The sequence below is a fragment of the Brachyhypopomus gauderio genome, chromosome 1 (genome assembly GCF_052324685.1).
Source record: "Brachyhypopomus gauderio isolate BG-103 chromosome 1, BGAUD_0.2, whole genome shotgun sequence".
NCBI classification, from domain to species: Eukaryota; Metazoa; Chordata; class Actinopteri; order Gymnotiformes; family Hypopomidae; genus Brachyhypopomus; species Brachyhypopomus gauderio.
Genome location: NC_135211.1, coordinates 14,739,446 through 14,854,445, shown reverse-complemented (window position 1 = coordinate 14,854,445; position 115,000 = coordinate 14,739,446). Strand labels below are relative to the sequence as shown.

Genomic DNA, 115,000 nt, shown 5'->3' with positions numbered 1-115,000 from the left:
AGCACTCAAATATAGAGAACACAATGGAAAATATCATAAAACAGCCAGTTTGATTTGTGTTTACACTTCAGAGGCCTGGTTAAACAGGTCTTGCTATTAGCGTCAGTCTGGATGGCCAGTGTCCTGGGGGGCGCCTCTCCCAATGTGAATCAAATAAAAAATAACTGTTTTTTAATAACTAACTCAAATAAAAAAAATATTTGAGAAAATGTTAATATATGACGTCACTTCCTGTCAGAGTATGGATGTGAGTGCGCTCTCTCTGGACAGTTGTCACAATGCGTACATATGTAGCCGTCTGATGTACTGGAGCTGTTAGCCAGGACTTTTTGGGCTTTCCTGGTACAACCAACCAATTACTCAAAGGAAAGGGAAACCAGTAAAGACAATCTAATAACTGCTGGGTTAATCTCCTAAGAAGGCTACAGAGGAGGGGATATCCTTTAGCTTTAGGTCCATAAAAATGAAGATGTACGTTTGTGTTCTCTGGTCATCCTTTCCCCTGTCTTATACCAGCCCAAAACAACCCAATGCCCTCTGCATGTGTGTGCTCTTTCTAACTGCATGAAACCAGACAGCTTTGAAAATGACCCATAGCAGCTGACAGCAACTCATCCAAAGACAAACCCATCTGGAAAAGAAAGAAAAAACTCAAAGCAAAATAATATTAATAAAAACAAACCCCGCAGAGCTCCAAGCCTACATATCTCAGAATACCGTTTGCCCATCTCTCTCCACTGAAACAAAGGTTACCCAAAGTCCAGGAGCGTGGGCGCCATAGCCATCAGGGCCGGGGCTCGGGCGGAGCTGGCATCGGTGTCCGCTGGGTCCCGCGGTCCGCTCGGCCACCTGCGACGCTCCCACTCCGTGATTCCCTCCATCCTGTAGGGGGCGAGAGTGGAGTGGTAAGGACGGGGTGGGGGGCAGGCAGCCTCCCTGGGCCTGTCGCCCAGCTAGAGCCCTCCATGGCCGCCCCCTCAGCCTCTGCTGCCCCGCCCTCTGGAGTTGTCAGTCCGCTGTGTCCTCCTCTCCTGATCCTCGTCCAAAGATCCAGGCTTCTGTCCCTGCTCTTTCTCCTCTCAACCCTTCTGTTTGTCTCTTGACTTCACCCTCCAGGCTTTGCACAGTATCATTAGAGAGAAAGCCGATGTAAACAAAGGGAGGACGTTTCCAAAGTTCTCAGGGAAAGTAGAAGACAGAGCCTGATCCTATTCGTAGTGCTACACCGCACATCCACGTGAGTCAGTTAGAGAGTTCACACGTGAAATTGAACATAAACGTGAGGTTTTCGTCTAATCCTCCCTCTCAATAATACTTTTTGCACTGTGGCCCTCTCTTCTTCACCAGCATACAGACACACATGCGAATCCATGCAAACCTACACGCTCAGCTAGCAAAACCTTCACCATGAATCTCTGAATGTAGTGAGTCCATGGCAACCTGTAGCGTTCTCCGGTCCTACGAGCCGAGACAAGAGACCCAGATCGGCTGAACATTTCTCTACATGCACTGCGCCTCTTCTTCCTGGGGTCTCTCTTCTGCCTCTTGACCCGCAGGCCTACCTGCTCTGGTGCAAGCTCTTCCTCTTCCTGCAACATAGGTCTTCACCTCTGACCTATCCAAAGGTGGCTTGGCATCGAGCCCCCATGTCCAGCCCCCACCCCACCTTATCCCGCATGCCAGAGCCTTCCGCTCTCTAATCTCTAATCTCTAATCTCTAATCTCTAGCTGTCCCCCACAACTGTCTCTTTATATTCTCTTCTCCTTTCTGTATGTCTCTGTCCATCCCTCTTTTTCTCCTGGATTGTGAAAAAAATTGATCATTTTTGTAGTTATTTATTTTTCCTGCCATCAACTCACACTTGTGAGAAGTCTCCTCCCCCCAAACCCGTCACCCAACCCCCCCCCCAACCGTTGTGTGAGTGGAACGGCCGCGGGCGAGTGGCAGGACGACCCTGAGCAACCCCGCCCTGCCCTGTATTCTCTACCGCAGATCCGTGTAAAGAGGAGACTGTCCTAGTTAAGTTCATGCAGCCCGAGGTGCTTCGTGTGACCTGAGGCAGACCGCAGCGGCCCAGGGAGGGTGAGCAGCCCTCCCTCCGCCCCGGAGTCACTCCCCTCTCCTACGATGCTTGGCTCCACAGGTGCTTGAGAGCTTTGTCGTCGCTTTCCAGAGGAGAGAGATGAGTAGAGAGAGAACGAGAGAAAGAGAAGTAGAGCAAAAACAGAGACAGGACATTAGGAAACCAGTAGCGTGAAACATGTCGAATTTTTTTCTTCACAAAAAGTAACAGTGGAATTTTTTTTTGGTGCGATGACTGCCCTGTGGCAGCGAGGGACTTGCAAATGAAGATCTTTTTAGGGACTGAAGGTGTCTGGACAGTACAATGACACCGAAGGCATCATGCAATCTACTGATGGCTCAGTGAAGAGTGAAAGAAGATTCATGCTCAAAGGTTCATGATAGCCACCAACGGTCATGACATCACCTACAATGCCCTTTGTGAAAAGTGAAGAAGACTCTTTAGCATTTTATCATGAGTGAAGAAGACTCTTTAGCATTTTAGCATGAGTTGCATGGAGATGTATATAGAAAAAAATAAAAAAGAAATAACGGAAAAAGCTTACCGCTATTATAAATATATGTATGAAAACAAAAAATATATATATATTTTCTTTCAGAAATTCTTCACTTTTGCATACGTTTCATGTAGCCATGATTACAAGATGTTCAAAGACAGGGTACTCTCTCCTTAGCAGCACGTTCTTCACTTTTTCTTCCAAATTTTCATTTGTGCTACTAACCACATGTGAACCAGCTCTGGTCATATTGACCTCCAATTCTGCGTGAGAGACAAGTGACTGACTGCTGAGGAAGACGACGTATTTTAGCAAGCTTTCTATGTGGTAAACTCAATTAACTTTTTCATCTTGTTTCTGTTTGGCATGCTTGTGTTACTGGATCTTATAGAAGAAAAAAAAAATCCTGAGCAAATTTAATTGATATTTTTCTGTTTTATGCTATAATTATTGGTGAATAGATCCTGTGGAGAGCTATAGTAAGCAACTGTTTATTTAAAATATTAAGTACAGACTTTTGACAGTGTTATTTTTGAAAAATAAATACAAAAATGACAAAAATGGCATTGTATTAAAAGGCAGGAGTCCAGATGTGTTTTACACATCTTTTCTCATATCTTTTCTTTTAGGTACAAAATCAATAAAACCGAAAAAAAACACGAATGTATATTTACAAAATAAGAGCACTGTATGCAATTTAGACCATCGGGAGAAAATCAGATGCATGCACAATGTTATGCAACAAAAGTTAACACTAGATAAAAGAGAAAATGATAACAGTTCTAGCATGAAATAAATTTTGTATGAAACCTGTTAGAAGAGTTTGATGTTTTTTTCACCAAAGAGAAAGAAATGTGAATTTTTTTCTCTTATTTCTCTCCTGATATGTGCCATATACTCTCTTTGGCCTGGTGCTGAAAGGGCAAAAAGAGGTCACTGAAAAGGTCACTGAAAAGGTCACTGAAAAGGTCACTGAAGGGAGTGAAAGGAAGAAAAAAACAAAGTGATCCTCTGTGTGGAGGCAGCATGTTCAACAGCACTTACACGCATGAGCATATCCCCGACTCTTAACATCATTAATGGTTTTCTTGGTGAACAGCAGGCAAACACGCATGTTCTGACACATCCGTACCCCTGGAAAACGATGAAACTTCACCTGTACATTCGTCCGGTACAGCGGGGTACTGTGCATCAGCTGAAGCATGGCAGAGACGCATGGTGAAAGGGTCTGCTTTTCCATTACGACTTGACGGAACACATCGACTCGACCCTCCTGGTCCGTTTTCATCTCCTCCCTTCTCCCCTCCCACGAGCCACGCCTCTCTTCCGAGTACCACCCACCATCCTCACTCACGTGTCTGTGCACCCCATGTGTCTGGGTAATAACTGCTGTGTTGTCTCTCTTCTCTTCCCCTTCGTCTTTAGAGACTCCTCGGCGTGGTCGGAGCAGGCAGCCTGCAGACTCTGTGTGTGTCATGAATCGTGGTGTTCCGACCACCCTGTGCATGGCTCACAACGCCCCACCCCCCACCCAATAATACTATCTGTTTGTTGTACATAGATGGGTGGCTGACACAGGGGGAGTGGCTTACCGTGCAGGCCCCTCCCATTCAACACATAGACATTCCTAGGAAGAAACTCTGCTGCCTCCTCTCATATATCTTCCTGTCAACTGTTGTATTTGTGGTGTGATGTATGTAAGGACGTTCGGGATGTACATTCGACTGCATGAGTGTTTACATTTGTGTGAATATCTGTGTTGTTAAAAGGCATTTTTGTGTTTGTTTGTGACTTCCATTGAAGGTCTTCACTCAGTTTTCTCTGTCAGAGCTACCCATTACTCCTTTGTATCTGTTACTAAGGACTTCAGCCATTCACGTGACTGCCTTTGCAGATAGTTTAGCGTGCTGATCTCTCCTGCGTTCTTATCGTCTCACGTGAGTTGCTCCTCTTTACAGTTTGCACTTCTCAGTTGTTCCTTAAGGCCTAAGACTTAACTTTGATGGTTAAGTAGTTTTACATGCCATATAAGATTAATGACACTGGTTTGAACCGACACTGCAAATCTGAAGGTGTTCATTTACACATATCTAAAGTAATAATGATTTTTTACTTTTTTATCTATCCATGCTTTTTAATGAGTGCAGTGTGGAAATACATTTTTTTTTTGTTGTTGTTGTGCATGTCTGGTTTGCCATTGAATGGTAGCAAAGTAACTAAACTGAATGTTTTTATATTCTGAGATGGTTTCCTACTGAGTTTCAAGAAATACATGTCCAATCTGTGTCAAATGTCACACACACGGTGATGTAACAATTGGGAGGAAACAGGATGTCGAGCAGAGGACGTTTCATAAAAGTATAGCTTTTATTACCGACAATACAGTACTTCACAAACACTTACGAGACAAAGTCAGACAACGACTGACACTTAAATACACTGACGAAAACAAGACACGAGTGTGACACATAACGAGACGAGACAAGTGAAGCAAATAACACAGACGAACACACACACACTCTAAGAAACACACACGTAAGCAACCATACATACAGATGAACGTACTGTATACATGAACATCAATGAGCCCAAAGAAGGAGGTCATGGGTCATGGGTCATATACAGTGATATACAGAAAATGACATTGCACAGTTTATTATTTACACAGACAAGACCCAGGGTTATAATATGTGCAAATTAATTGCATCATTTCTTGCCAAATTATAAAGTGATCAGTGGTGGTTTGGGTACATTCCCTCCAGTTAATAGGAATTATGAATGAAGTTGGTGGGTTGCATAATGGTTTTCACTTTGGCATCAGATATTCCGAAATAATACTGAAGCTGCTGTCTTTATCTCACAAAATAGCAATACAGTCACCTACAGACTAATTCCAGTACACTGCATAGAACTCAATGCTCAACTGTTGATTTTTTTAGCTTATAACCTTCAAGACCAGCACTGTAGATTAGACACCTGCATATAACACAACATCTTTGGTGCTGTAAATTATATACATGTACACATATAAAGTGGCTTAAGAACTGTAAAGCCAATAAAGACATACTTAGCCACTATCATTAGCACCATAGAATAAATACACACAGATGCAAGCAAACACACACATACACACACACACACTCACACACAAAACCCTTTTGTTAATAGATTATACCTATATGTATTCTTTCATATGTTATTGCATTCTTTCAACGATGCATTGAGATACAAATAACATTTATTATATTGTAACTGGATGCAAACAGCACGATTTGCAAAAAAATAAAATAATTTATATGGAACATTTTTGAGATACTTCAGATCAAAACTCCATATGGATTGGGATAAATGAAATGATAAAAGTCATTGAAGTAAAATGTGCATGACAGTTGTCTTTTCTTACACACAGACTTTAAATGAAGGTGACTGTAAGGCGTTTTTCTCTTCTAAGCCCCGATCAGAAACTGATGTCTTCCCACACAACTCCTATCACACTTCCTAACGTAGGTAAAAGAGGTGTTTGTCATGCTTTCTGTCAGTAAACTCGGTGATAGACTGGAGGCTGTTTTACGGAAGCTACTGAGTTAGGTTGTATGGATATCATATGGGAATCATATGAGTATCTTACGAAGTTGTACCAATGGGATCAATCAGTGAGCTAGAACGTACCACACTTTAACCTGAGAGCAGGTACCAGATGTCCTCGTATAAGGAGGTGGTGTTTCACGAGGACAATGGCAACTCTTCCGAGGGACTCTAACGGTGGACTTTCTTGTTCATGATTTCAATAAAGAGATGCAATGATTTAAAGAAAGAGAATAAAACATTTCAATAATTCTTTCTGGGCGCAGTTGTTTATCATTTTTTTACTGCTTAGTTTGTTGTATGTTTGTCTGTTCATTCCCATAAACTTTATGTGTAATGTGTTCTCCCTACAGTACAAATGCACTTTTGTAAGCGACTGTGCCTTCATTCACCTTGTTTTATATACATTCACCTTGATGGCTAATGCATGTGTGTGTGTGTGTGTGTGTGTGTGTGTGTGTGTGTGTGTGTGTGTGTGTGTGTGTGTGTGTGTGTGTGTGTGTGTGTGTGTATGTGTGTGTGTGTTCTTTATTCCTTGTTCTGTTGCTGAGCTTTGATCTGTTCAGACGCTATGGCAACCCAGTTACCTAATACAGTAACCATAGCAACACAAGTGTGTGATCTGTTCTCAAGGGTGGCCCATCTCCCTCATGTCTGTGTGGTTCAGGGTTTTAACTAACACCCCCCACCACCCCATCCAAATGAGTCTGAGCCTCTTCAGCTGCTGCTGCTGTAACTGTCTGCAAAACAACAATAACAACAACAACAATCACATTTTGCTTTCCTCACCCATGAACAGATGCATGGTCAGTATTATGTTTATTATTATTATATTATACAGTGTTTGTGTGTGTGTGTGTGTGCGCGTGTGTGTGTATGTGAGTGTGTGTTGTCCCAGAGGAAATATGTTCAAGCCTCATGTCCTCACATGAATCCCCGACCCTAATAAGTGGGCTCTAATAAAGATTCACACAACTGCAAACAGTGACAGACCATTAGGCAAAGATGTTTCACATGTAACTAGAACATGAGAACCAAGAGAGTTGGTGTGTACCATGCATCTGAATCAAGAGACATGTTAAGTTGGTGTGTACCATGCATCTGAACCAAGAGACATGTTAAGTTGGTGTGTACCATGCATCTGAACCAAGAGACATGTTAAGTTGGTGTGTACCATGCATCTGAACCAAGAGACATGTTAAGTTGGTGTGTACCATGCATCTGAACTTGCCTGATGCTAGAAATCACATTTGTTACAGCTGATATAAAACATGACTATGCAAAACTTCCTGTAACAGCTATATTGAAGCAATAATTGTAAACTGAAGTCCAGTTTAGAACCCAAACATTAGAACACTGCAAATAACTTACCTGTTCAAATTCACCAGCTAATATCTCAAACTTTGATAATGGATAATATTTTCCAATAATAGTCTAGGGGACTACTTGTAAACTTGATGCATCATAAACTAAAGTTAACAATGTGTGTGCATGGCTGTGTGCATGTGTGTGTGTGTGTGTGTGTGTGTGTGTGTGTGTGTGTGTGTGTGTGTGTGTGTGTGTGTGTGTGTGTGTGTGCGCTTGACATGACTGTGTTTGGGAGGCATGGAGTTCAGCTTATTTGCAAGTATCTTACAGAAGCCTAATTTTAAAAGTCGGTTATTGGAAGAGGCCTGACACCACCTGATTCATTCTGTTGCTATGGTAACAATGCAAAAACCAATGTGTTCATGCACCAGCACATACACACACACACTCACACAGAGGATACACTCACAAGTCTCTTCTGGGTGGTGGCTTCGATCCAGGTAAAGAATCAAACACCCACAGCCCTATATCTAGACCATGGGCTCTCCTGAGTCACAGCAGTGCAGCACTACAGTTTATATTGCAGCAGAAGCAGCTTGACAGGTAAATGTCTACACATAACACACACACACACACACACACACACACACACACACACACACACACACACACACACACACACGCACACACACGCACACACACACACACACACACGTTGTCCAGTCCAGGTATCTACACATATCTGATGGCAGCATGTGGTGTCGGGCAAAGCATCTCCCATGAGGTGTAACTGAGATTGGGAATGGCACATGCACACACATACACATACAAACAGGGAGGGAGAGAGAGAGAGAGAGAGAGAGAGAGAGAGAGAGAGAGAGAGAGAGAGAGAGAGAGAGAAATGCCTGCAATTTAATGATGTTAATTTTGCAATCTCAATCTTACACAACTGGGTATTTCTTAGTTGTTGCTGATTTGATTGGTCACCAGCACATCCTGTTTATCACAGCTAGCACCCAGTTGAGAGATTTCTCTCCAGTTAGAGAAACAAGGCATAGTCAGTCAAAGCATGTGTTGTCCACAGTCAGTCAAAACATCTGTTGTCCATAGTCAGTCAAAGCATCTATTGTCCACAGGCAATCAGAGCATCTGTTATCTGTGGAATAATCTTCCTGCCTTTATTCGGGACTCAGACACAGTCTCAATGTTTAAAACTCGACTAAAGACTTATCTGTTTAGTTTGGCCTTTGAATAATCTGTTACATATTTACCACATCACATATCTTTCTTCTCCGAGGTTCACTTGGGGAGTAACACTGCAGTTGGTGCCTACAATACCAGTATCATCGCTCCGACACAGAATGATAACCTTGCGTTCATCATAAGACCTTTACATTGACAATATCAACACCCAGAACTTTCATTCTAGTTACCTTATACTTAGATTGTGTATACCTGATTGTGTGATTTGTTTGTAACTTGTGTATTCGTCTGTATAATTTGTTTTTGTGTAATTTGTGTGTTAACGGGGCGCCCAATGGAGGATGGGTTCCCTTTTGAGTCTTGGTCCTCCCAAGGTTTCTTCCTATTCCCCACCATCTAGGGAGTTTTTCCTTGCCACTGTCGCCTTTGGCTTGCTCATTAGGGATTTGGACCCATAGTATTGTTAACCTTGTCAATCCTGTAAAGCGCTTTGTGACAACGTGTTGTGAAAAGCGCTATACAAATATATTTGATTTGATTAGATTTATCCTGTTTTGCCCATTTAGTTTTGTTCCAGAGCTTCAATTCCCATCTAACATACAGAAAAAAGTGTAAATAACAAAGCAAATATGGAATCATCACATTCCTGCAATAAACTGCACTGAGGTGTTAGGTTTTTTACAAGTCGTGAATTACTACACTTGTTATCTATAAAAATGGATAAAAGCGTGTTGCATGGCTACAAACAGTCCCCAAGAGGAGCCATCTTGATGCCATAATTTTTTCCCAGATTTCTCTAGATAATGTATAGTGTCAGAACAGATATGCTACTTGCTCGACATATGCTTCATTACTTGTTAGCTATGTTAGCCCGATAGCTAAATCGACAACATTTCTACATTTCTCACATTTTCTTAACTATCCCTGTAATCCAGGTAATTTGCCCCCAGCTTAGCATTATATTACGGGTGACTGACAACGTGAGAAGGTCTCTGCTAGCTTCAGTGCAGTAGGAAAGGCACTGGCTGGCCTGGGACGAGATAGAGGCTCGTTGTGCTATGTGCTCTCTTAGCCAATGGGAGCAGTTGCTGAGGTTCACTATCATCAAGACTGCGTCTCCACGAGGAAGCACCAGGACCTGTGTTTGAGGACTCTGAGCACGACTGCTGATGTTGGTGAAGCTGATCCCTAAGGGCGGCCATGAAAGGTGCTTCACATCGCTTCATCTTCCCCCCACTGTCACGGCAGCCACCCGGGACGGAACAGCCGGCCCTGAAATTTTAATGTGCAGCAATTAAGCCTCCGCAAGCGCTTAAGTGGGTCTGCACACCAGCGATGGAGATGGAGGGTCTCTGGGGCACAGGTGGTAGGGGGAGTGGGAAGAGGAATGGTGGAGGAACACTGGGAAAGGGGTTAGGGTTAGAGTTAGAGTTAGGGTTGGGGTTGGGGTTAGGGTTAGGGTTAGAGTTAGGTTTTTGGCTGAAGTTGTTTTCCAACAATGGTCTAAAACCTTTTGGTGCACTGGCTTCACCAACTTCTAAGGAGGATTAAAAATAGGGGGAGGTACCAAGATCTAAAAAGAGGGGAGGGGTTCAGAATGGGGTAGGACCAAGGGAATGAACTATGTGAGGGGGAAGGGTAGGTTAGGGCTTGGGAAAGGGGGTGGTTAGGGTTAGGGCCAGGTCAGGGGAGAGGTTGAGTTTAGGGCTAAGTGAGGGGGAAGGTTAGGTATAGTGCTTGGGAAAGGGAGAAGTTAGGGTTGGGGCTAGGTAAGGGGGAGGTTAAGTTTAGGGCTAGGTGGGGGGGGGGGGGGAGTTTAGGTTTTAGGGCCCCGGAAGGGGAGAGGTTAGGGTTAGGGCTAGGTAAGGGGTGGGGCTAGGTAGGGGGGGAGGTTAAGTTTAGGGCAAGGGTCACCAACCTTTTTGAAACTGGGAGCTACTTCTTGGAGACCAATTATTGCGGAGGGCTACCAGATGAATTCGCACTCTAACGAAAAGTTGTTGAGCGGGGGAGGGGGGTGCGTGTGCGAGTGTCAATTGCTAGCAACCGCGGACAATCTATAATAGTAGCAAAAACATAAACGATGCAGCGCTTTGGTGCATGGCACTATAGTGAGCTATTTTTAAAACAAGCCCGCGGGCAACTCGTGACGTCCTCGCGGGCGACATTCACGTTGGTGACCCCTGGTTTAGGGCTAGGTAAGGGGGAAGGTTAGGTTTTAGGGCCCGGGAAAGGGAGAGGCTAGGGTTGGGGCTAGGTAAGGGGGAGAGGTTAAGTTTAGGGCCAGGCGATGGGGAGGGTTAGGTTTAGGGCCCGGGACAGAGAAAGGTTAGGGTTAGGGCTGGGTGAGGGGAAGGGTTAGGTTTAGGGGTTGGGGTTAGGGTTAGGGTTAGAGTTAGAGTTATGGTTGGGGTTAGAGTTAGGGTTAGAGGTAGGGTTGGGGTTAGGTTTAGTGGTTGGGGTTAGGTCTTGGGGTTAATGGCTTACAGATTAGGTTTTTTAACACTTTGGTGCTCAGGCACACCAACTATTTCAGGGGATATCCCCTGGAAAAGTAACCTATAAAAGAAAAAATAGGGGGGGGGGGGGGGGGGGGGATAGAAAAAGGATGTCATGTTGTGTATTTCTGGGTGGCTATGAAAATGGGTCTGGAATTTACCAAGGGGTGAAAAGGAGAAAACATGGTTTCAACAGGTAGAAACGTGTATTTGGACACACTAAGGTTAGAGTTAGGGTTGGGGTTAGGGTTAGAGTTAGGGTGACAGATGAAGGCAAAAAAGGTGAAAAGGTCAGTGTATGAACCAATAAGCATGTGATGAACCAATATGAACCAATATTTTCACAACTGTCCTTCATATGCTGACTTTGTGAAAGCATTTCTACATGTATGAATATGTAGGTATGTGTGGCTTTGTTGGCAAAAACAGGCCCATGACGCAGTACAATGAGTAACTGAGAGCGTCACAAAATCTGGTGTGTTTGGTTAAGGCTGGGACTAACCGAACACCCCAAAATTTCCTAGCCATGGATAAATCCGGTCAATAGAGTCAACCGAGTCGTATTACTGTAATGTATAGTGTGAGAGGCGGCAACCCGAGGATGGACGTTACACTGAACATCTATAACTGCCACTCATTAGATGCAGACAATGAAGGAGCGGAAGACAAGAACGGAAGGAGAGGATGGATCAATAGTGAGTATGGGGCAGTGGGACTCTGCATATGAAAGAGAGACAAACTTAGAGACACACCTACACACACATTTACACAAATACTTGCAGTTTTGCAGTCACTCACAGATGCAATGTTTATTATCCCAGTCCCCCAACTCCACATTCTGTTCGCCCACTGTACCCTTATAATACCAAACCAAGCTATATTCCTGCACACAACCATGGCAAGAAATGAGGTCAGTTATGAAGTCATTTCTTTATTTTCCCTATCTTTTTTTTTTTACAGCGTGTCACACCTTTCCTTGTGATGTGCCTATCTGGTTGTTCCCAGCCTTTCAGGCGTTTCCTCATTAGGGAAGTAGTGATGGAGCAGTAAAACGAGCCGGACCTCCACTGTTCCAGGATGTTCACCACTCTGACCTTCATGCTTCCCAGAGGACTTGGAGCAGTCATCCACATGTTGTCAAATGCCATTGATCAGCTCTGCCTGTTCAGCCTGGCTATGTAGTTCTTGCTTTGTGCTACTGGATATAGAGCAGGGAAAAAATGCTCTCCTTGTTAGTCAAGTCAAAGTCAAACTTTATTTATGGAGCATCCTGTATGCACCACCCCTTCTCCACCACATCAAGGAGGCCTGGCTCCAGGCTTTGCTGCTCCACGTTTACCAGCAGTTCCTCTGGCCCCGCCCACTGATCATTAGCTACACCTGCAACTCACCAATGGGCTCATTAAGAGCAGTACAAAAGTATATCAACAGATTGTAAATTCTAATCTGAAGTCTTTCTAGTTGTATTGTTGCTAAACCATTTACTGTAGCCTAGCATTATCTTCCCTGTTGTTGTCTTTGAAACACTGGTTAGACACTTTAACACTTTTAAAACAATGGTTGAAAAATAGATTTACCTGTGAGGTACCTGCCTGTTCCATGACCCCTGCTTATGCTAATGTCTGTGTTTCACTGGAAACAGAGGCAGGAACACCTACCTACTCAGGGCTGTCTAGTTTAAGCTAAACAGAAGAGTGTTATAGTGATCACGCCTTCTGGAAATAAAAGCGTACCTGAGAATCTCTAGCACTTTAGCAGATACATATATAATAAGTTGACCTGTGTTTGGGTTAATCATCACCTCATCCTATTAGTCATGTTACTGCCAATCTGATCTCAGCTTGAGCCAGTGCCATCTGATGCTATACAAAAGAAACATAAACCCCAAGGGAGGGTGCAGTATGTGCACCTAAACCATACAGCCAAACATATTTCCTTGTATTACTGGCAGTAATCATCAATAGGTAAGCGGTGCATCTTTTCTCAGCAGTCTTAGAAGGTACTGCAAGCATGACTTTAAGATCACATCTCTTTTAGATGTGTTTTAGCATGATCTCTGGGTTCTCCCCAGAGGTGTGTAAGTGCAATCCACTCAACATTTCCTTCAACGCTCCCTTCAACAACAGCACGTATAGAAGAGCTACACTTAGCCGACATGAATACCTGAGATGTGTGAGTGCAACCTCGCTGCTCTAGATGGTCGCGTGTTCCCATAACCCTTGTGCTAACGGTCTCATGGCCAAGAGAATATTGACTACACACTTTGTTTGTGGTAGGTGGAGCACATTTCCCATTCAGGATTGCTGTGTGTACTGTGCTTCTTTGCTTCCTCTGTCTCAGGGGCTGGACAGACCCGAGGGATATGCTGAAGCACTCAGCACCATGTGGCCTGGAGTTTAAGGCAGATCCTGTTTCCTGTGATGTAGGTGCCTCAGGAGAGTTGGCTAGGCACGTGACAAACCTCCACCACTGCTCTCCACGGAATCCATGTTGGGAGTGAAAATGGTACCAAGGTCCATACATCCACCGGACCAGAACCTGACTCACAATCTGCCCGCTTTAGGTGCTTTCTGTGATTTACTTGAGTTTCATATTGCACACATGAGGGCCAGAGAAGCGGGTGTGCAGTGATCCACCCTTTATTGCCCTCGTGCACCCATCAGCCTCAGCTCACTCATCCACTACTGGGAACTCATAAAACCAGACGAGCCACATAAATACTGAAGGCAGATGTGTTTGTTTGTGTGTGTGCCTGCATGCAAATTCATCTTAGTGGTGGTGCATGCAAACCCTGCACACATTCCCTGCACAATGCTACATAAAGACCAAATATAGCATCGTATTCCTCGTTTCCTTTTAACAACATTACATGGCTATGAATTCAGCCTCAATATTTGGAAAAACATCTGACTCATGATGTAAAGTATGCACATTTTTGTAAAGCTGTATCTCAAATGGTTTCTCTTCTTACTGTTGCTGTTGTAGTTGCTTTGATGGTACCATACTCCCCTCTGCTGGTTGAATGAGTACACCGAACTCTGAGAAAAGCTTTTATCTTATTACATATGATTGCTACCATATCAACACTTAAGAACAATATATTTGTTTACTGCTGTGGTAAACAAATTTTATATCCAGAAAGACTTTTAAGTGATTTTTTATTTGATCTTTATGGGTTTTTTTGGTATGATACTCTGAAGCTGAAGGACAACCCTGCAATAACATGTTAGATGATTCTCAGTCTCTCTGAGTTTCCATTGCTTTACTTCTATCTGCACTAGATCACTATACAGAATCATATTTATGAATGAAAAAATTCACATGAGGACGGATTGGTGAAGTAGACGAGATTCCCAGTTCTTCTACTGCACAGATATTTGTACATCAGACATGCACATGTGCACGCACACTTACACACACAGAATTCAGATTCACTATTTTGATATTTATTCATACTTTGTCAATAAACGTTTTACTTCTGCACTCTGATAATGAAAGGAAGCAGAACAAACCAATGTCCATATTAGAGGATTATTAGTTTCTAGGAAACTGAAGTTTGATTCTTCAAAGAAATCTTTCAAAGATTATCCATTTCCTTTTATTAAGTTATGTCACTCTGATCGATGCTGATGTGAATCCAAAATCACTGGCTTTCCTATGTAGTAGCAACAACAATATCTATGGTCTAACACTTCCTACTAACTGAATTTAATGTCATAGCAATGTAGAGTAACTGTCTTTAAACAACAATCAGATATGATGATATATATAAAGGATTATTACTCATTAGGGAATAAATATCAAACTCTAGTTCTGCTGGCTTGCAAAATGTAGTGTTTTCTCTGTTTTAACACACCCGGTAAAAACTCACTTTGTAATTGTCAGACTCTCTATGAATTAGGTTTTATGCAACAGGAAACACGCAGAATGCTGCAGTGTTGTGGGCCTGATGTGGGCGGGGTTAGGAAACTGCTCCCCCTGTAGGTGGGATTTGGTGTCTGCAGGCCCAACGTGGGTGAGGCTTGGTGGTAATCAGATGCCCAGGTGTTTGTTGAGCCGCTGCAGTGCATCGCCGACCATATCGAGCTCATGCCGGATCTCCTCCACCACGCCGGTGATACTGGGCACATGCTTCAACATGCACATGCTCTGCGTGTAGGGGTCGTAGCGCATGGTGAAAGGACGCTTGATGGTCTTAGCAAACTCCCTGTGGAAAGAAAGGGGTAATGTTACCCACGGGCTGAGGGTGAGACGCCCCACACTCCCAACCTGTCCAGGACATTTATCGCATTTATGCCTTATCGTGAAATGAGCGTGCAAACGTTTCCCCTTTAAGGTCCCTTTTGGTCCATTTATAAGTGTAATGGCAGTGCATTCTGTCCAGCAATGAACTGTCCCATGGTGCATGGTCACATGACTCGAGCTTTCTGTGCATGGTCACATGACTTCCGCAGCATCTTCTGAATGAATGCTGATGATTTTTGTGTCATTAATATAAGCACACTAAATGCTGCACAACTGTGTTGAATACAACAGTTCTGTATGACTGTTTCCTACAGCTCCCCTAATTAGGCTAGTTGATTAGACATGTTTATATATCCATTAAAACAAACTGAGCTGCAAGTAAGGAAAGGGTTACCTCATCCTAGCCTTGGCCTCCTCAAAGCTGTCAGACATGAAGTAAACCTCCTGAAAGGTGGTGATCAGACACTCCTGTTTGCACGTGACTTTGGGCTCAAACGGCAGGACTCTGGCACTGCCAGAGAGGGCGTGCTGTAACGGAAAAGCAATCTCACGTGCCCAGCCCTGCTCAACAGTGCTTATGGGGTTATGCTCATGCCATTTAATGCCACTGCGATTAAAACCAAAAGCATTTCAAGCAGGCTTTCCGCATGCAGGCCCCTGACCCGTCTTCCTTATTTGCAGAGTGTATTTACACTGCAGCTACAGGACGGTGTGAGCGGGTTCGTTTACCTGCAGTTCACTGGCGGATGAGAGCAGGCCGGCTCCGTACGCTCTCAGCTGCCCTTCCTGCTTACACAAGCCAAACTCCACCGTGAAGAAGTAACACTGCAAACACACACACAAGGAAAACACACTCCCTCACATCTCTACACAGACTCAAAGCAAAACAAAACTCCCCGATTCCCTGGAATGAACTCGGTGGCATTTTAAAGATGTTGTTTGAATTCATAAAGATTTACTGAGAAGTGTTTGCTGATTAATATTGCGAATTGAAGGTTGGCTGTGCTGTCATGAAACGATAGCTCAGTCATGTGATGATAACATAGCTCAGTCATGTGAAAAGACACATTAGAGATATGTCAGTGTAATGCATTGTAGCTAGAGTACAGTTGAAGAACAGCACGCACGGTGGCCAGTTTGTGCACGGCGTCGTCGGGCGCCCCCAGCGATGCCAGGCCAAGCTCCTGTGAGAACCGGGCGAAGCTCGGTTCTGCCAACAGAGGCACGTGTCCCAGCAGCTCATGACATGTGTCCCTGCAATGTAAAAACACTGTTCCTCCCCACTGAAAAAACACACCCACAAACGCAGGGTTACAGACTAAAAACAAACGAACTAACAGCAACCAGGAAACAATGGGGCCAGTGACAGCTGCTGGTTGAAGTGCAAAGCCTGATGTGAACAAGGATGAGGCAGACAGCAGGTGGCAGCGTATCTGTTGTGAGCCCGGCGGGCCCGGGAACACATGCAGGCGACGCCAAACTCACGGCTCGGGCGTGTAGAGCGGCACCGAACTGTGACGAATGTACTGGGTACAGTGGAACACACGGAAGGCCAACCCTGCCAGGAAGTCGCGGGGGGACAAGTAGCCGGCAACAGGGCGGATAGTGAATCCGCTTCGCTCTAGAACATCCAACCGACATGCAAATGTTTATGTACATACACATACTATTTTATTCATGAGGAGAGACATGTATGCAGCACACTGTACAGTAACTGGTTTACCTGTGTGAAATTTAAAGCATACATCACATACATTACAGAACTTTCAGTGTTCTTGTAAAGCCAGACAAACCTCGTAGATCAGCCTAGCTTTGGAATACACCAGAACACGGGAATACACTGTTGACTAGATCGGCTGAGTCAACAGTGTATTCCAGTATGGCGGCGTGTGGTGGGGTGCGGGTGGAGGAGACGGAGTCTCACCCCTGAGGAAGCGGGACACGTCCTCCAGCTGGGGGATGTTATCCTCCCTGTAGCCGCAGTGCCGTGAGAGCAGGGGCAGGTTCTGCAGGTGTTCCCTGCAGGCGTGCGTGGGGTACAGCTTATTCAGCTCCCTGAACACCACCCCCCACGTCCGCACCTCCTCCTCTGTGAACTCCACCCTTGGGATCGGGTCTCCACTTGACATTGGGAGGAGGGGAGGGAAGGGAGGGTTTGGGGAGAGAGAGATTAATGAGAGAGAGAGAGAGAGAGAGAGAGAGAGAGAGAGAGGTTGGTTAACTAATGTGAGGTTTGTTTGCTCTACAGGATGAACGAATAAACAGATCGGTGTGATACGTACTGTCTGTAGTTCAATGCGAGATTTGCGAAGTATTCTCGCCTCTTACGATACATGTCGTCTTTAAATCCCTAGAGAAAGATCAGCAACAATGACAGTATTTTACTCATTCAGAATGATCATAATGAGTAATAGATTTTTGTTGCTAATCTGAAAAGCGCTTTGACAGCAAGTTCAGACAGCAATAACAGGAAACAATACCTATGAATAATATACTTAGAAGAGGGAACGGCACTCACAGGATGATAAGCATCAAGGTCAGATCCATACATCAAAACACGATTGGCACACTTGTCAAGGTCTGAGATCTTCTTGGGGAACCAGGGCTCCTTTGGGATGTCTGTAACGCCAAGCAGACACGGCTTGTACAGGTTTTACTGCTTTACCATGCAATGCAGTTTTATTATCTTTCTCAAACACATCTAGGAAAAACCCAGGAGAAAAACTTTGTCTTGTGCCAAGCATTCCATAAAAATGCTGGAGGGTTTTTACCATCTTCAGGGGTGCAAAACCTGCCCGGTGAGTCCATGGTAAGGTACATCTGCTGTCTGAGTAGCTTGGTGAACCCATTCAGAGTCTCTCACACACTTTCACAACCGACAAGCACCTCCAGGTTGGAGCTGCTCTGACTGGACTCCTGTGACTCGATATGCAAAAGGTTTATCTGATTTTCCTGTCCTGTATTGGATAAATGTAAAGGATATAATGAATAAGATAACAGCATAAAATTGGCAATCAGAAATCAGTGGTTTGAATGAAACTTTCTAGGATTGTATTCCCATGCAGTGTATAAAATGAAAATGAACATAACCAGTTATCCCAAAACTAAGCGTTCTCGAGTCACCCACACGTTGTGTTATTTCATCCACACAAGACTGCATTGAAAACAACAAGTCAAATATGTTGATTGAGATTGTTGATATGTTTGCTGACAGATGTAAGCATACCTGAAACTGTTTCAATGCCTTTACAAGGTTACTTACTTCAGAGAGACCACAATAGTTGTATGTTCTTTCTCAAGAGGATAGGTTTTTAACTAGATTCTCAACAATATTGTTAAAAGCAGACTTATTCGTCTTCAAATGAAAGAACAGAGAATAACACGTGTCTGTGACTTCCTCGTGCTTGAAGAGTTTGTTCATATTTACATTAACTCTTTATCAAAACAAACAAACAAACAAAAAACTACGAAGGCTTGCCAGAAACTAATCAAGACGCATCGATCAGACATTAATTGACATAACAAATTGTTCGTCTGAGTGATTTCAGCACTTCGTCAAGGACAGCGACAACAGAAACATATTACTCTCCTAGATCTTGGATCCATTTGCAGGTCTTCTTATAAGTTACTTTTTTGTTGTCGTTGCTGTACTTTCAAATATTTTAGGGTTATGAAAAGGTCTCCCAGAATATAAAATCCTTACAAACGGTATAAAATCGAAATACTGCCTTAAAACAGATGCAAAGCACTTTTGTAAGTCGCTCTGGATAAGAACGTCTGTTAAATGCCGTAAATGTAAATGTAAATATAAAACCGTAAGCACGGAATAAATTAAACAGTGACTAACCTCATTGTTCTTCCCATAATACTTATAGTTTCTTCCCATAATAGTTGTTAATTGAGTCGAAAGATTGTCCTCGGCGTGGTCCGTCAGTCTTACTGGAAAACATACCCTGGTGCGTGACTATCTTTTTTACAGTGGCGCGGACGAGGCCGACGCACCTCTCCAAGTGTTTCCGCTATCACCGATATAGGTAACTGCGTTAACGGAGTTCAGAGCGCTTCGGTATTTATCAACCGGGATGACGGAAGGGGGTTGGCGCGAAAGGGGGTTGACTTCTACGACATGGAGAGCAGGAAATGGAAAATTACGATCAGGACAGTCATAGAACTGTCCAGTTGTTTTTAGACATTCTCGTTATGACTATAAGGGCTGGAAATATACGCATTTATCGTTTTAATAGGTTAAAGGGAACGCCTAACGCAACAGCTAATACACTGATGCCAAAAAGTAGGCCTATTCTTAATCTTTTGAAACTCTCAATTCTGTTAACTACTTTTGGAAGAAAAGCCTACGGACCTACTACTCTCCATTTATAAACTACACGTGACCTTTATGATTACCGTAAAAGAGTAAGGTAAAATAAGTCACAGTAACATAAAGCTTTGCCGAAATTTATAAATAACAATGTAAGTCGTAATCGACTGAAATCTGTTTCTCTGAGAGCGCAAAAAGGGTGAATTTGATCAAATTAGGTTTTACATCATTTTCCAGCAGGTGCCTTGATGGAAGACTTGATTTGGTACCTGTAGTTATGTCTTATCTGCAGTATTCAGCCCCGAATGAACAGCACCCTTTGTCACATTTTCACGGGAAGGACATGTAAACTTGGATTCCGCGTGTCCTCGCTTAACAAATTGGTGTTGAAAGCTGGAGGACAAAAATCGTTATCAAACACAACAAGATGCTTCTAGATTAGGTAGTGGTGAAGGGAACTTATTTGCTTATCACTCGTTACAGGAAACCCCCTAATTAAGGCTCCTCGTGACAGACTGCATGAAGCTTTATGGACAGCATTAGCTATTCAAAAGTGGGGAAAGGGATAGTAATCAAAACACAAACATCGAACATATTCATGAACGCTGATTAGATTAATAACGGTCTGGTAGTTATGAGCAATTGTGGTTTATGAGCCCGCCCCGGTGTATATAATGAATTGATGTAAATCCAACTCAAACGCACGCCTAATAATTATTCAAACATTCTCACGCAACCGCTCCTCTTTAATTGGTCTATTGTATATACCTCCCACTGGTTGGTCGTTGATGTGAAAGGATGTGGGCATCCTTGGTGTGCAATAGCGTCTTTTGTGGTACGTCCCATAATCACACATTTCATTACGCCTATCAACCAGTTCATACCAATTTCAGGAGAAAATAACACTGAGCACTGAGCACTGAGATCATTAGGCCGACTGCTGTTCAGAAATGTTTTCATATTTTTTACTCTAACATCATAGGTATATTAATTTTCGTATTAATTCTGCTGCAATTAATTCCTATTCAAATCTATTAAATAGATTGTTAAACAGCAGTCCTCCACTGTCTAGTGACCCTTCCAAAACCACCCCTGGTCATTCCTAGAGGTATCGTTCCCCTGTCATATCAGGTGGGTTAGTGGAAGCCTGCGATGGGAAACAATGTCAGTTTGAATCATGTCTGAGCATGATCAGTGACTGGCTGATGGGCTGATACATCTTTGAAATCAGTGATTCAGACATTCACCAGAGCAGCATAGAGGGAATTATTAGCATAACATGCCAGTAATGTTTCATGTGTATTACTGAAGGAGATGCATTAAATTAGCATTGTAATGCATGTGTTTTGACTCGATGATAGCACGTATATGAAGTAAACATTTCCCGTGAAATGTTTCTCATATCGGTGAAGAGTTAAGAGTATAGACAATGGTTTAATAGGAAGCTTACAGTGTTGAAAACCATGTTTGATACAAATATATGGCTTCACTTGTGGACAAATTCAATCACGTGCAATGCGATTTGCTAACTGTGTAACCAATTAAGTCCACACTGAGTTTTTTTGTGTATTGCATATTAATTTGTTTGATTAGGAATTAAAGCTCTATAATGCATTGTTAAGCTGAATCAGTGGATAAAGAACTATATGGCAATCTGCTTTTGAAAGGCAGGTGCCCTGTGATTGGAGAGGAAGTGAAGACTGTGTTGGAGCCTAACAGTGCTTTAAGGACACCAGTACAAGTATCCGAATTACAAATTCAGTAATGTAAGCATGGGGAGGAAAACAATTTTCATAGTCCGTGAAGCCTGACCTGAGTGACAGGTTAAAAAAGGCTTACACGCTTAGCTGTGCACAGGCCATCGCTTTTGATTAGACCCAGCCGTCTGCCCGGCCTGTCTGAGCCAGCCAGGGAACCGGGCGGTGTCGTTGAGGGCAACACTCACTGACCCAGCTGCTAAACGGCTGGAGGAATGTTCATGTCAGGCCTGATATGTCGATAAGTGCAGATTCAGGGGGCTGGTGTAATGCGAGAAATGCCAGGACTAGTATAAGTGAATTTTGCGCACGCACATCATCATTATCCTCAGACTGAAATGCCTGTGTGCCTTCATCTGCATAGCCCTTATCCCATATATGCCTTCCTGAAGCACACAAAGGCCCACAGGCCCCACTTACTCACTATACTTCTGAGCTTTAATGGATTTTTCAACTTAACAAGTCCTTGTACTATGACTACTCCTCATAGAAGGAAATAGATACACCAACGTGCATCTAACGTTAAAACTAGAGGGTAGTTCAGTCATGCCGTTGTTCCACATAACCAGTGAAAGGCTGATGGTCTGTTTGTCATGTTTCCTCAGTGTGACAGCATTGATCTTGAATGATCGCATGTCGACCGTCAGCTGCTGGGGACCAGGCATCATAGATCAGTGCTTGAGCTCCCTGTACTGTTTGGGTTATACCCTGACAATAGTTAAGGAGTCAATAATAAGTGAATGTCTGCTTGTCTGAGATCAACCACCCCTGGCTCCAGCCTTGGTCTCTCCGTTTAAAGGAAAGTACACTAGGTAGGGCTTCAGTCCATTTTACCCATTGACTGGAGTTTAGATGTGCTCAGCCTGAGAATAGTTGGAACGTCATGTAAACCTTTGGGTAATCAGGTTCACGGATACTGAACATCCCCCCACAGTGAATGCAAGCTAGGGCTGACTCTCAGGGGCAACGTGGAGCAGACTGGAACCCGTTAGCCATAACAACCGAGAAACAGCTGTGAATAGCAGGTATGCCATATCAAAACATGTCATAACCTAAACATATCAATATTTTGATTAGATATTCGGTCGTCAACCGTGAGACGGCACATACTGTTGGAAGATCATCAAAAGCGGATCATTTCAGAGAGGCAATACTCAGGAATCTTTAAGAAATTAATTCCAAAAATATTATCAACTTTCCCAGTAAAACCTGCCATGAAATGATTTTAGGTCCTAAGCAGACATCTGCTGGATCAGACTGAGAAACACATTGGTGTCTCCCACACCTTCAGTGACAATGCGTTTGTCTGTTAATGACAATCTGAAGGCTGCACAAATTTCCTCTGATGAAGTAATGGTATGGGCTCCTGTATCAGTCAGAAAAGACACATCCTGTTCCCTTACACCAACAAAGAGACAATTTTCTGCACATTTTTTCATGGCACCAAGCCGTGCACAAGTGACCGGGCAATCTACTTTAACTGAGGAGGAGGAGTGTGATGAAGACCCAGGGAGCACTCTGTGCACAACTCTCAGCACAGTGGATATCTGCTGCGGAAAAACCCCACTGATGTGCCTCCCATAGAGGAAGCTGTTTGCATTCCGCTGAAATCTGCATTAAGTATAGCTTGATTCACTATAGCAACAGTATCCTTAGGGTGTAACAAAGTTTTTGAAGTTTTTGAGCTTTTGCTTCAGGTGAAGGAATTCCAGGCCCATTTCTAGAGACTAGAGTGTAAAGAACATATCGAGACTACAGAGTGTAAAGAGAATCTAAAGACACTTCAGAATGTAAAGTGCATCTAAAGAGCTCCTTTGATATCATCTTTGCTATTTCCTCAGATAAACACATCAGATTTATGTTGTGCTGACATGTGTGATAAAACAGATTGTACTGTACATGTTTTCAAACACTGCACAACATTTATTAAAGATTGGCTCATAAATATACATTAGACAACTTTGCATTTATAAATTTTAAAATCATACATGCTGCTGTGTTTTTGCACAATAAGAGTTTTTATGTTTAAAACAAACAAATTGCATTTAGGTCCATCCAATTGTGTTACAAGTTTCTAAAAAATATGTAAAGCAACTGTGAGCCATTGCTTGTTCAAAACTTCAAGTAGTAGCAAAAGATAACAATTCACTGAATCAATCAATTCCGCCATCTAGTGGTCCGGAGCTGGAAACGTGCATTATTCATCTTCTCCCCAGCCCTCCTCCGAGAATAGATCAGTTTGACGTTTCTTGAAATTGCTCTTAAAATCTTCGTCAAAGAGCTCCATATCATCCTCTCTGAAAATTCCCTAATGAACAAAAAGGGTATTTGCACAGTGTTGAAAACCCATTTATAGCAGTAAACAGTATCAAATCATTAAAACAATTAAATCTTATTAGTGAAATCTTTATCAATCTCAAAACAGTCCCATATATGGAACAGTGAGGGGTCTTTATTGGTGGGTACAGCGAGGGGTCTTTAGCTTTGGCGGGTACAGTGAGGGGTCTTTAGATTTGTGCGGGTACAGTGAGGCGTCTTTAGCTTTGGCGGGTACAGTGAGGGGTCTTTAGCTTTGGCGGGTACAGTGAGGGGTCTTTAGATTTGTGCGGGTACAGTGAGGCGTCTTTAGCCTTGGCGGGTACAGTGAGGGGTCTTTAGCTTTGGCGGGTACAGTGAGGGGTCTTTAGCCTTGGCGGGTACAGTGAGGGGTCTTTAGCTTTGGCGGGTACAGTGAGGCGTCTTTAGATTTGTGCGGGTACAGTGAGGCGTCTTTAGCCTTGGCGGGTACAGTGAGGGGTCTTTAGCTTTGGCGGGTACAGTGAGGGGTCTTTAGCTTTGGCGGGTACAGCGAGGGGTCTTTAGCTTTGGCGGGTACAGCGAGGGGTCTTTAGCTTTGGCGGGTACAGTGAGGGGTCTTTAGCTTTGGCGGGTACAGTGAGGCGTCTAGCTTTGGCGGGTACAGCGAGGGGTCTTTAGCTTTGGCGGGTACATTGAGGCGTTTTTAGCTTTGGCGGGTACAGTGAGGAGTCTTTAGCTTTGGCGGGTACAGTGATGAGTCTTTAGCTCTGGTGGGTACAGCGAGGGGTCTTTAGCTCTGGCGGGTACAGCGAGGGGTCTTTAGATTTGGTGGGTACAGTGAGGGGTCTTTAGCTTTGGCGGGTACAGTGAGGCGTCTTTAGCTTTGGCGGGTACAGTGAGGCGTTTTTAGCTTTGGCGGGTACAGCGAGGCGTTTTTAGCTTTGGTGGGTACAGTGAAGGGTTTTTACCTTTGGTAGGTACCCAAGCAGCTTTGTAGCATGGAGCTTGAGGAGCTTCTGTCTCTCCTCTTCGATGATCTCCCGGCGCAAGGCTTCCCTCTCCTCCTCCATCGCTCTCTCCTCTGCCTCACGCTCCTGTATAACGTTACATTTCTCTACTTAATATAATAAATCATCTATAATACATTTTATAAATCCCTCACAATACATAAAATTAACATAAAGAGCCATCCTTACAAACCTCTCAATCTAATACGCATCAGTAATCACACTGAAGTGAAGCAGGGTTATGTAATCAGGCAGCGCTGCGTGTGTAATAGTCCGTCGGAGGACCTCACCTTGTCGGCCAGGTACTGGCGCCTGCGCTCCTCGATCAGCTTCTCCACGGCACGTTTGTGCTCCTGCTGCTTGAGGCGGCGCCTCTGCGCGTTCATCTGCTCGACCCGGTCGTCCTCGGCGAACTTGGCCAGCATGGCCTGGCGGAAGGTCTCCTCCTCCTCCTGCTGCACCTGCCGCTGGAGCTGCTTGAAGGCCAGCTGCTCCTGGACCGTGCGCTGGAGTTCCAGTCTCCGTCGGATCCTCTGCTCCATCTCCTCCTGTGGATTTGGTGCAGGAGAAAACAGGCCAGATTGATGCACGTCTCTCGGAGACGGGAGAACTGACTGAAGAAAACGATTTAGATGGTTTATATATATTTATAGTTCTTTATATTCGTACAGAAATATGAACTTTAGGGACTTTGTTTTTTACCATATGGATTTCATCATTCTTTAAATTAAAATAAAAAACATTGATGAATGATTCAGCATTGTTTTGCTGATTTCTCCACTTGTGCACGGACGTGAGGAACAACTCACGATTTCTCTCTGTCTGGAGGCCTCAGCCTGCTCCTCCAGGTACAGCTCCTCCCGGACACGCTCCATTTCCTCACGCTGCTGCCTCTCCTGCTCCATCTTCTCAGTCAGCTAAGAGGGCAGAAGGGAGGGCAACTCGGTCACCAGACCCATTAATCCCAGACCAGACCGAGGTGGTATCTCTTGCCACCTACCATCTTCTGGAGGCCTTCTCTGGCCTTCTCTCTCTCTCTAGCACTGGCCATCCTGTCTTCTTCCTTCCTCTGCTGGTACTTGGCAAACTCCAGAATGCGCCGGTTCTCCTCCTCCATCTTCTCGCGCTCCATGCGTCTCCACTCGGCCTGGTGCTTCTTGAACTCCTCGATGTACCTCTGTGTGGCCTCCACCTTCTCCAGCCGCAGCTGCCGCTCCCTGAAGATAAAAGCCCACCCTTTAAAGACACATGTCCTGGTGAACTAGCTTCTATATCCAGTGAACTCGCTTCAACATTCAGTGAACCAGCTGTTAAACCCTGTTAAATATACAGTACAGGAAGAACGCAAGAGTTTCGCAGTTTACAGTCATACAACCTCTCAGCTAGAATAAGCCTTAAAAGGTCTGCATAAAGAGTGAACATATCAAGCAAACAAAACCACATAAATATAAGTACGGAGTCTCACATCTGGTCCTCCTCGTAGATCTTTCGGACGACTTCGTCCACCAGGAGCTTCTCTTTGAGGAACTCCTCGTAGGCCGCCTGCCTCTCACGTTCCTTGTCCACCAGCTGCTGCTCTAGGTCCTGCTGGTAGCGCAACACCTCCTCGTGACGCCTCTGCTCCTGCTGCTCCTCAAACGCCGCTGCCCGCTCCTGCTCACTTCTCATCTTACGGCAGACTTCTGCTTCCGCCTTCTGAATTGGCACGAGCCAGAAAAGCAAGGCTGAAACTGCATGCGCAAGCCTCGACCACCGTGTTCGTGCCTTTTGAGCTGGTGTGACGGTTCAATAAGAGCTGCACTCACCATGACCTCGTACTTCATGGCCTCTTTCTCGGCTACCTGTGCCGCTCTTTCTCTGTTTAGGTAAGCAGACTTTAGCTTCACCTCCAGCTCACGGAGCTCCACACTATAAATCATAAATCGCTGTTAACAAATGGGGAAAATGGTGGTGTGGACACAGGTCTAGACGCATTGATCACCGTTTGCTTTGAAGTGAGCAAACACCTGTTTTCTTTGATGTACTGCCTCATTTTTTCATCTCGCAGCTTTTCATAACTTATCCGGGCCAGTTCCTTAGCCATTCTTTCCTCTTGCGCCAGTTGTTTCTCCTTGAACACTCTGTCCTGCTCTGCCTATGGGAATAAAGTTGAACAATGTTTATCGATGTTTATCAACTTACAAAAGCAGGTTAGCTAGGACAGGAAAGGGGGAAACATTACAGCAAACCTTCAAATAAGCTTCCTCTGTTTGTCTCTCGTACTCTTCATCTTGCATCTTGCGCAAGTAGCGTTTCTTCTCGAAGCTCTCCTCGCTCCTTAGACTCGCTTGCATCTGTGTGTCTTTGGCGATGCATTTGGCTTGATCCTCGCGTCTTTCCTCCTGGCGCCGTAACTGCGTGATCATCCTTTCACGATGGCTGTGCGACATGTTGCGTCTCTGGCTCGTGGAAGCCTGAACATCGCAGGCAAAGTAATCAAACGAAAACGTACGTGTGGCGCAATGTTTATAATTTATTTACTAATCTAGCTAGCATGCATAGTTTTACTAACAGCTATCCAGCCAGCCAAACTAGCTAGCTAGATACAGTAGATAAAAAGTTCACCATCTTTAGCTATCTTAGCTATTTTAGCTATCTTAGCAAGATACCCCATGAACGTTTGACTGCTACTCGAAAACGTTTTTAACATTAACATTTTATGAAACAGTAAAAGCAAAACTAATGTCAGAAGTTAATCACCATTACCATCGTTGTAGAACTGGGCACGACTCTTTCGCTTGATCAGCTCGACTGTCTATGATAGACGTTCAAATATTTCTGAACCTGTGCGACAAACTTCACACCGTCTACCTCTCATCTGTTTATAAATCGTCGTCGTGGAAACATCATCCTGTTCCTGGCAGTAAAGTCCAGTGTAATTGGTCACTATAAGGATCTTGTATTGATTGGTTCCTTGTTTGGGCGCCACTGCGACTCAAATTCTCCAAATATTACTACAATAATATACAACGAATCCATGCGGATGCTTAGATTCACACCAGCTGGCAGTGCGTCGCATTTTTGACTGCTATTTAGCATTAGCTAGCATAATAGCTAACCCACCTGACTACATTCTGTCAACATTCATCAGTGTTTTGGTTCATTATGGTTCATTTGGACAAGCAAAGACTTCAACGCACAATTCGGTCTGCAGAAAAGATCACTGGTGCCCCCCTGCCCTCCCTCCAGGACCTGTACAATAGAATAGTGGTGAATAGTCCAAATGCAGTTTTATACAGACTTTTGCTTTTATTAATGATTCTTCAGAATCTGAGATTTCATTAACCCTTACATGCATAACTGGGTCAAAGATGTACTGTCATTACACATTGTACATTGTACATTGCACAACAAAGTTGGTTTACAGCCCCCTCCCCCTCTTGATGCAATAGAAAATAGAATAAAAAAAAATGAAATAGGTAAAACAAATTAAATAACAGATTAAGAGCTACGATTAACTATACAGGCATCAGCATAAATTAACTAAGCTCTCCTCTTACACACTAAGCTTTCCTATGTACACAAGTGAAGAAATTTAAATTTGCAGCATAATTTATTGCACATTTGTATTTTAGCAGCATAAGTTATTGATTGCACTTGTCCCTGTAGGCAGACAACACATCTGCCTACCCGTGAACTGTATAGTCGTTGTTTAACAGGGATATGGCCCTGTTATAAAAACTGTCCTTCAAATGGTTTGGCCGTGTTTTGAGGTGTCGGTAACGTCTGCCCGAGGGCAGCAGTTCAAACATCTTATGTCCTGGGTGTGTGCTGTCCTTGGTGATTGTGTAAGCCCTCCTGAGACACCGAGTTCTGTAGAGGCCTTCCAGGGAGTGGAGAGAGTGTACGATAACCTTCTGCGCCGTGTTGATGACCCTCTGTATGGCCTTTTTGTGTGTGATGGTACAACTGGAGATCCTGTTGGAAAAAAGAAAATTAAAGGCTAATAACTTGATGTGTCAATTTAGTGTTTTTCAGGAAGACTGTGGGAAAGCAGGAGTAAGGAGGCCTCAGTGGCCTTGAGGAGAACAGAAGGGGCCTATTCAGTGCAGGATGTGTAGCAAGCAGTTTTTAGATAACCAGGCACACAGACTGGGAGAAGAGGAGCAGGTGATTTTCCATGGCGAGCAGCCAGGATTGGGGAGTTATCGAAACTTAACAAATCGAAACTTATGGACAGAGAGTATGAAAGAAAGGACATCGCCCAGCACGGGAGGCTTTTCGCTTGGACACTGCTGAGATCCACTTGGGTTAGGTAGATTCCTAGGCAACTAGCACCAGTGCACTGAAGAGTTTGTACCACGTATACTTCTATTATATTGCATTCAATTATATTCTATATAAATCATTTTAAAAGAACTTTTGTTGTCGAGACTTTGCTTGGACCACTCAGTCAAAAACCAGTCGGTTCATCGGGGCGGTGTTGGGGCCCGTCTGGGTCGGAGAAGAAAATTCCCAACAAATTGGTAGCAGAGGATGGTTTTTGGCTGGAGTCGAATTCTGCAATTAGGACAAGAGAGGAGGTCAATCCGTCCGTGAGGTGACTGAACTAAACCGCGCGGTCTGAAAAAAGGTAAGGAGCCATTCTCTCCTATTGGCTGATGTTACTACGTCATAGGCTAAATTAAAGTTCAGTCACTAAATGGTCGAGGCGAAATACTCTCTGTAAATTTAGTATTGAAATTGTATACGTGTTACAAACTCGATATATAGACAGGAGGATTGCCCTACGACTCATAAAGTCGGGAGGAGGACGCCCTGTAAACTGCAGTAAACGGTTGAAGAGTAGGCAGCCCACGTTCTAAAAAGAACCTTGGTTCTAAAAGAGAACGGTGGAGGACGCGCTCAGAGAAAGTAGGCAGCCCACGTTCTAAAAAGAACCTTGGTTCTAAAAGAGAACGGTGGAGGACGTGCCCAGAGAAAGAGCAGGTAGCCCACGTTCTTAAAAGGAACTTTGGTTCTAAAAAAAGAACGGTGGAGGACGCGCTCAGGTGACGAGTAGGTAGCCCACGTTCAAAAAAAGGGGAACTATTGTTCTAAAAAAAAAAAAAAAAAAAAGAGAACGGTGGAGGACGCGCTCGGTCACGGTTAAATGAAGCCGGTTTTGGGGGGCCCCCGTGTGTTTTGTTGAAATTGCGTGCGTGATTGGTGAAACTACAGCTGTATCTGTGTGTGCGTGTTTGCAAAATTGCAGTGTTGGGTTGGTTTTCATGTACCGTGTGGTTTTATGTTGAATAAAGACCTGTATAAATTGTTTGAGCATACGTGCTATAATAAAACTTGAGAGCCTTTCATTGGGGGACTTACAAACCCACGCCCATAAATCCATGAGCCTCTTATGAGAGGACATTTGAACCCCTGAGTAAATTGCATGAGCCCCCAAGAAAGACGTTCATCATTGTGTACACAAGCACAAGAGAAACATTTCATAAGAGGTTAAAGTGTAAAACAAAAATTATCATATATTTTCATGCATGAAATTATAATTTGGTTTATGACGCTCCGTAAACGTACGATTTAAGTGCTGGAAGTGAAACTCGCGCGAGCTGTGTTGAGCTGGAGTTGTTTGGAGTGTGGAGATAATAACTTGTGTCTGTCTGCCCTTGGGGTGCGCGCTGGCGAATTAAAGCGCTTGCGAACACGACGATAAAGTGATAAAGTTTACTGAATTAATTTGGGGGTATTAAAGTGCTAGTGAGTACAACGAAAAAGTTTTAAAATTTACTGAATCGAAGCAAAAGTAATTTGGAAGTAGTTTAAAAATCAGAGTTATATCATGGATAACATTAAGGGTTTGGAGGATTATTTGGTTGATACTATGGAGAAACGTGCTGTGCCGAGAATGAGGTCTGACACAGTGATGTATGTGAAAAAATGTTTTGAAAAGATGCGATCCGAAGGGTTGTGGCCAGACCCGGACGACCGTGGTGTGTATCAGGTTGATTGGGAGCACATCGAGAAGCATTGGGTCACACAGGTTAATAAAGAGAAAAAAAGATTAGAGGCTAGCGGAGCCCTAACTAAGCAAAAGCGCAAAAACCAGCTGGAAGAAGCTGAAACTTATTTGTCGTATGTGAGAACATTTCGAAAAATTTGTCAAAATATTAATGATAAAGAACGAGTTGAAACCAAAAAGACAGAACTCCCTGTGCCCCCTCCCTATGCAGAAAAAGCGTGTGAACCCAGTGCTCCTCAACGTCCGCGTGCAGCGCTGATGGCGCCAGTGTCCGTGAGTGAAATGAGTGACGTTGGTGTGGACGGGACTTCTGCACGTCCAAAATCAGTGAGAGAGCGTGAATGTGAAGAGGGGAGACAAGTGGTAATGGAAGTTATTAGTGACATGGCTATGGATAAAATGGAGAGTAGACTAAAGAGGCTTGAAGACTGTGTGCGCGAGAAAACTAGAGAAACAGAGTTAAATAATGCATTGCAAAGAATTGAACAGCGGATGGCTGAGAGTTTGAGTCTGAGTGGCCCCACCCGTTTGGAGCAGACGCTGGACAGAGCAGAGAGAGTGGTCTGTGACGTGGAGAAAGCCATCAGGCAGGAAGAGGCTAAGTTGGAAAAAGAGCGTGCGAGACAGCAAAAGAAATGCGCTGCGGATGATAAAAGGAGAAATAGAGGCGCACCTGACTGTAGAGATACATTGATTGTGACTGGTGAAAATTTAGAATGGGAAGCGGAGAATGACGAGGGTGGGGCGAACAGACGAGTGAAAACTCCCTCTTCAGAGGAGAGCGAGGTGGGAGATGAATGTATTAACCTGTCTGAATCCGAGGAATGGGTGAGAGTGCCCGCCTACTATGACAGGCACGGTGTAGTCACGCGATCAAAAGCCAAGAACATGTCGACCCCTGGTGGTCATTATCCGATAATGGCAGTGCCAGGGAGCAGTTACGCACACACATACGCTCCGTGGACACACAGAGATTTGCACACTATGATAGATAAATTACCCAATCCTAAAAAGGGCATTCAGTATTTCTTGTCTAAATTTGAACAGTACACGGCTGGGGACATGTTGGGTTTGGGAGACATAAGAACATTGTTTAAAGCCATGGGAGTTTTAAGTATGTTGTCTACAGCCGAGAAGGCGGCTGGAACAGAGCATCTGGCCGATGAGGCTCCGTTCGGTAGAATAAGAAGTGCTTTGTGGGGACAGCTGAGATTGCAGAATCAGGACACGTTTGACACGGCAGCCTTATCAGGGGTTAAACCTAAAGAAGATGAAGACCCGATGTCGTACTTAGATAGGTGCAAAGAAATCTGGCAAGCTAAAACTGGCGTTAGGCATGATAAATCAATCCCAGTGCGGGCTATGTACAGAGCAGCGGTCGTGGCGAGTTTATCTGAGGGAGTGCAAACGAAACTAAAAGATGTGGTCGCGCTGGATCAAAAGGAAGACAGTGAATGGGAAGCTGCAATTACACACCATATGAAGCGTGAGGCAGAGAAGGGCGGAAACACCGATAAGTTGATGAAAGATGCATTACTTAAATTGTTAAGGGAAAGGGACAATTCAAAGCCTAAAAAGCAATTAGTGTCAAAGGAAGACACTTCTGTACAGGTAGTGGCCGTAGAGCCGCCCGCGCAACCAGTGATGCAACCCATACAACCCATGATGCAACCTTATGTTATGCCACAACAGGTCAACAGCTGGGCGGTGCCACAACAGCCCGGTTACTACGCCCAGGCAGGCCCATACCGAGGCAGAGGCAGGTCCAAAGGTAGATTCAGGGGAGGCAGAGCAGGGAACTTCCAAACCACACAAAGCAACGGCTGTTTTGGTTGTGGCCAGATGGGCCACTGGGCAAGAGATTGTCCGATGACGCAGCAGCAGCAGCCAATGCTGTACCAGCAGCCGATGCAGCAACAGCCAGCATACCAGCAACCAATGCAGTATCAGCAGCAACAACCAGTACAGTATCAACAGCCAATACAGTACCAGCAACCCCAAAACGTAAATTACCAGCAGAAACCCGCACTCACACAAGGACAACAGGTTGTGCCTCCTGGCATGCAATACATGCCAGCGCCACCTGGTGGCCAATGAAGCTGCCCGATGTCCAGTTCCCCCACATGCAGTGAACCAGTTGTATGTCTATTAGTGGAGGGGGAGCCAGTGGAGTTCTTAGTCGACACGGGAGCCACCACGTCAGTCTTAACAGACAGGAAGTGGAAAGGCTACTTGTCGAAGATGTCACTATCCACTACTGGATTTCTGGGAAAAACTACACTGCAGCCACTGACTGTGCCCTTGAAGGTGTCAGTGGGCTCAGGCCCACAGGTCGAGCACACATTTTTATTTTCAGAACAGTGCCCAATTAATTTGTTAGGTAGAGATTTGTTGTGTCAATTTTCAGCTATTATTGAATGCACACCGAGTGAAGGTAAATTAGCTGTCTCTGTCACCAACCACGATGAGCGCCTCAGAATACTTAATCAACAAGCAGCGGACGGCCCAGCTCACATTTACTGGGCCACATTACAACATCCTGAGGAACAAGCAACTGCTAAAAATTTGCTTTACACGTTTAATTTATGGAAACCATGGTTCCTGTCACTTCAGAGTATGACCCCACCAATAGACAGCACACACTGCACTTTTAATTACATCAGAGGGGAGGATGGGGTTTACGGACAGCTGTGGAATAACATTGAAGGTCAATTACAAAATATAATTTGTGAATCAATGATTGTTGGACCTGAAGGTGTGGCTGCACTAGTTGTGTTAACAGGAGAACAGATGACGTACTGGAGAAACCCGGACCAGCAGGATTCACTACCACATGTCTCGCTGTTGGTCTCGGCTGGACACGAACCTCGTGAGCTGGGCCCCATGCTGGCCACTGCCATGAAGGAACAGTTTCGCCCAACCTGTCTGCCAGGGGTAGAGGGTACGTCGGATGGTAAGTACTGGAGAGTCGCATGTGACACCAGTGACTTGGCGTACTTCTGTAACCAGCCCCTGACAGCCACACACGGCAGAGCACTGTTGGATCACCCCCAGGCCAAAGAACAACTAGAGACGGTCCCAGCCAACTTGTGGACCACGACAAAGGTAGATGTAGGATGTGCATCACACCACATGGCTCCTATTAGGTTAAAGCCAGGAGAAACAGTCGTTCATCAGCCACAGTACCGAATCAAGCCAGAAGCCATGGCAGGTATTACAGACACCATTGCAGATTTGATCAAAGTTGGAGTTCTGAAACCCACGACGTCACCGTGGAACACGCCCATACTACCTGTTAAAAAACCTGGAAAAGATGAGTATCGTATGGTGCATGATTTGAGGCGCATTAATGATGTCACTGTAACTGAGAACATACCAGTACCTGACCCCTATCGATCTTTGCAGAACCTGACGACTGAACACTGCAGCTTTTCATGCATAGATTTAGCTAATGCTTTCTTTTCTATACCAATTGATGAGAATGTGAAAGACATTTTTGCATTTACCTTTAAAGGTCAACAGTACACATACAACAGGCTACCTCAAGGCTACAAAGACTCACCAGGCATCTTTAATCAATGTCTGTTGAAAGATCTGTCTAGATTAACTGACAATGATTTGATTGACTCTAACACCGTACTAATACAGTTCGTGGACGATTTGTTAATAGCTAGTACTTCACCCGATAAGTGCCTTAGAGACACCATAACCATTCTAACCTTGTTAGCTGAATTAGGTTACAAAGTGAACAAGTCAAAACTCCAGGTGGCCAGGCCGATGGTCACCTTTCTGGGGAGAAACATCTCACACAAAGGTCACACCCTGACTCCAAATCAGAGACAGTCAATACTGTCATTTCCAAAGCCCACTACAGTGTCCCAAATGATGTCATTTTTAGGCCTGACAGGCTACTGCCGCAACTACATACCTAACTACAGTGATTTAGCTCACAGCCTCAGAAAACTCGCAGTGTCAAAAGGTCTGAGTAACGGGAAGGTGGAGCTTGACTGGACGGTTGAGGCAGAGAGGGATTTTATAACTCTGAAACAAGCACTTGCTAGCGCTACTGAATTAGCAGCACCAGACTACACACAACCTTTTCATTTAAACGTTTCTGTAAGAGACAACCATGTTCATGCTTGTCTCTTTCAGAAGGGGGAGAGTGAAGGAAGGAACATTTTATTTTTTCACAGTTCCAAATTAGATCAACCAGTGATAGGAACAGGACCATGCACAACATACATGGCAGGACTCACCACAGCGATAGAGAAGACAGCACACTTGGTAATGTGTCACCCACTAATAGTCAGCACCAATCACGGAGTAATGGCGTTCATAAACTCACAAGCCTTTTCTTTGTCAAGAGCACGACAGAACAAGATAAAAGCCATACTCACACAGCCACACATCACGTACAACACTGCGTCAAAACTTGTGAATCTGACTGATAACATTGAAGTAGCCGAAGATGCGACACCACATGACTGCGCTGATGCCACAGAAAGATACATTCAGCTCAGACCAGAACTGCACAAGGTCAGAATTACTAAACCAGGAGCATGGGAACTCTGTTCAGATGGGAGTTGTTGGAGACAAGGTAACGAACTGAAGGCCTCTTACGCTGTGGTACAAGCATGTGGGGAAGAGTGGGAGGAGGTGGAATCAGGAGTGGTTCCACAACCAGCTTCAGCTCAGCTGGCAGAAATGGTCGCACTCACTAGAGCACTGGAACACGCGTCAGGTCAGATTGTGAACATTTACACAGATTCAGCATACGTGCACGGGGTCATCCACCATGAACTAGTCAGGTGGATGGATAATGGGTACACTAACGCCACAGGACAGCCAATCAAACATTTGAGAGCAGTACATGAGTTGAGTGAAGCTATCATGTTACCCAAAGAAGTGGCAGTGATAAAGGTAAGAGGACATCAGGGTAATGACAGTTTTGTTTCTAGAGGTAATGAAGCTGCTGACAGAGCAGCCAAAGCTGCTGGAGGGTACAACCCACAGAGCTTGTTGTTGCTGGAAACTCATAACATGCCTGAGTTGACGGAGAGCCACCTGGCACAGATCCAAGAACAAGCCACGGTCTATGAGAAGCAATTGTGGATAGACCGGGGAGCCACAGTCACTAAAGGACTCTGGAGGAGTCCAGAAGGGAGAGTAGTTTTGCCCTTAGAGAAGATGAAATTGATACTATGCGAAGCACATGGGCCAACTCACTCCGGAGTGTCGGCCATGGTGACCAAATTAGAATGTTTATGGTGGCATCCATACCTCAGAGACCACGTGAAGCAATACGTGAGCGAATGCGATATCTGTCAGTCATACAATGTGAAGAAACCATACCGGGTGAGAATTGGAGGATACCCAGTGCCCACGGGGCCATTTGAGGAGATTGTGATCGATTACACAGACATGGGGCCAGACAACAGGGTAAGGGGGTACAGGTACCTGCTGGTCATGGTAGACAGATTCACCAAGTGGGTAGAAGCTATACCCACCAAAAAGGAAGATTCAAAATCAGTCATAAAATGGTTGCAAAATGAGTTGATTCCCAGGTACGGCCTACCAAAAGTGATTAGAAGTGACAATGGGTCCCACTTTGATAAACACTTGGCAGAAGTAGAACAAAAGCTGGGCCTAACCCACAAGTTTGGCACTGTCTACCACCCACAGTCACAGGAGTTGGTGGAAAGAGCCAACCAGACCATTAAGACTAAACTGGCCAAGGTGTGCGCAGCAGGAGACATGGACTGGGTTCAGGCGCTGCCACTAGTGTTGATGTCCATGAGAGCAACCCCCACGGGAGAATACAATCTCTCACCACACCAGCTCATGACAGGACGACCCATGCCAGGGTGCCCTCGACCAAGGATCGAGGGACCAGCTTTGGAAATCCAGGAACAGGAGATGTCAGAGTACATGAGAGAATTAACCAAGTTGCTTTGTGAAATCAATAAGTCTGTTCAACAGGAAAAAGGAGAAGAAGACCTGGAATCACCCAAGGTGAAGGTGAAGCCAGGGGATTGGGTAAGGATCAAGGTGCACAAGAGGAAGTGGAACGAGCCACGGTGGACAGGCCCGTGGGAGGTCGAAGGTGCCAACGAGCACTCAGTGAAAGTGAGGAAAGACAAAGGTAAGACTTGGTACCACATTTCACACTGTGTTGCAGCAAAAGAACCAACAAGAACCACAGGAGAGATCAAGACACACCTGGAGGAGACAGGAGAAGCCCCAGGGAAGGAGTTAGTGGTGAGTACCGACCCCAGTGTAGCTTTTTACAGAGAATACATCACAGCCGAGGACTGGTGGGAGGAAGGTGAAGGAGACCTGTTGGAGACTGACTGTGAGGCTATAGCACACTGTGTGAGCGCGGACCTGAACCTGGGAGCTGGAGTGGCTCTGCAGATCAGACAAGCGTTTGGCACTACAGGTATAGCCAAGGTGCCCATAGGCAAGTGTGCCACACAAACCACACAGACACACATTATATTTCATTTAGTGACCAAAAGATACTACAGGGAGAAGCCAGAATTAGGAGATCTGATTTCAAGCATACAACACCTGGCCACATTGTTAATATCATTGAACATTAACACTCTAGCCATACCGAAGCTGGGTTGTGGACTAGACGGATTAGACTGGAGGACTGTGAAACCAATCATTAAAACTTTACTTAAACCAACCGGTACCAAGGTGGTGGTGCACCATCTTCCATCCTAGGATGGAACTGTGGGAAATAAGAGACATGTTGTCGGGACGTGTCGGACGTCCAGATGAGGCTCAGTACCAACAATATGTTAGAGTAGGGAGATTAACTTTGAGAACATGGACTTGGCTATGGGGGGGAACATTTCTAGCCGCGGTGATAATAGGAGCGGTGGTGATATTTAGTGTAGGAAATCAGAAACAACCCAATAACGTGAATGTAACTTTGTGTCGGTGGGACGACAATCACACTGCCTGCAAAGAGGTGAGGCCCGGTGAGATCCACAGCCCTAACCCGCTAGTAAACGCGACCAAACCAGAGAAAATAGACTTTAAAGTAAGAAAACCAAGAGGAGCTGGAACCAGGCCAGTAGGACAGTCCAAGGACCGGTGTGTACGGACATACGGAGGTGTGGAATTGAGTTATAGAGATGGTACAGCCTCGAGCTGGACTTTTGACTTATGTGAGGTAGTGGACTGCGGGGGAGCCAATGCCTCATACAGAGGATGTGATTTGTACATATGTTGGACCAATCAAGTTAATGCGGGCTGTCATGGAAGGGGGAGTTTCTATAGTGCAGACTGGTGTCCTGGTTGGGGGTCGGTGATAAAGTACTCGGGGAGATGGAAACCGACATTAGGAGATAAGAAAGGTAACCCTTCCACGACCTCTTTGAGCAAATGGTGGGTCGATGTGTCGTTTCAGCGAGATTATCACGTGTCCCAAAATCCAGTAACTTTTTCTGTCAGATGGAATGGGCAGATATGGGGTAATAACAGACCGTTGTACTTCACCCTGGGGGTGGAACAATCAGGACGTGACATATGGGGAATAATTAAACTCAGCTATTTAGCCAAACCCAAGCCACTCAGCCCAGCAAAACCTGAGGCAAAAATAAAAGAGGTGGAGGATTCAGCAGACAAGTTCACTCTAACCACAGATTTCACTAAATTATCGTCCCAGCAGTTAATAGAATTAGCAACCGGTTACAGCGGCTCGAATTTGTGGTTGTCATGGCTAGAACAAAACAGTAGAGAAAATGGGTTAGAAGGTTGTGTGGCCTGTGCAGCGGCCCGACCCGCGTTAATGACCTCACCAGCCCCACTGAATCCTGAAACAGATCCAGTAGGATATCAGTGTATGTTGAATTTAACTAAGGTAAAAAGTATTGCGACCTCAAATTGTTCCAACCTGGACAGTATTTTTCCGTATGTCAAAAATTTGGAAGGAGGTAACGCTCCTTTCGTGCCAGTGAAACTTACAGGGCAATACCAATGTTTTAACTTGACAGAGAAAGACGCAATCATGAGTGTGGGAGAAATAGAACCAGATTGGTGTAACGCCACAACGAAGGTCCCGGGGATAGGGAGAGTAGCCCGGGCAGGGATCTGGTGGTACTGCGGAGGACACACTCTGCTGGCATTAATACCAGGAAAAGCTAAAGGAATCTGTGCTATGGTTAGACTAATCACACCAATAACAATGATAGGGCTGAGGGAAATCACACCGCAGCCTGCTATAGCCCAAGGGAGAAAGAAGCGTGATGCCTTTGATTTGTCCATAGGGTCACCAACATACATTGACTCCATAGGAGTGCCTCGGGGGGTTCCCAATGAATACAAGCTAGTTGATCAAATAGCTACGGGCTTTGAGAACATTCCAATTATATCAGCCTTGTTTCCAGTAACACCGAACAAGAATGTAGATAGGATCAACTTTGTCCATTACAATGTGCTGAGATTAACCAACCTAACGAGAGACGCAATAGAGGGGCTGAGCGAACAACTGAGAGCTACCTCATTGATGGCCGTACAAAACAGAATGGCTCTAGATATGCTCCTGGCGGAAAAAGGGGGTGTATGTTTCATGTTTGGCGACAACTGTTGTACCTTCATTCCCAATAACACCGCACCGGACGGGTCGGTGACCAGAGCTCTGGACGGACTGAAGGCTTTATCTAAGGAGATGCAGGAGGCCTCAGGTATCAGTAACCCCATGGAGGAGTGGTTCACGAAGGTGTTTGGGAAATGGAAGGCACTAATTATGTCCTTGTTTATGTCAGTAGCAGTGTTTATTGCAATTGTTGTTATTTGTGGATGTTGTTGTATACCATGTATCAGATCTCTCACCCAAAGGTTGATCACAGCCGCGATTGAGAAGGGGGACGCAAAGAACCCACCACCATACACCATGCCACTGATGGCGGAGGATGATGATGACATATCATCTGAAGAAGACGATTCTGTGTGAAAAACTTGTTGTTTTTGATTAATTATGCTTGCTTTGTAGGTATTGGCAGCGACTGCGACTGATGAAGAATGAAGACGCACCGCACATTAGAGCACAACCAACAGCACATGAAAGCTGATTCACTAGTTTAAAAGTAATATGCATGACACATGGGCACATTAATAGAACGGGTCGAGGTGATCTCCCACCAGGCGGGACCTGGGTCTCGGGGACAACGTCAAGTCACGAGACCGTGGGAGATGAAGGGGGGCATCTCCGAATAGTCTGAAAGGTCTCGGCCCACGACTGGGGAGTGATCCAGAACCCACCAATCACATAAAAGAACACATAGACGTTGTACTAACTGACATAGTCACACTATGAATGTATACACATTTAGGGATTTTTATGATTGTCTTTCTTTTAATAAGTGCACTGGGCTAGATAGATTTTAGTATTAGACTAGAGTTAGACCAATGTTTTGGTCTAAAAGGGGGAATGTTGGAAAAAAGAAAATTAAAGGCTAATAACTTGATGTGTCAATTTAGTGTTTTTCAGGAAGACTGTGGGAAAGCAGGAGTAAGGAGGCCTCAGTGGCCTTGAGGAGAACAGAAGGGGCCTATTCAGTGCAGGATGTGTAGCAAGCAGTTTTTAGATAACCAGGCACACAGACTGGGAGAAGAGGAGCAGGTGATTTTCCATGGCGAGCAGCCAGGATTGGGGAGTTATCGAAACTTAACAAATCGAAACTTATGGACAGAGAGTATGAAAGAAAGGACATCGCCCAGCACGGGAGGCTTTTCGCTTGGACACTGCTGAGATCCACTTGGGTTAGGTAGATTCCTAGGCAACTAGCACCAGTGCACTGAAGAGTTTGTACCACGTATACTTCTATTATATTGCATTCAATTATATTCTATATAAATCATTTTAAAAGAACTTTTGTTGTCGAGACTTTGCTTGGACCACTCAGTCAAAAACCAGTCGGTTCATCGGGGCGGTGTTGGGGCCCGTCTGGGTCGGAGAAGAAAATTCCCAACAATCCACACAGAGTCAACAGTTTCTTTTCCAGGTTCAGCTTTTTAAGGGTCCTCGGGAAGTAGAGACGCTGCTGGGCCTTCTTCACTACCACAGGTGTTAGAACCCCACTGGAGATCTGCATCCATGAACACCCCCAGGAACTTGAAGCTGGACACCCTCTCCACACACTGTCCATCAATGTGAATTGGCTGCAAGTTGGGCTTCCTTATTCTGAAGTCTACTATCAGTTATTTAGTCTTGGAGGTGTTGACGACCAAGTTGTTCTCCGAGCACCACTCCACTAGCCTTTGAACCTCCTCCCTGTATGCCGTTTCATTGCCATCAGAGATCAGTCCGACCAGAGTGGAGTCATCAGCGAACTTGATTGTGACGTTGTCCGAGTGGCTGCTGACACAGTCATAGGTGTACAGAGTGTAGAGGAGTGGGCTCAGCACATTACTGGGGCTCCTAGTCACCCCAGTAATGGACTGTTTTCCTTGTTACATTCCGGGAAGCGTTTTCGCGCCCTAAAAGTCAGGACAGAGAGGATGAGAAGAAGCTTTTTCCCACAAGCTATTCGAATCCTCAACGAGCATGGTTTTTATGTTGTAGCGTGGCTCCGCTAGGGGGGTGGGTACTATTCCCATAATCCCCTTTGTATCAAGTTTAGTGTTATAATGTCGGTAATGGGCTTGTGATAAAATGCTATGTGATGAATGTGTCTGTACAATGTAAGCTGTTAATCGATGTATGTTTTAATGTTGCCTGTCAAACCTACCATCCCCATGTGTTCCGTACCCATTCGATACCCTCCACCCATGCATTTTATGTAGGAGTCTCGGTTCATGAGCAATACTCTTTGTTGTTAAAAAGAGAGCGGCTTCTTAATAAAAAGAAAGAGTAAGCAAGCGTTCAGATTGGCTCGTTCCTTGAATAAACCCTCTGCACTACATGCTACAATATATATATACGTAGACGTATATATGCAGGTATATGTATGTGTATAGAGGTATATGCTTGTATACTGTCCTTATGTCCTTATGTAGATATTTATGTGTACAGATTAGAACTGTACAACATCTATAAAGCATTGATTAGTATGTTGCACAACGTCTGCACCATCAGACACTTTACACACTCATTCACTTTAAACTAGTCACCTTAAACTCATCACTTTAAATCTGTCATTTCACTTAAATGGCTCTTTTTAACTGTATTGTTATTTAAAAAAAATATATTCTATTCTATATTCTATATTTTGTTTATTTATTGTAGTTTAATTTTAGGTGGAGTAGTCACCAAAGCATTTCACTGCCTGCCGTACTGTGTATGACCATGTATGTGACAAATAAACCTTGACTTGACTATATATGCACTATTTCTGTATATAATGTATGTTACTTGTATAGTACTGCTACCATTGTGCACTATATAGCCTATCGTACATTGTGCACTATATACTGTATATATCGTATGTTATAGTATTGTTACTAATGTATGTCTGTTGTGACATAATGATTCCTCTCCGTCATATGAGATGTGAACCAACTTTCTCCTTTACTTAAAAATCCTTACAAACATAAACTGAAATTGAGATCTCAGGGTAGATTCTTGTTCAGATGTGGCTATTTAGTAAGTGTAGGCTGTCACGGTGAGGCGGCCCCCTACCGGTCGCCTCCGTCCACAGCGGCTGTTGTTGTTGTTGTTTTGTGACGTCATGTGCGTCCCTCAGGTGGGCGGAGCCCGCGATCCGTCTCACCTGAGGGTCGTTTGTTTGCCTATATATGTCTTGTCTTTGTACCAGTTGACCGCTGGTCATTATATCCTTAATTTGGAGATATTGCACGGGTTTTTGGTTTGCACACTTTCTATTAAACCATCCTTTTTCCCTGAGACTTGGCGTGATCGCTTCCTTTTAGTTGCTCACCCCTGCCCGTCACATAGGCTACTATCAGTTAAATTGAATTGCAACGACTTCATTTATATTAGGCAGCCAGGAAACCATGTGCTCATATCAGATTATATAATTCCGCTTCAACAAAGGACACACAGAAATTATACAAAGGTTTTGACTGTTAAAATGGACATTTATTTATTTCTGTTTTGTACAAATATTCGCTCGTTGTCCCAATTCATCTGACATACACCTTACAGATAAAAAAGCATATTAGGCCTACAATTAAATTTCTCTGCCTATATTACGTTTCAGTTTTGACCATAACATGAGAACTCTGGAAATATTCTGGACAGTTAATTTGTGTGCCAAATTACACACATAAAAACTGGATCTGTTTGAAAACATACTGTACAATAAAAGCTATTTGTTAAAATGCCGAGCATATGTGAAGATGAACATTATGATTTCTTCTTAAAAGCTAAACAAGGGTTGATGTCACTATAGTTACAATGTAATGTCCCAGTCCTCGTGGAAGCAATATAAAACAATTTCCATCATTTTGATTATAAAAAACAAAACAGATACTTGTACATTTAAAAAATTCAAGTTTGCCTTTCTGCAATATTAAAAGTGCATCAAAATAATTAGGTTTAAACATTAGACAAATAGGGGGAAAATCTCAAAATCATTTAATATTCCTTGAAAATTTATATAATCATTGTTATGAAGTAACAATAATTAGTTGTTACTAATTATTGTAAGGCGATCACCTGATTGGTCAATATGAATGTATTATTATTCATGAACATTATGTGAGGACATTCTGTTGAATCACTGTGGGGAAAAAAGTCCTACACACTAATAATTTTCATATCAATAAATTATAGACATTGCAATAAAAACAAAAACAAGGATCTAGTTACACCAGTGCTTAATGTTACATCTTGCATGTCTGTTGACATCACTTCAAAAAGCAAGCCAGCCCTTGCTCCGTGACCCCTGACCCTTGCCCTCGCTCTGTCCAACACGTCCTACAGTCAAGGCCCTGAACAGTCAAGGCCTCTGAGTATTTTTTTTTCCTTAGTGTTTGGAAAATAAAGCATTTAATTTGGCAAAAGGACAGTGCTGAATCAGTTAACATGTGAAAACTTGTATTCCCAGAAGTCTTTGTCTTGTATGGGCTTCCCAGAAGTTTATCTTTTAAATGATTTCCCATGGATAGTAGTTTGTTTACTTATTTTTTGAGTGAGAGACTAAAGGCTTGCGAAGGGTGTGATTGAAGATGAGATGGGGAAACGTTTCCAAGTCTGTTGTGTATGGCTCAGTAAGCAGTGCAGGCCACGAGGAGGGCAACGCAGTGGTTTTGTTTGTTTGCTCATGAAAACCAACAGATTGTCCAGTGCACAGAGCAAATGCTCCATGTTCTCCTTCTCTTGTCTGTCTCATGTTTATCTTCATGTGAGTCTCTCTTCTTTACAACTTTTACAACTTCTCTCTTACTTTAACACTCTTTAATCATTTACCTTTCGTTCACCATTTTCTTTCTTTCTTTCTTTCTTTCTTTCTTTCTTTCTTTCTTTCTTTCTTTCTTTTTTTCTTTCTTTCTTTCTCATTCGCTCCCTTCCTCCCTCCCTCCCCACTCTAGAGACATGTAGTGTAATTGTGGGACGCTCCCTGAGAGTTGTGCAGGTTGGACCCTGTGGGAAGCCTGCGTTATCGCTCCTCTGCCACTTTCCCATTGGCCTCATTTTCCGCCTCCTCCTTGTGCTTCTGCCTCTGGAAAAATCCCAGCTGGGACAAATAGAGGAACAGCCAGAATTCATGATTCCTTTCACCCCACAAGCCAAACTCACATCATGCAACTTTTGATAAATGTCCCATGTGAGATAATGCACATTGTAGAAGGCCATTAAAATACAGCTGTTCACTTCTAGATGATCATATTACAATTTATGAAATCGGGAACACTTAATAAGATTGTTAGAAAACTTGATAAACATTTTTTTTTGCATCAGCATTAATGGCAAGAGTAGAGTAAGAGTAACCCTAGAGTTAGTAATCCTAGAGTAAGTCTAGAGTAATACTAGAGGCAATCCTAGTAGAGTAACCGTAATTGTAAAGTGACGTAGGAATACGAATAAGGTCATTACCTTCCACAGAGCTAGAATAAGGAGGGAGAGCAGTAGCAGACCTCCTAGTGTGCTCCCAACAATAATCCAGATGGGAATACGGTAATCTTCCTCTTTCCTAATCTCCAAAATTATCTAAAGAAAAATACACAGAAGTACAGATACAGACCATATAAAGATTCCATGTAAATCCTAGATGGATTTACAAGGTAACCATACTAGGTACATGGTAACAATTAAAATGGTTCTTAGACTACTTTTCCTGTGAGGCATAAATCTAAGATTGCTGATGTCAGTATGCAGTGTAATCTGGTGGAGTGCCGATAGATGGCAGCAGAGATCAGTGTGAGAGAGGAGGGCTGCACGGTGGTCTGATGGTCCTTTCGGTCCTTGGGTTCCAGACTACTGGAGTGTGCTGAGAAGCGTGTACTCCCTCAGACTGCTTGAGTGTGCTGAGAAACGTGCACTCCCTCAGACTGCTGGAGTGTGCTGAGAAGCGTGCACTCCCTCAGAGTGCTGGAGTGTGCTGAGAAGCGTGCACTCCCTCAGAGTGCTAGAGTGTGCTGAGAAGCGTGCACTCCCTCAGAGTGCTGGAGTGTGCTGAGAAGCATGCACTCGCTCAGCATGCTGGAGTGTGCTGAGAAGCGTGCACTCAGAGTGCTGGAGTGTACAGAGAAGCGTGCACTCAGAGTGCTTGCTGCTGGAGCATCAGCAACCTCAGCCGGACGAGCGCTACAGTGCTGCTTGCGTAAGCTTAGTTTAGTGCAGTTTAGTGCAATCCAGGTCATTACATTCATACAAACAATATTGGCTATGCTCTGTCAACAGATACATGTGGACCTTCATCCACCAGTAATCAGTCCTCATACAAAATAGACTTCGAGTTGTACATTTCTTTAAGGTTCACAGCAGTCATTGTTCTTTATGAACAGCCTTTTTTTGATCAGTGATTTTTTACAGTTGGAGGAAGCCTGCTCACCAACCTACTATAAAAACCATGTTGTTTTTATATATTCGCACTGCCATCTGCAAGTCAGCTGATACACTGCATCTCCCTTAATAAAATCACAAATATCTCTATAAATTAATAGCAAATTAAGTAAATTAATGAATGAGTTAACACCTTAATTGTCTGATTTATTCAGGGCTGTGACTCACGTGTCGGACGGGCCTCTCTTCATGAAGGAACATGGGACTGTTGGAGCTGAGCTCCATGGAGGCCGTTGTCACCAGCTCCAGCGTTTTGAACTTCAGCTACACGTGAGAGAAAATCAAACAAACATGGTGTCAGTACCTCATCCAGCACCATCCCTGGCTCCAGAGGATAAGACAATGGCAAAGAGTTAGTGGTGACTAAGGGGATTTGAAGAGAAATAAAAGAAGATGAAAATTGAAAATGCGTGTGTGTCAAGAGTCATCACATGTTGGAAAACACTGCATCATTAAGAGAAAGAGACAGACAGACAGAAAAGCAGACAGACACATGGGCAGCAGATGTATATTAGGGACATGCAAATGTAAACTAACTATAATTATGCAGTGTTGCAAATACAGTTGTCCTGCTTGTGTGCCATTTCCCTATATGTGCTGACTATTTTGGTTGTAGGAATTCCAGACCTAAAGACAAACGACCTCGCCTTAAAATAGAGCAGAAGAAGGCCGCACCCCTGAGCTCAGAGCGGACAGCCCACACAAAACACAGCCATCTGTAGACTCATGATATGATGCAGCCCTAATTGACACAGTATTGTATTGACACTGATAGGCTGCATAAAGAGCGATTGGCTGATTGGCACAGTGAGTGTGAGGGCTACTCACAGCATGGAGAGAGTCCACACGAAGGAAGCCACCAATCGTCACACTGGCATCTCTGTAGGAGCTCAAGTTCACAGTGCACTGAACTGGCACAATCAAGGTGTTGGTGTAATTCTAAACACACACACACACACACACACACAAATGTTTCCTCAGATCACAAGCACAATTATGTGCAGATCAAGTACAGCTGCTTTTGATATGATGCTGGATATTAAACATTCACTAAGTTCCATTTGATGACATGATGACATTGCAAAACTTAATGAATCTCGTTAGTACTGGTGGTTGCAGATAAGAAACAGAGCATACACATTATTTACAGTTGCATTCACACAACTCCCAGCGACTTTTTAACGAATTTCTGCTGTGCATAAAGGAGGGCCTTTTGGGGGACAGATGAGTGAAGGCTATGCTAGCCTAGAAGAAACTCCTAGCCACACATGGTAAGCAAATGTCTTTCACAAGCAGCGACATCACAAGACAGGCATATACACAAAGCCTCAAGGCCGCTGGTACTGGAGACGCAGGGTTCCGGCCTCAGGTAAGATAAAGGAGTCTTACCAAGCGCGAGACGCGGGTCAGGTCCTCTGGAGATGCTCGACTGTGTGCCACATGCTGTGGGGGGATACACTGGGTCCCATCATCCTGATGGTGGAAGACAGAGTTACCCCAGCCCAGGGTGCTGGATTCCTCAACCCTATGGCCTATCGCATTGGTTAATTTGAGTCATATGGGCGACCATGGTAATGTGCTGCCTGTTCACTTGAAACTCACTCTTGAAACTCCATTAGCCTTAAGAGAAGTAGTGTTTTGCTTTCAGACTAAGTCAGATAAGAATATAAACTTAAATATACTAGTTTCTGTCTTTAATCATTACCTGTTCACAATTTAATCACTCTCTGGACCTTGAAACTCTACTATAATATAAGAATACTGTTATCTTTAAAATGATAATTGGGCATCAGTATGTGAGAGCCACCGGCGGTGTTCTCACCTGGTCTGTGTAGAAATCTTGGATCTGAAGCAGCTGATTCCCATTCTTTGTCACTTCCGGGATCATGATGTTCAGCTGGAGGTTTCTCACAGGGAAGTGTCCCAGGTTCTGGAGCTGAACCGTGCAGAACGAAGACCTTAATTGTCCAGAGGCTACTGCGCTTCTCCTGCTCAACAGTGAAGAAAGGGTGTGATGGACTCACCTGGAAGGTGAAGTTGAAAGATGGCTGCATGTCCACAGGCTTCTCCAGGGAGAGGTCGGCCTTGAGGTCCCAGCGCGACGGGCTGGAGGACCTGACAAACACAGACCTTTCAGATCTCACTTTCCCAATGAACATTGATTCACATGCTGAAGTGGCCACACACACACACACACACACACACACTCTTGACTGACCTTGTGAAGAGCAGGTCAGCTTCATATCTCAGTGTGTAGATAATGTGGTTACTATTGTCATGCAAAGCCACCTCCTCCCCATCACTGCAGAAACAGTTGGAGAAGTGTGAGATGATCCAGCCCCAAATCTGCTGTAGTTCTCAAGAGCAGAATGCTGCATGGTGATCAGTCTCTATATTTTGTGTCAAAATCATGGCCATTAGTACAGACAGGAGTGCAGTCTGACTTCACACTGTAATCATTTCTAAATCCAGCTCTGAAAACAGTCGAGTGGCACTTCACATGTAGCTTGATTCTAGTTCTGTCAAAATGTTCTATATTTGCATTCTGGTTCTCTCTCTCTTTCTCTCTCTCTCTCTCTCTCTCTCTCTCTCACACACACACACACACACACACACACACACACACACACACACACACACACACACACACATTTGTGACAAGTTCTATTGCTTTTATTAGTTTATTGACACTTTGTATTGGCTGTGTTGATTCCACTGCTGGCTCCCTAAGCTAGCACATGATACTTAACAGCAGCTGTAAATCCATATGTTGAGTAATGTCCGCTCAGTGTGCCATGCATGTATGTGCTTTCCAGGATGACGTGTTTCATGTTTTGCTGTACATATAACAAAATGTTTTCTGTGATACATGACAGACAGAAACATAAAAGACATGACACCCCAAAAAAGCAAGATGACAGAGAAACATGTAAGAAGACCATTCATTAACCATCAAGATACTCATTAACTCATCAAGGCTATAGTGTGGTATAGCTATTGATTTCAAAGCCACTTCTGAACTTATTGCAAAGACTTTAGCACATGTTTGCATAGTGATTCAAACTTGTATCATATTTAATGAGATAGAAGGGGGTTTCATATAAAGTAAATATTAAAGGGGGCTGTCCTGAAACTAGTGGTTTGACCAGCACTGTTTTCACAGGGTCAGGGGCACTGCATAACTGAAGACCTGGGTAGTTAGTATAGGAAAGATGGCTGATATAATGTAATTTCAAATTTAGCAGTGCCAAACCACCTATTTCCTGAAATTCTCTATCCTTGTCCCTTCCAAATAATTTTGGAAATTTTTCTTGTTTTTTTCCAGCTCCACTGCTGTGAGCTAGCTGGACCAAAGATGCATGCTGTAGACCACACCCGGGTCCTAGGAAAGCGTTTACCTGCTGGCCTGCAGAATGACCTGAACATGGTCCAGCAGCACAAAGTTACTGAACTCAAACTCCAAACGAAAGGTGACCTGTGGAAGGATAGACAGAGACACAGAGACACAGAGGGAGAAGCAGATAGATGGAAAGAAGGTGAGACAGACAGAGACAATGACAGTAATAGAGTGAGAGAGAGAAACAGACGGATGGAGAGACATACAGAAAGAGGGAGAGAGAGACAGATATAATGTCAGCGTGTGTGAGACAGATGGGCTGTAAGTGAAGTGGTTAGCTGATCTGTGAATTGGTAGGCGTGGTCTGCACAAGCATATTGGGCACGTGAATGCCTGCTGTGGAGTAGATGTTTCTCATCACCAGTGCCACCTTTACAGGTGAGTTTAGCAGTGAAGTCTGCAATAAGCTGCTGTAAGCCTCTGGCCCAGACTCTGGCACCAGTGGACAGAATTGTGTCGCTCACATACGTGCACACGCACTCTTATACTTCCCGACATGCGCACGCGCAGACACACACACACGCACGCACACACACACACACACACACACACACACGGGCACCCATACTTCCCGACATGCACGCGCGCACGCACACACACACACACACACACACGTTTGTGTGATAAATCTTTTTCCAGAAGCTTGCTGGAAAGTGTGTGGTGTGAATGGGACCAAATTCCAGCTGAATCTTGGCCTGGAATATCACAGTTTGATGTCCTTGTCCGTGTTCAGGGCAGGCCACTGTTTACTGCTTTCTAGCCAGACTGCAGGCTTGCTTATGGACACAGAAAACCACCTAATGAGGTCTTAACTCCTACATCCTGTATATACATCAGGGAGCACGCGCCAGCTCTGAGCTGATAATGGCCACTCTGAGCTCTAAGTGCCAGACATGTACGCCCACAGACCCCACGTGTGCTGCTGGAATGGATTTCTTTCTTTCCTTGTCTATATGCTTTGTGGGGCTGACCGAAATAAAGTGGCACATCTTGGACATGGACTCACAGCTCTGAGAGAAGAGGATTCTGGAATATTCTTCTGTTACTGCTCTGCGCAAGTCTTGTTTACATTTGGAAGAAACAATATCAAACAATGGAAAAGACCTTTTGTGCCTTCTGGTGACGTCTGGGAAAAGTATGGAAACTCCTTTTGTTATTCTTTCCTCATGTCTTTATCGTCACAGGCTTCTTGCTTTCTTCACATGAAATTTAAAGTTGAACCACACCTCCAGTAATTTAAATTCCTCGAGTTTCTCCAAAACATCTGGTCAAGGACTCCAAACAGGAAAAAGCAAGTGACATGTTTCATATGGAAGGGAGAGCCCAATCGTGAGCTGATTTCTGGGCTTATGCTGAGGGACGTCTGGGACTCTCCAGAAACACAGTCCCCAAGGCCCTCACACAAGCTGTGATGGAGAAGTCTAAGCACAGACTTATGTATCCTGCCAAACAGAATGAGACTGATCTCACTCTTAGCCTAAGAGTGCAGATGACCCTGAGCAGAGAGAGAGAGAGAGAGAGAGAGAGAGAGAGTCTTTCTGTCTCTCTCTCATTCCCTTCTCCTGTTCTGCTGAAGTGTGACATGACGAGGAGGCTGATGTTTTTGGCAGGACGTTACATCCCTGTGGTGGAAGGCAGCCTCTGTGCAGGCTTGTTTTCTGCAGTCACAGAAGCAGAGCGGAGCTCCTCAGTTTCACCTCTGCAGGGTCAGCATCAGCGTGCGGAGCAATAAAGCCGCCGTCTGCAAGTGGCGTGCACACATGCCACATTTACATTCTGCGGATTTATGACCAGGCTGTTCCTCGCTGGGGTGAACTTTCTGTGGCTGTACATAAAAAACCCTCCATCAAGATAAGATAAAGACTAAGATCCCTCACTTAGGTTTAAAAAGCTCAGAAGAATCAGATGATGAGAATGACGACCACATGCTGAAAATATTGATGTGACTAAATGGAACTGTGCTGTAATCATTTGGCAGTGAAACTAAACTGATGCAAAGAAAATGTTTCTGTTTTGCTCATATTCATGCTTTGATTCTTTTCTGGGGAGCGTAGCTGCTTTCCTGTGTGGTTTATGATGTTACATCAGTCTTCCACTTTATTCTTTCACATTATTCTCTACCTCTTTGGTAGTTATTCGGTTCTGAATGCTGACTTGGCTATATTATAGACACGCACTCTCTCTGCACTCAAACATTAGGATGTTTCGTACAGATTTGGAATAAAGCATTTTACCACCACCATGGTGTAGACTTAATACTTTTTCCACTACCAGTGGACACGTCTTGTACTGCTGCAAGTTGTGGTCTTACGGAACATTTCTCATGTCTTTGTCCTTCTTTTTCCTTGTTCATTTCCTCCCACTCCTTTCACACACACACACCATGTTCATTCTTTTGTGTGTCAGTGTAGATCTATGATAAGTCATTTGGCAGCTAAGCTGCAGCTACAGAATCATGCTTTTTTGCATGTACTCTCTTTAATTACAGATGTTAAAACAAGTCTACATGAAGCATTTAGTGGATCTATAAAGCATTAGCTCAAAAATAACCTCAAACCCTCATGAAGGAGGTGCACACCTGTGTCTTAGCCCTCATGAAGGAGGTGCTCACCTGTGTCTTAGCCCTCATGAAGGAGGTGCTCACCTGTGTCTTAGCCCTCATGGAGGAGGTGCTCACCTGTGTCTTAGCCCTCATGAAGGGGCAGCTCACCTGTGTCTTAGCCCTCATGAAGGAGGTGCTCACCTGTGTCTTAGCCCTCATGAAGGAGGTGCTCACCTGTGTCTTAGCCCTCATGAAGGAGGTGCTCACCTGTGTCTTAGCCCTCATGGAGGAGGTGCTCACCTGTGTCTTAGCCCTCATGAAGGGGCAGCTCACCTGTGTCTTAGCCCTCATGGAGGAGGTGCTCACCTGTGTCTTAGCCTTCATGAAGGAGGTGCTCTCCTGTGTCTTAGCCCTCATGAAGGAGGTGCTCACCTGTGTCTTAGCCTTCATGAAGGAGGTGCTCTCCTGTGTCTTAGCCCTCATGGAGGAGGTGCTCACCTGTGTCTTAGCCTTCATGAAGGAGGTGCTCTCCTGTGCCTTAGCCCTCATGGAGGAGGTGCTCACCTGTGTCTTAGCCTTCATGAAGGAGGTGCTCTCCTGTGTCTTAGCCCTCATGAAGGAGGTGCTCACCTGTGTCTTAGCCCTCATGAAGGAGGTGCTCACCTGTGTCTTAGCCCTCATGAAGGAGGTGCTCACCTGTGTCTTAGCCCTCATGAAGGAGGTGCTCACCTGTGTCTTAGCCCTCATGAATGGGCAGCTCACCTGTGTCTTAGCCCTCATGGAGGAGGTGCTCACCTGTGTCTTAGCCTTCATGAAGGAGGTGCTCACCTGTGTCTTAGCCCTCATGAAGGAGGTGCTCACCTGTGTCTTAGCCCTCATGAAGGAGGTGCTCTCCTGTGTCTTAGCCCTCATGAAGGAGGTGCTCACCTGTGTCTTAGCCCTCATGAAGGAGGTGCTCACCTGTGTCTTAGCCCTCATGAAGGGACCGCTCACGTTGCAGAGTTTCTCACTTCTCCACTTGTCCCCGCTGCGACAGTCAATATGCGTGTCTGAGTTGTCCTGCACAACAAGCCCAGTCACTCTCTCAGCAAAACTGATGTCAGGGGCTAAAAACCATCCACATTTATCTGGTAGCGTTAAACACTGAGTGGAGATCTCAGCGCTCTGTTTGGGTCTAATGGCCCCGCCATGCTCCCATGCTCTACCTTCACGATGAGGCTGGAGAAACGAAGGTTTCTGGAGTGTGAGATGTTGAGCTTGGCTCCGTACGCGTTCTCCCCCCGGTTCTCCAGTCGAGTGTCCACTACCATCTTCCGGCGGGAACCCTCGATCACACGCTCGTTGGGTTCGGCTGGGGGCCCCCGACACAACACACTGCCTGCACGGAATGCCTCTCCACAGAACTGCCTAACAGACACGAAGTGTGAGAGAGAGAGAGAGAGAGAGAGAGAGAGAGAGAGAGAGAGAGAGAGAGAGAGAGTGTGTGTATGTGTGTGTGTGTGTGTGAGAGAGAGAGAATGCTTGTGTGTTTTTTTTATTATGAGGTGTGTGTGTGTGTGTGTGTGTGTGTGTGTGTGTGTGTGTGTGTGTGTGTGTGTGTGTGTGTGTGTGTGTGTGTGTGTGTGTGTCTGCATGTGAGTAGAAATGAAAACTGTGTGTCTGTGATCATACTTGCGGTGTATGAGGTCAGTCTGTGACTGTAAGACCAGATCTGGAACACAGTGATCGTCCTCATCACAGCCGTTCCAGAAAGGAAGCTGAGAAAAAACGCACACAAGCAACATAATAACTAAGACCAAGCATCAAACTCATGAAATAGTGGCATGAAAAACAAATGAATCATAGAGAAATAAAAGCCCTTTATTACACGCTTAGCCATATGAGTTTCTGCAACTGAAACACATTCTGTTTTGCAAAAGTTTTCAATCAAGTCCCAACAAATGCCATGCTTGGTTTGACTGGTTACCAACTGATCTGCGTTCAATTCCCACTTTCTTTCTACAATAAACTTGAATGATCCCAGAGGGTATATACAGATGGCAGGCCGGAGACCTGGATTCTGAAGGTGGTTGGCCAGCTGTCATCGAGTGTGGGACCATGATCTGGATCCTGTAAGCCAGTTTCCACTGTAAATATGATGGGTCTGGCATAGTCTGCTGTGTCCTGGAATCGCAAAGGACATAAAATGTGAACTTGTTCACTTACACTGAAGTGAAGAACACTGACCTTTAGTCTGTTGTTGGCTCTGTGGTTTTAAAATGAAGAAGCGTATACATATTGTCTGTGGTCGTGTCTGTTATGCTCTGCATTCTGATCTCTTCAGAACTGCCTAAAGCCACTCCCCCTGCACCCCACAGACACGCCTCGCCTGCCTGGCACCCGGGAACGGAGACACGTCCTGTAGAACGCAGCGGTACCGAAAGCAAAGCACGTCCCCCTCGTCCCCCCGGCCCAAGCGTCTCTGAGGATGTGGGAGAAGGGAGCTCACCGTGACGTGGAAGTAGATGTGTTCGCAGGCCTCCTCATCGGGGAGCAGCGTGAGGTTTCGAGGTTGCTGCTGTCTCTCTAAATCATCCAGCACGGCGCGGGGGTTGAAGCGCTTCTCCTCGATTAGAGCACTGTACCAAAGAGCTAGGGAGAGCAAGATCTTCAATCAAAAAATGTGGCCTGGTCAGAAAATTCTTGCGTTGACTGACGTACACTGCCTACATACCCGAAATACTGTATTAGAAACGACGCTTTGTTAAAAATGTGCAGTTAACATGACTGGCCTTTGGGTTACTCCTTCAGTAGTGGTCAGTTTGGGTGCAACTTGCTAATGGTGGGCCTTTCACAAGCTAGTAGTGAAACTTCTGACCCTGATAAACTGGGTTCATTGGACACAATCCTGCAAACGCCGTATCAGTGTTTGTGCTATGTTAAGAGAATGATTCACCATACAAACAACACTTGGTAAGCTGTGATTCTGTGGTCAGCACAAAACAAGTGCAAGGTAAGTGTTTTTAAAAAACTCTTAAAACTGGTGAGTTCATATATCTATCAGGTACAGTTGACAGATTTTATTCAGTTGTACAGCAACTGACATTTGACTGAATTATTGTGCCTGAAACTTCTTCCTCTGTCATAACGTTTTACTATAAATTCCCAGCTGGTCTACTTGAAGTTCTCTCACCCACCTATCTCCTGGGTTTTTGGAAAAGGGAGTACACTGCAAATCAAAAGTATCCCAAAACTCCAGAAGAGTTTCACAGTTGCTCCCAAGAGACTAGGTAGCATGGACATTTCATGGAGAACAGAAGAAAGGATATATGTAGTAGGAAGTGATGTCAGTTTAGTAGATAGTAGGAAGTAGATGTCAGTATGGTTCACATTTGTGAAAACATCAATTAGAACATTCCAGCACTCACAAGTAAATAAAGACCTGCACTGGCTAGCCCTCGGTTTCTGCACAAGCTGAATTGGTGTCTGCAACATAAACAGCTTTCTTAATGAAACCCCAGAATGGAACCCAAGACATGCAACAACAGTGCAATCTCTGGCTCTGATCCCTCATTTAAAAGCCACTAAATATAATCTGACTCATAGTTGTAGTGACATGAAGCCATTACATGTACAAGAAGGTTTTTTGCAAAGGACAAACACAAGCCACTATAGTTCCGTAATTGGTAATTTAGCTCAGCTCCATGGTGAAGGCTAGTTACAATCACATATCTGAGATCACTAAGTCACGAAGATACAAATCTCAGTGTCTTTGGGGTAACCTGCATGATAAACCTTGAAGGTTTATTTCAATAAACAAAAAACCACAAATGCTTGTTTGAAGCTTATGTCTTAATGTATATGGATTTCCACAGTCAGATGACGGATCACCACAAAGGGCCCAAAAGGGGCTCTCCCTCACACATCTGAAGAGAATTAGCGTCCGACATGACAGTGGTGGGCAAGCACACAGAAGGGGTGCTTCCGTGTTTAGCACGCCAGCAAATCTGTCAGTCTGCCTCCCTGGTTGACCATTTCACGGCAAACATGGGAGAAGGCCATTTCTTCATCTCACACGTATGACACCGCGTGATGGAGATGCCCCGGGGTCACGACGGTTAACCCAAAACACACGGCCCAAAGAGCCAAGGGAGAAACCAAATCTGTGCTGCGTGCTTTTTAAAACACAAATTTGTGACCAGAGAGGCCTTGTGTCACACTGCGTGTGGGCTAGACAGGCCATAATGCTCTCAGTGCCATGCTACCCCTGCACAGCTCCAGAAAGTACTAGCATAAGAAAGGGCTTCCTGGGTTTGGAGCTGACAGAGGCACAGGGCACCGTGCCTGGGACCAGAGATCTAAAGGATATGCAGAAACACTAAGAATATCGCAGGCACCACTTTAGACCCACAAGAAAATGTAATCTGTGTTAACTGCAACCTTCTGAATGTCTGGAGCACAGTGGAACGGCTGGCTTGAAATGAAACACCGCCAGAGTTTTGGCCCCAAGTTATATGATGACATCTTAACACAGCATGCTACCAATGTAGGGAAGAATGAAAAAGCAGTTGCCTAAATTCTATTTTATTTTAGACTTCAATTCAGTGCTATTTCAAAAGCAAACTCATTTCATAATCCGTGATTCCTAGATTCATCTCAGCCTGCTTTGCAGTTTGAGATTGTTCCTCCCAAGGAAGGGCTTGAGTCAACAAGGCCATTCAGTGTTCAAAAGCCCACTTTGTGTTGAACCGTTCATCTTCCGCTGTTATTTTTAAAACCCTAAAACGTGGCAAGCTCTTCCTAGCAGCCTCAGATGAACTGAGCTGTGAGAAGGCAGTTGTTTAGGTTACTGTCTCTACTAACGCTAATGCCCTAATAAAAAAGCAGTTCTCATCCATTTAAATAAAGAGAAGCAGCTATGGAAACAATTCAATTTTCTTATGCAGTACCAAGTCTGTGAGAGAATGAACTCTTTTCAAGCACTTCTCTGGATGACCAAAATATTTTCTGTTGAGATGCAGCAGTAAAACAAATGTTCCCGACTCACAAAATGTTAATTTCACTTTCATGCGTAATTAGAAGATCTGGGATAATAACATAATAAAAAACATTGAAGGACTTCAGCAACTTTTGATTACTAATCACAAAAAATCCAATTACTACATTCCAGTGTTTGTGGCAGCTTGTCATGGAGTTACTATAGATGTTAAGACGATGACCCTGAGGACTGACCTACTTCCTGCGTGGCTTTGATAGCGGTCCTGGCGGTGATGTTCAAGCACACCACGGCCGACATACATGTCACGTCCTTCCCTCCACGCCGGCAGTCCTTGTTGAAGACATTGATCTTGCTGGGTTCAAATCGCACATTGGCGTTGATCCGTATCACACTGCGGGACCTGAGACAAGGGTCAAGAGAAAGATAAAGCACATATGAATGGCAGGGGGGGGGGGGGGGGGTTACGTGCGTAGGTGGTCATGTATGCATGGGATCACATACGCAGAGGTTCACATGCATAGGGGACCATGTGCACCAGTGGTCATGTGCACAGGGGGTCAAGTGCACAGGAGGTTACGTACACAGGGGGTCACATACACAGAGGTCACGTGCACAGGGGGTCACGTACACAGAGGTCACGTGCACAGGGGGTCACGTACGCAGGGAGTCACATGCAGCAGGCCTCACTGTCTGGGGTCTATGCTGCATCAGGATGAAAGTACTGCATCTCACCTGCCGAACAAAGCTATTCTGTCTGAGAGCACGACATTTGACATAGATCAGGTCCCACCATGCACTCAGCCATTGCTGGTTTTGGGCAGCCAAGACCTCACCCACCAGAGGAGGACAGCTGCTCCGAGGGACCCCACTGCCAGATCCACCAGCCCGTCTCCGTTCATGTCCATCTTCCCATGAATGCTCCTCCCAAAGTACTGCAAACCGGGGACGAGCTCTGTGGCACCGATCCTCTGGAGGAGGGAAGGACAAACTGATTGAAATGTTCTCTCCTCGGACCCCATAACAGAACAGTTCAGAGGTAACACCAGTATCGCAGACAACTGAACTACATTTGGCAGGCACTCTTATTCAGACCACTTATGTATATACTGTATGTATACTGTATGTAAGGAGATGGCTGGAATATATATATAGGGCAATTGTAGCCATGACCTGTAATGGCTGCAGCACTTTGCTACCTGTTTATACTTGCGCAGGATGCGGTTGCTTTGGCTGTTGTAGATGTAAATGGCGCCTCTGTGCTCGTCCTCTAACGGGGCTCCCACTACCACATCATTAAAGGAGTCTCCGTTCAGATCGGGCACTGGGGCCAGCGCAGAGCCGAAGCGTGCGTTCTGACCCAGCTCGGGCAACTCCAGTGCCCCCTCCAGGATGAATCGAGGCTGGAAGGGCACAGGCCAATGAGCTGCGTTAGTGTGAGACTCTTGGTGTGACACTCCCTCAGAGTGTCCCAGTGTGAGTCGCTTACACTTTTCAGCTAATTCCATGAGACCTACCAAACATGCTCACACGTGGATAACATTTTTAACATTTTTTTTTGTTTTTCTGAAAAGCTCTCTCTTGTTTATTGCTTGTTACTTAAAATTCCTTTTTCAAAGCTAAACCCAGAAATGTACACAAGAATTCAAAATGACAAACTGTACTTTTTCTGCCTCTTCAAGTAAAATGAGCCAGAACCCTTATGGTCTGCATCAAAACTGTTTAACAATGCATGCACTCCCAGAGGATATCTAAATACAGCAAGCAATCTGTTAACATACCCAGACTTGGAAGGTCAAATACATAAAATGTGAGCGTATTAGCACTTAAGCGCCTTTGGCAACAGTCAATGTCTACAGTGAAGGTAAAGTCTGTGAGAAGACACCCACCATACCTTTAAAATCAATTAGTCTCTTTAAGGACGGAAAGTATGAGAGAGAAGTGCAGTTCGTCATGAGAAAGACTCTACATGTCAGCCAAGTATTTGGGAGCACAATTAGCCACACACGTCCCCCCTCCTCTCTGGGAATAACATTCCTCTCTCATTAATATATTGCCCTGGAATTCCGTGCACATGAGATCACCTGTTTTTATGCTTCTCATGAATGGATGGAGGTCACGTGAGGAAGAAAATGGGGGAGAAGGAGGATGAGGGAGCACAGACGGGGGGACAGGGGGACAGGGGAACAGGGGAGACGCAGAAGGAGAAGCAGCCCCTGGGCTTTAGTGGACACTCCTAGCACATAAACACCATCTCTCTCTTTTCCTTTTCTACCTTCTTAACCCCTTCCTGCAAGTAAACGCAGATGTGCCCAAAGGTCAACTTGCTATATACCAACTTTATGACATTTTGTATTAAGAAGCTAAGGGCATATTGCAGGCACTGAAACTCACATTGGGACAATGTGTTCTAAGGTCTTTGAATCTGAGTTCAAACAATTGATGTGTTTGCTCTACAGCAGTGCTCCCCTTAGCTCACACATGCTGTGAAGTGAAACACATTTTGCTGACAAAAACAAAATCTGGGCTTTTTGAATATCTGATCTGCATCTTCCTTTTCTCCCCTGGGAACTCCAAACAGCTCAGGGTAAAACAAGAGAGGCAGGTCAGGTGTGCGAGAGGCAGGTCAGTAGTGCATGAGGCAGGTCAGTAGTGCGAGAGGCAGGTCAGTAGTGCGTGAGGCAGGTCAGGTGTGCGAGAGGCAGGTCAGTAGTGCGAGAGGCAGGTCAGTAGTGCGAGAGGCAGGTCAGTAGTGCGTGAGGCAGGTCAGTAGTGCGAGAGGAAGGTCAGTAGTGCGAGAGGCAGGTCAGTAGTGCATGAGGCAGGTCAGTAGTGCGAGAGGCAGGTCAGTAGTGCGTGAGGCAGGTCAGTAGTGCGTGAGGCAGGTCAGGTGTGCGAGAGGCAGGTCAGTAGTGCGAGAGGCAGGTCAGTAGTGCGTGAGGCAGGTCAGTAGTGCGAGAGGCAGGTCAGTAGTGCGTGAGGGAACCACACGTTTTTCTGCCGAGCTCAATGTGCTGGAGTGAAGGACAGGAGGGCAGGTGCCAAATGTCTCTTTGTCATTGAGAGGATCTTAATACGGGACTTGGCGGTGAGCCATTTTAAACCTGCAGTGGGCTCAATTCAATGATAAGTATCTCTGCTTGTAAGAGATTATTGTACAAAAGAGCTCTAGTCACAATTGTTCCTCATCAATACAGAAATCGAAACAAAACGTTTAAACTGTAAATTCCTCCCATTTTAGTCTGTAATTTTTCATAACAAAACTATCTGATATGCTACATAAAGTACTACTATATGTACTGTCATATAGTTTGATTTCCTAACTTGAACTATAAAGTTAAAGTTATATAACTATTCTTTGCTGTTGGAATCCTCTGCCCTGTGGATGTAGGGAGACACAGTGTGCTGTGTATTTACCTGTTCAGTAATGCGGTAGAGGTAGACCTTGCCTCTCTCCCAGCCTCCGCTAAAAAACATAGGTGCGGCGACCAGCAGGTAGTCGGTAACTCCATCTCCATCGATGTCTAACGGAGCAATCTCACTGCCGTAGTAGGATCCGATCTGTACGGAGGTAGAGAGTCAGAACTGCAGGTGTGTGGGAATCCGTAAGCACACAGACCACACACACAGACATCATACATCTCAGCCTCTGGACCTAGGGTGGGGGGGGGTGACAGACATAGCAAGGACTCCCAGAATCTCTCCACATCGAGAGTTGAGTTGTGTGTATATGTGTGTGTTGGTTTATTTAGTCTACTGACATGTTTACCGTCTTTGTGGAATGCATGTCTTTTTGTGACCCTTCCCAGTTTTCCCAGTTAGGTTCAGCTCCCTTTCTGATAAACTGCTATTGAGTGGACTGTGCTGTTGCCTTAATGCTCTTCTGGTGTCTTCTGGTGACTCTCTTACTCTGCTGACACTTCAATATTAAACACACTGCCCCAAACTGTCATATGGCAAGCAGAGACTTGTTGTACAAAAACATAATCACGGCAATGACAACCCAGCCAATGTGTAGCTTAATGGGCTCTGTGTCAGCATGGGGTGTGTTTGCGTGTGTCTGTGTTCTGAAATACACACTGTTATTGGATGCACATGGGCTCTCAGTGGAGTCTAGACTGCAACATGTCCTCAAAAAAAAAAAGAAGAAATATAGGCAGCTGTGTGGGAATAACATTACATGGCTGGGTTTTTAGCCTGGACTCACCGATGCTAGCTGCCACTACTGAAGCAGAACTCTGCGAAAAGTGTTCTTGGGGAAAACATCATGAGATAAGCTGTATGTTCTGACCTCCCTCCGTGGTGTCCTAGCTGACAGCCCCACAGTGCAGTGCGGGTGTTCAGCATTGTTTACACGGAGAGGCCTGAGATGTGCTCTCTGTGCTACTGTTTATAAAACAGTAAGCGGCGTTTACAGAGGAAAGCACGTTTCCTCTTACAGGATCGTCCAGTGGTCTGGCAAAACCAATCTTTGTTGTGCTTTGTTGTAACATAAGGCAGTAAAGTGTGCATCGGCCTAAATCATTCAGGGAGTAAATGTGTGTGTGCTGCATGAGCGTGTGTGAATGCGCCCATGGCTGTGTGTGTCTGTGTGTGTGCATGTGTGTGTGTGTGTGTGTGTGCAGATGTGAGTGGCATTGCACGGTAAGGCTGTGTAAATGTGAGGTAGTGTTTGGTAAGGCTGTGTGGTAAGGCTGTACAGATGCATCAGGCAGTGTGCGTTAAGGCTATAAAGTAAGACTACAGATGCATGAGGCAGGGTCTGGTAAGGCAATGTGGTTAAACGGTGAGGTAAGGCTGTGAGATAATGGTGTGAGGTAAGGCTGTGAGGTAATCCTGTGAAGCAAGGCTATGAGGTAAGGCTGTGAGGTAATGCTGTGAGGTAACACTGTGATATAAGGCTGTGAGGTAATGGTGTGAGGTAAGGCTGTGAGGTAATACTGTGAGGTAAGGCTGTGAGGTAATGCTATGAGGTAAAGCTGTGAGGTAATTCTGTGAGGTAATGCTATGAGGTAATGCTGTGCTGATGTGGTACCTGCTGGCCTTTCAGTGAGTGCAGTATGGTGAGCTCCCCTGTGTTCTTCAGGGTAAAGACGATAACTTTTCCCGTGTGGTTGAAACGTGGAGCTCCGGCTACATAAAGCTGCCCACTCCGTGCTGACACCACTGACGTCACAGTGTAACCTACATCCATGATTAATACCAGAAAAACTTAACTATTGATATAAACCAACAAAATATAAGTCCATAAAAGCAAGTATTTTCTTTCGTTTTAATATGGCATCTAGTGTAATGTAATTACATAGTCCTTACTAAATTTCACAGTAGTAAAATATATAATGTGAAGAGAAAGTAAGCTGTTAAGTTTTGAAAAAGATTGGCACAGCCAGCAGAGCTCAAGCTTCTGCAGAACTGTGTTTTAACACAGGTGAAAGAGAGAGAGAGAGAGAGAGAGAGAGAGAAAAGCAAAGAAGCGGTTTAAAGACAGAGCTATGGCAATAAACCACAGAGTGTGCACACGTTCACCACATGGCTTTCGTCAACAGAGGGCGAGATGAGAAACCCACAGATCGGGTGAGAGGTTGCGCAATGCATGGTGCAGAAACAGAGGGAGAGGAAGGAGATGCTCGTGGAGCAAGACGAATGTGGATGTGAAAAGAAGTGAGATGTTTAACTGATGGTGATTCACTCTTTCTTTTGCTTTCTTCTCCTTCTCTCCCTTTCGTTTCCTGCTTTACCTCTCAAAGTCTACAGAACTCATCCTGATATCTACCAGATCTGCGCACTGTGCAAGGGTAAAGAAAGGTACCCAAGTAGGCGCCGTGGTTCTTGAGCTCCTCTGGGAACTCCTGTGCGTAGGAGGACTTGGGCGGGACCACCTTGCCCTGACGGGTCTCCTTTAGGACGGCTCCGTTCCAGTCGTACGCCCCGACGGCTCCCACAAGGATCCCATCCTGCGGGGAAGATGACCACACGCACGCATAAGACGTTAGCCACAGTCGGCCAGCTGTTTGCTTCATGTTTTTGTCAACATTGGCTTTGCACTGTGTGAGTTCCTCAGTCCACTGTGCTGAACTGATCTTCAGTGAGAGCCGGTGAACCTTGTTCATCACTGTGATTAATAACTATTAAGATCTACTGCTGATGGACTTCAAATTAGTCACATTAATCATATTTTAGTGAGTGAAATGTTTGCCAGAAAAATAATGTAAACACAATTATGTGGATTAGCGTAACTATATATTTAACCAAAATTCAAGACAGTGCTTGCCATGAGAAAGACAGTAAAATTATTCTTGCTTGATTCACAAATATATTTCACAATTTTTGTATTGCTTTACAGCTTGACCAGGTCAATTTGAAACAGCCAGTCTGAAATAGGGAAGCGGCAACCTTTTTCCAGTGGTTTATGCATTGCAAAACACCACAAATTCCTTGTAGCCTACTGGAACTGATTCTAAATCAATATTATAGTGATTCACTAAGTCTACCATTTCGCAGAGTACATATTTCTTGGGAAGACTGTCTGTATGTGTTGAAGAGCATTGCCATGGAAACTACACAAACTCTAAACAACCTCAGTTTTTAGTGCTGCAGTTAAATCTCTTTTATTTGACTAGGTGAAAAACACAGACCAAATCTGCAGTAGAATCAAACTGGAGAATCTTGTGGAATCTTGCGTGGCTTATCTAAAGATCTATTTAAAAAACAATGACTAAGTAAATGAGGATACACAGGGCCATGAACTTATCCAGACTCATCACACTGGGTTGGCTCCACCGAGCTTCCAGAACCAGAGCTAATAACCAACCGACTGAGTTCCAAGGATCATTGCACGGGTTCTAAAGCAAATCACAGTGGTTGTTGCATCATGCCTTTTGTGCTGCATCTTGATGCATGTGCATCGATGTCCAATGAAAACTTGATCTGATCTGAAACTTGATGTTATGCTAAATGCAAGAGGACAACAACAATCTGATACCAAACTCTCGCAGCATGAAGGAGAGTACAAGGATCACGGTAAGAGGATATACAGCTGTTTGTGCTGTTGCTGGGTTCAGAACTTATCATTCAGCATTCCAGCTGAACACCAAAGCAAATGCATGATTAGCTGAGACTGTGTGTCTTCTGAAGTGACCAAAGCAAGTTGGTGTCTACATAATGTGGTGAAGGTGGATTGAAGTACTAACAATGCTAAGGCCAAGGGTTTGAGTCCAACGGAACACACAGGCTGTTATACTGATAAATATGTAAGTCCCTCTTTGATAACAGTGTCTACCAAATTCATTAACTCTAGGTCTTGATGAAGTATTAAAAGAATTTAGCATTCATGGAATAATTTATCATTTAGACTTGTGATCTTATGAAACGCTTTGATCTGTTATCTGATATGCTACATCAAGCACTATTATTATATGTACTGTCAAATAGTTTGATTTCCTATAACAACTCATACCTAAGATAATTTAAAACTTATTTTTCTCTCTTTTGGAAATCAGTCATAAAGATATTAAAGAAATATCAGCCATCATTATTGCATCAGGTTACAGTAAATTTTTAAACTTTGCCGAGATCGCCTTCCATGGTGATTACCAACAGCCAAAGAAAATGAACAAATTAAGCAAATATGATGAGTCAAGACTACACAGAGTGGAACATCTTAATACATATGGATTAAGCCATATTTTATGGTGGCAGAGCCCAGCATCAGCAAAAAACATCTGTGCTTTTTGGGGGGGGGACTATTTTTCCCTAAAACTCAAAAGATTCTTTCCAAGAAGTTAATCCTCTTCTCAACACTCAGGTTGCCTCTGAGCAAGTGTTATCCCAGGCCTTTGGTAGCCTGGAGGTTGGGATCTCCATCTGCAGTTTTCCTATCTACTTTTTTTAACCCACAAAAAATATATATATTTATAATTCCCAAGGCAGGTTGGGCCTCTTCTGTGGTGATGCATCGGAAAATTGATGTGGTTGCATCAGCAGAGAGTGCAGCCTGGACACCAATGAAGATAAGTAGTGCTCCAGTCCAGGAGAAGAGTGAAACTACAGGTACAGTCTGGCATGGGTTTTGGACGCACTGCCATGGATAGTTCTGCGGACGTGCAGTTACAGTCTGGAGCGTGGAGGCCATGGGACTGTGTTGGAGGACAGGCCAGCTGTGTCAGCTCATGAGCCAGCAACTTTCACACTGCTATCAGCTGCAGGAAAAACACACAAGCAGGAAAGAAGGGGACTTCTTTTCCTTTCCCACTTTTGAGGAACATTTCCTCCTCACCACTCACTTTAGTATTCCTCCCCTGGGAAACAACGAGGAGTCTTGTATTCGTGTCTTTTGGAACGGGGGATTGGACAACGGCCCTGTCTGCATTGTTGGGGACAAAGATGCGAGGGTGTCATGTAGCACGATGACTTCAACATCCACGGAGAGAAAAACCGCCTGAATTTGGCAAGGCTGGACAGGGCATGGGATCGCAATTCATGAAAAACCAGTCTATATAGGAAAGGACTGGATAAGGCAAAATCTGAACAGAGGCAAGCAAATTGACAAGACAGGCAAACAGCAATGCTTACCTCAACTATATGTGTCGAGAAACCAGCTTGGGACATCTGGAGACCAAATGCTGTCCCGTTCTTACTGGTTCCTACAGACAGAGCACATAGTGAACACATACAGAGCACACAGAGTGATCTCAGAGTGAGTGCAGAAGGAGGTGAAGGGGTCTGGCTTAGAACTCCCTACGCTGCATTTCAGCTGAGCCTTCGAGCGACTAGCAAGAGTTATGACACCGAGCGAGTTTCAAAGTGCAGAGATTTACAGTTCAGAACAATGTGGAGATGTTGTAAAAGTTTTATAGACTGAAGCTTTTCACTGTGTAGTGGGCAGCACGCCATGCGGTCTATGAAACCTAGCAGGTATTTTGAGGAGAATGCACTACCTTCCAGGCTGAAGATCCTCTCTCCCAGAGCGTCCACGATGTCCTTCAAGGCAGCTTCGTCAGTCACGTTGAAGAAATGCTTGTCATCGGGGTCGCTGGCGATGTATTTTATCTCGTTGAGGAACGCTTCAGGGTTGATCCCACGTCGATTGTAATAGCCTAGCACCTGGTGGGGAGAGACGAAGTCCAGACACTAAGACGGCTCCCTGCCACTACTAGCCATTAGCCAGTCTGAGGCACCCGTGCATCCCTTAACCTTAACTTCCTCAGGGCTAATTCCATTTTAGCTCCTCCGATGTAGATCTATTTAAGAGAGGCTTAGACATGTCACTCCCAGGGAATGGGCCCATGCCCCATATTCTGCTGATGTCAGTAAATATACATCATCTCAGAGGTTTTTTGCCCATGCTGTTGTGTCTGAACTCTTAATTGTCCACCTCGTTACCCCAGTGTGAGACTGAGCATTTGATCAGTAGCAGACCAGTGCACACTTGCCCAGTTGCTTTGGAAGTTGCTTTGCCTACAATTCCAACTCTTTCAGAGGATGCAAGATATAGGAGAGAGAGAGAGGGGGAGAGAGAGAGAGAGAGAGAGAGAGAGAGGGGGAGAGAGAGAGAGAGCAGTACATACAGCTACTAATGAATGAAAAGGAACGGCGTGCAGGTGACTCACGGCGATGGCGTATCGAACAATGCCGTCCTTCTCGCTGTCCTCGATGACCTGCTGCAGATCCGGGCTGTCGTGCGACTCCCCATCCGTGATAACGATCATGACCTTCTTGGCCCCTCTCCTCCCACCCTGTTTGAAGGCCTCGGATCTGAGGAGATGCAGACCATGCAGTTACAGGCCGATTCTTTCAGCTTGATTCACAGATACATTCTCCAGGGTGCAAAGGTCAAGCACTGAATGTTTGATGCTTCTGGTACCATATACTAATATTATGATTATTTTGTAATGCATCAATGAAACACTGCATATGCCTTTCTGCAGACATATGAGTGTCTCCGTGTTTAAAGTGCATGACTGCATGTTCATATGTTCATATGCATATGCATATGCATATGTGTGTGTGTGTGAGTGTGTGTAGTACCGAGCCACACTGATGCCCAAGGCAGTGTTGGTCTCCTCTCCACCTCTCTGGTCTATCTTGCGGGCAGCTTTCACCACGTCCTCTACTGAGCGAAAATCACTCAGCTGGAACTCAGTCACGACCTTCTCCCCATACTGCACCACACCAACCTGAACACACACACACACACACACACACACACACACACACACACACACAGATGCATGGATGAATGCTGGCATAAACATACACACAATAAATAGTTTGTAATTGTTTTACATTATTACCTGCCATGTATTGAGAAATTTATTAAATTAAATAAGTCCAGATCAAGAGTAGCCTGTAGTCATCATTTGAAAACTAGGTGTATCCAGTTTCCTCACTAATCAGAATATGTTACCATCAACCTTAGCTTGTGAATTTGTAGCACACCTGTATCTGTCCTGGTCCAATGTAGAACTTCTGTAGGATATTGATGAGAAAATCTTGAACTTCATACCATGGATAAATTGAATTAGAGCCATCCAGAACGATCACAATGTCCATGTAAGTCTCACATCCTGAAAGAATGAGTTTGCAGATAAAATGTTACAATCATAAGCATTGAGAATTACAAGCATTGAAAACTAATTACTACAGCCTTTAACACAAGTGTCATCTTTAAAACTTTGTCATATTCTATATTGAAGAGATTAAAAAATGATTTTCAACATTGACATGTGAAGATAACCGCAGACTCATGGAAACAATGTTGAAGATCCAAGAAAAAGGGACTGGAAACACCACAGAAATGTCACAGCTCATAGTGTTCCTCGTTAACTCAGGCCACGGGCGGGGCGTGCAGGTGCACCGTGCTTACTCTGGAAGGCTGGAGCTATGGTGCGGGAGAATTTGAAGCTGGCGTTGACCCTGGAGCAGATTCCTGTACTGTAGTAGGAGCTGCCACATTCATACGACCACAGTGGGCCACATGCCTGAAAGCAAATGAGAACACACTCCATTTTACCCTATGAAGATTCACTACAGTCCACAGAAAGTCATAACTGCATCTATAGGTAAGTCAACCTGCATTATCAATGCAGGTATAAGTGCTTCTGCACTAAAACTGCCACACATCCTGGACTGTCCATCTGAAATCAGCAGGTGTGCAGTGGTCAGGGCTTAGATGATCTATGAACTGGGTACTGTAGTCCAAAGTCTGATCTATGAAGTCTTTTCATCTAGTCCCACTGCTGTGCACAGCTTTGCTCTCTCACATAAATAAGGGAGGTGCAATCACAATGGGCAATTTTGAACTGACCCTGTCACAAATGGTCAGTGGTTATTCAGGATAGTAAATCCACTGTGTAATCCTGTGTCTGTATCATTTGGTGGGAGGATCCCAGTATGTGAGGATCCCAGTATGTGAGGATCCCAGTATGTTGTTACTTTTGAAGGGTCAGTAGTGGTAAAAAAGCTGAGGGAGAGTAGAGCTGTGGACTGAAGATGAAAGTCTGAAGAAATCTTGCCCCTCTTTCTCTCTCTCTCTCTCTCTCTCTCTCTCTCTCTCTCTATATATATATATATATATATATATATATATATATATATATATATATATATATATATATATAAATATATATCTCCATCTCTAGATATTTAAATATATAACTGCTTCAGAGCTACAGTGAGGTATAGTTGAAGACATTGCTGATATACATTCCCTGCAAAGTATCCAATCTGCTGTGCACATTTACTAGGTTAAACTATAAATCAGGCTAGCCAAAAGACAAACCTCTGACAAAGCAGAATGTTTTAGCATTAAGGGACTTCATGAAGTCGGCTACATGTGTTAAGCCTCTGCCAGCAACTACTTCTGTTATTGGTTGTAAGTAAGTGGGGTAGGGGCAGTGATGCCGGTAACGCGTTACTTAGTAACGCGTTACTGTAGTCGGACTACTTTTTTCAGTAACGAGTAGTCTAACGCAACTACTATTTAAAAACTAGTAGTCAGATTAAAGTTACTTATCTAAAACATCGTGCGTTACTATTTCTGCATTTCGGGGGAACGTAGGTTATTCATTCTTATTTTTTGGCTACACGTTTCTTGCGCGGTTATGTCATTTCTGCGGCGCCAAAGTCAGATGGAAGGAGAGGGTCGCCTTTAGCAGCTGGAAATACAGGCATTATTTTGATTTTATTTCGGTTAAGGATGACAACATTAAGGTGCGTTGTACACTCTGTGCTGGCGACAGAGTGCTGTCTACTTTCAAAAACACAAGGTCAAACCTGAAAAAAACCGGGGGGTGGCGGCGAACGTAAATTGTTACCGGGCGGGGTGTAAAATGGACTAAATTCAGTATTATATCACGATCTATCGATCGCCGGTGGTTGGCGCCAGATCGAACTAGTAACTCATTGAATCATAGATATGGATCAGAGGTAAATAAACTAGATTTTTTTTCGGCGTGAGATATCGAAAGTGTGGCGTGTGAGCGTGTGAAGACAGTCAAATGCGTGTGTCTCACGCTCAATGCGTGAGAATTGGCAACCCTGTAAGTGGGCGGAGTTGAACAGAAAGACTGTCTTATTTATTTATTTATTTTAAAAACAACAAAGCCTATTTCAAGAAAAAGTTTACAAATGCCAGTGTCATTTTTGATGTTCCGGTTAAAATACATGTCAATAAAGTGAGTATTGGCAGAACTGGTAGTCATTTTCCTGTTATAGGGGCGGGGGATCAGCCTCTGCTGAAAGTAACTAAAAGTAATCTAATTTAGTTACTTTTAAAAGCAAGTAGTCAGTAACTTAACTGAGCTACTTTTTAAAGAAGTAGTCAGTAGTCAGTAGTCGGATTACTGTTTCAAAGTAACTATGGCAACACTGGGTAGGGGTAAGTGCATAAAACAACTAAACCCCCTACAATGTGTACAGCACAAGGTGAACATAGAAGACATATTAGGATCCTCCTGAACTCACCACAAAGCTGTTGTCTTTAGGGTTGGAGGTAAGTGTCATCCCCAGTCTCATTTTGTCTTTACGTTCAGACACATTGGTCAGTGATATCTTTCCTTAACAGAATAAAACAAAACAACAATGAAACAGCCATATAAACATTTAGATGTGCATGCTGCTCCTATTTATGCAAATTGCACAAAGCTGTGGCCCAGCGCTGACCACATACAAAAATGCACCATGTGTTTTTACACATGGACTAGACACACAGCATCAGCTGAATCCACAATACACACCAAGGAGTCCCTGTGAAGCTATTTAAAACACACACTCACTAACAAAACCATGTCCACATGTCATCCATATGTATATATTTATAAACTATATATATATATATATATATATATATATATATATATATATATATATATATATATATATATATATATATATATATATATATGTATCTTTATACAGATGTGTCACACAGATGTACAGATGTGTAAAGGAATATAAACTGAGAACAGAGGAAAGAATGAATCACTGTGACCGTCTCCCCCTGCAGGTTTTCACACCACAAGATGCCTGCTAACACTTTACCAAACCACAACCCCGAAGCTCCAGCCAGCTGATTAACGGAAGGATCGAGCACTAATAACACCGGCACAGTAAACAGTTACGATGCCTTTAAAAGTGCATTTACACAAGTATCTGTGCGGGGATGGTTTGCTGGACTGTGGGCTGGGAGACAGAGTACCTAAATTGAGTTTGGAGCAGCTGGGGCCGGCGGCTCGGCGGCTCAGAGGACACTTATACACGTCACCCGTCTGATGTTGTCCGTTTGATTCCAGTGGCGCTCCCACCAGCAACCTGAGCGCAAACAACACCACAAAATCTTAGAAGCTTGAGAAGTTGAAATTCTGAAAATGTGAAACACCTGGAAACCTGGAGTCAGGCATAGGAGAGGATCGGGAGAGACGTGTTTAAAATTCCTGTGCTTTGCTGTTTGCTTGGGAAGTGTGGGTATTCCGGGCCGGAGTGACGGAACAGAAGAGATGACAGGTATGTGGGGTCGGTCACAGGAGGAGGGCTGTTGAAACAAACGGAGCTAGCCATTGGTGCACTTTGTCAATGAAAACACAAGGCGGGGAGGTATGTGAAGTGTGTGTGTGTGTGTGTGTGTGTGTGTGTGTGTGTGTGTGTGTGTGTGTGTGTGTGTGTGTGTGTGTGTGACAGCATGTGAGGCTGTGTGTTGTGACCCAGACTGACAGCACATAAACACACTGCACCATTAATACTGACCGACAGACCTGCACATTTTATAAATAAGTAAAGTCTCTCCTGAGACACACACACACACACACACACAACACACACACACACACACACACACACACACTCATTTGTTGACACACGCAGCTCAGTCAGGTGTGTTGACAGAAGTGTGTGACAAGCAGCAGCTGTTGTAGGTAGCAGGCCCTCTCTTAGACCGAATTACCACGGCTAAATAAAACAGTAGTCACAGGACACGAGTCCTCCTGGATAACAGATCTGTACATTGTGCCTTTTTTCCAGTGATTGCCAAATTCTTCAAATATGACAGATTTATCAAAGGGGAAATAAAAGTTCAAGGCTACACACCTGTCTAGGTCATCCTTGGCCTTTACATTTCAGCAAATGACTTAAAGAACAGAGAACATTGATAGCACAGGATTTTGAATGAGAGCAATGTTTTCAGAAATCCTCAAAACTATAAAGCTCTTCAGTAGAAACCAATTACCCTTAGACATACAAAAGCAACAGAGACAGCAGTTACAGACACAATAACAGAAGAAAGGCACAACAGGTATAGCAGTGTGTGCTCAGTCCACAGACCAGAAGATCTTTCTATGGAAACGACCACAAATCATATGGCTCCTGCTCCTGTCCTAATTTAAAGGGCAATTCCTGTTATTAAATAGTCCATTTTCTGTCATATAGCACTTTTCATGTTTTCAGCTTGGGCTCTCATGGACCGTCTAGTATGTTTCTTTCTAACCTTAAACACTGAACGTCTTTATTCATTGATACTCTCTCTGTACATTTGGATTAAACGGCTAATATAACTTGAGGTCTAGAGCACCGGGTGCCTCAGTCCCCAAAGCCTCTTTCTATTTCATTTTATATTAACCACCTCCATGGCAGTTGACTTACAGAGGGCTTTTTAAAAGTGTACATGCAGAAGGAAAGCTCACGTCTGTGCGTGTCTCATACGTGGACCCCCCGCTGACCTGACGGGACTTTCCGTGCCACACAGAAGGACATAACTCACCTGTCCTGTTTCTTCAGGACACTAGACCCTCTGAAGAGGGCTACATCAATCTTTGTTGCAGACATAAATCCCCAATTCAATCACCTTGCTTGGAAATGATCTCGGTCATTGTTGCATTCTTGAGTCGTGCATTCTCTCACCAAACAAAACAGGAGGAGCCATAGTTTGAGCTTTCTGCACCAATTTTGATCAAAAATCCTGGAAATCATCTTAGCTGAGCAGGTTCTGATATCGCTGACATTTTCATGACCAATAATATTGCTTTCTTTATTACTAAAATTATTTTTATCCCCGTCACCTCACTTTACATTAGGAAGTACAGCTCAGGACATCTGAGACGGAGCGAAAGAAAAAGAGAAGGGGCCTATTGTTCCAGCGGATTACAGGTTTTCAGCAGGGTCCAGCAATTCAGAGGCCTGTTAAAGCACTCAGAGTCTGGCTCATTAATGTCAGGCGCTCTCGGTGAACGCCAGCCACACAGATGACAGAGGCGCTGAGATCACCTCACTAGTGTGAGCAACACGAAGCCTGCACATACCTCCCAGCAAAGGCCCTGTGCTGGTGAGAAAGGCTGTGGAGGGTGGGGGGGGTTAAGGCGATGGGGATTCATGTGCTTGGGTGTTTTTGCCATTAGTAGAAAGAGAAGTTGGACCTGAAGCCAAAGCTTGTCGCTATTAATACAGGGGAGTAACGAGCTGTTTCATCCCTTTCACACAGACACAGTGGATGAGGGAAGGGAAGACACCTCTCCACACTCACCCATACACACTTACACACTTAGCAAACCCCGAGTGGGCCACAAACTGCAGTCTGAACTGAAGTGAGTTACTGAAAAATTCCTGCAGGAAATAATAGGGGAGGAAATTCTGAGCTCATGTTAGTGCTACTGTCCAAGCACAGGGATGCATGGGAAGTAGCATAATAAATAATTTATTAATCAACAATGTGGAAGCCTTTGTCAAACCAGTTCAAACCAGTTCAGTAATTTACATTCACCAATATTAGCACAGTGAGCGGTTGTCTTCCTTTCACAGACATGACCTTAACTCTGATAAATCATTTTTATTAAAATACAGATTCCGCAAGAGCAAAGCCAGTGGTAACAGTGCAGCACACTCTGAGCTCATGATGTAGTTGTGGAGGTTGGTTTATCCTGACTGCTTTGGCCTGGACTGATTAATCTGGCGTGCCAAACTACTCGGTCACATTGCACCAGGGCTGTATTTCAGCTCCACTCCAATACAGATGGAGCACTGGGAGCACTGGGACCACTGTGCTGCTTCAGGTGTTCAGAACTACCAAAACAACCAAAGGTCAGCGGCCGGCATGAAGCTTACACTGTCACCTAAATAAAAACACAAGCTCAAACTGGTATGTGTGTGTGTGTGTGTGTGTGTGTGTGTGTGTAATCCATTGCTGGTCTTCCTCTTCTCCGCTCATCACTGCAGCTCTCACTCACACAGAGTCAGTGTAGAACTAGAACCTCTACTAAATAATAGCTCAAGCCTTATATGGTAGTATCATTACATGCAGAGACCTAATGCTAATTTTCTTTGAAACTAAAGTCCAGCTTTCATTCAGATTGAGACTTTAGACAAAAGAGAACTGTTCCATGAGGGACGGACATTGGCATTGAGTCCAAATGGCCCGTGATGATGGATGGAAAATGAAATGTATACATATCAGAAATACCGATCAGAAAGATATATTTTTAAAGGACAATTTTGCTAAGCTCTAACCCAAGTCAGCTGTGTTTCCACGGCTGATTGTCCTCTCACTCACAGGCCTTAGCCACCCCCCCCTACAAAAAACTCTTTGGTGTAGATGGCAACAGCAAAAATACTGAAAGATTGCTGCAAAGGTCTTTAAATGCATGTGGAATAAAGTATTTGGCATTAGTCTTAATACTAGCAACTTCAGAGGGGCTTAAAAAGCTTGCAGTGGGGCTCTGCATGAAGGCATACAAATGCCTTAATTTTAAGACATTCTATGGGATTACTGATTGATTTCCCCATTGTATTGCAATGACTAAAACATACTTTTATATGGGAGATGTGGGCACGAAAAACGCATGCATATGCATCCGTACAGCATGAAAAACATACCCAACATTCATTATGTGTCAGTGGGACTAAAGATGGATGGACCAAATGTACAGCTCTGCTGCACCCCTAAAGAGCGTTTGCCGCTTCAAAGAGACATTTAGGTCCCAAAACAGCCCAGTGCTTCTGTAGACATGGGATTCCTGTAGTAGCCAACACATTCATCAACTCAGAAACAAAATATCCTGTATCCCCAAAAGGGTATTTCTTGGACCCCAAGAACTGCACAAAGCTGGTTATGTGTGGACAGGAACTGTAGAAAGTTATCAGGTTTCAGTGGCCAAGCCAGCAAAGCCGAGTGATCTGCAATGGATGTGAGGTTTCAGAAGCGAAGAGCAATAATGCAGCCTGCTTTTCAGCTTCTTTAAAGACAATGGCTGGAACCACAACATGACTCCTCACATTCATATATAGACTGTTTAAGTTGGCTCCAGGATCCCGCGTCCACTCTTCCAAGATTCCTCTGAGAATTCCAGTTTATCACTGCAAGAGTTTCATTGAGTATGCAGCTCTGTTCACACTTCAAATTCACCCACACATTTTTCTGACATGTCTGTTAAAAATCGATAGGTGTCTAGTTTGTCAGGTCCTGAGAAAGTCTCTTTTCGTTTCTCACACTTGAAGATAACACACGTGATGATTTTTTAATTATTTTTTTTTTGCAGAAGCACCAACACCTCAGTTTAGTTTGAATTGTAATCTAATACATTTGATCCAAAAAGGTTTTAGAGAAATAATGTATAGTAGCAAATATGCTAGACATGGGTTGAAAAAAAAACTCCACTGAGTGGTAAATTTCCAGGAACGGGGTTGAGTTTTGCTAGGAAGACTTATCAGAGAAGTCAAAGACATGGTGAAATTGTACAACTGTTGTGAAACTGTTCATGTGGGCTTAACATGCCCTTAACAGCTCTAATCAGGAACCAGTCAACCGGCAGGCCAAGCCTTTGTCCTTTGACATGAGAGGCTTTGATTCAAAATAGTGCCACACTTTCAAATATTCTCTCTTATCAAACCTTCAGCCACCAGTCCTCCTGAAGGAGCTGTGAATTTGACACTTCACATTCAGGGCTCCCTTTCACTGTATCCATGAGAAACATCAAGAACAAGACAGTGCTGAGAGTTCAACTTCTGATTTTGTCTTGATTTTTGTGTGGCCTCTCTGGTGCTAACAGTGATAATTAGGCCACTGCTGAATATCAAATGCTGCCCGTGCCACTGTGATGGAGGCGTACATAGTCTTGCCTGACAAATTACAGTTTGTCTTTGATCCAAACAGCGCTTGTTCTAACAGATTTGAAAGATACCAACCACTAATTTGTGGAACATAGCATTCGGTAGTTGTAAGATGATAGTTCCAAAGCTGTTAGCCTGTAATTACACAAAAAATAGCATGTGATGCTATGATGAGCACAGCTTACAGAGGCAACACAAACGCATGGAGCCCTCCGTCCGCCTGTTGCTTGGAACGATGCTTTGCGAGATTTCCACGAAGGCCATCGCTGACCTGAAATACACCGAATGTTTCAGTGTCTTGCCAAGACATGAGCAGAGAGGGAAAGAGAGAGAAAAAAGAGACGGCCCTGTGAGATCCCTGCACTCCTGGGCCTCGCTAACCACAGTTGACTTGTAACGGCTGCCAGTCTCTTTCCAGCCATACCCCCTGATGATACCTCGTAGGACCACAGAGGAAGTTCTCCGAGCAGCAATGCAGGGGGGGACCCTGTGTGCTCCAGAGGATCAGAGATCCGGGAGTAGGCGAGCGAGTGCACATCACTGTGTGCAGTCACCCATGTCTCCTAAATTATTATTTTATTTCCCTCATAGGAGAAGTAGCATGGATGAGGAGCTGCGCTCAGCTGTTCAGCTGGACCTCGGGCCAGAATATATAGCCCACCTCCTCTGCCCACTCAGATTAGGACTGGTATCATGGACAGGGAGTTTTTGACTGCTTGTTTGAGTTGTTTGCTCTGTATATTAAATAACACAAATAGGCTGTCGTATAACAGAGGCTGTATGAGATGGCATGTCGCAGAGAATCAGAAAGTGAGACATTTTTGAGTGGAGTCAAGTCACACACACACACACACACACACACACGCACACACGCACGCACACGCACACACACAGGCACACTCCTATTCAAGAACAGTTGTGTCTCTCTGTGCCTACAGCATTATTCTTGTTCAAAGCAATCAGCAGTAGCCAAACCCATGCTGACAGTTTGCTATTGTCATCAGCCTCCCTGCATGGCCTTCTCGCTTCTGAAACTCCCTGACAAACACACACACACACACACACACACACACACACACACACACACACACACACACACACAGACACACACACACACACACACACACACACACACACACAGACACGCAAGCGTGCACACACACATACACTCAGATACACAAGTGCACACATAAATAGGCGTACATGCTCAGAATTATATTGTATTAATTCCAACTTACCATGAGGCAACCTAAGCAAACATTCATTGACTCCAAGGTGTCGATGGGAAAACGTTTATCCAGCAACATTTATCAGTAATGAAATTAATGAGTACTGAAATCGTCTTTCTTTCTCATGTTCCTTGCTTTCTTGGCAAACATATATGATAATGTGGTTTTTTTAAATAGAATTCAATATTATAAAAATGTACCAGGAAATGTATATTGTTATATAAAAAGTAATAAAGCACATTTGACATGGCCATGTCTCTCTCTTGATCACTGTTATTCTTGTATTAAATAATACTTTTTTCTCTCTGTCTCTCTCTTGCTTTCACCCTCTCTCTCTCTCTGTCTCTCTCTCTCTCCCCCCCTCTCTCTCTTTCTCCCTCTCTCTCTCTCTCTCTCTCCCTCTCTCTCTCTCTCTCTCTCACACACACACACACACACACACACACACACACACACACACACACACACACACACACACACACACACACACACACACAGAAACCAGGCCAAGCATACACACCACACTCAAAAATTTCCTTTGGCCTGTAAACGATTTCCAGATGTGTACAACAGAGGGAGACAGAAGGGGGGTCTGTTTGGCTGCTGCCCAGTGAAGAAAGTCTTTGTTGATATCCGCAAATATCAGTCCAGCTAAACTGACAACAAACACTCCAATTTCAACCCCACGCCAGTCACTGGGCCGTTTCAGAACTGTCTGGAGAACTCCGGATGGGGAGGGGTACTGTATTGTAATCGTGGTTTGGAGAACAATAGGAATGTCATTCTTACTTCTCTTGAAGTGATCCATTTCTTCTCAAACAGTCACAGAATTGGCTTATAGAAGAGGCATGTTTGCTTCCTCTAAATGCTATGATATACAATCAGCTACTGTATGTTGACTATAGAAAATTGCACAGCAATGGGGCAAAATCTACATTAGATGTGAGAGGGAAATTCTTAAGGCCCTGTTAAGTCATTCGATTCACATCTGACCTCCATGTTCCAGTCTTCATGATCACATTGCAGGGTAGCCTGATTCATGGAGATACTGTTTGGAAGTAACACAGTCACAAACTCATTTATGGGCCTGTGGATGGAGGAAAGACCAGTGGGGACGTCCAAAGAACTCTTAGGGACTCAATCCAGTTGTACTAGTGATGCTAAAATGCATGTATACGAACTTGGAGAAATGTACACATGTAAAATGGCTTTTAAACTGTGTTGTTTTAGAAGTTGCCCTTGATGGGATGAGGACAGCCAAGACACAGGAAGTATTTAATTTTGGGATAACTACACTGGGCCTGAGACCCTGATAGATCCAAAATAGACATGATGACATCCAGTATCTGAATGAAGAGCAAGAGACAAATGAGAAACAGAGACTCAGGACACACACACACACACACACACACACACACACACACACACACACACACACACAGAAATACACAGTTTCCATGGCTAGCAGACAGACTAACGATGCCAACAAAAAAAAAATACATGCATCGTATCATAGGGATAGGGATATGGTGATGTCACTAGGATAAATTACAAATGTCCCCCTCATTTCAACTCTTATAATATCTGAAGAGCACATTGGCAGATTTCTCCATCTTTTACAGGAAGTGTAAACACTAGTGGTGAAGGGGATTCAAGAGACAAGGGGATTCACCGGTGTGCTTCAGTGAGTAACACTACTGTTCAGGTCTAATGTTTGAAGTGTTTACTGAGTCCCATCAACCTGGTGTGAACCCAAATTGGTCCTCGTGACCCCAAAACCCGAAGCACAAAGGAAGACAGTGGCAGAGGTGGAAGAGAGGAGGAGGCGGGGCTTCTCACCACTTCTGTCCGCCAGCCATGTGCTGCTGCACAGTGTAGCCGAACTGCGTCTGCTTCGGACCCTTTATGATTCTGGGATTCTTCGTGTCAATGTTGAAACAGTCATGGAGCCCTGCAAGAGGACACAGAGAATAGTCAAACACGAGCCGTCTGCAACACGGTAGGACAAAGAAGTCCGGCCCGTTGGCGGCTGCGATGGTTTTAGGGAACTGGCAACTCCAACGACAGCCTAAGGCCCCGAGGAAATATTTCACAGTGGCTGAAACAGAAGCCTCTGCCAAGACACAGATCTCCCTGCTAGGGGGTTGTGCATGTAAATGTACAACACACACAGGCACTATAAACCTCATCTCCGAGACTGGCGCACCTCCTTTACAACCAACACTGGGCTATGGTTTGAATGCTTGCTAGCATACTGGTGGGCTTTCATCCAAACACAGGGATTCATGAATAAATATTGGAAGTCAAATGTTTTCTTCATTGACATCTGTGAGAGATTTTATGCTGCTCATTTTAACCTTATATTTACTAGTGAGTTAGAAACATGAACTTAGAACCTCAGAACTTACAATATGGACTTCATGTGACCTTATTTGTATTTTAATGGTATCCATTCCTCAGTAAGGAATGTGCTGTCATTCGGTAGAACCTCTTCCTGGTGGAGCAGAGAGGCCCCCCAGGTGAGGGTCTGTCATCTGGGCACACTGAAGCCCCAAACACTCCCAGGGAGGTCCATGGCTGAAACAACCCTGTGAAAGTCATCCAGAGAGAGGGAGCTTTGTGCATGTAGCGAAGGGGCCAAGTCACAGTAGAGAGGCCGATTTGACCCCACAGAGGTTAAAATCTAACAGGAGCATGGTCAGTCAGTCCCATGGATCACAACGAGGTTGTCACTCTGTGAAAGCTGAGAAAAATATGGGCCATCCATGGCATCCACAAGGGAGTCTAAGAGGAGTCTGGGATTCACATTCAAGGAGTCCTTAAGCCATTTTCATACTGATTCACACATTAGCAACAATTACTCTGAGGATTTGAGGTTGACGTACAACAATATCATAAAAACAACATTTTATAAATAAAAGTATAAATATTATAAAATACCTTTTGAGCAGGATAATGTCTCATTTTGGCATACCGTGTTTGTTTAATTAATCAGACATATAAGTCCTTAAGAATAAGCATGAAAGCTTGGATAAATATCAGTCCCTGGCTTTATCTCTGATCTTATATAGAATAAATGTCTTCATGTATGTTGAAGTATGGGTGGGCTTAGTACAAGATTACAAGCATGACTTCTAACCCGTTTTATACATCTCTGAAGGCATATTCTCCTAATCTATCACAGGTGCACCCTTCTTTCATCCAACTACATATGTTGGGTGATTTCTGTGTAATTTGCAGCAAATCGTTGTTAACCACCTCAATGAAATTCTGATTACAACACACGGGGAGCACAAAACCAAACACACAGGGATAACAGAAAACTATTGATTTTTTTGAGGGGATATAAAAAATATACAACAAAGTGGCCTGATCAAAGTCTGGACTTTGTTATGGACTTTCCTCTCCTTGCCGGAATGTTCCCCACAAGGAAAAAGCAACCCCCCCCCCGCGCCCCCGGGTTTGAATTAAAGGTCTGATCAGTAGAGGCTTTCTTTAAAGGAGAATCACCCGCCCTACACCTGCTGCCAAAGTAGCTGAAAGCATTTACAGATGATAACATTGATAAGCTTAATGTCTGAAACTCACTGGGGTTTTTCTTTCCACTAATAACTGTTGATCATGCAGAGATGGAGGAGGAGTGTGGATACCTTCAGCCAAGCAGGAGAAGGTACTGAAGATGTTTTAGCCAGTCTGGCTTCTTTACATTCCTTTTTCTATTTCTCTTTCAGTGTTACCACAAATAAATAGACAGACAGAGAGAGAGAGAGAGAGAAAGAGGGAGAGACAGACATATAATAGAAATGCTATGACTTTTTAATAGACTACCACTGATGAATTTTCTAATAATACCAGAACATTTAAATCGCCTTGGTAATTCACTGTAAACAAAGAAGAAAATGTAGTGAGGATGAAAGAGGAAAACAGGAAGTGTTTGCTGCAAATTAATCACAAACATTAACTTATATGCCTGGGTCAGAGGCCAAATGATATTTCTGCCTATAGCACTGACAGGATTAAATAGATTTCCTGCAATAATATGCTCAATGTACAATAAAAGGCACCAAGTCTTTCATAGAGAAATTAATTTGACTCTTGGTTCACATACACATCGCAGGCAGCTCGTCTCTTTACTGACCTGCCTCCTAAATTCTCTTTCTCCATCCTTCCTGAAAACTATTTCTCCCTCTTTCTCTCTCTCTGCCAAGGCTTGAGCTGATAACAGCCAGACTAGTCTGACAAATGGACGTCCAAGCCTGTGTCTTCACATTGTTGATATTCGGTTAAAAAAAAAAAAAAACAGAGAGTCCTCCGTTCAGGTGAGAGTCCTCAGAAGCCCGAGCTGGAAGCAGCACGTGAGTTACGTAGTCTTCTCTGTGAAATAACTTACTGAGAATGGGACATCTCCAGTATTTAACAATGACAATCCTACAATGTGCTAATACATCAACGACATCTATGGTGCTAAGATGATGGATGTATTGATTTGAATTTCTCATATTACAAAAGACAGAAATCAAACCACACTAAAACATCACCATTTCTTGACAACTGATAATGCGATACATGAACTAGTGAACCCCATGTACTCCAATGGTGGCCCATGGCATACCTGTACTAAACTCACCCTGTGTTGTGGTTCACTTCACCCTACACAGGCCTGTCCTTCCCTCAGGGCCTGTGGGCAGACTAGTTAATAGCCATGATAGTCAGGCCTGGCTAGACAATCTGATGCCCCACCCCTCTAAATCAATGACTCCTTTCAGTTAGGCTAAACCTGTAGACTTTTATCTAAATATTGACACATTCTTTACATTATTAATTTCCTGTTCTACTCTATGCCAGATACCTTTTCAATGATTTTATTCTGGGATATTTGTGCTTACAAACAGCTATAAAAACCAGACAGAGAAACAGTTTATAGCTCATGTCTTAAGAAGTGAATCAACATGTGAATCACTTCAGTAGAGAGGAGGAATGAAATGGCTTAACACTAGTTAATAATAAACACACTCAACATTTATCCTCTCTTTAAAATGTAAACTTCCTTCCAAGTTTTATTATTGTTTTGCTATTTCAAGCATTAAATAGTATAAATGAATCTTTGGTAATGATACAAAGACTCTGGGCTTGTCACAAAAACTATTCCAAATATCAGACATCCGCATTTTTTAGTTCACTCCTGCAATGAATGGAAGAAGGAAAAGGAGAATCGGAGGCCCCACTTTCCATATGAAACCCTAACGTGGCAGAGCAATTTAGTAGAGCCAGTTATGTCAGCAGCTCCTGAAGCCGGCCTGAGCCTTCGTCTGACTTTCCTGTGCGTGGCTACTTCTTTCCCAGAAAAACAAACCTCAGCACAGTGGCGGGTGGCCCTGGGGCACTGGGTGTCCAGGCCCTGCCTTTGGCGTGGAATCAGACTACAGGAGCTTTAGCACAGCCACGTTGCCTTGTGTGAGTTGGGGCTGGAGCTCAGAAACCAGCGGATGACCCTGATCGCCATATTTACAAAAGACCTCAAACAGAAGGTTTGATCCGGGATCCCTAACAGCTCTATTAAAATGGTGGAATCTGATCTCGGTTTAGTTCTCGTGCTCGGAAGTGCTTTGAGAGATCCCATGTGCCCCCCCTCCAAAAAAAAAAAAAACCCAGACCTGTAAGAAGAACACAGCGCCCTTGACATCAAGAAAACTAACATCAGTCTACAGCTTGAGCAACTGAATAAGCCCCAATAGCATCACCTTTCCCCAAAGCACAAATCCAGAATTTAAAGCTCAATCAACTCAAATTCAAAACACATGTCCCAAAGTCTTGGCCCATCTGACAGTAAAACCTGAGCTGACTTGAACCAACGTCGAGCTTTAGGTGGAAACCCTGATCAACGTCCCTGTGGACCAAAGTCTTCACCACAGCCACCCATTTAGTCCACAAGAAAAATCCAAGCTCCGTTCTGCACTTTGCATGCGACACCAAAGCCCAGGCAATGGTCTCCACCATCTGTGATGGACATCAGCTTACCTCTCACTGATTCCTTTTTTCCTTCACAAATATTTACACGTAGAGCTGCTCTGATGCTAATGAACCTTACTGTTGCCCACTGGCTAGAATTACGACCCAGCTGATGTTCTTCTAACAAACACCACATGCCGGAAATGCATCTTGCCAACCCGTGCTTTGAAAGATTCCTCCACTCTAACCAGATGTATTACAAAAACAGTGAACACCAATATGCTTATAATGTCAGCTGGAACCTAAATATAAAGGGAACAGTGATGCCATCCATCTTTCAGTCTATGTTAGCTTCTCCTGCTGTGCATTGGCCAGTCTGGAAAGCCCATCAGGTTGCTGTTGAGAGACACCTTGCAGGAGAAGGAATCAGTGCTCCCAACGAAACAGACCTACTGTCGGCCTTTGCTGAACACCTTTTCCAAAGCCCTGGGCATGGCTAGACATACAACCACAAGTACTCATTCGGCTATGAAGGCCACAGAGTATGCAGACTGTTCTAGTGGGTCATCAAACCCTGAATACCACTAAAGACAGCATCAATCTCTACTATCACCTCACAGGGAAATGGGGTAAAGCCTTCCACCTGTGTGAAATATGTGTTTATGAGACTTATAGCACAGCTAAAGGAAGAAGACAGCAAGGACAGCATACTGCATATGACAGACAGAAAACAGCCTGAATAAATAAAACTCATGTGAACCGAGAGGGGAATACAGTGCAGCACAATTAATAACGTGTGTTTGGTCCTTTCCAGACAGACGGCGAGGGATGTTGCTGAGAAAAACACTACACAACATCAAAACATCAGCATCTAATATATATATGAGTCAAGCTTTTTCAGGTCTACACATTGAGACCAGATTGAGACATTTAGATGAGAAAAGCCAGCATACAGTATATCATGCTATTGTTAAGGGTGCCATTACCAGGTGTGCAGAAACCAGATGTGGTAGGAGAGAAGTAAGGGCGAGGTGAAACCTGAGTGCTACGTAAACTCTTCTGGGCTGGGAGTGAGATGTCTAGACCAACAGCTGGATGAAAAGCAGCCGATGAAGACCAAAACTGAATAGCACACGGGGTAAGCTTTCCCACACATCTCTCTCTTTCTGGCTCTCTCTCTCTCTCTCTCTCTTTCTCTCTCTGTAACACACACACACAAAGAGAGAGAGAGAGAGAATGCCTGAAAACTTCCAGATTCAGATTCAGATTACGCAAGATTGCACTTCTGACGCTGTCCCATATCTGATGCATTATATCCATGTCTTTCTGGTGCAGTCTATCCATATGTCTATATGTCTCATTATCTTCCATTTTCACACCACCTAAACCCCAAATTTCAATGCAAAATGTATTTCAATGCAAAGAGTCTTGCAGAAAGAAGAACGGTTCATGTCTGGCTCCTTCCCAGGCCTGTCACAGAGATAAGGATGCTGGTAAGTGTAGTCCCACTGCTTCATGCTTATCCTGCTTTTTGGAAGCTAACTATCATTCCGTTCTGTCTACTTAACCACGGGTGCTTTAGTCCTTCAGTCAGTTTGTTGACCCATGAATTGGAAAAGCAATCTAGCAAAGAACAAGTTGATAAACTAAAATAACCTTAGGTCACGTTTGAGTGAAATATCTCTGATCTTTGCTTCTGCTTTCTGTGACCAGGGTCTTTCATTCCAAAATAGTTTGGGGACCCTGTGCACATGGCAGAAGTCACTTGAATAAACTCTTAATAAGACTCGAGATCGTCCCTATGGGCTGCTGTGATGATAATTTCACTAATAATTGTGTGAGACCGTGGCAGGGGCCCAGGACATTGGAAAGTATGAATGCTCTGCGAGGAGTGCGATAACATTACCTTTCACTGCAAAGCGGCATGCATCACAACATGAAGAGAAAGGTGAAGAGTGAGAGCATGAGAAACAGTTAAGGCAGTCCAGAAAAAAACCCAGCATCTCCCATCTGTCAAGGCGAGACTGTGTACACGGTTCCAGCAAAGGAAAGTTTATATTGGTTGCATACACACACACACACACACACACACACACACACACACACACACACACACACACACACACACACACACACACACACACACACACACACACACACACACACACACTAGGCTTCTGCAATAACACTAGCTTATGACAAGTCAGACATGCAAAGAAATCCAATATAGTTAATGCTACTTTCTTCAAGGAAGATATGCAATTATATGCAATGTAAGCTCTGTGTCCCTCCAAAATGTCCACTACAGAGACATATCTTCAAAGCCAAAAACAACATACACACGCCAGACTACATGTACACTCACACACACACACACACACTCACTCACCTGACAGCATGGATAGGGTCCACAGCAGTAGAGTGCAGCAGTAGTACTCCATGTGTGTGTGTGTGTGTGTGTGTGTGTGTGTGTGTGTGTGTGTGCGTGTGTGTGTGTATGTGTGTGTGCGCGTGAGAGGGACGTTGTAAGCACGTGTGCGTGTGTGGGCAGTATGTCAGTCAATGTGTTCTCCGTAGTACCCAGGCCTGATTGACTCCACTGCTGCTGAGAAGAGTCACTATAATCTGGAGGAGGGAGGAGGAGACTGTGGCAACCAGAAGGAGGTGCACGTTAAGCTCAAACTCTCCCTAACTCTCCCTAACTCTCCCTAACTCTCTCTCTCTCTCTCTCTCGCGCGTTCTTGCTCTATTTCCATCTTTCAGTCATTCTTTTTACTCACTCACACACACTCTGTCTCTCTCTCTCTCCCCCTCTCTCTCTCTTTCTCCCTCACTCTCTCTCTCCCTCTCTCTCTCTCTCTCTCACACACACACCACACACACACACACACACACACACACACACACACACACACACACACACCGTATCCCCATCATTTGCACTGAGATTCACTCTTACGTTACTTCACTATTTTCTGAGTTTTATGAGTTTGACTGATTTCTTTCAAAATCCCATTAATGACAGAAGTGATATTCATAAATTCGAACCCATAAAATCCAAGTTGTGCAGTGATAAAAATGGAATGTACATTTCTCATTTCTACTTCTGGTGCATACATGTTAATGTACCAATATATATTACACAGTATTAGTGAACCTCTCAGATATGCCGATCTTGATATACATCCTGCAGAGGTCTGTGGTTTACATAGCTGGATTTTACAAACTGGTTTAACTTCCAGCACCCAAGCAAGCAATATAATTATACTTCACATAACATCTGATACTGACAATCATCTGACCGTCATTCAGACGTATGAACCACATTCCTGTCTGAATGTTACATCAGTTACATAGCCACTGTAGTGAAAGATTTGATCCAAACATCTTGTTAGTAAAACAGTCAATGTGTTCACATCTGTCTTTCTCTCTCCTCTTACTGTCTCTATCAACACACACACACACACACACACACACACACACACACACACACACACACACACACACACACACACACACACACACACACTATATATGATTGCTACATGTGAGGACTGGTGTATATGGTATATAAAAGCTATATGACAGTGCATCTGCTCTATGGCTCATTGTGATATTCATTCTAACTCTTTATAAATAAAATATAAACATTATAAATCATTCCTTAAACTTTTGAAAATACTTCACTTCATATTAGTATCTACTTGCTCCACATGTTGACTGCTTACATAGCCTATGAAATACAAGATAATACCTGTTAGCTTTTAGATGTAAAGCACTTCAAGGGCTTGGCTTACAAGTCATTCACCCACGTTTAGCAGGATGAAGATTGTTCACAGGGGGATCTATGAGAATTCACGTAGCTCTGTGGGCATCAGTAAATGGGCTAAAGCCCCTGGTGGTTTGCATTAGTCACACCATGTGTGCTTGTTTTCTTACCGCATACAGCTGGGTTTGTTAATATCAATGGACTGTAGTACTGAAAGACCATTAGTGACAGTAATTAATGACTAATGCGCATTTAATGCTTTAATCTTTGGTTTATTGGGGTGTGCCAAAAAATCATAAGGCATAGTGATTAGATTGAATTATAATTCAGATAATAATTACTTGAAATAAAATTAACAAGAATAAATAAATACTTTGCTGGTTCGGGTGAAGAAAGGTAAAGAAAAAAGGATCAAGAAAGTAGATGTAAACTAAATGTAAGTATGCACATGCATATTATACACTTAAACTTGTAAGGTGATCAGTAAGGTGACGTCTCCAGGAAAATGTTGCCAAAGTTTTACACATGCTGGCAGCTTATATGTTGTAACCTTTTATTTGTTTGTTTGTATTGAAATGTTTTATTTACTCTTAGAACAGACTGCATAAAAACGATGGTCCTGTGTACATCTGTGACTGCTTAACATCAGTTAGCACCGAGCTGCTAAATACACAAGAACCAGCCATTATAAAATAGTGGGAGTGCTTTGGGTGTTTACACACCATGTGATGGCTGCAGTAAGAGAGAGATGTGAGTGGTTAAAGAGACTCCAAACAGGCAAAGTGAAACTAAAGCAGCTGTGTGTGTGTGTGTGTGTGTGTGTGTGTGTGTGTGTGTGTGTGTGTGTGTGTGTGTGTGTGTGTGTGTGTGTGTGTGTGTGTGTGTGTGTGTGTGTGTGTGTACGAATAGGACCAGCTTCAAGGAGCAAGGAGGACGATGGTGTTCCCCCCAAAGGCTGGGAGATCGGACACTAAATCAATGAGCAGGTGAGAACAGAGGTGGTGTGGTGGAGGAAGGGTGGAGCAGCTCACCAGCAGGTGGGGTGTGTGCTCTCTTACCGCATGCACACTTCCTGCATGAGACTACATGTCCTACAATGTCCTACAATGTTCTAGAGCCTGGAGGACCTGAGATGTGTTTCCCAGGTGATGACAGCCGGACGTCAACACAGGGGATTAGTGTCAGGGCAACATTAGTTCTAGAACCAACCATCATTAGTAACCATATATGCAATGCATCCATTTATGAATGTGCAATTCAAATTTTTTTTCACAGGCTCCCCAAAAATGTTTGCTTTGTGCTTGCAGCTGTGTTTGTTTGTGTATGTGTGTGCGTGTTCGTCCTTGTACGTCGTCTCACCTCGCCTCGTTGCACCTGTCGTGTGTTACCTTTGGGCTACTTAAGTGTCTCGTCCTCGTTCCTCGTTCCTTGTTGTCTGACCTGTGTCGTGCTAGCTGTCGTTTGTCTTTTTGTGATTAACAAATAAAGAGAACTTCTGTAATGCTGCTCTTGTGTCAGCATCCTGTGTGCACGAAAGCCACATGAAAAAAATATGATTTAGGATATAATTATTAAGTACATGTAAATGCACTCATTATTGCAAAAACGTTACTATAACGTTAGCCCAAGTCAATTAGGATAACTTTGTTCTGAGAATGTCAGTTTAATGTTAATTTATTACTGCAAAAACATTATTTTAACATCAGTCTGAAAATGTTTGTTATTTTAATGTTGTGAAAATGTTAGTTTGACGATATTCTGAGAATGTTATTTTAATGTTGATCTCAGAAAATATTTTTATTGTTGAATCTTTAATGCAATATCTCACACAATGATGCAAATTTGATGCACAACAGTAGTGCTCTACTGTGCTCTCTCTGGAAGAATTATTTCCAAGTCCTAAATCCTGATTGTTTTGATAACTGATTATTTATTACTGCTATATCTGCAATGTACTGACCCTAGTATTCTGAGATTCAGGAAGATACCAAGAGGATTATACTTTTAATGAATATATCAAGAGAATATACCAGGAGAACATACCATTAATGAAGATACTAGGAGAACACACCGTTCATGAAGATATCATTGCTTGAAAGCTCACTAGAATAACCAAGGTACCTAACCTTAGACAGACCTAATCAGAACAATATGCCTCGAAACCCTCTTGGGGAACAAACGGACCCCGTCTTCCCCCTGGCAAAGGCAGAAGAACTGAAAGGGGGGGTGGAGTGACCCTGGGGTGGGCGAGAGGGGGGATGTGGTGGGGTTATTCTGGTAACCATCACAACACAAACATGAGGCAGCAGGGCGGCAGGTTTGTGGCGATGTAGCTCATGGTGCAAAAATCTCCTACTGTCTGCTTGCAAGACATCAACAGTCACAAACAAATGATAAATTGAAGCGGAACCTGCAATTAAAATTAGCCTCCCCCCTCACCCCATGTAAATAGAGGAAAACAGCCAAAACAGAGAAGCAGGGCAGGAGCTGGATTGCCTCTGTCAGTGTTTCCATAGAATACTGGGTCTGCACCACCCCCCCCCCCCCCACACACACACACACACCATAATGCTGTATTGCAGAAATTTACAGAGATGGGACAGAGAGAGAGATGCCAATGAATGGCAAACCACTATGAGAAACCACACAGTCACCCTGATCACCTGATCAAAATGCTTCCAGCATGATGCAGCATGGAAGACTTGAACTGGATAGATCAGGCTCCCAGAGGATAGACAGAGAGCTCAGATGTGAAGAGCCTCGTTTATCTCCATCATTAGGTCATGTGAGAGCTGTGGGTCTCCATCACAAAGCCTCAGATGAATCGCAAACTGAGCTTCCAGAGCAAGTGGTAGTGGAAGCTTTAATTACTGGATATCTGGGTGATATAAGGATAATGTAGCTGTACAGTGAAGGGATATTTGTTTTAAAGGATTGTCTTTGTGTAATCACGCGTCTATCTCCTTAACTTGTACGTTATGTTCAGCAGGGCTCTGTAGAAACACAAGCCTATACCTAAATTAATCCTGCTAAACTTAATCTTTAAAATTATACTAGAGGATACAGTTTTAGAATGAGTGTGTGGTGAACTACTGGAAAATATATTGTCCCAATGTGTCATGTCTGATGATGAGTTGTTTAGATAAGTACCAATGAGAGCAGAGGAGGAAATCGAATGGCAGACAGAAGTAAACAACCTAGATGATGTGCCAAATCTAGAGAAGCAGACAATACATAGTTGGGTGAACTGGAGGTTTCTGCTGCTTCTGAAAATAATGACAGCCAAGATCGTCACTGCAACTGGGGTATCTGCCCCATTTGTTCTCTGACTCCCCAAAGGCTGCAGACATCAGGTCTTTATCCATTATACATTGTATTGTGAATACTGCAGATTGCTGGCACCGGACGGATGGACCATTTGCCCTGACAACACTGCCCACCAGCTTGACTACTGCTGATGTTTGCAAGCCGTTGATGCACAAGCCGACCAGAAACATGCTGCTGAATAGCACCTGATCTGCGCCTTATATACAACAGTAATGACCCAGTTCTGGACCCCCTCTGGCCATTTACACAAATTGTAGCCTCAAAAAATAACAAAGTTCATAAATGTGAATCAACTGACAATTTGTTTTTACATTTTGTCATGACATCTATTTGCCAGACAGTTAAGCTCTGTGAAGATCTGTGAGGTTTTGTTAAGATGCAGTATGGAAAACTATTAATGTCACAAATACACACTTACATGTTTCAAAATGATACGTTAGCCAGCCACAGCAGGTCAATTTTTCATGTGTAAAGTTGCATGCGTAGGATAAATTTTCCTTGTTTCAGGAAAACCACACAAAGTTTTCCTTGAGAACACACTAAGCTCACATTTGAAACTCTCATGGCCTATTTTCGATACATTAGTGTATTCTGTCAGAACTACATCCTTCTGGGTCCCTTCTCTAAGCTGTTTGTTTTACTGTTGTGAAATCAGCGATCTCTTCAACGTTTCACTTTATATTGAGATTCAAAAAATGTTAAAACTTCCATATCTTGTGGATTGACTGTCATGGTAACATTCTGTGATGATGAAACTCCACATGAAATTCAATTAATGGGATGTTTTGTGGCTGTAAAGCTACGCTCAGAATGCTAGGCCTCAAGATGACACTCGCCAGCTTCTGGCGATGAGAAGACAGACCAGAAAACCACAGCAGAACGCAAACTATGGAAGCTGTCATGATGCACTGACCCAATTCAAATAGCTTTTGCCCGACCAGTGTAAAATTTACAGGAGTTGGAGGTCACAAAAAAAAACACAGGAAAATCTACAAAAAAAACGGAGAACCACTGAAATTTCACATCTCCATTCTACTTTTTTAAGAAGTCATTTTTTCCAGATGAGTCACACATCCAGCATCAGTTTGCCATGTCTGTATGATGGACACACCGAGGAGGCGTTCACTAGAGCGCATAAATGTGTCTATAACTTAAAAGAAATCGTCTTACGAGAGTCAGGGACCATGGTCAGACCACAGAATCTTGAGTCAGCTAAGCTGCCATGCCAAGGTACACGCGTTTGGATGGCACTGAGTTTGACAGAGTTTTTTTTTTTTTTTTTTTAGAGAGGAGGAATTTTGTGGCTTTGGCTAATAGTGCTGACCTCGTCACAAACACATACACTGTGATGAAGGCTTCACTTCGGCAAAGCTGCCATGTTTTACCCAAAGCTTCATCCGTGTAGTCTGGGAATGCTAAAATGGAATGAATATCCTCACTGCGTTGATATGTGGCACTTTTGGGCCATAAATGGTGATAGCAGGAGCACTGGCATATAAGGATTTAATAGCTACTTCCAGAACCTGTTCACTCAGAACAATGTCCAGCTGAAGCAATTAAATCATCTGCACAGCAGATAAAAAGTCTAATGTTAAAAAAGAGAACACAGGAATTAAATGTAATGTACAGATCACTTGAATGGAAGGTAAAAATAACCCTGTCTCAAACCATAAATGATCTGTCTCCATTTTGAAATGGCAAATGCCCAGGAGGTCCCAGCCCTCCAACAGCACGGATAATCCATCACTCAAAAAAGATGAACATTCAGTGGTGTAAACAAACATTGCTGAATATGTGCCGACACCCATGTCCTCCCACACTCACACAAAGTATCCATAAAAGTTTGGGACAGCAGAGAATATTTATTTGCAGTTTAGATGCCAGATGAAGAGCAGGATGAGGACACAAAGACTACACAGTCATCTACTGTGATGGGCAAGGGCACGGATCAACCACACAGTCAATCAATCAGTACAAACAGAGGCAGAGGGAGATGAATTCATGTGCACACACACGCACACACACACACACACACACACACACACACACACACACACACACACACACACACACTCACACACACACACACACACAACTACACAACTGCAGTAGAGTTCGTTTTGGGATACATACCCCAGTTTTGTTGGGATTGGTTATGTATATGTGCCTAAGTGCTTTGTGTTTATACTAATCAAAAACATGCAATACTTGTTGTTCTGAGAAGTCACTATATCCTTGACGGATCACGTCGTCTGACCAAAGTTAAAGTTCAGAACTGTAGAACAGCTCCAGTAAGTTAAAAACTGAGGCACAGACGTTTTGTGTGCAGGACATTCCTCTGACCATTCGAGACTACAAGTTTCCCAACAAAATTCATTCATGGCATTTTCCAAACTTACCAGTTTAACAGTGAAGTAGAACAGAAGGGGAAATCTGGGTAGCTGTCTGGCAAATATGTGTTTGATTGCCTGGTAAAATGGCAGAGTAACGATATGGATAAATTATGCTCATCTGAAAAAACTTGCAGAAATTGTATCTTTTTAGTGCACTAGTGTAAATTCCCTATAATGAATTTGGCATGGTCATTCAGCATGGTGGGCAGCCCCTCGTTCTGATTCTGCTGCCTCTCTCTGATGGCCACAAAGAACCATTCATCCAGTTTTAGTGTCATGAGTTTTGACACATGGCACTAGACTCCCTCGAAGTCCTTGCAGACTCAAATTACAACATCTCAGCGCCAGACCTGTATGGGAACCCGACCAATCCTTACTCGCATCGCCCACCACGGAGGTCTGTTCTACCCTCAGCATCTGGAGGGCAGCCTAACTGTCAGAGGGGCAGTAATGTCCAGACATAGGCAGTGCACAGTTAACAGGTCTGATTGAGTGCATCCATGCCTTGTATTTGGGTTGTCCTTGATTCACTTATATGTTCCTATGTTCACTCATGAACTTGGAAAAACAATGCAGTGGAGTTTAATCATTAAGTTTAAGTTTAATTCATTAAGTTTAATTAATTGAGTTTAAGCTCATTATGCTGTGAAAAGAGGAGAAATGGCAGAGAAATGGCAGAACCTATACAATATATATAATATGTGAATACATTATATATATATATATATATATATATATATATATATATATATATATATATATATATATATATATATATATATATATATATATATATATATATATGAGAGAAAGAATGAAATGGTCTAGGCTGAGAAGTGAGTCATTTCTTACTTTTCCAGATATCTGGCAGTGGAGGTTGATGTCTGCGAGGGCCAGTAGCAACACTGGGAGATGGGGTAATGTGGAAACTGGAACCACATACCGCAGAGAGGCTGCACCACACTGTGAACACTGCGCAACACACACACACACACACACACACACACACACACACACACACACATATACGGAATGCATTCACAAGTACAGTTTAAACATACTTCTATACATACACACAACCTGGAATTGCATGGTATCCTTGAAATCTCACTCTGATACATGATGACACATCACATTATCTTCACAGGTACACACACTGAGCACATAAAATCAATATGCATTAGCCGAAAACTCCCTGAGCGCATACATTTGTTCAACACCTCGTTGCCATCCACAACGAACAGCTTCCTGACCTGAGTGCACGTATCAGACGTTTAGTCTGACAGGCCAGTGCTGCATGCCTGACCAGGCCTTAGCTGTCTTTCAGTGTCTTCAGTTACTCCGCCACCGTCCCGTCCTCCTGTACCGTGATTCAGAGTCAACTCGCCCTTCCCCCGGATCCATTGAGACGAGTGCGTGCTCCTGTTACATTAAGCTTCCGCTTCAGATCGTATGGAACAGAATGGAAAAAATGTAAGAAAGGAGAAAATCATTTTGCTTCTGCAAGCCTGGCTTTCCTGCGCCCGCCGCCAGGAGAAGCCAGAGTGTCGTCATTTCCAGCATGTAATTATTAGGTTCAGAGAGTCTTGTGCATGATTATTTATTTCGTGGTTGACCACATAAACGCCAAACTTGAGCCCTTGTGAGCAGGCTGTGTAAATGCCCTCAATATGATGGGCTATCCAGGAGTCAGCACAGCAGTTCTTGCGGCCAAGAAGAGGAATGTGTGTTTGGGCACTTGATTTCGTCCTGCTAAGGTCGTGCAGAAAATTCTAGTTATAGCTTTTTAAGATATTGCTGTTGGTGGATCGGCGGAGTGGGAGTTTTGTCTAGACTATAACAGTATTCAGGACCAATGATCAATCAGCATTTCACTACTACCAATCAAAACACTTCTAAAATAATATTAAATAAAATTAAAAACAGTAGGAAGGATTTCTAGCTTCACCAATGTAGCAAAAAAGGTCTGCTCAGGTATTGCTCTGGTGCCTGGCACTGTCCATTTTAGAAACACTGAGTTACAACGTTGTTTTGTATTAAACCGAGTTTTGACTGGTCATCGGGTAACCAGTGAAATATTTATTAATCATATTTAGTTTTAGGATTCTCATGCTATTTTACATGATAATTCACAAAATAATGTGCTTGTCCTCAAATGTCCTCTTTATCCCAATGGACCTTTAGTTATAGCGGTTTGAGTGTCACTAAAGCCCTGTGATGTTATTTTCTCACATTTTCCCACCAAGAAGCAGAAAGTAAGAGACATTTACCGCAAGAAGACAGGGGATATATAAACGAAACAGGCTTCCCTGTTTATGATAAGACTCCTCTGATGATATGCCAGGTCAAAGGTTAGCTGGATTTACGTAATAGAAAAAAGACTTATTATGTCAATGCATCCTGCAGTAACAGTAGGCTGTTACTATTTCAGTCAATAAGAAAACATTCATGAATAAGTGTTGCTTATATCTTCCTGATGTTTATAACAAGCAGAAGGAAGATTTCCAAGGCTGTTGGTACCCACCGTCAGAACTGTTTTTTTTTTCACTAAAGTGTTTATCCTAGAAACGTTTTTCACTTTCGTCTGTGTTCGCTGTCTGAATAATAATAATACCCCAAAGATCTGTGAATTATGAGTCACGCGCCATTTGTGAGGAACGACTCAGGTGCCTACACCAGGGATCAAGCACGCGACGGTATCAGTTTCCTGGACCCGAGACACGGACACCGCAGCCATGGCAAATTTGCCTGGAACAGGAGCAAAAATAAACACGCGACCGACATCATAGGAGCCGAAAAAAGAAATGACTCGTTTCCTGAGTTTCCTGAGAAAGTACACGCAGACACCTTTACAAAAGCTGGCTCTGCTCGGCGCGAGTCTAGCCAAACAGCTGGTGTCTTGGAATGAGAGCGTTTAGCTGGAAACACCAACTCAGACGCTCGGTTCTTCGGTCGCTCTAACCGCCTCTTGATTTAAAGGGACATAATGTTTCCAGAAGAGAAGACGCTAGGTGCAGGGGTCAATCCAGGCTGTATGTTAAAGAAATGACATTCCATTTAGTGATTGCAGTTCCCAATGGATACTGCCTGTGAGATTGACCATAGCCTGGTGAGAATTAGCTACTTCCTCTGATTGTGAAGACATTTCTCATCAATTAATTTTGTGCATTGTTGGGCTTTTTATTAAGATTTATCATTTGAAAGACTTATAGCATGAACTTAACAAGAACAATATCCCCCATAAGGAATAAAACTATCCAAATACACCTAAGGTGGAACAGAATAAGATAAATACAAAGCCCAGGTCAGTTTATTACCTTTTACTGACTGTTATGACGATACACTGTCAAGATGATCACAGAGACGTATCTAAGAGAAAGATGTTAATATGTCCTGATATGAAAAATGGCCTGACCTTGCTTGTGCGTGTGTGTCAGTGCATGTGGTTTGGCCTCTTTAACATTGTGAAAGCACGCGTGGAGACCTATCAATCTAGGCCTAAATGTTTGTTTTTTCACATTAATATAAATGTTTGTTTATATCTTACTGACTAAACTAAGTCAGACCACAAAATGACTCTGACCACTGCATGGCAGCTGGCTTGGATAAATCACCAGTCACAGCCAGAGCAGATCACTGGGAAATGAGTGCATTTTCTACACTGGACAATTCAGAAATAGGTTATATGTTTTGAAATGGGTTCAGGTTTCCTTTGAGATGGAATTTAGGAAATACATTTACTTTTGAATTGTCCATTCTTTTTACCACATTTAGTTCAGGCTCATCCAGCCTTTATTATTGTGTCCTCTCCACCTGTCATTTCTGTTTGTTCTGTTACGTCACTCTGTCATTCTGTTCTCATTTTCCCCACTTGTCCTGACCTAGCTCTAAAGGGCCTGCTACTGAATGCTGATGTCGGTCGGCATTGTGGACTTGTGTCACAGCACTGTGTCCCCAACCCCACTGTGTCCCCAACCTGCCCCCCCCTTCCCTGATGTCTTTCACTTGTCTCTTGGGTGCATGTTTACCCAGGCAGCTGGTTGCAATCATGACGTCTCATCGAACCCTGCATCCAATTAACAGCTCAATCAAACATAATTAACAACACAGCCGCACTAAAGATCAGCTCGTGCAGATGGTTAACAAGATCAGGAAACTATGAAGCCCTGCGTTGCACTGCACTTTGGAATGTCGAAGGTCCTAATGGCTGTCTGTCGCTCAAAATTGTTCAAAGGGGCATACATGTGCACACACACACACACACACACAAATGCTGCGTACATCTCCCAAAGGAGAGCTAGCTCTTTCTTTGTCATGTCTAGCTGGATAAAATAATGCTTTGTGGTCATATATCAGGGCAGGCAGGCATATGGCTGTAGTAACAGGTTAGTGCAGAAGGCTTAAAGCCTGAACCCCAGCAAATAAACAGAAGTTTTCACTGGGCCAAACACCCTCACACACAGAGCACATTATTGTTCTTGACAAGGAAAGCAGTGGCCTATGGGATATTGAAAGCAGTGGCCTATGGGATACCCCTCTGTGTCTGCACATCGTCCACTACAGCTCTAAGTACTATATGCGATGGGCTTACTCTCCAAAGCAGTGATGGTTCAATGAATGCTGTCTGGGATTAATTGTAACAAAAGCTTTTTTTGCTGTCTGGACACATATACCCAGCACTGATTTTAATGTGGGCTTGGACTGTTTTAGTTGGTGGTGTCTTTTCCCCAGTGGGATATTTTGGCCTTAATAAAAAATGTGATTTAACACCCTTCAGAGAAATAATTTAGTAGATACATGCAAAAATAATAACGCCTTCCTCCCTGAGGACTCGTAGCACAAACGGTAGGGTCATTTGGCTCATGTCTGACATATAGACTGTACACAAATGTATGACATTTCTCCAAAAAAATGTTTTTAATGGGACTGCAGGTGGAGTGTAGTTTGCTGTAGATCAAAGCATGGGTATTTTGCACTATTTTCCTTTATTAAAGACTTTAAGAACTTGGTGTATATAACACTACTCGCCCAGATACCATAATAATTTAACTAAAAAATTAAACGGGATATAAGCATGTCTTTCTCATCTTTTGACTGTTACATTATAGTAGGGTTTAGTGAGTTCTAACTGGTCCCATACAGCCATTTAAACTCTCCACTTTTACTCCACGTGTGGGATGCTGGGGAAATGTGCGAATTCACAATATGCCTCTTCAATCCCAACATCAATTCTTATACCAACAGATATCACCAAGCTGGGGTGATTCAGACAGTTCTTACCAGTTAAGTGCAGTAACTCATCCGAACAGCCCACGAGGCTCTGCTGGGGTTAAAAGGCTAATTACTTCAAGGAAAAAAATGTTACATGTGGAATGTAAGTCAGCATGTCCCACTCTAAGGGGACAAGGAGAAAAGAAGGGAGAGAGAGAAAGAGAGTGATGCACATGGAACTTTTCTTTCCTACAGACACTAATATAAATCAGCACCTCTATGGGCAGCAGGTGAAATAACAAAACAGCAAAGGCAAAGTTCCCACCAGATGAGTAGTGGAGAAACTTGCAACATAGAAGCACACTTGGAAAACACACAGAGATGCAGAGGTTACTGCAGAAAATGTTATTACAGCTGATCACACCCCTATTACTAGAAAGACAGTTCTCCTGAAGTACCTATCTACCTACATACCTATCTTATGTTCAATGGAGCTATGAGAATACTATGATTATAAAAAAAAATAATTAAATCTATTACATTTTGAACAGAAACTTTGTTAGACAAAAAGTACTAGATCTCACAACCATGCTGAGTAAACCATTCATTTTCAGTGTGACAGTATCCACCTCTCTTTCTTTCCATACCCCTCACCTCCTTTATCCCTCTCTCCTGTGTCCAAACCTCTGACATTTTCCCTGTTCCCTGTTCAGCTACTGGAGGAAGCGATTTGTGTGCAGACAGCATTTGGCTCATATGAAAGTGTAACTGGAGAGCAGCACATTAAAGGTTCCACCAGGATGATGTTTTCCGCTGAGAGGGATTTAATAGTTGGAGGGTGTAAAAATAGAGGGTCCATAGCGGGTAGAAATAATGCTAAAAAATACATGTCTTAGTGAGTTGGTTTGAAACCCAAACAGATAGAGAGTGCAACACTGCCCCCTATTGGTAAAGTCATATTGGTACAGCAGCTGCAAAAAAGTAATATATTTTTTGAACATCAATGTATATGTTTGAATCTTCTAGATGCTGTGTAATGCAATTTAATTAAAATAAATATCTTGGATCAAATGTGTCATTTTGTTTCAGTTTATTAAAATTACTATTTACTATATGGTTCAATCTTAGGCCAACTGGTTCAAAATTTCTGATCTCCTTGTCTCTGCATTGCGATCCTGTCCATTAATACTAGTATTTGATGGATCTCAACAATCATACTGAAGCTTGACTCAATGCCATAATGCAGACACAGCTCTCATTTTGAGAATCCAAGGATCAAATTAGCAGCCCTGACACTCCATACCTCCCATGGGACATTTCTGGGGATAGTGTCATATGCCTTCCACTGGAGTGGTAAACTCCCATGTACTCTAAATAATCCGGGAGAGAGTCAGAGTCACCGTTCCACGGTCAGGACGAAATCCACATGGGGTTTTGCTGATTCTGAGGCTTGACAATCAGATAAAGTGTCCTTTCTTGCACCTTTCACAGGGAGGCTGAAAAGTGTGACCCCTCTATAGTTTGCACACTCTCTCTTAAAATGGGCCCCTTTCTTTAAAATGGGGACTACCAGCCTCGTTTCCCAATCCAGACACACTGTTCCTGTGATCTATGAGATTTTGTAGAGGCATGGCAGCCAAGACAGTGCCCCAATATCCAAAACCCTCAGCAATTATGGGTGAATCTCATCAACGTGTGGTTCCATGAACTCAGCCAAAGAGATGGAATCTCCCAGTACTCCAAGGTCCTGCCTCCTGGATGGGAAGCATATTTTTCAGGTTAAGGAGTTTGTCAGCATTCTTGTCCATCGATATTCTCTGGTAGGATTTATATGTGACATGGATGATATCCCTCCTCCTCCTTGTGAGCTGTCACAGGATTTTCCACAACCTCTGAGGCCACCTGTCATTCTCCATGACCTCTCAAAACCCTCCCATGCAGGGGTGCAATTATGTACTTTCTGGGGCCACTGGGGTGGCGAACGTAAGATGGACACAAATTAAGTATTATATCTCATCGATTTGGCGCCCCCTCTAGTGCAGCGCCCCTATGCGTCGCATACGCTGCATGCCCCCTTTTTGCGCCACTGCTCCCATGGCACAAATGCTTCTTCAACTACCAAAATCCACAATCTTCTTCACTTGCTGGTACTAGTGAGCTGAAACTGGAGTTTCCCAAGCAAGTCAAACCCAGAAAACCTTCTTCTTCTGCTTAATAATCTTGCTCACCACTGATGGCCCCCATGGGGTTGTTGAGTTGTCGTCATAACAGGCAAACCTCTGACAAACCTTTGTGTAGAAGCTTCCAACATGGAGGAATTCTTTCCAAAATTCCACTTTCCTTCTCCAAGAATGGCAAATAATACTCAATGCTGTTGGGAACATATGCACACACAATAGTTAGTTACCTTTTCACCAACACTAAGTCATACTGAGGCAACTCCAATTGGGACAACTGGGACAAATTCCAATTGTGTAGTCACCAGCTGGGGACTTTTGAGTATCCCCACGCCCACCTGGCACCTCACCCCATGGGCAACTCCTGAGTAGAGAGACCATTCCTATCATGGAACTTCGTTCCACAACCCACAATGTTTGTAGAGGTGAGCCCAACTATATCTAAATCTCTCTTTCCCACTAGTGAGGTTACATTCCATGTCTCAAGAGCCAAGTTTCCACTGCCACGGTCTGAAAGGCCCTTTTCCTGATAAGCATTACACACACACTTACACTGAACCGTATGGGTAGTCAGCCACAAGGTCTTTCTACATTTGCTCTTCAGGCTAAGACCAACTGGGTTACATGGCCTGCCAGTCCACCAGGCATTTACTAGCGAACACTAACCCCAGGCAGGGCTCCAGAGGTAGGTCGCAGTGACCCTCTTCTCGACAATCGCATTACTAATGGGGTATTTAGGGTATTATTAGATCATGCTTGTCTGGATCTTCACTCCAGACTTGTTCATCATGGAAGATCCTCACAGGAGTATAATGTGACTAGTGATATAGCCCTTAAAATCATTGGATCACCCAAGCCTTTCTGCCATGACAATACCCCACTGCAGGAACGACTTCTGAATGCAGCATTCATTCTGTTTTAAACATTTAAATACATTTATACATACACAAATCATTTAAGCATCATCTGCCTTATTTTTAAAACTAATGATTAATTAAGTCCCCAGATACATAGCCTAGCTGTGCAGAGAATAAGACACCTTACCATCAGTTCACTTCTGAGTACACAGAAGTGATTAAAAACTGATAGCCTAGTTTAAAAAAAAAGAAAAGTAACATACACATTCTTGAATCATTTTTATCTCATTTTAAGATCTAAGTGCACATGTGTGCACTTTATTAACTAAATAAAAGTAATACAAATGATTCGCAGCTTAGAATTATTGGCAGCTTTTTTTTATCTGTAAGCAGATTTTTAAAAGTTGATAAATTTAAAGTTTTTCAACAATACGTTTATTTCAACTTAATTCTCCTGAATGCTCTGACTACACATGCAGGTGCCATCTACGGCATTGTGCTCGATTCCCTTCCCCAACACTGCCGAACCAAACAGTGAAGACAACTAATACCTGCTACAATTGGGCTGGAAGCCAGATCAGAGAATTACTGTGGACTGGCAAGAAGTTTCTTAGGAATGGGTTGTGAATAAACTGCTGATATGCTAATGACCCATTACCTAAACTGGGCTTATGTAAATATCCAAAGCTGTGATACTGGTAAGCTGTGGAAAATAAGGTAGGGAGGTTTCCAGAAATTTGCTTAACAATATGAGATGTTGGTCAGGGTGCTCAAACAATTCTTCTTTTACTATGCATGCAGTTGCATCTCGGCATAGATAGCTCATCCTTGAAGAAGGTTACTGGGAAGTTTGTGTGTGTGTGTGTGTGTGAGAGAGAGAGAGAGAGAGAGAGAGAGAGAGAGAGAGAGAGTGTGTATCATGGATGCACACAAGAATACGGAGGCAAGATTTGACATCTTACTAGTTAGAAATTGAAACGAAACCAGCAGTAGTTCTGAGGTTACGCGTTCGCTATTATTTTACACCACTGAAATAACCAGAACAACTGACAGTTGTAGTTCGGTATATACACAACAGGTAAGACCACGACTTCCTTGAGGCCAGGAGTTTTATGTAACCTTCTCAACTCAAATGAACGCCTTTTAAGCACCATACAAGAACTAGGTGTGAGGATCCATCTTTGTGAAGGATGGCTTTACACTCGTAGAGACTCTCATATTTTCTGGGCATCTGTGCCACCTGTAAGGGCATGACTCCTCTGACTGACCTCATGCAAAACTTGCTGAGGTGATAAAGAGAAAGTTACTTTCTTAGAGAAAGTAAGATGTATTGCTCGCAGAAGATGTATTGCTGGCTAGTGATGCTTCAGCCTGCAAACCTGACCGTGTAGGTCTCTGTTCTATAGATAACTGTGCTTACCTTGGACTTGGGCTTGAATTCATCTTTCTCTTTTGCACAACAAGGCTGAAGAAAGGGCCCAGTGTCAAGCGTCTGACTTCACATATTAGTTATTCAGCGATCTCAGTCAGGGACAACTTCACTTTATTATGGTCTTTATGATGCTAGCGTGGCTGGAACCTGCCTTGCTGCTGAGTAGCTGTTCTAAGAGGCTTCACCCAAAGTGGACTTAATCATACCCTTCCCCTTTAAGAGACTCCATCAGACATCCAGACACTTGTCATCTCTAACTGGAGTCTCCACGTCCTCAAGCTTGTTCATGACAAACTGGTTTAAACATCCCACAGGGCATCACTATAGGGCCATGAAGACTCTTAGAGTTATAGGGCTTTGAAGAAAGTGAGCATGTGTTTGTGTGTGTATGTGTGCCCATGTGTTGCTGTTTTTTTTTCATGGAACACACACAAGAACAGAAAAAATATTCTAGTAATCACCTTCCTAGTTAACTAAACTAAACTAGTAGTCCACAACATACAAAAAGCTCTTCAGGGGGGTTATACTTTTTTTCTACATAGGATCATAGGTGTAGTTTTTGTTTGGTTGTGGTGGGAGGGGGGGGTTCCTCTCAATAACTCCTGTTCACACTACTCATATAATATGTTAGGTTGAGTGGTGTGAGCAGTGAGATAATGATTGGTCATTTAAAATGGCTTAGGAAAAGAAAAAACTCAGTCTACAGAAGATTATTACAATTAAAAAATACATATTTCATTAAACACACATGTTTGAAAGTGTTGTTACACTATACCACTTTTACATATTTTTAGTGTAGCTTGTGTATGAAAAGTGATTTAGGAACAATGCTAACTGATATTGCTGGTAAATCAATAGCATGACTATAATGTAAACACCGTTCACTTATGTCATGTTGTTCAACAGTATGACCACTAGGGGGTGGTGTATCCTAACATACGGCATGCATTCTGTTGAGCTTGCAGGGTACAGCCAAGTCAAACGAAGATTTTTTATCTGATGCAGCATGCGCAATGGTACGCCATGTATCCTTAAATCAAAAGCTTTAAAGCCGTCGTGTTTACACCGGTTGTCCTTTAGGGTTTTTTAAAATACAGATTCAGTAACCAGAAAAATAAAAAACCCTCCCCTGTACAAGTGGGTCCTCCCCTACCATTTGCATATGTGTAACTACATAGAAAGGTGCTGCAATAGTAACTTCATTTCCACATTTGCTTTGCATGGGAACGGATTTCAGAGAATGGGCTTAAAGCGTGATCTAACGGACTTTGAGAAGGGGATGGTGGTGGGCGCCAGGAGGGCGGGCCTAAGCATGACGAAGACGGTAGAGTTGTTGGGGTTTTCAAAGGCGGCAATCTCAAAGGTGTGTATATGCATCATATAGCGCGTCTTTGACGACTTACATTAAATTACATTAACCATTGCAAGGGTGTATGATTTTTAAGAAAATCCATAAAAATCCATCCCCCAAAACATCGAGCGTGAAACCTCGTGTATTAACACAACAGCATGGGGTATCGTGTGGAAGTTATTGCGCTGGATGAGTTGCTGTCACGGTTTATGGTGACACGTCATTAGGATATCCTTTGCATCACTCTCAGCGCTTCTGCAGATGCAAATATTGCGTAGGAGCTCGTGCTCCCTGAGACCACTTTTTCCAGTCAAAGCTTTTTGCATTCGTAAGTTACACTTAAACGCATGATGTTTGGTAACAAATTGGTCTTGTATGACGTTTGTCGTATTTACAATCAAGCCTTATCACCCCCGAGAAAAGGTCATCGGTTTTGCATTTTTCACAACACAAGTTCATGCAACTTGTATATTTTTGAACCGCGTCCAAATTTATTCCTGATGACATTATAAGCCGTGACAGTAAAATCTGTCTGTCGGCGATGTATAAAGGAGCGAGGCTCTCTCCTGCCACAAATCGTGTACGAGAACGTTGTAGCTGTGCGCACATCGTGCACGCGGTTCGCACAGCCCAGTTGATGCAGCACTGCGAGCAAGGGCGCTCACACGAGGAATGGGACACACCCAGAGGGAAAATGGTCTCCACTAATGCGCAAGTACATTCTAAAGGGCTTGAGATTAGCCTGCTTGCGCGGGTTGGAATAAGTGGCCAGGTGGCGAGAGAAGACGACTTTTTTTCTTTACTTCAAGGGCCAAATGCCCTGGTGTGAACTGAATTCGAAAAAAACGTTATAAAAACGACAGAGTCGCCAGTGAAATGCGCTCTTTCAACCAGCAACCCAGCCGGTGCATTTGTGAAAAAAATCACGCGCAAGCAGTAACTCTTCCGTTTTTTTCTAACGGGTAGCGGAGCGACACACAGAAATCAGCACAATTATAGGTAAAGTCTTACTTTTTGCTCGTTTTAAGCGTCAATAAATGGTATTATAATTATTTGAATGTATTGTATTTCGCTGTCAAGATGGCGCCGAGCACAGTCAGGTGACCTTGTTTTTTTCCTTCTTCAACACTAACAATGGCCGATACGGAAGTGAATGTTGCCCCTAAAATGTTATTGGGTGATTTGAACTTTGTGGCGATGAGCGCGAGCCCTTGGTTGGAGTATGGTGTGTGACAGTCAACTGCGTGTGACAAAAGTGTTTTTAAAGGAAACCAAGGGTGACTGAAGTCCTGTTGGCTGCACGAGGCCACCGAGAGCACGCGCCAGCGACAAAGAGAATCTAGTGTAATGCTGCAGGAACTAGTGCAGGCGTGCTCGCTCAAGTTTTCTGGGTTATGCCTCATTTTTTTAAATGTTGCATTGGAACCAATACCTACTTCGGTGTGGGCTCATTTATGTTGTATTTCGCTGTTGATTTGCACATTTGTTGATTTACTTTAATCATAACTTTAATGGTACACTTAAATAATTACGGATTAGGAGTTTGTTTTGAACCTCACACTGGTTTGTAATGTCTGACATTACCAGAACTCTGAACAGAAGTCTGTTTTGGTTTTTGTTTGTTTTGCCGCGTAATTGATTAGAAAAGTGATCCGACGTAGTAAAGCGGTGGTTATCAGTGGGCACAGCGTTGTGAATCGACTTTCAAAATGGAGAGGTCAATTTTTCATCACGGTGTGATATAGGCTGTGTCAATATAAACACTGTTGTTGACTGTCAGAAATCAGTTTGAAATATACGTATGGCAGGGTATCAGATACCGCACATTTCCCCGGCACAGAACACTCTTGCTGGTCTCTTTAGTCAACATTATGCTGCGATCATTCCGTTTATATTAAGATTAATGTTGTTGCGCTGCTTCTGACCTCAGTAAGGCTGTATTGCTTACACAGATATAACCACGTCTTCGTTTAGTTAGTCTCTGGCGCGTTCAACACTTTGGATGATTTTATCGCATAGATGTCACCCATCACCCTAAAACAGACTTGCTGGATCAACCAAACCCTTCCTGTAACCCCACCCAGTTTCAGGTCCGGCGCTGATTGGTCGCGCCGCTCGCTGTAGGTATTTTCTCCTTTTATTGGGCGCTTGCGATTGGCCTGTGGTGACGACAATCCCACACCCAACTCCCACCTCCCGAGGCATCAAGTTTGGGAGACTCGCAGATCTAGTTTGTAAAGGGGCTATAGCTGAATGTGCAGCGAAGACTCCCAAGTCTAACTGCGCTCTTTGGTTAAATCCGTCATTTAAAACCTCCGAAGATGGATATGAAGAAGAGAATTCATCTGGAGTTGCGTAACCGGACGCCGTCAGACGTAAGCGCCTTTCTGATCACCCCGCTGAGATGTTTTCTTGAACGCGTTGCTGTAATATGTCCTATAGGTACACGGACGGGGTTAGACGTGCACGCGTCAACTTGATGTCTTGAATGAAAAGTTTGCGGTGACTTCGTTACCGCTCCGGTTACGTTTGCCTCGTCGTGTTTGCACACGGACTGCAAGTTTCGCAGTTTTGTTTGCTTTCCTAACTTTCGAAGAGGCTCGATCCGTGCAACTGCATGAAGCTGTAACAGTAACACACGCATTATGTAGCCAGTGTGTAAACAAGGGAAGCTCTACGAGAAGCCATATTTGTAACTTTGTAGCCCCGAACGCGCCCTTTTCTTTTTTGCATCCTCAGTGGTGCAAAAGTAGCGTAAATTCAAGCCTCGCTTACATCTTTGGTTTTAGTTTCTAAATCCACACCAATACTTGACCGTCTCTGTGGTCAGCTGGCAAGTTGAGTAACTTGTGGGACAAATTTGAATTGCCGTGCAGACATTTGACTGACAGCGTATGACGACTCCACCAGCCAACAATTTAGTAAAATGTTTGTAATTGTTTTTGGTCGACTTGTAAGACCCCAATAATAATCTAGCGAAACCGAAATGGCACAGGTTCTTTTTTTTCCCCGAAACCTGCGTTTTTGTTTGTCTTACGTGTGATGTGGAGTGTATTTGGCACCACGCGATTCAATTTTCGGTGTATAACAGAATCGTGTCATCGCATATCTAGTTGCGTAAAGACGCCCGGGCGCAATTAAAGCTGCGTTATGTCGACGACACCGATCGCGAAGATGTAGCGAGCGAAGCACCACCGATAACCTTCACGGACACGCTCGGTTCTGGGCTGTTCTGTGAAGTGCGCGGTTCGTTTCGCCTCAGTCCGAAGGAACATTTACCAAAGTCCCCGCCAGCGTCTGACATTGCCCCTTTACGCATATGCAAAAAAAAACAGCATTTCCTCAGCTTGTAAACGCAATTACACAGTAATAACAATGTCCAAAGCGCGTCCGGGCTAAAATCAACTGTATTTTCCGTAGACGTGTGGAGTCTGCTGGTTATTTCCACGGCGCTGCTCTAGTTCCCACATCTAGGACAAGCCGCCATTTTAACCAGCAACAAAGGCACACGGTATAACCGCGCAGCGCACTATTACGATAACCCGAGTGAGGTATTAATACAGTCTGTTGTCGGTTAAAAAAACAAAACAAGCCATTTATTTATTTTCCAAATCCTCTAAATGTCGGCAAAAAAATCCACACGCATATAGATGAACTTGGCGTTAGGAGGCTACCGTACGTTACCTGCCCCTCCTACTCCTCAAGTCTTTGGTCGCCGCACGAATCGCGTCCTCGTCTTAGGGCTTCCACGACGGTGTAATGCGATTTGAGTAACTCATAACACACGTCCCGATTCACACCCCCCCCCCCTCGTCTTTCTTCTTTTGTGCGTGTAATGGTGTGTTTAAAAACGCGGCCGCTGGAAGCGAGTCGACGCCGTTTGTTGCGGAGTCAGCCATTTTGTTGTGTAGGGGTAGAAGGTAGTGGAAGGCGAGTGATAAACGTGTGGTGGACCGTTCAGCGCCCGGTCCTGGTCACTGCCTGCCCAGTGCTGCAGTGCCATCAGCGGGGTCACTGCGCCTGGTCCGTCCGGCCCACGTATTCGGGTTATTGGTCCCCCATGTTAACGAAACTGTGTATTCATGTTTACGTGTCGACGTACGACGCTCTGGACGATTAAAAATTATCGGCTAAATAACGCGAACTAAGTTTTGTAACGTATATTTCTAACGTTTGGAAGAAAATTCAGTGAGGCTAGCTGAAGAGGTCGTTTTTTATTATTAGAGGGAATATTCGCAGTCATCCGAGCAAGCTACACTCTGAGTCCAAAGCTGGTAACAGCAGTGATGTGACTCAATTTTAAGCTTGCAACATGAACCATGAAGTCTACACAACGCGCTCCTGTGTGATTGGGAGCTGCGGTGAAGACTCGCACATATCCTGCCCGAGCCCAGTGGGTCACACGATTTATCCTCTTAACTCATTCTCCACGTCTTTTTGTTAGGTGAAAGAACTTGTGCTCGACAACTGTCGATCAAACGATGGCAAAATCGAGGGCCTCACAGAAGATTTTAAGGAACTGGAATTTTTAAGCACAATCAATGTAGGCTTAACTTCAGTCGCCAACTTGCCCAAGCTCAACAAACTCAAAAAGGTATAAACATTTAAAAACATTTCTTGTTGTGCCGACTGCTCACAACATCTCTTGCTGTATGTCTTCAGTTTTTGTTTTAAGCATTTTAATTTGTTTTAATTTTTGCAATAGCTGGAGCTCAGTGATAACAGAATCTCAGGTGGTTTGGAGGTCCTTGCAGAAAAATGTCCTAACCTCACTCATCTAAACCTCAGCGGCAACAAAATCAAAGACCTCAGCACCATTGAACCCCTGGTGAGTTCTAGTGTGGATGCATTATCCTGTTGTTGAAAACAGCAATAGCACTTGGTGGCTTCAGAATCCGTAGTAATGGTAAAGTGATTTAAAACTCCAATCTTTATATGCTACACAAACATGACAAATATGTCCAGTCTAAGACTTGGTGTTTCCATGAACTTTGACATGCGCATGAAACCAGACTTGGGTCCTGAAATTAGAATGAAAAGGTCACGTGATGTACAGGTCCCCATTATGGCATTAGGGCGTTCCTGGTGGAATTATTTCTGCATGGAGAATTATAATTAGAAAAAAATGTATTTTAGAATCCACAGTAAAACAATTAGCATTTTAAAATATGAGCAATATAGATAGAAATGTATATTCTTTCAATATAGCAGACATCAAAATGCCTAAGGCCAAGATCCGGTTATTTACAGAAAATGTAATGGTAAAGTGTCATGCAGCTTAATTAGTTTTCTACAATTTTTTGAACAAGCTAATATGCTTCCGTATTACTGCTTTGCACTGCCAATACTGGGGTGTAATAAATGAATCATAAATATATTTGTACACAGGGCTGTATTTGAATATTTGCTGGTCTCCCGGTTCTGTTGGTAATGGTTCCACGTGTTTTGTGCTTCAACAGAAAAAATTGGAAAGCCTGAAGAGTTTAGACTTGTTCAACTGTGAGGTGACAAACCTGAACGACTACAGAGAAAACGTCTTTAAGTTGCTGCCTCAGCTGACGTACCTCGATGGCTATGACAAGGAGGACAAAGAGGCACCCGACTCTGATGCGGAGGCCTACGTCGGACTGGATGATGATGAAGATGAAGATGACGGTACTGGTTTTGAACGTTTGTTTCACAGCACTGTTCAGAGTCTAAACACCTGTCTCTATCTGAGGCTGATTTTGAAATGCAGCCATATACGTCTCGAAAGAACAGATATTCGTCAGTTTGTGTACGTGAATAAACATTGTCACTGATTGTTGGTCCTTTATATCGGGTCAATGTTTTTTTTTTTAACTCATAGAAGTAGAAGAGGAGGAGGGTGAAGAAGATGCAGCTCCAGGAGATGAAGATGAAGACGAAGAAGGTGAAGATGAGGATGAGGAAGAAGGAGAAGAGGAAGAGGAAGAAGACATCAGTGGAGAGGTCAGTGCTGCATGCATCTGCTGAACTCTTCATAAACAAACGCGACACCTTTGTGAATGTGTAATGGCGTGCTGCAGTTAGCACTGGTGCAAGGGGCAGTGCAATTGCTAGAAGCGATGAAATCCAGAGGACCTTGTCTCACAGAAAATGTCTGCCCACCTTTAGGAGGAAGAGGAAGAAGACTTAAACGATGGGGAAGTTGATGAGGAGGAGGACTATGGTAAGCTGAGCTAAAATGAGCTGTTTTTGCAGAGACACTTTTGGTCTTCACAGACTAATGAGGCTGTAAGGATCTGTCTGTCTGTTTATCTATCTATTCACACCCAGTGATTCCAGGTGAGTAACTACAGTGTATTGTAGGAAAAGATGTAGAGTTGGTCAAAGTTGCTGTGAAGTACACAGGGTCTCCAGAGACATAGGACGTTTCAGAGAGAGGCCCTTCATCAGCTGTGCAAGCACAATGCTTCATTTTGTGTTTGTGTGTTAGAGTTGTCATTCAGCATATACAGATAACTAATAGACATGTTTCTCTATTTTCTCCAGAGGAGGAGAGGGGTCAGAAGAGGAAAAGGGAGTGGGATGAAGAAGGAGAGGAAGGAGAGGAAGACGATGACTGAATATGCACTCTTGGGTCCCCTTTGTGACCTGACTGTTTTAACCTTCTCTTTCTTTGTCCTAATGTCCTTTTGCAGTGGTGTGGGTGTATGCGATTGGCAGGGATGGGCTAGTACGCAAAAAAGGACGCAGATTAAAGTTTAGGGTTGTTGTTTTCTTGTTTGTTTGGTTTTTTCTTTTGTTGTTTGTTTATTTTATTTTTAATGGAATTAACCCGTTGAGTTTCTCCAAAACCTCTACAGATGGCTGGCAACACAGTAGTGGAAATTTCCTATTGTCCCCCCTCCCTCCCAAAAAAAAAAAAAAACAAAGAAGAAAAAAAAAAGATTTTGCTCTTTGTAATTTTTAGTTTCTCTTTACTGTTGATGCCTAAATGCTTACACAGATTGCTGGGTATGACTTATGTATTTAAAAGACAAAAAATACCAAAAACCTTTTAAAATAGCATGTCTGGCTCTATTTTAAAGTTGACTACTGGGTTTAAGGAGTGAGCGTTTTCTTACCCACTTTTTTTATCACGTCTTTTTATTTGTATACATTGCGTCTCTTTTAGTGTAGTCGTCCTCATCATGTGACGTGCTGTTTGGACATTGGAGGAGACGTCAAAACATCTGGTTGAACATGCACAGTGCAACCTCTCAATGTGATTTTTATTTTTTAATGTTTAGAGCTGAATGTCTGCCCTTGTCAAATGACTCCAAAACCTTCTCCTTCTTATGTGGATAGTGCAGAGGATTCGTGTTCTTTGTAAATAATGACCAAATATATTTTTTTCTATTCCCTTTGATAATGGCAGACATTTTCACAATTAATCTCAGTTGTAACCATTAACTGTAATAAAATGAATGAAACAAGCAGCTGCAACGTAATTGTGGTAATCCGTGATGGAGCAGAATGTAGTGATCTCATGTTCACAGTGAGACGACTGCTAAGCATGTGGTTTATCCATAAAGCTAATTAGTTACCCCATTATTTGATGTATGAGTAGAAGTGTATATGGTTTCACCACTGAGTTTTAGTGTTTTTCATCAAAATCAGTCTCATTGAAATTGTAATTGTAAGCTCAGGGAAAGGAAATTAGCTTGTATTTTTTTGTGATTTTCTTTTTTCTTTCCATTTTGTCTGGATATTTTTGTAAATATTCAGAGACACTATCGAAATTATTTAAACTGAAGGCATTCTGAGCTGTATTTGGTGGTTCTAAATTATACATTTTTGTTTTTACTATTAAAATGAAAACATTTAGATGTGACTGAAAGAGAAGTTGGCATTCTTGTTGAACCTGGCCTATATCATGGTGCCTTTGAGTCCGTACATGTGAAGGATTCCCAGCTTGTCTGAACCCAGGAGTGCTGCGTGCTTTTCTCTTGAGTGGTGTTCTTTTAGTGTCCTCATGTCCTCCACGACGGGAGGTTACACAATATCATCCTGATATTGCACAATGTATGACCTGCTGTCATCCCCCCACTCCCTTAAATCATGTCGAATGTGAGGCTAACATCTAACATCTTGCAGTTAATAGGGTGATTGACACAACGAGGTCGGAATAATTCTTTGAGTGATCGCATCAGTCTGTTGCATGGAGTCAGGGACACATTCAGGTTTTAGCTGGTTGGTGCTGATGTCCCAAGTGGACAGACTGGGTACTGCACATTAACAATCCTGCATTGTCCTTTCCCCTCACCGTTCCATCTACGAACAGCACTAAATGTGGCAGTGATGCTCCAACAATCTTTTTTTTTTCTTATTTCATCAAATCATTCTGCATTTCTGAATCTTGTCACATTTGTCCATATTCAGTCTCATGCTTCAGAGAGACAGATCATGAGCCCAGATCTCAAAGATAATTAGATCACTGAGACATCAAGACAAATTATTTATATAGAGCTTGAAGCTCAAGGTGCTCTGTTTCTAATTAAAACAGCAAGAATGTGTCATACACCTATAGTCTACAGGAGTTCTGTTTTATATTTGAGCTGACGCGTGGTCTTGACACCATGGATGTGATAACAGTTTACAGGTTATAAGATGATTTGAACTGCTCAATCACACACTTGTGACATGTGGTCCATTGAGAATGCCCATCAGAACTACCTTCACTGTTGACATATCTATCTTGTGGATGGGACCGGTAGTTCTGCCATTTTACAGGAACTTCCATGAACCTTTTCTTGCATAACCCTTACTTACATGACCAGATATTATGACACATTCTTAATGTTGTTCTTGTAGCTTACATTAAGAAAAATCAAATATGGAAGTGTATAAACTTGCATGAAATGCAAAGAAAATAATGAGTTAATCTATATTTTAACACATTTTTTCACAACATACTGCAATTTATTACCCAAATATGAGAGGGTCTGAAAAGTACAGTGGCATGTTAGGACAACACTAGTATGATTCTTTCATACATTCATAAAACAATATAAAGTTCTCAAAGATGCCCTGGTTAAAAAATGCTTATTAACCATTTACACTGTTAGTCCAGATCTAGTACAAGTGAATTTGAAATCGTAAGGCTGTGTGTTCAAGCAATCTTAAAATAGCATCACGTTTATTTACACTTACTGTTGCCTGTAAAGAAGAAAGACAGTCAACCGTTCTATCATCTGGGTTTTTTCTGGTTTGTCTCACTTCCAAACATTTATGTGCATCAAACAGGTACCAAATAAGAGATGACAATGAAGCTAGTATAGCTTCTATACAAACTATAGTTTGTACATCAGTTGCACTGGGCACTTTATAACTATGCGAAGATATTGATAAAATATTTTCTTGCTGGACATGATCTGATTTTGGTGTGGCAAGTGGAAAACATATTTTTTTCCCCCATCATCAATCTACTGGTTTCTGCGCTATGCACCCTTGGCAAGCTGAATTATTTCTAAGCTCAACCTACCTGTCTCAATTTAACACTGCCTTCAAATACGCCTGTTACTACTTCTATAATTTAATTAAGGGACTGTACAGTTTTTCATATCAACTAGATGGCTTGTGTTAATTTGCATAAGAAAGTGATCATTTTGTGAAGGTCGGGCAGGCCTTGCGCAATTTATGGGATGTTGGAGTTTGGATTTTTGTGTAACGTAGTTCCCCCAAACTTTATAGCCCACAACCACAAACATAAGCTTCATATCAGTAACCCTTTTAAAGATGCAGTTAGCACAATGGATGTTCGTCAACAGCATGTTAGGAAGTACTGTAGATTCGAACAGATATGATGTAAACTAAGCACTGTAGATGAGACATTAGTCATGCACCCGCGACACTGACCACTCACTTTATCAGAGCTTTAACACTAAATGGTGTTTTAAGCCCCGCAAACATCCAACAACAGTCCTAGTTTTGAACTGACCATCACTGAAGGCTTACGCAAATTGCACTTTGAGGAAATGGGATGTAATGGCACAGCTACACGGAGTTTCTAATGAAGTAGTGTTTCTAATAAAACTGCTGTGAGTACATATGTGTTATGCTTACTGTGCCTTTAAAATGTAATGGCAAAAATGATGATGAAGTCTGTTTGGTTGGTTAGCACTTGATCTCTGTCACTACCTCCATTGTTGTGAAGGAGAGCTTTAATTATTCAGAAAGACTAATGGGGGGAAACTATAACAAAATAAATTATTAGGGCTATGAATTCTAACAAAGAAAATGCCAAAACAGGCGATTATACAGCTGATGGCTTGTGCCAAATAATCTGCCGAAACCATTCTAATCTAACTTAGAGTCTGAAAACACAAAACATTTACATTAAAGAAGAAGCAAGGAAAAGAGAGCATGAATGAAAATGAGAAAATACAATAAAGAGAATGAATAAAGAGTGATGGGGAAACTCAAGCCCTTTGTGGGTATTTATACAGAATGGCGTGTCCCTTGAAACCACGTTTCCTCTGCAGATGTACTGGTATATGCACAAGCATTAAGAGAATCCATACTGCCAGGAGAAAGGCAGGCAGCCCAGGCTACAGGTGGGCAGAGGGGCTAATGAGAGAGCAGCTGACAAACGCCACGTTTCAGTCCCTCACTGACACAGCACCGGACGTCAGCGGTCGGTGAGGATCGCCCAACCCAGCAGGCACACACCCTGGGTATTATGGGACTGTGGGGACCTACTAGGGCATGAGAGGCAGAGCCGTGTGGTGCTTCAGCAGGGCCAGGCTCCGGCACCCCAGCCCCTCCCACCCCGTGGGTCTGGACGCGTGTCACATGCTGCCGGCACTATTGGTGGCGATACTGGTGCAGCTGTGGGCGTGAGTGCTGATGTTGGGACTGTTCCTCAGGTTATTCAGCTCCAGCTCCAGCTGTCGGATTCGCACGTCCTTCTGAGCGAGCTCGTCTTTCAGACGCCGGAGCTCCTCCTGCTGACGGAAGAACATCCGCAAGAGCTGCAGAGGAGAGAAGGAGGAGGATTACACACACACACACACACACACACACACACACACACACACACACACACACACACACACATATACACACACACACACACACACACACACACACACACACACACACACACACACACACACACACACACACACATATACACACACACATATATACACACACATATATACACACACACACACACACATATACACACACACATATATACACACACACACACACACACACATATACACACACATATATACACTCACACACACACATATATATACACACACACACACACAAACAAACAAATAACACACACACAGATAAACAGACACACACATCTAGGAAGAGCAATAAGCCACATTCATTCCCAGCATGAGAAACTCCGGCACCTCGTTCTCAGTACGAGGAGGCACGTTTTCCAGCAGGTCGATGCCGTTCACCACACCACTTTTCTTCTCCTTCACTGGGGCTTTGAAGACCAGCTTGCTGGGTCTGCTGTAGCCCTCCTTCAGGGACATGAGCACCGGCCCTGCGGACACACAGGCACAGCGCCTTTCCTGTTCACACCTTAACCCGTTAACTTCAGACGTCTGTCAAAGCATGCAGGCCGGGCAATATCTGGCCCTAATTAAATAATGAAAAAATTTATTCTAAAGTAAACAGATTAAATGCACAGCAAAGACTGTGTTTTGTGAATGGGAGTGAATATCAAAGGTCATACTAATTGTTTCTGCTCCCTGAAGCCCTGTGGGGTGATGGAGCAGTAACTTGGGTGTTTTGTAGCAGTAATTGAGCACAAGGGTTCTACCTCGATTAATCCCGCTAAGCCACTCCTCAGCAGAGAGAGCTGGCTCAGCTCCCGGAGTCATGGGGTAGATGTCCTCCTGATACGTCTCCGACTGCAGACAGAACACACACCTGCACTTAACAGGCCCTCACGGTGCCATATCGGTAAGCATCACCTGCAAAAGTTCTTCTCAAGGTATTCCAGGTTAGGACTAATATTTAAGATAAAAGTGCAAATTTTTTTATTATTCTAC

At 43.7% G+C, this 115,000-nt stretch overlaps 6 protein-coding genes and 1 long non-coding RNA gene across 14 annotated transcripts in view; 3 read left to right on the top strand and 4 right to left on the bottom strand.

The window, feature by feature from the left end:
- Positions 1–6,411, top strand: part of kcnc1a (potassium voltage-gated channel, Shaw-related subfamily, member 1a) — a 32,253-nt gene extending 25,842 nt beyond the window's left edge. For 2 of the 5 annotated variants that reach the window (XM_076998507.1, XM_076998501.1), the window contains one exon: positions 1–6,410. This exon is cut by the window's left edge and continues 1,035 nt beyond it. Coding sequence is in view for 3 of the 5 variants with exons in the window: in XM_076998522.1 (XP_076854637.1) it covers positions 749–888 (140 nt within the window). In the remaining 2 variants the exon portion in view is untranslated. The other 3 variants (XM_076998512.1, XM_076998517.1, XM_076998522.1) reach the window with 3 other exon arrangements.
- Positions 6,412–12,744: 6,333 nt separating this feature from the next.
- On the top strand, positions 12,745–14,373 carry LOC143509642 (uncharacterized). The gene is made up of 3 exons (XR_013129715.1): positions 12,745–13,138; positions 13,301–13,446; positions 13,601–14,373. It is a non-coding gene; the product is annotated as an uncharacterized LOC143509642 (long non-coding RNA).
- On the bottom strand, positions 14,270–19,441 carry tph1b (tryptophan hydroxylase 1b). The gene is given in 11 exon segments (XM_076998486.1): positions 14,270–15,381; positions 15,814–15,947; positions 16,149–16,244; positions 16,547–16,673; positions 16,905–17,040; positions 17,344–17,540; positions 17,702–17,769; positions 17,938–18,038; positions 18,191–18,371; positions 18,646–18,772; positions 19,293–19,441. Coding segments are annotated over 11 exon segments (1,419 nt in total). The 5' UTR covers positions 19,370–19,441; the 3' UTR covers positions 14,270–15,206.
- A 3,987-nt stretch (positions 19,442–23,428) lies between these two features.
- mns1 (meiosis-specific nuclear structural 1) lies at positions 23,429–27,958 on the bottom strand. The gene is made up of 10 exons (XM_076998478.1): positions 27,545–27,958; positions 27,028–27,252; positions 26,806–26,933; positions 26,605–26,707; positions 26,265–26,494; positions 25,800–26,016; positions 25,609–25,716; positions 25,090–25,347; positions 24,761–24,886; positions 23,429–23,802 (listed from the first exon to the last, which is right to left on the bottom strand). The coding sequence occupies exons 1-10, from the start codon at positions 27,545–27,547 to the stop codon at positions 23,692–23,694; spliced, it is 1,509 nt and encodes a 502-aa protein (XP_076854593.1). The 5' UTR covers positions 27,548–27,958; the 3' UTR covers positions 23,429–23,691.
- Positions 27,959–42,824: 14,866 nt separating this feature from the next.
- itga11a (integrin, alpha 11a) lies at positions 42,825–85,066 on the bottom strand. The gene is made up of 30 exons (XM_076998470.1): positions 84,844–85,066; positions 78,345–78,456; positions 70,385–70,497; positions 69,652–69,743; positions 67,553–67,667; positions 67,126–67,253; positions 66,715–66,863; positions 66,297–66,441; positions 65,625–65,790; positions 65,260–65,330; positions 62,498–62,642; positions 61,724–61,872; positions 60,106–60,249; positions 57,888–58,091; positions 57,529–57,659; positions 56,925–57,091; positions 54,202–54,344; positions 53,766–53,876; positions 53,385–53,470; positions 52,919–53,120; positions 52,674–52,772; positions 49,173–49,249; positions 47,993–48,076; positions 47,799–47,889; positions 47,597–47,710; positions 47,164–47,247; positions 46,603–46,713; positions 45,943–46,038; positions 44,806–44,919; positions 42,825–44,446 (listed from the first exon to the last, which is right to left on the bottom strand). Exons 1-30 carry the CDS (start codon positions 84,893–84,895, stop codon positions 44,369–44,371), a joined length of 3,573 nt encoding a protein of 1,190 aa, XP_076854585.1. The 5' UTR covers positions 84,896–85,066; the 3' UTR covers positions 42,825–44,368.
- Positions 85,067–102,832: 17,766 nt separating this feature from the next.
- anp32a (acidic (leucine-rich) nuclear phosphoprotein 32 family, member A) lies at positions 102,833–109,915 on the top strand. 2 transcript variants are annotated; one of them, XM_076998461.1, is made up of 7 exons: positions 102,833–102,983; positions 107,416–107,565; positions 107,677–107,799; positions 108,431–108,626; positions 108,820–108,941; positions 109,107–109,161; positions 109,485–109,915. In XM_076998461.1, the coding sequence occupies exons 1-7, from the start codon at positions 102,861–102,863 to the stop codon at positions 109,556–109,558; spliced, it is 843 nt and encodes a 280-aa protein (XP_076854576.1). In that variant the 5' UTR covers positions 102,833–102,860; the 3' UTR covers positions 109,559–109,915. The 2 variants fall into 2 exon arrangements, with proteins under 2 accessions (XP_076854576.1, XP_076854581.1); XM_076998466.1 differs by lacking the exon at positions 102,833–102,983 and adding an exon at positions 105,168–105,346.
- Positions 109,916–111,847: 1,932 nt separating this feature from the next.
- Positions 111,848–115,000, bottom strand: part of coro2ba (coronin, actin binding protein, 2Ba) — a 35,351-nt gene continuing 32,198 nt past the window's right edge. For all 3 annotated transcript variants that reach the window (XM_076998446.1, XM_076998444.1, XM_076998451.1), the window contains exons 10-12: positions 114,769–114,859; positions 114,350–114,489; positions 111,848–113,947 (exon numbers count right to left, since the gene is read on the bottom strand). In XM_076998446.1, the coding sequence (XP_076854561.1) occupies positions 113,765–113,947; positions 114,350–114,489; positions 114,769–114,859 (414 nt within the window). In that variant the 3' untranslated portion in view covers positions 111,848–113,764. The remainder of the gene's footprint in view (positions 113,948–114,349; positions 114,490–114,768; positions 114,860–115,000) is intronic.

Excerpts from the sequence above, each read along its gene's own strand:
- mns1 (XM_076998478.1), bottom strand. Across the intron at positions 26,934-27,027 it reads CAGAGGAAGCTTATTTGAAG|GCAGAGCAGGACAGAGTGTT; the intron begins GTTTGCTGTAAT and ends TTATTCCCATAG. Across the intron at positions 26,495-26,604 it reads CCATGAAGTACGAGGTCATG|AAGGCGGAAGCAGAAGTCTG; the intron begins GTGAGTGCAGCT and ends GTGCCAATTCAG.
- itga11a (XM_076998470.1), bottom strand. The coding sequence starts at position 84,895 with ATGGAGTACTACTGCTGCACTCTACTGCTGTGGACCCTATCCATGCTG. Across the intron at positions 66,442-66,714 it reads TTGGGCATCAGTGTGGCTCG|ATCCGAGGCCTTCAAACAGG; the intron begins GTACTACACACA and ends GCATCTCCTCAG. Across the intron at positions 53,877-54,201 it reads ACATCTACTTCCACGTCACG|GACACAGCAGACTATGCCAG; the intron begins GTGAGCTCCCTT and ends TTGCGATTCCAG.
- anp32a (XM_076998461.1), top strand. The coding sequence starts at position 102,861 with ATGGGCTTAAAGCGTGATCTAACGGACTTTGAGAAGGGGATGGTGGTG. Across the intron at positions 102,984-107,415 it reads CAAAGGCGGCAATCTCAAAG|GTGAAAGAACTTGTGCTCGA; the intron begins GTGTGTATATGC and ends TCTTTTTGTTAG. Across the intron at positions 107,566-107,676 it reads AGCTCAACAAACTCAAAAAG|CTGGAGCTCAGTGATAACAG; the intron begins GTATAAACATTT and ends TTTTTGCAATAG.